The sequence below is a fragment of the Vidua macroura genome, chromosome 10, assembly GCF_024509145.1.
Source record: "Vidua macroura isolate BioBank_ID:100142 chromosome 10, ASM2450914v1, whole genome shotgun sequence".
In the NCBI taxonomy this organism is placed as follows: Eukaryota; Metazoa; Chordata; class Aves; order Passeriformes; family Viduidae; genus Vidua; species Vidua macroura.
Window position 1 is genome coordinate 10,996,304 of NC_071580.1, and position 119,556 is coordinate 11,115,859.

General features: G+C 48.0%; 2 protein-coding genes across 2 annotated transcripts; both read right to left on the reverse strand.

Moving 5' to 3' along the window:
- Positions 1-713: 713 nt before the first annotated feature.
- On the reverse strand, positions 714-63,589 carry P3H2 (prolyl 3-hydroxylase 2). The gene is made up of 15 exons (XM_053986748.1): positions 63,134-63,589; positions 15,496-15,642; positions 14,258-14,447; positions 11,433-11,564; positions 10,206-10,348; positions 8,642-8,731; positions 8,146-8,186; positions 7,568-7,662; positions 4,767-4,894; positions 4,156-4,251; positions 3,913-4,063; positions 3,272-3,389; positions 3,035-3,110; positions 1,977-2,117; positions 714-921 (listed from the first exon to the last, which is right to left on the reverse strand). The coding sequence occupies exons 1-15, from the start codon at positions 63,587-63,589 to the stop codon at positions 829-831; spliced, it is 2,097 nt and encodes a 698-aa protein (XP_053842723.1). The 3' UTR covers positions 714-828.
- A 40,478-nt stretch (positions 63,590-104,067) lies between these two features.
- CLDN1 (claudin 1) lies at positions 104,068-115,533 on the reverse strand. The gene is made up of 4 exons (XM_053986720.1): positions 115,265-115,533; positions 107,055-107,219; positions 106,513-106,597; positions 104,068-106,024 (listed from the first exon to the last, which is right to left on the reverse strand). Exons 1-4 carry the CDS (start codon positions 115,485-115,487, stop codon positions 105,862-105,864), a joined length of 636 nt encoding a protein of 211 aa, XP_053842695.1. The 5' UTR covers positions 115,488-115,533; the 3' UTR covers positions 104,068-105,861.
- Between the last annotated feature and the right edge of the window lie 4,023 nt (positions 115,534-119,556).

The following is a 119,556-nucleotide window of genomic DNA, read 5'->3' on the forward strand; positions in this document are numbered from 1 at the left end:
CACCATGGCACTGTAACTTCCTAAGCTGCTTTCCAACGGGACCCAGAAATTATGACTATAAACTTTGGGTTCTACCAGCAGCAGACCGGGCTGGAAGCTCAAAGGATGCAGTGTGAAGTAGCATCCCTCATGCTCCCAGGCCATCAGCAAGAGAAGGGACTGAACATGAGTGACAGACCCTATTTCACCAGAGTCAGCTGCAAATCACACCCCCTCATGCCTGTGCACAGCTCATGCCCCTGCTCAGCAGCTGATTTCCAGAAGCTCTGCTCAGAATGAATGCCCAAACACCAGCTTCACATGGCTACAGAGAAATCTCCATTTTGCTAGAACTTGGGTTTTCCTTTGTTTTTTTCCCCTAAAAGGCATATTTCAAACGGTGAGAGACAGTCATAACACCAGTTTTTCATAACACTAGTTTTTGTGCTCCAGTTTCCCTCAGCAGGAAGCAGGAGCAGGAAGACTGGTGCATTAGGACACCTGAGACTTTTCTCCAGCAGATGCTAAAGAGAAGCAGCTACTTTTGGCTGAGAAAGAAAAAAAAAAAAAAATAGGTTCTCCAAGGGGGTAGAGTGGGCCTGAATGAGTCCTGAGAAGTGCTAGAGAAAAACAGGGAGTGCTGGAAGCAGAGGCAGCCCCACCAGGAGATGCTGGCACAGGGATGAGGGTTCCAGCAAAAGCTGTGCTAAACACAGAAGAGGCATTCCTGAAACTCCACAATCATATTAACCTGTTAATTTATACAGCATCTCTGTACAAAAATAGAAGGGTTCTAATAAGATTAACAATATTAAATAAATATTTAATAGAAAAAGTCTTTGGCCTAGTTCATAGCTCATCCTTTGGGTTGATGTTCATTTCACTGGGTCCTAGATGCTGCTGGTCCAGCATTGCAATCACTTCATCTGCCTGGATTCGTTCCTGCAAGAGGGGAAGGGAAGAACAGCAAAGCTTCAGGGCCTGCTCCAGCTAATTCAGTGAGGCTCAGGCTGCTGGGAGGACACACAGCAAGGATTTTACCCCAGAACCATCAGGGTAGGTGAGAGGATGGGGGACAGCCTGGGACTCAAGCTAAGGATTTGCTGGGCAGAATTAATCAAATCCCTTTCCACCTCAGTGCCTGATTCCCTCCTCCCTGCAGGGCTGTGGTTGGGCTGATGTTCTGCAGTTCCCTTATCACACTCCACTAGCAGCCACTGCCACAGCACACCCTCCTCCTGTCCCCTCTGCTTGTTGTTGATTTCCAGCTCCCCGGGCAGGGCTGATCTCCTACCATACAGGCACCAAGCCTGGAGGAATTTCTGCTAGTGCAAAAAAACTGAGAGACACTGAATTACGTGTCTGAAAATAAGCTTTTCCCCAAACCTCACAGACCACCTTCATCACAAGGCAAAGGAATGAGGGTTTTGCATTCTCCCTGCATTTAGCTTTGCTTGGTCTTGTATCTTTTATTTTTACAGAGCAGAATTGCTACCAAAGGGAAGCAGGGGCTGGTACAGCAGCTTTTAAAAACAGAATGTGGAGGGTGTTTGGTGAAAGGCATCACAGCCCAGATCTTTCAAGGCATCTTGGGTGCCCAGAGCCATGGACTTCAAGTTGCTGAAATGCCTATGAGAGGACTTAGCAGCAAGACTCACACAGCACTCTGAGCTGCTCTGGAGGAGTTCCCATCCATCAGGCTGCTGCCACTAGGTGTCAGAAATGGCCAGCCCAGCCCTGCACGGAGCCCTTCCACACCCCACTCAGCACCCAGCCCGGCACTGCACCCCACTGGCCCAGGGCAATGGGTGCCCAGAACCAGGACTGGCAGGAAAAACCTGCCCTGGGGCCACCAGCTCATATCATGGGAGTGCTGCTGTGGGGCTGTAATGGGAGGAAAACAGGTGAACTGGGACTGGAGAAAATAAGATGGTCCTGGTTCCTGTGGGATGCTGGGTATGCCCCAGGTCCCCTCACATCACGATGGAGCGACTCACCAGCTCTCTGTAGAGAGGGTCCAAGGTGAACCAGAGAGCCACAGCGCAGCGCTGGCCTTTGGTGACCGCCTTCACCCCGTGGGGGTTCTCGCCGCCCGACGAGAAGCTGATCATCCTCCCACACTTGGGCTTGATGGAGGCCTGCAGGGAAACAGCACAGCCAGGCTGGCAAGGGACTGCACACGCTGGCTGTGGCTGGGCTCACCATGCTCCAGGGCTTGGGACCTCACTGGGCATCCCCCTGCATCGCCCCAGGACCTGGTGAGCTGCTCAGGGGGGGACATGTAGAGCTCTGGGCACAGCTGGCAAAATGTGTGGGGTAAATAGGGAGGCGTGCAGCTTGCTCCTGCTGTGCTGACATCGTGCAGAAAGGACATAATGGCATGGAGTCTCTGCAAAGCCTACAGGTGACCACCTAGAGCAAAATGGGGCCATGGCATAACTCCAGGGAGGTCCAGTGTAAGCCTGGCATGGCTGTGAAACACCTCTTTCTTCTCTTGGCAGAGTTGACAAGAGTCCTGCAGGACCTCCGGAGCAGAATTGCCAACCAAACCAACCCTCAGGCACTTAAGTAGACACAATCTACCCTCCAGCTTTTCCAGAGACCCCAGCATGGTGCCCAGACCTCTGTCCAACCACAGAGTGGGTGCCCAGCTTCCTTAATGGCCCCAAACAGAGGTGAGGGCTCATGCCTAAGCCACATCCCTCTCAGGGTCTGATGTCCGTCACTGTGACCCACTCTGGAACAAGAGACTTGCATCTGTATGGACACACCAGTTCATGTTTGACCACGAGATGGGGTGGCAGCTCAGCATTCCTCCAGGCCAGGGACAATGACCAGCCATCCCTCTGCCTGCACTGGGGGTGGGGAGAACCCCTAACCCACAGCTTTACTGCTTGGCACGGCCTCTAGGGAGGGAGCAGATGGTCTGTGCACCTCTGCAGCAGGATTTTGTATGGGCTGTTTGCAAGGTAGGAGCCACAGGCTGCCCAGGGAAGCCCAGAGCCCTGAGCATGGACTGCTGAGGAACAGCTTTTGGCCCACAGCACCAACTCACTGTCACAGTTTTGGCGTCCATCTCGGTGAAAATGAACTCGCCACCTTCAAAATCTGCGTTCATGTACAGGAGGGCACTGGGGAAGGAAGTGGGAAACCCCAGTTAGGGGAGCACTGGGGAGGTCTCAAGGCTGATCCCCACCTCCTGGACAGATCCCACATTGCTCCACTAAGACATGGGTGGGGGACAGCCAGAGGGAGAGAAGTCCCTAGAGAGATTCCTTCCCTTCCTTCCTACCTGTAATCCCGAAAGGTGTAGGCAGGAGGCTCCTTCCAGCACTCGTTGGCTTCGGGGTCCAAGAGGCAGTTGTCAGCATGGATGGGATGGCTCAGATCATTCCTGCGCTCCTGCTGGCCTAGGCAGGACCATGTGGAGGAAGGGGGAAGGAGAAGGGATGGATGAGATGGGAATGCCATGCTCTGTGGGGTCCCATCATGGGGTGGGAGCCTACCCTGACCCCACTCCAGGTGGTGTTCACAGGTGAGGAAAGGAATGGCTGGGGGGGAAAGGCAACATCCTAATGGCTGGGGAGAAAAGGCAGGATCTGCACAGTTCTGCCTGTTCCTGACTGCAGGGAAGTGAGATGGAGGGCTGGGGCTGGGGTGGAAAGGAGAATGGACAGACAAGAGGAGGCAAGAGAAAAGGGAGGAGAAAATAGGAAGAGTTGCAGATATGAAAACCAAGAGACATGCCAGAAATCACTTTTTTGGGGACAACAGTGCCCACTCTTTGCTGCTGTGGGATGCTGACTTTGCCCAGGCCTTGACCATCAATTTAAGCATTAAGCAAAACAGAGCTACTCTGAGCTCATAAACCCCCCCATGGAGGGCTGAGCCCCTCCCATGCTCCCTGCTCCACTGCCAGCCCTGACTCCTCACCGGAGAGGGCGGTGCGGCACACCAGGTGGGTGTAGGAGAAGTAGAGCGTGGAGTTGAGCAGGAAGTAGGACTCGACGATCCTGCGAGCCTTCTCACTGATGTCGTAGAACAGCCGGGCACTCTTCAGCGGGACACGGCCCTCGTAGCCATACTGGGCAAGGAGAGGGGCAAAGGGAGGTCAGTGTCACGTGCAGACTGGGAGGGAGGGCACAGGAGAGGAGGAAAAGAAGGAGGGAGCTGTACCTTGAGGGCTTTGAGGACAGTGGCTCCTTCAAATCTCTCATTCGGGGTGTGGGGGGAGGTTTTGCCCCTGTAACCATCTCCAGCCAACATGATCCCCTGGAAAACATGAATACAGATGAGGGGTGAACTGGTTTGTCAGGAGAGAGGGATCTGCAATGGAAGTACATGGCACCCTCTTACCAAATCCCCCAGGGCTGCATTCACTGGGCCAGGTGAGTTGGGGTGGAAAGGTGCTGCAGCTCTCTGTGAGCACAGATGCAGGATATCAACCACCCACCTCCTTCCTAACTGGGGATGTTCAAGCACCCTCAGTCCCTTCCAAGCTCAGTTAATGGTGAATGAGAAGGCTCACAGACTTGTGGAGGAGCATCCTTTGGGGTTGTTATAACATGGGGAAAGAGCTCTTTCTGCACAGGCTCTGTCCTGCAGCCCAGGATGGAGCAGCAGCTCCCGTGCTGCAGTTATGGGTGTGCATTAGGGACAAGCATCCACCTGCTCTCCACAGGCATCCTGCCATCAGCTGTAACACTCAGCAAGGCATGAACCCATGGTCTCCAGAGGCTGATCACACATTCAGCTGTCCCACTCAGCCCAGGGCCATTGCCACTCACACTGGCCACCCTGTGCAGCTCCCGGCACTGCTCCTCTGAGATGACGTTATCCAGCAGCACTCGCTGCGTGCCATTCAGCTGCTGAGAGTTGTAGACAAACTTCACATCGCTGTAGAGAAGAGGGCCCCCTGAGGAGAGACACAAAACCATCCTGCTGAACTTGCCCTGGCCTTGTTGACATCTTGTACAGTGGCTGGAGGCTGGCTGAAGTCACCCAGGTGTGCTGACAGGCAAAGAGCTCCACAGCAGAGAGCAGAGTGTGGCCTCCCATCAGTAACAAAAGAAACAGAAGCAATGGGAACACAAGGAGATGAAATCAATTTGCTGCAGGAGCATCATCATTTTCTGCCTTCTCAACAGCTGCCTTGCAAATGCAGGGACCACAGCCTGGAAACACCAAACCCCAGTGGGACACAGGGAGAGACAGGGACAGTGGCTACCTTGGCTCTCCAGCCCAGCTGTCAACACCAATGTAGGTTCCCATTGCATTTGTGCTGTGTGGATGCTGCTGGCTTGGCATGCAAAGCCACCCTCTGCAACTGTCATCAGTGTTTTTTGTCTGCTATACACAGAGAAAACCTCACATGGTGCTGAGCTTGCAGCAAGCATTGCTCTCCTCCAAGAAGGAGGGCAGGGAGTGGGTGAGCCAGAGAACTCTCAGGATAATCCTCCTCCACTGAGGCAAAGGAACTGCCATGGCTGTCCCTGCCATCCCTCACATCCTGCCTCTGAGCTGCCTCCCTCTGCCTGCAAGCTTTTTATGAGAGGTTTCAATCCATCCCCATCAAATTTGACTGATTAAAAAACCAGAGCAAGGCCCCTAAACCACCATCTTTTGAAGCCTCTTTCACGCATCTCCTCAAAGAAAGGAAAAGAAATGGTAACAATAAAAGCCTAAACCAGATGTTTCTCCAGGAGAAAAATGTAATACATCTAAACTGTGAAGAAAATTATTTGTTGTCAGAGACAAGCAAGGAAATAGAGGAAACAGAGCTGCAGAGTTCTTCCCACCATGTGGCACAAGGAAACTTCTCTGTGACAATGCTTTTGTAACTTTTACTTTTCCTGTCTTTTGAGTCAAAACTGTGTTCTTGGCAAGTCTCCTTGGCCTATGGAAGACACGTAAGCCCCACCAGCCCTGTCATTAGCTCACAGCTTTATTTCAGAAGAGTTATGTTTCTTGGAAATGGAAAATATGGGATGTTTCTGGTGTTCACTGTGCTGATTTTGTGCTTGATAACCACACTTATTGCAAATTCAGCTGGATCAGAATCAGAATTCTCAAATCCAAACTCCAGGCATGCTCCAGCACAGGGCTGAGTTTTCCAGCTCAGCTGTTGCTCTTCCCCAGCCATAAGCACATGAGGGATGAACATGGAAGGCATTGCTCAACACTTCCAACATTTCTTCTTGTTCCTCCCAGGGAACTAGTGGGGCAGCTCTGTGCCATGGACACTGAACCCTTGTCCCACACTGACAGTGTGCTCCCACCTGCTTTCCTTGCCTCTGCCTGCTCTAAGCACCAGCAGAGAGACAGACCTGTTTCCTGTGTCTGTGCTCCATGAAAAACACCCCAAAGAAACTGAGGAATTCTTTGGACTTTTGGGAGTGAAGGAATTAGCAGAAATGAGGAAGGGGGCAAGGACAGAAGTACAGAAGAGTACAAAAATAAAATAGACTTTTCTCTTTCAGCCTTTTCTTTTTCCAAGTAAAAAGAGAGAAAGAAAAAAAGACAACAGAGAAAGGCAGCAGCTAGATGGACAAAAATCCCAGTTTCTTTTTGATGGTTTCAGTTTTCTTTGTAAACAAAAACATTCTGCAAGTAAACTAGAATAAGAGCATGGAAAGAAGTAAAAACAGAAAGAAGGACTCTGAAATTACTTGGTTATAAACAGCAAACAGGCCAATAAATATAATTCAACCAGCTCTTGGCTTAAGCAAGATCTTTGGTATCTTCTGTGGTATTTGCCTATTTTATGTACAGCTAGAGAAGGGATAACAACACTCTGAACGCAACACTGAGCAGATGGACACAACTTGGGCTGGGGAAAGCTGTGAAATTCCCCAAAAAGAGCTACCACCCATTGCATTACAGGGAGGTTTAATTGCCTGCTGCTGTGGAGCTGGCTCACTAGAGACACAAGACACCTCCTGGCTTGAGACCCTGTTGTTTTGCAGCAAGGACTCTGCTTTGGTGCTTGGCTACAATATTGTTTTTCAAAATTGTTAAGGGGAAAAATCCTGTCTTTAGTAGAAGATGTTATGGTATTTTCTGTGGTTGCTGAAAATGTGCTGAAATCAGTTGAAATGTCTGCTGACAGGCTTATAAACAAGTGATTTCATGCGAGCTAAGACACAAAGTCATAAGCTTAGTCTGCAAAGAGAAGTGGTTGCTAGTATGGTGTGATCCAGCACATCTAGCAAAGCATCAGGACAGGCTGCTTCCAGCATCCATCCTTCTGCAGCCTGGACAACAGGGAACACACTTTTCTTAAAAGCACCTGCACAGAAGACTACTGTTTGCTGTTTTGCTTTCCCCATGGTGAGGAAGACCCAGCCTCCCAGCTCCACATCTCAGGGCTCTGTACTGAGTAGCCCAGCACGTGGGAAAAACAAGTCCAAGGGCACAGCAGTGACCCAGAAATGCTGTAGCAGCACTGAAGACTTGTCTCTTAAACAAAACTTGAACTCTCTTACATAGGAGTGGCCCTCATTGCTCAGTGGCCAGCCTTTGCAGTCTGTAGTCTCTAGCAACAGGAAAAAAAATCCCAGTTTTGTTGAGACATGTTTATCAGCCCTACCCTCCTTCAGCTCTCGATCTGGCTTTGGCATGGGTTTCTTTGTCAGGGACAGCCGGGGCCCATCCTCTGGTTCACTGCTGATACTTGATGGGACACTGAGGAGCAAAAGAGAAGAGGAACATCATGACTTTGGCCACAAGTTCTTCAGCTTGCACTTTTGCTCCCTTTGAAACTAATACACAAAACCCCCAAGTAAATCAGTACTTTGTACAAATGTCACAGCCATACAAGTTGAAGGCCTCACACTGTCCTGTGGCAAACATTGCTTTTCTGGTAATGTGAGCAACAGTTGCCACCAACAAAGCACAGACACCAACAAATTTGACCAGCACCACTTGCCTCAGCAATCAAGTTCCCTCTAGACCATTGCTGGTTTTGAGGCACTCAGCTAAAATAAGGTTCTTGTGGCAATGTTTGCAATGGCAAGGGGCAAAGGGCCCTAATTCAACCAGGATGGTGTGCTGGGTGGGTGGGCAGTACCCCTGAGTGGCAGGCTGGTACCCCACCATGAGCACATCCCCTTGATCCCACCGTGGGAATGGTGAAGCTGCAGCTCAGCTGGGGGGACTGTGGCTCACCTGTGCTCGTCCTGGCGGGCACCGTACCTGTTCCAGTAGTTCTGTGGGAAAAGAGAGGACAAACTTCTTAATTTAATGCTCCTGCTCTGCCTGACCCCCAGGGACATCAGCCAGCCTCTCTGGCTCCATCCCTCATAACTTTGGGCAATGGCCTGAGTTCACAGATTGAAAATGTGAACCCAAGTTGGCACAGTGTGGCGAGCACCTAGGAAGCCCAGCTTGCCCAGGCATCTGTGTCTCACCCCATCACCACGGCAGTGGCTGAGACTCAGACACCAAGGCACGAGAGCTGGATGAGGCTGCCTGTGCCTCTCCTTCACCCCAGGAATGCCTTCTTTGCTTTGCCATCACTGTTTTCCTACAGGGAACACACCAGGCCAAGACCCAGCACCTGAGTCACCTCCACAGGGCTGGATTTACAGGAGAGGGGCAGGGGGGAGCTGGTGCTACAGCTGTGAACTCCTGAAGGTGCTGGGCACAGCACAGCAGGCGTTACCGGCTCCGTGTAGGCGTATCCCAGGCCGGCCGCAGCCGCCTGCAAGAGGTGAGACTCCAGCTTGTGGCGCCGCAGCAGCGTTTTGGCCTCCTGGAAAGAGAAGGAAAACAGGAGCAGTTGCACATGGCCCAGCTTTTGCAAGACAGTGGCAATGCACCTCTGCCTCAGAGGGGTTTGGTGTTCATGCAATGCTGCAGATTGCTGTGGGCTGAGGGACGCTTGGAACAAGCCCAGGCACAAGGCTGAGCCACTCAATACATGACAGAAGGTGTTCCACAACCCAATTAGGAAGCCTGAATCCCCAAAACATGTCCATAGCTGGCAGAAACTCCTGAGCACCTTGGAGAGCCTCAAAATATCTGGGCAAAAGGCTGGCCAGAGAAACCCCAGCTGCAGAATGAGGGCAAGTTCAGGCTGGTGGGGCGGGGACCCTGGCTGGGCTGTGCCTCAGTTCCCCACATGGAGCCCATGGCCTGGCCCTGGGATGCACTCAGAGTGCTTGGATGGGGGCCACAAAGCATAGCCAGCTGGAAACTGTCCATCAGAGGGCTTTATTTTGAATGAAAAATCTGCAAACAAAACACTGGTATTTCTCCCAGAAAACTATTGTGCAAAGCAAAAATAATTTTATTTTACAGAAAACTTCAAAACACTGTAAACAATTAAATGTTTTTGTCAACTTCAGGGTTTTTTTTTTCCTAGATTCATTTTGTGAGGGAAAACGACATTTTTTCTTGTTTTCCTTTTTATAATTTTTAGTACTTTACCAAATTCACCTTGATTTGCCTGGAAGTCAAGGAATTCCCAAAGGAATGGAAAAACCCGTTCCTGCCAGTTCCAATGAGCAGGGATGGGGTGGGATGGGATGGGATGGGATAGGATGGGATGGGATGGGATGGGATGGGATGGGATGGGATGGGATGGGATGGGATGGGATGGAATGGAATGGGATGGGATGGGATGAACTTCTGTATGGTGATTAAGGCAGCCCCAGGGCCACAGATAAGGGCTGCCCAGACTGGAGAGGAAGCCTGTCCTGCTGGGTGAGGGAACACACACTGTTTGGTATTTTGACCCCAGCCTAACCCTGTGATAGCAGAGCTACTGCCTGCAGAACAGGCTGAGCCCTGAACTCCAAGCTAAGAGACTTGAGAGTAATGCTGAGATCCCAGCCTCCCCTGGGAAAGTATTTCTCAGCCCTGTCTGAAGAGATGCTGCCCTTTGCTCGGTGTTTCATTGCATTCCTCCTCCGCATGTCCACCAGAGCGCTGGGCAAGAGGAGGGTTTACACTGTTGGTCACTGCCCTCCCTGCCCTTGCTCAGGCTTTACTAGGCTGAAGTCCCCATTTAAAGCAAATCCTGTCCACCAGCTTCTGCCCCACACCAGCGACTCTGAACTTGTACCCTGAAAATCACCACCTCAGCATCACCAGCAAGCCCAGCACTTCTGCTTCTCTGTTGAAAGTGGTCCCACTGGGGGAAAGCTGCCAAGCTGCTTTTATTTCCACCAGATTTCTTTGCTAAAGCCTCCCATCAAGAGCTCTGAGGTGTCACTCACTCTCACCTTTCTGGGCTTGATGGTGGCTGGATCCACTGTACCTTCCAAGAGCCCCTCGTAATACCCTGCATTCTCCAGGACATCTTCATCGTCCGGGTGGAAGAGCAGGTAGGACTTGGCACACTCCAGGGCTTTTACGTAGTCACCAACTGGGGGGCAACACAACAGTGGTCAGGGGGGCATGGGGGCAGAAGAGGCTCACACAGAGCCCAGGAGGGGACTCTGCAGGGAGGGAAGCACAGCCTGAGCTCCCCGTCAGCTGAAGAGGCAGCCCAGGACTTCACAGGGCTCTTTTGATGCCACTTTGTCTTAACCACTCCACTTCACCAGCAAGGAAACTGAGGCACAGAAACAAGACTTTTCTACCATCATGCACAGACCAGATGGTATCCAAATTGGATCCAGCTGGATGGGCATCAAACTGCTTCTCATTTGTGCAGCATCTCTCAGGGCCCAGGGCTTTTCACCCTAACCTCTAACTGAGAAGAGGAATAAAGAAGCCTGTACAGCATATATGGACTCCTCCTACTTTCTTCCCATTGTGTTGATGAATGAAGAATCTTAATGTTTTAATAGCAATTTTGACCCTTGCACAGTCTGCTCTTTTCAGTAAAGAGTTATTAGCAAAAGCCTGAGAGAGCAGATTTCTATTTTCTTTTATGCAACAGAACATAATAAAATAGCACACAGAACCACACAACTGGCATAATTTTTAGCACTGCCAACCCCTGACATTTTGCCATGCTGCCAACTCCTGCAACTTTGCTGTAATATCTTAAAATATTTGGTAATTGGCAAAAATTGGCACTTTGGGATAAGCTTGACCTAACTCATATATCTGTTATATATTAATTTAGAAAATGTATCAGTTCATTTCAGAAAATGTGAAACATATAAATCTCAAGAATTTTAATATCAAAAGGTAAATGAAAAGACCCCCAAAAAAGCATGATTTATTTAAAGAATAGTAATGTTTAAGCTAGAGGTTGAGCTTTTAAAACCTGACTGATGATCTAAAACACCTTCATAAAACTACTTAATTGTATTTCAGTCAACCTGACTTTTGAAGAGACAATTTCCAATGTCCTTTGCTTCTCTTTCAGACCATGCCTCTGCATCACTGTAGTGTGGACATCAGGGGAAACAGCCTTACCCCCACATGGAACAATTTGAACTTGCACAAAATGAACAGAACTCAGCAGGAGCTATGAGGAACAGTCCAAGAGCCTTTACCTCTGTAATAGGCAAACTGCAGGTAGTCGTAGTGGAGGGGAAGGAAGTTTTCGATGGGCGAGATCCGGCCCGAGCGCGTGGCGAGCTCCCGGACACAGTCGTGCTTGCAGGCCAGGACCTGCATGTAGTGCTCTGCCAGGAAAAGAGGGAGAAGGTGGTCTGAGCTGAGAGGGATGTGATGGTGCCTGGACAAGGACAGACAGAGGTTCAAACTCCTGAGCTGAAGGATGTGCAACTCACACTGCTTTGGCCTGGCAGGGGAGTGTGCACCGAGGGAAAGAGCTGAGGCGCCTCCCCAAAGCCAATCTGACAGAGTTGTAGTTACATTTTTGCCCCCTTTAAGAAACGCCTTCCTCCTTCTTCAACTGCAGAGGGAGCTTGAGCATCTCTTTGGTGTGGCAGGAGCTGCTGCAGCGTGCAGGGACTGCAGGTGGCAGGTAGCACTTCAACCCCAAGAGACAAACCCACAAAGCAAGCAGAGAGGTGAAGACAAGGTGGCCACATGTGCTGCCACATGAAATCCAGCTCCAGAGTCCCTTCCTTCAGCTCATCTTTAATCCTCTCCTTTTGCAGCAAGAAAGCTCTGGAGGGCACAGGGAGGTTTAGCTAAGAGGGGGTGGTGCAGATTCTCAGAATGGCCAAGCAAGGCCAGTCTGAAAGGTCTGAGGTGCAAATCTGGGCAGCCGAAATCCCCATTTTTGCTGCTTCTCAAAGATGAGGCATCCCCCAGAGCATCACAAGCACATGGTAAACATCTGCCATTAACAAAGTTTCTTAATTAGTGGGACTCCACAGTATAGGCATTGTACCAGCTGTACAATTTCAAAGTCAACACTGACATCTGATTCCATTTTGGAGCCTTTGCTGCAATGTACTTACAAATCTAATTTGCTTGCCCTGTCTCTGCACACCATTAAAAACCTTAAGAAACAAACAGAGGCTTGAAAATAACCATGTGCTCAGCTACCAAAGCATTTCTTAGAGCTGCCATAAAAACCGCCTTAGGAATTTGCAATGAAATCAAGTGGAACCTCAGAACAGTGCCTATGTGCTCTTGACAGGTAGCCTGAGTAGTTATCTGACTTATCATGCACATCCAGGGAATTACATTAGGAAAAGCAAGAAGGGAAAGGACATAAATCATAAATCATATTGTTGTAATTTAAACCTGTTTAAGCATCTTAAATCCGAAATAATCAATCCATCACTGAGAAGCACTGCTTTTTCTTGGTACTGTAATCAATTCACTGAAATGTATTTGTCCTTGGGGGGAAAAGGTGAGAGTGTTTCAACCCCAAGCAGCAAATCAGTTTGGGATTAAAAAGAGAATTGAGTTTTGAAGAGACCTAAACTCTCTTTTCTTGGTATATTACGTGCTCCCACTCCCTACTGAAACATCTGGGCCTGAGTGCCTGGACTAGGGGTGAACTTTGGATTATGCTGTCCTGGAAGGAGCCACCTAGTTTCCTACAGAAAAGCAGTTGCATCAAGGATCTTATTTCCCTCCCTCGGCTCCATGTCCCTTTGGGTGCCTGAACGGTCCCAGGGTTTGGGGCTGTTATGGCCAGGCACACATGGCAGAGCCACAGCGCTTGCAGGGACCATCTGGCTGTTGTCCCTCCCGGGTGAGGTCCTGCTCTGAGCACCACCACGCCATGACCCTGTCTGTGCTCAGGAAGGGCCAGCGCAGAAACACCTCAGCTCACTGGGGCTGCACTCGATTGCACAGCACAGGAACAGCTTGTTCTGTTTGAAGAGCAGCAGATTTCAGTGAGAGGATGCTGGGTTTGCTTTGCCACTGAAGGCTGCTCTTGTGATGGGTGTCCTGGTGTCCTGGTCAAGGCTCTGAAAGCAGGCCTGATCAGCTGAGAGCCACACTGGCACCAACCAGCCGTTCCAACACTTCTATTTTTTTGCATGGGTAAACAAACCCCACCAGGGCAGCTTCCCATCCGGTATGCTGGTGGTTTCTCCTCTTGGTTGTTTCAATTAGATTTCCTGTCTCGACACAAACAGAATTATGCAAACCCAAAAAACATTCTGCATCTGAGTGAAGTATTTTCCACATAAGAAGCAAGATTTCAGGGCTTGATGCAACTCCAAGACCATAAGCAGATAAATAAGATTTCTGTCACCAAACAAACCTTTATTTATTGCTCTTCCTTCCCTTATGACTAATTAAAAGTAATCTCATTTCCACTGAGAATGAACTGTTTTAATCCTCTCTGGCTCAGAGCCACACATGCAAATCTGAAGATTAAACAGCAATGTTCAATTCTCTCCAGAGATTTCAGTCAAGATCATAATTAGGTGGGCCTCCACTAATGACAAATCCATGCTTTTGGATGGGGAGAAAATCCATGTTACGAGCCTTTTTGGCAACTTTCCTGGCCACCGGGAACATGGCCAAGAGAACTCTGCTGCTCTCTTCACATGCTCTCAGAAACAGAAAACATAAACAACGGCCAGCAATGTCTAGATTCCAGGGAGGTGTGCGAGACTGTGTACAGGGGAAATGGAAGCAGTTTATGATAAAGCACCTAAACTTCCAGCTTGAACAGAAAGCTGCAAACGCTTCACACATCTGGAAATGTAATTCGTCTACCCCAGCTTCTGTTCAGGACCAAAATGAGATATTCTAGTTCACTGTCCTCTGAGTTTGCACTTTCTGGGCTTCCAGGTGCCTCCTGCAGCGTTACTCACCAGCAGCAGAGATGGAAGGGAAAACACTTCAACAAATCCAGCCAAAGGCCCAAACTCAGTAACTAAAAACATTTCAAAAATGGGCCAAGGGTGAGAACTCTAAAAATGCAAAAAGATCTCACCTGCAATAGCTTCATAGAGACCAGCCTTGTAATCCAGGTACTCGTGCTCCTCAAACCTCTGTGGTCCCTCGCACATGACCTGGCAATCCTCATCCTCGGAGTAGTATCCTTTCAAGGCACGCTCCAAGAGTTCAATGGCCAGCTCGTACTCCTCCCTGTCATAGTGCCTCACCCCAGCACTGTAGTCCTCCTGCAAAGCAGGCAGGCAGAACACAAACCATGAGCAGGCCATGCTGCCTGGAGCACAGCATCCCGCCCTTGCCACCTGCAGATGCTTCTCAAAAGGAGGTACAAGGGGACTGGGACAGGGACAGGACAATCTCCCCAGATGCCTATCAGATATAACCACTTGTACCAAACCATGCTTAAGCCATCAATGGACTTTTGGACCAGTGGAACCTAATAACCTGCCTAAATGCCCTTCTGAACTCCTCCATACTTAGAGAATACTCAGTGCCACTCCTAGATTATGCATTATATTAAAAAAAATAATAATTTTGGGGGGTTTTTTTGGTTGTTTTTTGTTTTTTTTTTTGGTTGGTTTTTTTTGTTTGTTTTTTTGGGGTTTTTTTGTTTGTTTTTACCCTCCCACCAAACAACAACACTGAATGCCAAGGGAACAGATTGGCCCTGACCTAGAATGTTTTAATTTGTTATTAATTGTTTCTGAGAATGGCCCCTAATGAGCACCTCCATTAATTACACCCAACAGCCACTCCTGCTCCCCTGAGTCTTGTGAAATTGGGAAGTTGGGGGTGGCCCTGGCATTTGACTTGGGCTTTTGCTTCGTGGAGATAGAAACAGCTGACACTCTCCTGCCTGCCACTTTGCACCCTCACCACCACAGCCACCCATATGCATGTACCCTGCCCAGGTGGGAGAACTCAGGTCAAAAGAAACACACAGGAGCCAAGATCTGCCATGGAGGAAACACAGAGGAACTGAGATGTCCTGGAGGCTTCTATCAAAGCTGTCTGCTGGTGTGTGTTCACAGCCATGGATAACCCCAGAGTTCTCTGAATAGAGGGACCGGGCTGAGGATGTAGCAATCAAAGAGCAGAGTGCCTAGAGAAGGCAGGAGCAGGCTTGCCTTAAGGGAAAATGCTGAAAGGGAGAGTTTGTTTTGCTGTATTGGTAAGAATTTCCCCATTCATAGATTAATCTCTTTTGGCCTCCTAATCTCTCCTCTCCAGACTTCCTGATACTTAAGCTGGGCACCTCTTCAGCCTCACACTCACCATGTGCTGCCTGGCCTCCTGGTCAATCAAGCTGACCTTCCCTGACATGGTCTTGTAGTTCTCAAGGTCCTGCTGTATCTCCATGTGCTCAGGGTTTGCCATGAAGAAGGTGTGAGCTGCATTTGCTGCCTCCTCCAGCTTGTTCAGCTGTAACAAGGTGAGAAAGACCAAGTGAGATTGCTGATGTAGAAGGTGAACATAGCAGCTTATGCTGCATGCTCTGACATCCTTTTGGCACCATTGGATTGGGAAATGATGGGATAACCAAGGAAAACCTGAATGCAGAGGCTAAAGAAAAAAGCTGAATTGAGAGGAAAGCCCCATATAAGTGAAATGGAAAGAGCTGGAGCTCCTGAGAGCCAGACAAGTCACTGCAACAGGGTCTGTTGGTGATGGGATCCAGACTGTTTTCCTCTTAACTCGGCTACTCCAACCCCCTGCACAGTCCCAGGTGGAAAGATGCTCTCATGAGATATGAGATGGAGAGAGGAGGGGAAAGCAGCTGCAAAGACTGCTCTCTCTACAAGCCTTGGAGGCTGAGCTATGTCCAGGCTGAGGGCTTCTGCTTGGAGACAGGGACTGAGGACCATTTATTAAGCTTAGCTGTGTATAGCTGCAAAAGGCCAGACTCTGCTGATGGTGACAGAGGTATAAAGAGAAATTTATTTTGATATACCAAATTATTTTGGGATTAGAGATTCAGAACTGAGACCAGACATCAGTTTCACCCTGGAGAAAGCCTCATAAACAAACAGAACTGTTAGTGCCAAACACATCCATGGCAGCTGCTGGGAGCATCAGGAGCAGGACAGATGTTCAGGTGAAACCTCTGCACGAGCTAGCAAGAGAGAAGTCACTAAAGCACTTGCTTCTGAAAGAAAGCCAACACCACTGAGTACCAGCAAGCTGCAGTCAGGTCCTTGGGAAACATCAGCGGTCCGACCCAAACCTGTCAGCCAGGGCCAGACTAATGCTAGCCCAGGCTAGCCTGTGTCCAAGTGCTCTCCTTGACAGCAAAACCCACACCAAGCCCTGTGCCACTGCTGCAAGGCTGCTCCTGAGGCACCAGAGCCAGCAAGCTCAGGCACATCCATGTGACATGTACAGCAGCTCACCTGCACTGCACCCAGCAGACAAACCCTGCCAGCAGAAAGAGAGCAGAGACCTGCAGGGAAGCATGAGCAGCAGGGCAGACAGGCTCCAGGGCAGAGCTAGCCCAGGAAGCACACAGGAATATCCCCAAAAGGAAGGTGAGAGCCACAGCATCCCAGCCTGCCCCAGATCTGCACACCAAAGCACAGCTGGGCTGCAGTGCCCACAGAAATGCAAAAAATTTGCCTTGTGTAAACTTCAGAAGTTTTTAAGGATTATCTCTGTACTGACAACATGTCCAGGGAAGCCAGATTTTACTGCAAAAACAACATCTATTCCAGTCTTTCATTTGGAGTTTTCCAAAGGACACCACTCTCCATAATAATCCCTTGTCTTTCCAGCAGGCATGAAAAATGACTATAAGAAATTTTTACCCAGGACAGCACATACAAAACCAAAACCCCTTCAGAGTAGAAGTTGTTTTTTCTTTTTTTTTTTTTTTTTTTTTAAAGAGACATTCCTCTTCAGAAACATATGTTCCATTTTGAAATATATCATTTCAACATAATCCTACTCTGGAAAAGTTCATTGCAGCTGGACACCATCGGATGTGGGAAAAAGGACTGACCAGAGCATCTCACAAAGGGAATTTTCAGGTCCTGCTGAGTGTCTGTGGGAATGCCACTGCAGCTGTTTATTAGAGACAGTCAAGATGGACCAAAAGGTTTGTTGGAGTTGTGAGCTGCTGACCTGACCCAGAGGACTGCTAAGAAGTCACTATTTGAGCTGCCTGGGGGAATTGCATTCTTCCACACCACAGATTTCTATTCACAAACAGCAACCTGCCTGTGCAGATTTAAAAGGGACTAAAGACCTTCAAAAGGGGAAGTGGTCCCTCAAGGACTGACCTACAAAAGTCTGCTGTGGGATGTTCTTTTTCCCCTCAGCTCTAGATCGTTTTCAGAAAGCTGTCAAAAATTGTCAGAGATCCCAGGATGGGCTTAGTTCTTCTGGATAACATCCACCCCTGTGAAACAGGACAAGCCTGATTTCTAGACAACAGAAAATCCCTTTCAAACAAGGCTCACTCTGTGTCTAGTCCTGCTGGCTCTACACAGCAGAGATGACCTTTGGTGTTTGCTAAGTGGACTCAAAGCAGAACATTTCAACTCAATGCTTTTCAATTTATCATGTTCCATATTTGCCTTAGAAAAATACAAATAACACGAAGAAGCCAACAGCTGCTAAGTTTGGGGGGAGTTTTTAAGTCAGTGAGCGTATATAAAAGCAAAATTCCTAACTGGTAAGACACGTTCAGCATCTAGCTCTGACATTAATTACAAAACACTCTGGGGAAACTTTTACCAAAACACTCTGAATTAACAAGGAGCAGGATATTTTGGTGCTTAAAGGTCTGGGCTGGGACTCAGGACACCTGGACTCAGTTCCTGGCCCTGTCACAAGCTCACTGTGCAGCCACTGGAAAAAAAAAAAAAAGTTTTCTTTGTGCCTGATTTTCCATTGTTTTTAACTAATAACAATAAAAACAATAGCATTTCTCCCACAGAGTAGTAATTTTGTTTATTTGGATGGCAAGCAACTTGGGGGCCATAAGCATGTGCAAGTATGTAACACAAGGAGATTCTCATCTTTGCACAACAGCTGCTGAATGAAAATCAGCAAGGAAAAAATGACAAATGTAGACTCACAACCTCAGTATGTGCTCTAAGGTCTGCTTGCTCACCCCACTGGAATGAGATTGCTGGACTGCTGCTGCAGCTTTGCACCAAACCCTGTGTACTTCAGCCAGAGAAGACACAAGAAATCAGAGCATCAGCACAGAGAGAGCCCTGGGAACACCCTGCCCTGTCCATTTTGATCTTAACATGCCAACACCTAGAGCTGAGAAGGGGAAAACACAACACGTAAGTGATGCTGGGTTCTGATGCTGGAAGATGTTTGTTTTCCTCAATGATATTTAGGAGTGGTTCATTTCACAGAAAAATAGGAAAAAATATTTTAAGCAGCAGAACCTCAGATGAAAGAATTTCAGCAAACTGCACTTGTTCAGTTTCACTCCCAGCTGGGACAGTGCTGGCCTGGGCTTCAGTGGGATTGTGGCTTCCAGCCTGCAGAGGTGGCTTGGACTAGGAAGGCTGCTGTAACTGGAGCATTGTGCAGGAACAAACACAGGCTGGAGAAAGGACCTGGAGTGAGCATCTTGATCATCACTAAACAATAGAACTCAATTCTCACTGATAACCATTGAGAAAATCCTTTATGGAGCCTTCATGGGCTGCATGGTGACACATAACACAATGCTCAGAGACCCTTACTATTCATTGTCATTCTGGTACCTGTCAAGGTATATTTAAGCCAGCAAACTCCATGCTGAGCAACCTGATTTGTACCTGTGATGCTACAATCACCAGCCTGCTGGGCTTAAAGAAAAAAGCTGTCTCACTGAAACATGTCTAACTTGCTGCTTGATTTTACCCCCACTTCAGCTGCTGGGTCCCCTAAAGAGAAACAGAGAGGATTCACCTCATCACTGACACCTGCCCCAAACACCTCAGACTGGTTCAGCTCTATGTGCAGGCACATGTTCTGAATTCACACTTGCCTTCACTCCTTGCAGACAAATGAATTCTGACCAAAGCCCCTCTCGTGCCAGATGCTCAGAAAGCTGGCACAAAGTCCTGTCCCCTTCCCTAGGGAAAAGGCCTCGCAGCAGCACCATGGCTTCAGCTACAATGACCCAAAACTCGCAGTCCTTTAAGTTTGCTCTCTGGAGCTTGGCAGTGGGGATAAGGAAGTGGAACAGGCAGGGTGCCAGGCCTGTGAGACAAGCACTGCACAGCTTTACAGTCGGCTCACGCAGCCAGGGCTGCCCTCCCACCACCACTCTGCTTGTGCTGAACACTGACTCTCTGCAGCTTATGGGGGGAAGCAGCTGTAATCAGAGCAACTACAGGTATTCAGCTGCTTCCAGCTCATCCTGAGCTTTTCAGGGCAAAAAACAAGGATGAAAGAGGTGTGAAAGTCAGAGGATTTCAGAGAATGTAGCCAAAGCAATACAGATTCTGACTGCCTGAGAAAAGAGGTCACAGGTGTGATATAACCAAGACCTCAGACTATTTTTCATACTGAGTTCCCATTGCATTGAACTTAATATCAGATATTGGCAGCTGTCATGCATTCTGTGCTGACTGTCCTAATCCTATCGGTTTCTCGAGGTCAGGATTGAAAGCACTGGAGACGGCATTCCACGCTCGGACTCAGGTGTTTATTATTTCTTATCAGTGAAACAGTCTCACAACCATGAGTTCGGCAGCTTTTCATTAGCAAGGCACAAATAGCTATCTCTTGTTACAAGGTCTTTCTAAGACTAAACTATCCAATTAAGAAATGACACCTAGATTATTTTCCCTTTTAACCCAAAAACTGATCCCTCAAAGCTCACAATGGGGACTTTTCTGTCCAATCACAAAACATCACCCAAACCTATGAAGAAGAAGGAAGAAGAAGGTAAAGAAGAACCTGCCTCCACCCTAAAACCTCCATCTTGCTTCATATTTATTTTTATATTCTAAAATCCCAAACTCTAAGTTTTCCACCCTGTGATATTACACACTTCGAACCAACTCCACACCCGTAATCCCAGTGCTATTAATCAATATCAAAAGCCTGTTCGACGACCTCAGGTGAAATGCAGTGCTCTCTTGTGGGTCTGAGCCTTTAAGCACAGAAAGTTTAAAATTCTCAGCATCCCGGATTCCAACATAATCAAGTCTGCTTCTACATTAAGGTATCTTCATCATATAAAATATAGTTTCAATTAAAACTTTTCTTTTGAGGGGAACAGAAGTAAGGTTTATATATTGGAAAACATGTCAGATCCCTCAGCATTTCTTGCCATGCCGGGACTGGACCTACCTGCACATAACCTCAGTTAATTGCAAAGCATATGAACCTGGCACGGAGCTTGTGATGAAAAATTTCAAACCATTCAGCTGACCTAGAAACCAAAGTTTCCAACCTCACAGACAATCCCTGGTTTGCTGAACAGATCATGTTTTTCAAAACTTTTCCACAGCTCCACTGCTGCTGTGTTGTATTGAAGGCTTAGTGCACTGGGCTCTGCAGAGGAAGGAGGCTCTGGAGCCTGCAAGCACAAAAAGGGAAATAAAAGGTTCAGTGTCATGAAGGATTAATCTCATTGTGTCTGTGCAGAGCTTACTGCCCAGGCGAGAAGGAGCAAGGAGCGGTGAGATGGCTATAAATAGCACCTGACCTTGTCTCAACTATTTTATTATTGCAAATAAGAAGGGAGAAATTCTCCAGAGAAGTTAATCAGGAAATTTTCCTTCTGCTGATGGGTCACATATTTGCGGAATGATGCTTGAAGTGTTTGCAGCTCACTATGGCACCAACTGGCCCCACAGAACCACCAAAATCAGAGCGCAAGGCAAGCACACAGCAGGAAAGGACCTTAATCAAGTGCAGGGAATAGGTACCAAGAGCCAAAGGTGTGAGGCCATCCCTAAGTTCAGTGCCACACTGTCCCCTGCTCTCCAAACCTTTTACCAGTTTCTTGTCTTCCAACTCAAGATAAGCAGGGCTGTCTCCTATCCCTGCTACTGCTGTGATGGAGGGCAATAATGATGCATTTCTGGAGGCTGCACATGTATCCTTTCAGAGGTTTTTTAATTTTCAAAATGAAGACAACCTCCAGCCTGCTAGCCTGCTTTGGACAGTTCCTCTTAGACCACTCCAGCTTGTGTGTTGCTGCCTACCAATCACTCTGGTAGACCCAAATCCAAAACAGAACAAATTTGCAGAATTGGCACAGGGAAAATCTCTCATGAGAAAGGAAATTTAGAAACGGCTTGGGGTTTTTTGGTATTCCAACAAGCAATTTTCAGGACACAAACATATGTGGATTGGTAGGTGCGTGGTCAAATGAGCTAACTAGATGATGAATTAAATCTCCCGGAAGTGGGAGATTCTTGGAAATCTAAAACCAAACACCACTTCAATATTCTTTATGGAAAAAAAATTCTTATAATTAATGAAGACAGAAATCATATTTCTTAATGAATCTCTCACTTGAGGCCATGCTGGCATTATTTTATGTGTGCATGAGTCCATGCTGAGCAGACTGACTGGATAACCCTGTCTGAAAGGGCCATTTGACATTAAAAAAACAAATTAGATTGACCCTCACATTCTCCCTTCCTTCCCTCTCTGACATGCTCTTCTTGAACTGTTCCCAGGCATGTAAGAATGAAGATTTCCACACGTTGCTGGCTGTGCATTATATGCTTCAGTGCTCACTTGTGTAACAAATCCTGCACAAGGAGCAGGGCATTTACTCACAGCAAAACCACTTCCCAGCGGGAAGGACCCTTCCCATATAAATCTCCCAGACACTGAAGCACTGCAGGATTCATTTGCAGAGCAAGCAGTGGGAAATGTGTTTGTGTTTACTGAACCTTCGATGTGACTGATTGTGAAATACACTCTGAGCCACATTTTGTCCTGTGCAGACACTCAGTTCTGCCTAAAAAACTCTGAGAGCAGCTAAGTTGTATGTGAAACAGTATTTTCAATGATGAAAAGGTGGGATACATTCAGCCCTCAGGAATCTGTGCAGATGGTTACCCATGAAGTTCCTACACCCCTGAGTTTTCCTTGGCCAGGTAGTTAACCAGTTCCCTTGGAGATGAGTAGCATGGGAGAAGCAATACATTCACACACTAATGGCAAGAAGCAGTGCTTGGTACTAAAAGGTGGAAGTACAAAACCAGCCAGGCTTTCCATGTCAGAATTTTTTCTTGCATGTCCTTCCTCCTGGTTTCCTGGTTCCAGATTGCTCACCTGGAAAAGTATCAAAGATTAGCCCATGCGTTTTAAGCTAATGAAATCGAGCAGCTGGGAACAAGCAGGATGTGACCATCCCCTCCCCAGGGATCACCAGCACTCCTGTAGGCCACTGCCTGTTAGATAAATAATGAGCTTTCATCTGATATTATGACTGATAACTGAGATGCAGGTGGTCCCCAAAGTCATGGAAATACCTGGGAGAAGAAAGGTGAATCTTACTGAAGACACTGGTGAGGAGTGAGGGAAGCCTTTGCTATCAAGGGAGGAGGGTGTCATGCTTTTAGAGGAAAACCAGAACAAAACAAACTTGGCAGGCAGTTAAAAGCAGCTTTGCAGTTTAGATGTGAATTTTCTCCAGCATCCTGCCTCCCTGGACGCTGCAGCTAATCAAGTTGCACTGACTGATAACTGGGTCAGACTCCTAACCCAGCTGTCTCCACATGGGTATCTCTATGGAAGTAATTACTAAAACACTTAAGAAAAACACAACAGAAAAATCTGAGACAAGCAGAAAAATTCTTACAGCAGAAACTTTCCTCCCTCTCTACTATTTAGCTCAGCACCTCTTAGAGGAGTCAGACTTGATGAACTGTTGAATGCCCTTTGGGAGCCAAAGTTTCCTGTGCAGATGTATATGCTTGTCTGCTGCTACTTAACAACATCCAAACAGCTACGTGTGTCCCTAGAAAACGCCCTTCTCGGAAGACACATGGTTTTCCACCACCATCCTGGAGCCAGGAAGCCACAGCGACCTGGTGATAAATGATACTTGTTTTTTGCAGCCCTTTTATGCTGTAAATGGAATTTTGTCAACAGGCCTGTACCAGCCTGAGGACTGCCTCCCTACTTATCCCTTGAGCAATAGAAAGGTCTTCTCCTGAAGAAGGTGCTGGCTGACTCGGACAGTCACCATGGTCGGTTTATGGTATTAGCACCAGAACTTCAGTTTGAAAAGCAGAGTGCAGAGCCCTGAGGGTGGGCTGCAAACAGGATTGTGCTATCTGAGGAAGAGGTTATCTCTCCCTGCCCTAATCTGTGATGGGGTAGCAACGGGAGAAGCAAACAAACCATAAATTTCAAGAAGAAAACACAGAGCATATCTATGCATTGTCCCCTCACCCAAAACCCTTGACAGTCTTCAAGGAAATGGTTTTAATTCATGTTTTTTCCAGACACAATATTTCTTGAATACCTTTTCCAGGGCTCAAGTCATAAACCAGCAAATAATGACTGAGAGCTGCTGAATTCATGGAAACCATCATGATGGTGATGGACATTAGGGCATTGCAGATCTGATTAAATAAACCATCAGATTCCAATCCAAGCATTTTGCAAAGTCTGTAGAAGATCTACAGATTGGGGTGGGCTTTGCTTACCATGAGGGGAACTGATAACACCAAGGGAAGGCAAACTCAGCTTATGCCATAGGTGGGTTTGAAGAAAACTGCCATATTTGAAAAGAAATTTCAGTGCTGATTGGCCACTACTGGGCCAGCTCAAAGGCACTGCACTGGAAACAAAGTTTGCAGATAAAGGGAGAGAGTACAAGGAAGAAGTGAAAATATATCCATAGTTCTGCAATTTAATCTTGGTTGGTCTGAAAAGCAAAGGAGAGGTCTTGCCAGGAACACTACCTGTATTGGTCGCCAAGTTCAGTCCAAAGGTTTGATTATCGCAGGAATCTTCCCCCAGCAGGGGCCAGGGGTGGACACTTTGTGGGCAAGCCATAAGTACATGGCAGGTACACAGTGACCCTCACACACAGGGCATTGTCAGCAATGTCCACCAGCTTACAGGCTTCCTGAACCAGGATTTGCCTCTGGACCACTGTGCTTAAAAGCCACTGATGGCCCTGTACTCCTGGGAGTTGTGTAATCCCTTCTGGAACTCATTTATACAGGCTGCAATAAACAAGGGATTTGAGAGATTTTAAGACATCAGTATATTATTTTCACCAGAGCACACATGTGGTAGAGAAAGACCTACCACTAGGCTATGTCAGAGTTTTCAGAAAACGTGGAACTGCAGAGTACACATTGACTCATCTGGAAGGCAAGAGGAATTGCAGCAGCGCTGCTAAACTCCTCAGTTTCTCTAACGCTCAATGTTCATAAAACTCAAACCCATCTGAATAAAACAGGGATATGGTTTCCCACCAAAAGGCATCTTCTGAAATTAAAGGACACAAAACAGGGCAGGGGAAGAGGTCCACAAAGCACCTTCTCATCCAGAACACTGAGAGCACGTCAGGTCTCAACGGTTGTTGGCAGGATGAGTATGCTGGTATGGACTGTGTTGACTTCACAGCAGACTCCAGACATGTTCCCTGCAAAATCTGACCCTGAAATTTCTGGGGGAGAGGCTCCCTTTTTTAAGGGTTGACATACAGAACAAAAGCATGCTGAAGAACCCACCTTCCTGCATTGCCACATTCAGTTTAGCCAGCACCACTGAAGAATACACCGTGTGTATTTAATTTGGACAGGATGTAATTCTACCCTTGCAAATGTGCTTCTTACCCTCCTCCAGCTCCCCCAGCTTTGATGAGCACTGTTACTAATTTGAGAGAAGAATTGCTGGCTTTGAGAGCAGAGTTTTGACACCAATCCCCAGAATGACACCTCTGACAGCCATGGGGCACTGTATGGAGATGTGTGCTCTGCTCTCAGGCTCTTGGTGCAGCTCCAGAGGCTCCTGTGGATTTACACCAGGGCAGATTTGGCTTGTGCTCCAGCGAGCGAGGCCACATACCATTCGGACAATTGTCTGCATACATGACACACACCACAGGTCTCAGCTGGATTTGCTGCTTCTGAAATGAAAACACTTTGCTTGCTTTCCCCAGCCTTGGCTTGGTAATCATTACTAAACACTTATCAGCTAGACAGCCTTCATTTCCTGAGAGCCTGGACCTAATTACACCAGGAAACGTGCCGCTTTTTCTTCAGACACTGAGAAATGCCTGTTTCTGAGCCCTTCTACTACAAAGTTTAACTTTGTTCTGATTAGTAGAGGGTAGGGGAGGGCAAAAACACAGCCAGATCTCAAGAGGCAAATGCAGTGATCATTCAGAGAGATGCCCTAGCTTCACTCCACATCATTAATAGTAACAACAAAATGCCACAGATATTTCATCTCCCCTCCCTCCCCTATTAATCTTAGCTGAACCCTGCGAGGCCCCTGCAAAGAGGTATCATTTTCCCTGAATTGCAGGTAAGGAGTCTGATGTCTCACAGCAAATCAGAACCAGACCTCGGGGCTGCCGGCTCTTAATGTCATTCCTCGAAGGACTGAAACAAGCCCTGCAGCTCCATCCCCTTATCAGGACATTCGATCCAGCGGTGGGATGAAGGAGCCTTTGCCAAATGTGCTGCACACAGAGCAGCGCTTTCAAACCCCTCCTTTGTGCCACAGGGCCCCACTGGGATGCTGAGTTACAATTACTCACTTGTAATAGGGCCCAGAGTATCGGCATCAAATCAAACTGTTGGTTAATTAGTGTATAAAAAACCCCCCTACGAATGCACAGTAATGGAGTGCCATTAGCACCAAATCACAAGATCTGCTGCTGCAGCATCACTTTTACCCTGTGAGCTGCCCAGGAGCTGCTGCTCATCCTGGAGGGCTGCCAAACATCCCCATCCAATGGAAGAGACCTATGGCAAACCTGCTTGGAGAACAAAGGCAAGGAGACTTGAGCTAAGAGGTTGTGCTTCCACCAACTGAGGCTTATAGGCATTTTCACTGATTCTATTATCCTGGCTTGGTAAAGAATCTACAGAAATGCAGAGTGGGTCCTCCCAGTGGTGCAGGTTTCCCTTCACAAGAATTAGTAGAATGACATGGATGGGATGTGTCAGCTCCCAGTTTGACCAGTCCACATGTGGCCAAAGGAAGGAGTGAGTGACCCAAGGGAAAGCGGGTGCATGTCTGTCCTTGAGAGCAGACAAGAGATGTACCCTCTGCCAAGGGCTGATCAGTGGCACATCCCACATTTCTGACTCTGCGTGCTCTCCTACAGGTGCGTACCTTCACCCTTCCTCCTCACAAGCTGGAAATAAGACACAGACCACTACCCTGGGCAAGAGCAGTGCACAGACTGGGCACTTGGTCTGCACACATTCCTGTACTGGGGCCAGGTGTGGATAGAGCCAGGCCACAGCCTGGATGAAGTTAATCACAGACAGTGTTAAGCTCCATCTTCTGACACTCTTGTGGCCCTGCTTGCTGGCAATCCTGTACAGACACACCCCTCCACAACCTCCCGCACATCAAGGGCTGAAAAGCATCTGTGGTGATGGATGACCTTCACCGTTCTCCTACCCAAGCACCAGCTCCTCAGTTTCTCAATTCTCAACTGGCACCGGGAAGCAACATCCTAAAGGATGCACGTGTCACTTGAGGCAGGACACAGGTGTTTATTCCATCACTGCCTGCGTTGCTCTGCCTGCCTGAGATGGAGAAAGCATCTGCTTGGTGCAGCTCCAGGGAAGGATGGCTCCCTCTGCAGAGGGAGCCCTGCCAGCCGCTGCAGGACGATCCGCGGCCCGGAGCCCGTGGGGAGCCGGACAGGAGCGCAGCAGGATACCCTGTGTGTCCCACAGGGATGCTGTGGGGACCCCCCTGAGCACAGGCTGTTATCACTCACAGCACTGGCACGCTCTGTGCCCCTGCTGCAGCCCCAGCACTGACGTCACCCCGAGAGACAGTACCTGCTGTCTGGGGCAGAGCTGTGCTCGACTATGCAAAAAATGAGGAGCTGTGTGCCCTTGCTGAGGAACACATGAAGTCATGCTCCTGTGAGAAGCCAGAGTTTTCTAAGCACTGGGGCTCTGCTTTCAGTTGCTGGCCCTGGGTCTGATTTACTGAGATTCTTCTGCTAGGCACTAAGTACCCCCATGACTCAGTTTCCCTGTTAAACAGGAGCACAAACATTTTGGCCCTGACTGCTGGGAGGCTGAATGACAGCATTTAAAAACCTCAGATGACACGTCAGGGCTTAAGACATTGCAAGATTTTTCTGTTGATCTGAAAATTATGCAGTGGACTCCTGTGAGTCCACTCAGTCCTTATAAGTGGCTCTTTGTCACTGTTCCCATCCACACCCTGGTTCCTCTTTGAAAGGCAAATACCATAAAAAGCTGTTTATAGAGACTGAGATCTAGAAAAGAGAAGTCAAATAGGGTCAGGATCTCTATGGCTTTGCTGCCCTGAGCTGTGGCCAGGGGCTGGCTTCCTGCTCCCACCCGTGATTGCAGGGAACACTGACCCATTTGTCTGAGGGGCCTCCGTGGGTGGGTGGGTGTCTCCTGCCTCTCCACAAAGAAACATTTCATCTCCACTGGAAATAGTTAAGACGGAAAACGTGGATGATGCCAAGATTAAGAAATAGAATTAGGGAAACAGCAAGCGTCCCTAATCAATCATGCTTGGACAGTGAGGGTTTTATGTGCATAAAGGCTTCACTTGCATTCTTTTTTGCGTTTATCCACAAGAAAGAACAAAAAAAATATAGTGGCTAAGGAAGTTGCCAGATGTTGATTCACCCTTTTGCTTTCTGCAAATGTTTCCATTTTGTTGAAAACCCTATCAGCAAACTCAGGAACCCTTAAAAATTATTTATTTAGAAAATAAAATCTGCAAGCAGCTCCAATGGCAGCACATGACCTGGATGAAGGCAAAGGAACTCTGCCATCTAGCAGACTTCATGCCACTAACTTTTTTCTGGCCTGGAGCAGCAGAATCGAACTGGCCTCTCTCTCACTGGTACCAAGTCTGATTTTCCTTGGCGCAGAAAAGATAAAGCTTGAAGAAACAGGTATGTCAGTGCAGAGATTTTTAAAAGAAAATATAGCTAAGTATTTTAAGAAATCTTCTGGTAAGGATGTTTATCATCATCTGGTTCACAAAGATCCTTTAACTTGGTTAAACACAATCCAGGGTGACAACACAGACAGGCAGAGACAAAGTCACAGAGGGCATCGAGGCAGGCAGGATGTAAAGATATCCTATGGGACTCGCCCCAAACCCCTGAGGGGAAACTACAAAACCTGAGAAATCCCTCACAGCCAATGAAAGGATCTGCCACCACACACCTCTAACAACAGCTCAGAGCATCCCAGCCAGCGTGCAGGAGCTGCAGCACTTTCCAACTTTTCTGTTCTAAACAGAGATTTACAGCCAACTATTGATGGATTAAATAGGGTGAAGACTAAGTCACAAGTCTGTTGTTACATTTATTCAGCCTCTGGCATGTGCACATAACCATAATACCGCATCTAATTTTGGTTTTGTTTTTTAAGAGAATCAGTTTGGACTTAGTTTCCACAAAACTCTCCTGTTTGACTTAGTGAACAACAGCTGTTCATTTCAAGAAGCTCTTGGAGAAACATTAATCTGCTCCCAGATCAGACTACCATTAAAAAAGCAGAGCATCCTTCTAACACCACAAAAAAAAAAAAAAATTGTACTTTAAAAAGTACAAATATGAAGAACTTTTGAAAAATGTGTTTTTCAAAAGTGTTTTTGAATCTAATTCAAAATGTGTTTTTGAAGCTAATTCAAAACATAAACCCCTGCAGGTGTAACTTCACTGGAAACATGTGGCTTTCCATCCAAAATAAATCTGGGGCACAGAATAAAATCTGCATGACCTAAATGGTGACTTGGCAAACGGAGGCATGGGCAGACTTGCAGAGTTTCATCAGTGCTGCATTCAGCTCTCTGGGTTATTATTTACAGATGCTGTCTATGACAGCAGCATCCCTCTCCTCCAGCTCTCTGGGAGCGCTTCCCTGGAGCTCACGGTGCCGGGCTGTGGCACAGCCACTCGCAGCAGAAACATTCCAGGAACGACGTAAATGTAAAAAAGAACACTGGTTTCCAGTGACAGCAGCAGAAAGTTCTCTGCTGCCAGACCACAAACAAGCTGGAGGCGTTTTCCTCCCTCATCCTACTTGACACGAGACCCGAGCCAAGCTCCTTCAGCAGCTCTCTGAAGGATTTGCCATGAGACCGCCCATATGTCCGACTGCAGCTGCACAGGCCTGTCCCTGCCCTGGTAAAGGGAAAAGGTTCTGCTTTGCAGGACACCAGCAGCAGCAAAAGCTCTGTCTTGTGATGGGGCAGGAGAGACAACAACTTCCAATTTTCCATCAGCTGGATTTTACACCAGACCAACATGAACAGTAGCAGCTTTCGACTGCTGGAAAAAAATAGTTGCTCTGAGTGAAGCACCAGGGAGAACCAAAGCCTCAGGAGCGTCACCCCTTGGTTTGCCCAGAACAGGATGGGCTTCTCTCTGCAGCTAGAGAGTCAAACTCATCTTTGGGTATGGGCTGAGGGCTTCCCACCATGTCCAGATGCTCAAACCAGGGCTGCAAAGCAACTACTGCTTCCCAAGTACCATATCACACTTTTTTGTCTCATGCTCAACAGGTCAGCTGGCCTGGTGGCATTTCTGGTCCCAGGCTGTTCAGGCAAAGAGGTCAGACTTAGGTACCCATTAACTGCACAGAATAGTCCTCTTTGTCAGCAGATGACAGCAGTCCAAAGAGATGGCTCAGAGCAGGGCCAGTGCAGCCCCAAACATGTACGAAATATGGGTAACTCCTTTTCTCACCTCACCCCAGAGAGCACATGAGTGAGGTTCAGGAAAGGCACCAGAGGCCAAGTCTGGAAGAGGAGGACAATGAGAGCAAGAGAAATACAATAAAGTTTCTCTTTTGGAAAACAGATGGGACCAAACCATGCAAAAAGGCTTTATGATCCCTCAAGCAGGAAATAAGTGATGACATACTGTCATGTTGCTGTGTCAACAGCTGACACATCGCAGCAGGGTAATTTCACAGACTCCCACGTTAGTTTAAAAGCTCTCTTTGAAAACACAGAGCTAGGGGAGAGGCACTTCAAGTCTTGCACAGCAATGGTTCTGCAGCAGACCCGCTGCTGAGGATTCAGTGCCTCAGGAGCCAGCCCTGCACAGAGAAGCCACAGCCAGCCCTGCCATCCACTGAAATCATCTGCGGCTCACCACAGGCAGCTGCTGATACAAGACCAAAGCACCAGCCTCCCTTCCCTTTCCCCCTCCAAGAAAACAGTACCCTGACCCAAAGTGTGTTCAAAGGGTTCATTGTTGTCTGGCCAACACACACGATGCTTGAAGCTGGCCTGGAAGTCCTCAAGGCTGTGGACAAAGTTCTGCACGTCTCAAGCAGGCTACAGCACTTCTGAGAGTTCCCTTTATCCCTAAGAGGGCTTTTTGTTTGCTCTTAACATTATACACCAGAAACAAAATATTGCTCCCTCCCTGTCAGAAGCAGGCACTGGCATTTTCACCAACAAAATTGCCAGGCAGTTTTGCTAAGGGTCTGCATATTCACTTTCTCTGTTTTTTTTAGCAGTGGGGTGCAAGAGATGAATCCTTGAGGACTGGCCCACAGGATCCTGCCATTACGGACACCAGGAGGGGTATCTCCAGGAAACCCTGTATTTCTTTGTGCTGCCAAGTGAAACTGCTTTTCTTCTTCCAGCAGTGGGTCCAGCACAAGTCAAATAGTCAGATACCAGCAGACAGAACAAAACCTGTGTTCCCTACAATCCTCATGGAAAGGTTACCTCGGTTCAGCACAAATTCTGCAAAGCCCATTCTATCTCTAGGGACTATCTCCTTTTAGAATCCAGTTTCATTTCCCAGCCCATGATATTAGAGACAGCCTGTGTGTAAATGCATCTCACACACACTTTTTCTTTTGAGAGTGACCCTGCCTTTGGGAGAAGTTTGCTGAAGTTACCAAGTGAGTGTACACAACCCTGTCCTTGGAAAGCAACACATTAGATAATGGTCTGGGCTCAGACATCAGAGTAAGTGCTTTTGCTCATTAACTTATCAATTTACCCTCTCCCCTGCTCCAGGTGAGTGCCTCCATGCCCTGCAGCAAGCAGGCACACTGGAGCATCAGCAGCAGATCTGCTCTGCCCCAGCTGCAGTGCTGCTGGCCAAAGCAGGAGGCAGGATCCTGGGCCACGGCCGTGAGTCACGCTCCTGACCCTGCCAAGTAAGTAGTTTGGAGCAAGGAAGTGACAGGCAGACTCAAACTAGAAAGCTTGTGAAACAAAATGAAAGAAAATCCTCCTCAGCTCTCCTTGCTTACATCCAGGGTGTGCAAAGCATGAGAGGTGTCAAGGCATGGTGGTGCTGCATTGACACACAGATGGCCTCTGGCCCTTCTTCTACCAGAGGGAAATGCCCTTTCCAGCACTCCATCACCTGCTCCAGTGGAGTGATGGCCATGTCCACATGTTTGGCACACAGCAGGCAAGCCAGTGCCCTGCATGGGTGAGTATGGGCACCACACTTCATAGGGTGCTGCCAGCCACACTGGTGCTGGGTGGGTTTCCCTGGCTACCCTCTGCTGTAGAACACCAGAAGAGATAATACATGCCCCAAGTATTTCCTGAGCCACTGCATATCAGTGGGTGGTTCTGAGCTCACATACATGTACAGGAGAACATCAAAACTTAGAGCCATGAGAGTCAATGGCAAATCTCCTAATGCTAAGGGGAGGCCAAAATACAACCTCAGGCAAAATGGCCCAAAAAACAGATGCTCCAGGTTTGCCTGGTTCTGAGCAGCTTAATTCACAGCTTTCTTGGCTGGTAATAGCCAATCTGCAGATGGGGAGAGGGGCACTTCTGAAGTCTCCTAGAGAGAAATCCATATTTCTATGACTGTACTTTGACCACTGTAATGAATGACCCTAACAAGACTCAACCATGTGTTTAGCTGGCAAGAAGGGGTCAGAGGCACACCAGATCAGCATGAACCACAGCCCACAAATACCAGTGAAAGAAATCTGAACTAGGATGAGTGCCCTGCCCATAAATCACATTGCTGTGAAGAAATCTGAAGGCATGGTCATGATGACCCCTCTTGCTTATGTCCCTGACCCAGGTGGCTGCCTACAGGAAAATCTACAATATCCTGTTCCACACACACACTTTGCCCCAAAACCTTCTTTGCCAAGTTTCAGCCCACGGCTGAGATTTGATAGTCCAGTTAATGACTTCAGTATGTGTCAGTTCAGAGCAAGGAGGATGACAAAGTCAGCCTGACTTTTTCCCACAGCCCTCTGTGCCTGGTAAATAGGAAAAACACCAAGAAAGGGAGGAGGATGCTGTGCCACAGCCCTTGGGAAATCCTGCTGCGTGACTGGCTGGGCAGGGTGGATCAGCTCTCAGGCAGGCAGGGCAGATATTGTCAAGGAAAGAAAAGGGCTGATTAGGCTTTCTAGCACTAATAATATCAAAACAGAATATTGCTTTCATTGGCAGTGAAGCAGAAAATGAAACGATGCAAAAAGGAGAAGCCTCAGGTGAAGTGGACTGGAATAATGTCAGGTCTGCAGGAACAACAGCCCTCAAGTGCCCTTTATACTTGAGTTTTTCTCTTGCACATCGGGAGGTCTGTGAGGTACAAGCTATCAACTCCTACTCACCACCCCTTGAGAATCCTCCCACACTCCTGCCTTTGCAGTGCTGGTAAATTGGCAAGTGTCTGCAGGCTAAAGCAAGCCCCTGGGAAACACGAGCCAGATGGTCCCACTGCCCACTCGGATGGCTGGGGGAAGAACATCCTCACTTGCTACCTCTGAGAACAATTTCCGTTCACTTTCTTCAGCACAAAGGGGACCAAAGATGCTTTTGCAGACATTTAACTCCAATAATGAATTTTGGTTCACGAGTCTGACCCAGGCTGATTTAAGGCTCTCAGCTCTTAAATCAAAACCTGCAGAGGACATCTCCTTGCTGCTACACAGAATGACAGCTTAGACATTGCCAGACTGTGGTGCTGTGGCTCTCCCATGCTGTGTTCCTCACACTCCACCACCCCACAGCCCAGACAGAGCCCTGTGCCCTCCCCTTCTCTGTGATGCTCAGACCCTGCAGTTTTTGCTGCTTTCAGTAGTCTGTGCAAAGAACAGACGCCTTTTCCATACACAAAATGAATTATTTCCTTGCTCTCAAGGGGGAGACACTTCCCTCCTACACATCCATCAGGTTAATGCACATTTACAGCTCCCCCAGGGGAGGGAAAGATCAGGGATCCCCACTGCACCTCAGATGTTCAGCACTTTGCTTCCAATAAGCAAGAAACCCCTTTGCTGTTGGAGGGCAGCCTGGCAGAGCAGGGTCCTTGAGAGTGGAAGAGGAGAGCAAGGAAATAATTCATTTTGTGTATGGAAAAGGCATCTGATGGGGGCCAGGATTTAGGTCTATCTGGCTGCTGGAAGCACTTCAGCTGGCTGTGCCAGAGAGAAAAAAATAAATTAAATCAGTAAAAAAAAAATAGAATGCTGGGGAGTTAATGTCATTAAGTATCTGACAGCTGGAAAATGTGAGCAGCCATTGTCTGCAAGCCCCCACAACTCCTCTGGCCAAACCAGTTTGCTGAAAGCAGCAGCAATAAAGCGTAAAAGGCAAGACTGGAAACAGTGACCCCCCCCTCCCCGCCCTGCTGCCCTCACTGAGGGAACAGAACAGCTCAGAGGTCACCCTGCCCCAGCTCGTGGCTTCCCTGCACCCCCTCCCCGACCTTGTTCCCCCAGCAGCTTTGAGGCAGCAGCTCTGGGCTCGGTGCCTGCAGGAGCTCTGTCATCGGTCACCCGCTCCAAGCAGCTGTGCTCCATCTCCACACACAGCACTGCTGCTGTGCTGTCACCATGAGGTGAGCAAACTGCTTCGAGCTCTGTCCCCACTCAGCTGCCATGGGGAGGGAAGGAGCAGGCCAGCTACAGCCCACACCACCAAAGCCTCAAAAACATTGCTCCTGCCCCTTCTCCCAGCTCCACTGATGGGAGATGCTACACACCTCAGGACCTTGCAGCTGAAATAAAACTGCTGCTCTGCAGCCTGAGAGATCTTTACCTTGTTTCCTCAGTGTGCATGAATGTCTTAGCATTGGCTGCATGAAAGGAGAAAAAAAATCCAGAGCTTCAGACACATGCAGCATCTTCCACCAGCCAGCAGTGGCCAACAGCTCTAGGCTATCAACAGCTTAACTATTCCTTAACCTCCAGGCTACCTTCCCTTCCAGCAGCTGACCCTGAGCCAATGCCACCTTCCCCAGGCACAGGCTGGCCACTGATCTGCTCCCAGCAGCACCCTGAGCCTCCTCCAGTGTCAAACCCATCTGGTGCCAGCATGAGTGGGAGCATTCTGAGAGCACTGCTGGAAGGAACCTTGTCCTGGGGAGAAGATTTGATGGTAAACTGGATTTTTCCCTTTAAAGCGTGCAGAGAAATTCCATCAAAAAATCTTTACAGTCTAGTCCTGAAAGTACTCAACTCAGGCACTGAAACTACATCCCACTTCACCTCCCAGAATAATGGGCAAACAAACCAAAGATTCTGTTCCAGGAGGTCCTTTGAAGCAACTCCAACTTACGGACAAATTTGTGGGACTCCTTTTCCTCAGTCCATGTAGCAAGCTTCATGTTTTTTCTGATCACAGGCAGGCACTGAACTCTGCTGCCCCACCAGTCAAAGGACTTGAAGTAATTTCCACTGGTCCAGATCAATCCACTCCACACTTGAACAAGAAATGAAGAATTGCCTTCACAGCAGTGTGAGAATTAAATCTGACCTGAGCTTATACCCAGATGCTCCCTTTCACATACACACACACACTCTGAGGTATCTTATAAGTTACTCTGGTGCACCAAATCCTGCAAAACACTGAAAGACACCAATACCCCTTGGCCTGAAGAGCTCTTTGCTCAGCACCTCATCAGATGACACAGCTGCAACAGATCTACAGCAACAGCACAGCATGTTCACACTCCTACAGAGCAATAACCAAGATCCCAAAGACATTCATTTCCTCACCACTTCCCCTGATGAGTCCCACGCACTTCTGCAACAAACAGGAGGATTCTGATCAGGGCAATTCACATGGGTATAAGCCACGTTTTCCCTGGCATCTCCCTCACTGGATGCTCATGAACTCCAAAAACCATATAAGAGCACCTCACAGCAGCTTGTTCCAAAGTCTTTGTGTTCCCTTCCAGGCCATCTGCCTTCCTCTACCTTGCCTTCGCCCAGCTGGGAAACACACATTTAATTACATTCATTTATGTTCAAAAAGGCCTATTGAAAAGTAAGTGGATTAAAAGCTGGTCTGGAAAAAAAATTAAACTCTATTGCAGCAGAGCACAGGTTGTGTATTTGGGCTGCCATGTAGTGCAGGCAATGGGAATTCTCCTCTGCAAGAGGCATTGGGAATTTAATGTTGCAGCACAGCCAGATGCAATGCACTTAGCAGATGTCTGAAACCTACAGCCTCATCCATCTACCTTTGATCTTATGTTCCACTCCTTCCTTCCAAGTCTGAACAGCCATTTAACCATGGCAGAGGCTCAGTGCACTTCTGCAGATGGATCTAAACCCCTCTCTGAACTCCAAGGGCAGGAGCTGCACATATTCATCTGCAGGCAGCAAAAGAACACCCACTCATTCATACCTTCACCCATGCCACAGTCATCCAAGACCCACAGAGGGATATTCTGCTTGAACGTGGCCTTTCCATTGCAGCAGACAGTTAATGCTAAAAACAGGCTGGCTGGGAGCTGCTGACTGAGCCTGAACATCATCGCCTTCCTGTTTGCACTTCCCACCAGGAAGGGCAGCCAGGCCAATGCTCCCCAGGCTCCAGCTCGCCAGGAGAGGACCCCTGCACAGGCAGCCAAGAGGAAGAGATTATGTAAGCTTTTCCTACCTCTGTAAGCCCAAGTCCAGTAGTGCAAGACAGTAAAATAGTAAAATTTAAAGCAGAATCAGGTGACATTAGAGCCGAAGAGTGAGACGGGTGAAGCACCAGGCTTGTCCACCCCACGGGTGCAGAGACGGCCGAGTGCACAGCAGTAATAGAACCCCTCTGCTTCCAGCCCCTGCTGGCAACTCTGCTGGTGCTGCACTGCTGCACGCTGACTGGCTGCCCCAGATGCTGCAACCAAGGACAGCCACGCTCCACACACTCAAAGCAAACATGGGGGTAGCAGAAACAAACCTCCAGGACAGGCCATTCACATAAGAGTTGGCCTCAATGATCCCTGCGGGCCCCTTCCAACTCAGAATATTCTGTGATTCTGTAGCTTGTTAAGCCTAACACCTTCCCTTCCAACCTATACCATACCAAGCTGCCGCCTCTCAAGCTTGGCTCCGTGTGGGGAAGAAGGCACAGGAGAAAGAAAAATTTGTAATAGTTTTTTGCAGCCCAGTGAAAAAGTTCAGCAGTGCTTGGTAGATCATTAAGACCTGCACAAACCTACTGTGCTCCAGGCTTCCTCTGAGCTTCCCCCTCCCAATTTTGCTTGCCTCCCTTCCCTGGCACAGCCAAGATGCAGATCTGGCATGCTCTTACCGTTAATTAAGCAACAGCAATTAGGCAACACATTTTTAAGCGGTTCTCTCACAGCCGAGCTTGGGAAAAGGCTGGCTTCAGCATTAAACCGGCAGCTGTGTACAAAGTGCCAAATCAGTGCATCATAACGAGGGAACTTGATATGTAAACAACCTTGTCAGTAATTACCCCAGTGCTTTCCAGTGAATTGCTGCAGCTTCGCTCCATTAGAGCCTCGACTTCTCGGGGGCTGAGCGAGCACACAGGGATGCTGCACGCAGCAGGGGTTAGTCTGATGCTTAAACCGAAACACTTGACAGGAACAACCTCGCTGAATATTCAGTGTTGCACTGACAGAGCCATGGTGATGTGGAGTGGTCCCTCTCAGCACAGTCTTGGAGGATTTATCCATCTGTCCCGGGCTCTGGGCTGATGTTTATTACAGCAGACTGCATAGGACAGAGGCAGGTTTTCCGCAGCCCCTCGGAGCTGCATTCAGATATTGCAGCTCCCTTCTCTCTCCCTCCCTTGGGAGGGGCCTAGCAGACAACAGGGATGGGCAGGTTTCCATCCCAGGGACAGGGAACTGGACCTAGCTTCATGTGGTCCACGTGGTGCTGCAAACACGTTCCAAGATCGCTGAGAAAAATGCGGAGCGGCTCTCCCACAGGCAGCGTGAGCAGCTGCGGAGCGAGCAGTGCCGGGGCTAAGGCCGGGATCCACCGGGAAGCACCGCAGGAGCAGCAGTGCCAGCACCGCTCTGCTCTCCCTGCCTGCGCCTTTCACCGGGACTTAAGAGCATCAAATCTGAGTGCTCAGGGAAGCAAAATTTAAAAAGATTTCCTGCGGGTGTTTTTGTTTTTGTTTTTTTTTTTTTGTTTTTGTTTTTGTTTTTTTTTTTTTTTTTTTTTTTTGTGTTTTTTTTTTTTTTTTTTTTTTGTTTTTTTTTTTTTTTTAAATAATTGCTATTCCTGCTCTGCTCCAATAAACAGGCAAAGGTTGCCAAGGACACCCAGTAAATCACACACACGCTCCACTCCTCTCAGTTGAATATTTACAAACTTCCCAAGTGCTGAACCTCTTCAAGCCATTCAGCTTCTGCTTTCATCTGATATATCTCAGTGCTTCTGAGATTTTCCTGCAGTTATCCTAAATTAACAAGGATCGGAAACCAGGCTTCATTTGTAACCCTAAAGGTCAATCACATCATTTTGCTTCAACATGCCAAACAGACAAGACGAAAACAAACATGAAGTTTCTCAAAGGAATATGAGTGGGAGAGTGAAGAGCCCTCTCCCAGTGTAACACAAAAGCCCTAAGCAAGAAGGATGATTTAAAGTAGTTATTTCTGTCTGTCTAGATAGTTGTAACACATGAAGTGCCTGTGTGCAAGACACCCCAAGCTATGTGGGTTTTCCTTCTATTTCCAAGAGATGATAAAAACATTCCTTGCTACTTTATGAGAATGACACCACAAAAATTCTGCATTCAAATTTAAGTGTAGTTTTGCATATCTGAGGGGAGTTTAGCAGCCCCAGGTCAGGCACAAGCAGTTTGTCCCCACTCCAGCTCACACCACCTGTGCTATGCTGCAAGCATGCAGGAATCCCACTCCAGAGAACAGGGAGATCTTTACAGCCTGAAACCCCTGGGAACACTAAATTGCAAGTTCCAGATTAAAAGCCACCACACAGGATAGCCCTGATTTCACCAACATGGGCAACAGCAAGCACTGCATGTTCCTGGGCTCCATGGGTTGCCCCATCTGGCACCACTCCTTGGGTTCAATTCCGCAGGTGACAATGGGCACTGGGATCATGGGGGACCTGCCTTAGCTCTGAGGAGATAGCTTGCAGACTCCCAGCTGTCCAGGGATGGTGGGATGTGCCCCACTATCATCATGTCAAGGATCCAGAACCAGAAAAGTGAAGGCAAAGCCACAGCTCCTAATGAGAGTGGCTGGTTCTTGTGCTGCCCAACACACTTCCACATTCCAAGAGAGCTGTCAAAAGGTCAGGTGAAGAGAAAAATACTGTCATTAACAGTTCTGAGCTACAGGGCTGGAGGTCCAAGCATGTCACAATGATTGACAATGGTCTGAAGGGACTGCCCACAGCTGGAAGTCTGAGTTTTCTTGCTCCTGCCAAGGCAGAAGAAAATCCAGCATCCCAAAGGTGGCTTCCAAGATAGTTTCTTTCCCTAATGCCCCCATTTCCATCTATATGTGACTAGTGGGAGAAGTGGTTGTGTGTCACCACTCACGGCCCACTCCTGAGCTCCAGATCCTGTGCAGGGACTCGGACCACAATTCCCACCAGCACTGCTCTGGCTCTCAGTGCAAGAGAGGAAATCATACTCCAGGTAAACGTGGACTATGGATTTAAACTCCATGTTTGCAAGCTGTGTTTTCTCACCAGTTAAAAACAACCAAATATAAAGAAGTATCACAAAAGCTTTTCCAGGGACCTCACTTTCTAGCCAGTATTCAACTTTCAAAATAATATCCCTCTTTTCTAATTAATCTACTGCTTCATTGCCTTTAATAGCACATTACCCCAAATCTGCATTTTCTCTTCTGCCTAATGCACTAATTTCCATTACCTCAAGAGTTATCAAATTCCAAATTTTTGCTGCAGCTTCAGGTTTTCACACTCGGGTTACAGACACCTCATTAGCCTCCCCACATCTGGTTCAGGCTACAAGGTGCTCATTCTGTGACACGCCAGAATCAGTCAACACGACTGTCTGGTTACGTAGAGGCTCCAAAATGTCTCATGTGTAAGAAAAAAAAATTAAATTAAGCAGATGGCCCACAGAGCTCTGAGATTTGCAATTTTCTTCCTGGAAAACTTCTGGTAACCCCAGTTCCAAAAATAATACTAGGAATAGCCCTCCGTGTGGGAAGGAAGAATTTTCTAAAAACCTTTGATCTCTGTGTTCCAGAGAAGGGAACTGACACATTAATCAGAATATATTGCTGAATGGGGTTACTCTCTCACACCACAGGGCAAAACCAAAGCGGGTATTTAAACACTGGTGTCCAGCTTCTGAAAGAAATTTACTGTGTTGTTTTTTTTTCTCCCTGGGATATTTTTTTTCAATTAACAAAGCAGAAACATATCAGTTCAACTCTTCCATAATCCCTACTATCATCTCTCCCCTAAATCACTGCTCATCTCCTACTAAAATTTCTTTCTAACAGCTCTCACCCAGAATTTTATGCAGGTTTGTATCTGGCCTTTTTTATTATGTATGTATTATGAAAATTTCCAAATAGAATGAATTTATCCATGGCTACAAGCCTAATTTCACAGGTGTGCACATGGTGAGAACTTTGGTGGTTACACTGAAGCGACAAATCCAGGTAGTCAACACTCCATAATAATCTTGGAGCATCCCAAAACTCTGCGGGATAAATGTCACTCACACACCTCTCCTCCCACCTAGGTTTCATTGCAATCCAGAATTTACAGGAAAAACACTTTCCAGATGGGACCCCCAGCACGCACCCTCCTTTCCACAACTTATCACCCCTCACAGAGGTCACCTATGGAGGATACCCACACCTGTCCATCTCCTCCTTCATGTGAGCAGTGTGAAGGGCCCTTGTCATCTAATTGTGGATATTCTCAGCTCAGTCAGAGAGAAAAGAAAAAGGTTTTCTAACCAGGCGAGAGCCTGGAAAGCAGTTGGAAAGAATGTACATAATTCTCTAATCTATCTTGTTATTCATATTGTTTATAGATATGTCCTGCCTCTGCGTCATTCACTGCCCACCAATGGTGTGGGATGTTTTTACTCTAAGACCAATGAAATTAGTCTTCTCTATGTTCTCTATATATAGAGCGGTGCATTTGAAATAAATCAGAGTTCATTTTCTTAGCCTTCTGATCTGGAGTTCTTTGTTCCCATCCTGCTCAACAGCGCCATCTAATTCCTCCTTTTAAGGAGGCTTCCCCATTTTGGAAACAACATCTTCAAGCTCCCACTGGCCCTGCTCCCCATCCTCCAGCAGCAGCAGAGCCAAGTCCCTGGACACACGAGTGCAGAGCCAAGCTCACGTCCCCTTCCCAACTTGTCTCTGTCTGTAGAGGCCACAAGCTGACAGCATTTGTTTGGATTCCATTCCTGGACAAGACCTTGCTTGAAGCATTTGATTTTCTCCACTTCTTCCACTTTCCTTCTGTAACATGAAGCAATACTTTTTCCCCTATAAAAACTGAAATTTGGAGCATGCAACCAATATTTCAAGGTATTTATAATTTTTGGTCCATGCACTCTCAGCATTACCCTGCCAAGCACTACTTGCTGTTGGGAAGGCTGACAAAATGTGATCAGCCATAAACAAGTGAACTTTAGCTTCACTATAGGATGGAAAATGGAAAAGGGAAAAAGGGAAAAACAAATGGTATCAAACACTTGTCACTTTTGCAGTGGTATGGGATGATAACCCTGCTCTGTGACAGCTCATCACAGACTGGTCTGCTATTGTCCATCAGCAGTTTATGGCAGTTTAAAAAGCCAGGAGGAAGGGAAGACAGGTTATCAGCTCTCTCTGCAGATAACAGAGTGAGGGGGAGGGGTGGAAAACACATCTCCAGCTCTCCAAAGACAACTTGAGCCCAAGGAGCACACATTCTGTGTGGCTTTATCCATTGACATGATTGGAATAGACACGTGTTGGGCTGCTTACATCATATAGGATGTGAAGGGATAGAGGAAAGCAGAAAGTCTGCTACCCAGTTTGGATAGCTGGGATTTGGCACAGCTGTCTGACCTACATTAACTTTCCATCCACTGGAGTACTACTTGGAGGAGATTCTTAACCACTGTTTTTGTATCCTGTGCTTCTAGTTTGTAAAACAATTCAAAAAGAATCTGTGTTACCTCAGAGGAAGAGAATTATGAGAGACTTCCTCTGTCTGGATCTGATAATTCATAATCCAGTGCAAGGGAATTTGCTTATAAGTAAAACACTAAGGAACTGTTGTCTTCACCAGCAGTTGCAGCTTCACGGAGCTATGGAGCTGCTGTGGAGCTGGCTCAGAGCCCCTGCTATGACCTTATCCTGTTCACCAGCTTCCAGCAAGGCAGGAGGCTCCCTCAATGCCAGCTGCTTCCAGAGCAATACCCTGCAGTTCTGCCCCTGCCCTCCAGACCCCTCCTCATGAATCTGGCAGTGTTTTCCAGCCTGACAGGCAGCAGCACCCAGCATCTCTCACATCTGCTGGCGTGGGGATCACGTGTGGCCGTTGCCCTGCACACCATTACACAAGGGCTCAGCACCGTGACCTCTCCTGACCTGGGAACTGCAGAATCCCACTGAACAACAGGAAGTATTAAATCAGCATCTCCTCTGGAAAAGCACTGCAAGAAACCACCCAAGGGACCCTTCTGCTCTTGCTCTTTTGGCCCTGAAACCACCTTCCTCAGCAAATGAACCTACTCTGACAGGAAACGCTGCCTTTGTCCATCCCATTGTCTCCAGAACATCTGCACATGCTGTCAGTGTTCTCGGGTGGGCAGCATCCCCCCTCGCCCGTGCCTGGGACAAGGAAAGCCTCCCTCAGCAGGAAAGGCCCTTTCACAAGCACTCTTCCCTTTAACTCAGCCTTGCACCTACAAACACGAAGGCCACACCTGCCCTGCAAATGATCTGATTTCTGCAGAAATGTGAGGGCTAGAATAGCCTGAAGAATGTGGGCTGCTCTTGCAAACAGCCTATCTCACAGTAACATCAGTCCTGGCATTCCCACTGCAGGACACCAGCAGCCAGAAATGCCAAGTCTATACTTGGGGGAAAGTGGAACCAAGTTAAACACACATCCAGCAGAGTTGGGGCAGGGATAGGATGCAAGAGAAAATGACTCTGGAAGGTCTGGTCCACGAGGGAGGACTGAAAGCATTTGGCTTTCTCACACTAGAATCGAAAACACAGAGAGGAGCTGAAAACACACTTCAGATGCAGGCTGACATATAGAAAGAAAGGTGGTGAGGAACCAGAGCATAGCCACTGGCTTAATTTGTACCATGTAAAAATGTTTATCTAGATATCAGGAAAAAAAAAATACCCAACTTCAAGGTCATTTTCCTTTGGGAATTCAGGATTCTCCTCAGGAGGATTTTAAAAACACATGTAATAATCTGGCATATACCCATCCCAAGCAGATGGCTGGACTATGTAAGTTTTTTAATATATCTCTCAATGCAGCAGTCACACAAATCTATGATCTTTGAAAATTGATTACAATTTCTGAAAGATCTTGAGCACTTTTAATTCAGAAAATTTGCCAGGCCAGATCATTTGCCCCAGTTCGTAATGAAGCACTGCAATTGCTAACTGCATTTTATATTGAAAGCAAGCATCCTGTTTGTGCTCTGAACATGTTTTTCTGTCCCTCCTTGAGTGCCCAGTGCTGGCCACTCTTGGGGACATTTACTGTAACTGGATACAGCTGCTCTCTCTGTCAGTTGCATAAAAACAAAAACCGAAAGCAAACCTCCTCCTCCCCCAGTACCACTAATCATGTATTTTCTAGTGCACACAAATGTTACTAAGAGGAACAACAGCAATAACAAAAAGCCTGGGACAAATAGGTTCTTCTCACTAGAAAATCCAAATGTAGTTTCTGCACTGCGCTACATGTCCATAGTCTGTTACTGCAAGGAGCTCCAAAGGAGCAGAATGGCAGGCAATAGTTTGTGACACATCTGGTATTGGGCTCAAGTTTATCTGGGAGGGATCTTAACTGAAACAGAAAATTCGTAATTAAGGTTGGTATCCCTAACAACCTTCCCAGCACCCAAACAGGAAATTCCAGGTAGGAAACTGTTTCTCATCCAACTCTGCTGCCTCCTGAAACCAGAAGTCAAAGGAGCCCTGTGTTGGTCAGGCACCTCTGATTTTGTGCTGCCCCTTGGCACCCAGTTGAACCCAACGGTATAGACAAGGGAAAAGGGATGAAAAAGAGCTGGGGACTGATATCATGGACATCTTTGAAAACAGAGAAGAAAATCAATGTGTAGAGCAAGATCAGTGTGTCAGGGGCAGGCAGGTGGCCACTGGTGCACCACTGTCTCCATCATCCTTCTCCTCAGCTGGTACCTCCTGCTTCTGCCTGATTTAGTGCTCCCATCCAGGGCACTCATGAGCCTCTGTTTCCTCATGCTGGGAAACATGCCTCAATTCAACTGAAGCATCTATTGCTTGAGAAGCATCAACAAGTCACTTGGTGAAATTTACATAAGCACTTGACACCTTTTTGGATAAAAATAGCCAAAGGACACTGGGATTCATCCCAAAACACACTAGACAATCCACATTATTCAGATGGTGACATACCTGCCTCATTCCCAGTCCATCATCTCCTTAAGCAAGATAAATGACAAAGGAAACAAACCAACACCCTCTAAACTTTCCTTCCCCAAGGATCCAGTTTTCATGAGACTAGCCTGCCTTGGCTGTGAGCTGGAAAATAATAAACCAGAGCTCTGTTCTTTCTCAAGGGCCAAGATGAAGAAGCTGTGCACAACCAAGAATGAAAAAGCTCATGACTCTTTACATTTTCCAGGCTCTGCTCCAGGCTGTCTGCTTATCACTGAAGTTGTGACAGAAGCACAGCAGCTCTCTTCCTGGAAACAGTTTGGTCACATGTCACAATACAGGCATCTTCCAGCATCTTCCCCATCTGCCTCCCTGAATCAGCACCACAGCCAATTCCCAGCCCAGCAAGGTTTCCCATCTCTAAGTACCACAGGAGCTAGCACACAGCCCAAAAAGGAACAGTCAGAAAGTGTCCCGAGTCCCCAGGAATGAAGCAGGAAGCCAATCATCTCTCCAAGAGCCAACACCAATGTTTGCTTTTGGAACTTCAATTCCTGCATGGAAAAGACATGAAAATCCATGTCATTCCCCTGCTCTTTCCCTGAAGGATGAATCAAGTCCCTCAATTCTGTTTTTAGCTGGAAACAGAATGGGAGATCTGCAAGGGTGGAAAAACCTGGGAAGTCTGAGATGCAGCCTACATCATGTCTGGGCTGCATCTGTGTGACTCAGCAAGCTGTGAGGGGGTAAGATCAGCATCTGTGGTAAACAAGAGCCTCCCCCTCTCCTTGCAAAAATGTGCAGTTGTGGCAGTTTGAGCCAGACTCTGAGCAAGCAGTGTATTTGGAGGTGAAATAAAAATACTTTCCTTATCTAGCAGATTACAGCAAGGCTTTCTCAGCAAGGAGAGTGAAATGTCATCTGTCTCAGGGAAGCAGCCCTAGCACCACAGCTTTTATGGTAAAATGGTTTCCTGGATATCAGCCAGAGAGGGACCCGGGGCAATGCCAGCATCCACTCAAAGACATGGCAAACCTCTGTCTTGGAAACATTAAGAAAAGACCAAGAGTGTGTCTCTTGATCTCACCCACTCACAAGTGTGTATGCACCAAGAATTTTTTCCCCTCACACCCCACTTGTGGGTTTGGTTAGGTCTAACCAGAATGACAGGGTGGCCAAGAGTGGCTTTACTGATGAGCCTGACAGCATCTGGCATGGGAAGGACATGAATTGCAGGAGTCAATTCACAACTACACATCTAGAGTAAACATTCACAGCTTGCTAATGAAGAAATAATTCTTTTCCTCCTGCCAACACACAGAGCTCAGCCCCCCTTGTGGTGTGGTGAAGCCTCTTTCCTTCTGCAGTTACTTGCAATGAAAATGTGCAGAGCAAAACCTCCCACCTGCACAGGAGTTTCAATAGCTACACCACAGAAATTAATTAACAAATTTAGAAAGGGATGGATTTCACATCACTGGAGAGGCTCATGCTCCCCAGAGCAGGGCAGAAAAGCCCTGTTGGTCCATTTCCCACTGCCACCCTTCCGGCATACATTGCTTTTTTGTTTCTTTTTCTTAACTTTTTCTATGGAAGGCAACTTACTGGGCTCTTTTAGTCTTCTAAACTGAATAATTCTAACAATACATGGTGTGATCTGTGGCAAAGTACATGATCACACTTCTAGTGCCTTCATATCTTCTCATCTTACCAGGGTGGTGAGTGCCTGATGCCCAGCAGATTCTGACCATGGGCACAAACCAAGAGCAGGAACTCTCCTTCCTGCTTTCACCTTGCTGAACATGTCTCAGTAATTAAATAAATTACTCTCAGTAATTTATTTACCATATCAGTGCAAGCACTCCAGGTTCTATGAGATGAAAGAACTCCAAAAGTTTGTACACTTGTTATTGCCTCTGAGCATCCCATCCTCTAACACAGAGCAGAATCCCACTGGCTCTGTGCAGGTTACACATGAAAAAATCATTAGTTAGAAGGGGGAAAAAAAAGCCATAACCAGCATGAAAGAGGAAAGCTGTTAGATGGGGGTTTTGTGATTATTCACTCAGCTAAGGTAAACTTCTTGCCTTGGATCTCCCACAGCACAGCCAGAAGCAACAGCTTTTCTTTCTCAGGACCGAGAAGTCTTCTCATGTTCTTTCCTTGCTTCAACAACTTTGGATTGCATATGAGCAAATAACATCAGTCATTTCTGCCTGATTGCTACCTTGCTGCTTAAGCAACAAATAATGTGATTAATGAAATTTTGAGGGAGAAAACAAAGGCTTTACTAAGCACAAAACATCAGCTAAGCACAGTAAACTTTTCCTAAATTCCCTAGAAATGAAAAGCAGCTGCCTGGCACCAATTCCCCCAGCAGCAGTAACTGCAGCATTTGGAGCAGCTCTGGGTGCTTCTGAAAATAGACATGATCTTGTGCCAAACAAAATAATCCCCTAATTTTATAGGTGTCTGAATCTAAAAAAGGCTGAAAATGAGAGTGTCTGGGGAGGCACATATAACGCATTGCCTGGTGTCTAAAAAGGTCTTTCCTTTTCCTCTCCAAGCATCAGCAAGTAGAACTGGACTTTATTTAAACTGGTAACTTCTGGGTTTCAAATAAAAAACCTTTTCACTTGATGTTCAGTTTGCCGTCAATTTCAATTGTTTGGGCTTAAGCTACTCAAAAAAAAAAAAAAAAAAAAGAAAAAACAAAGGCAAAAATTAACATCTTTCCCAAATTCTGGCAGTATTCCACAGCAAGGAAAAGCCCTCAGCAGCTACTTAGCTACTGGCAAAGGTTTGTCTCAATTTTTTAACAGGATATTTTAACTTCTCTACATAGCAGTGGCATACACTGTGGTTGTCTCCTTGGGTGAAACCAGATGAGATGAAAAATTGGCAAAAAAATACATTTTTTAATTCCTGGGTAACTCTTCTGATCTATAGTACAAGTAGCAGGAGGAGTCAGGCTAGAAGCAACCTGGATGGGGCTTGGTAGTGAATGTGGGAAGGGAATATTTGTGCTGAGGAGGATTTGTGCCATTCTGGGGAGCGCTGAAGTTCCTCTGCCAGGAATACTGCCCCTAAGAGAAGGAGCAATAGAGAAACCTTCTGACTGCTCACACCACAATGGCCTGCTAAGCCAATGGTGAATCAATGACTCATTACACAAGGCTCTGGAACAAATTTTAGAGAGAAAGTAGGGAAAAGTCTCACCAGAGCACATCACGAAACTCTGGAGTTATTTAAAGCACAGAAAATACCAAGAATGGCCCATGAAACAGCAGCTGCTTGGGATTGGTCTGTTATAAGCTACTCTAAAGAAAGTACTGAATATCCTAATTATGTTGAAAATTATACAGGTCACCTTCCATATTTAGTACTGAGTGGCACAGAGATAGCCAGGGGACAGGACACATTCTTACTTCTTTAGCATGATGCCACCCACATCCATATGCAGTCTTGGCCTTCTCCCCTGCTATTTAAACTACAATAAGCTGTGCTCTGCATTCAAGGAAAAAGGGGGGTGAGGGAATGAATCCAGACCTTTGTGGGGAAGGTTTCAGTGAAAAGGCTGGCTGCTTTTCTGTGGTTACTGAGGTAATGAAACTTCAACAGGGGCTTACACAATGTCAGAGTGGAAGAAATTCAAAGCATCTACGAGAAGGGTTTTAAGTTACTCAAAAGCCTTACTGATAGGATTTCAGAGCCAGCTACTCTGGACACCAACGTGCAAGTGAACACATCTTTCCAAGCCACATGCAGCCAGGCTATTCATATTCCCAGTCCTGTCCCAGCCATTCATAAGCAGGAGTGTGAAGCAGCAGGGCAAATCAAATAAATGACTTCATTCCTCTGGAGATATGAGCAAATGAGAACAAAGAGAGCAGTTACAACTTCAGGGTGCCATATTTTTGGCAAGTTTTCTTCTACTGAGGAACTAGAAAAGATTCAAGGAATACAGCTGTTACACTCGTTCCTAAGGCTCTGCACTCATGAGTGCAAATGAGTGTGCATGCACAAGCAAGCTCCAGGATCTCCCAAATTTACAAACCTCCCTGCCCAGCTCTGTTTAACACAGAAGATACCACACAGAAGTTTAACATGCTAACACTTGTGCAATTGGATACAAAGATGTATGTCTGGGGTAAAGCAGGGTTTGGGGTACTGCATCCCATGCCAGGGAAGTGTATCCTTTTTGCTAAGGCAAAGGCCAAAAGCTCTTGGAAAGCCTCGCTTTATAGTAGAAAAGGTGTTTATGGACAGGCTATGACACTCCCAATTGCTAACCTGGGGCCCATCAAAACACCAATCATTGTGAATTTTCTTCTGCAGCAATCCATGTCTCTGTAGTTCAGAAAAGAAATGTGTCTATGCTTGCTGTTGAAGACTAGTATCCTACTGTAAATATGAAATCTTCTACTATGAACTAAGAGAAAAAGTAATAAAAATGTTTGGACATGTTTCAGTGATGTGAAAATCCAATGCACACTACCTGAGAATAACCCTGGTTAAATCTCTCTGCCTACCTGGCCTGGAGGATGAGTCCCTCCTGAGGAAGGACCAAATCCCCTGTGAGACAGTGCTGGCTCTTCCATACACCTGGCACACAGGCTTTAGGGAGTGAAAGCAGAGCTACATGGCCTTCAAAACCTTCAAAAGTGACAAGTGAGAGACATCAACAGCAGCTGTTTGCTTTGTGCAGGGTTGAGACCCTGTGAGATATCACCATCAGCTCCCTCTTTCCCAGCCACAGTGAGCCTGCCTGGCTGCTTTAGCCCCAGCAGGAATTCTTGCTCCAGTTTTCTATAGGAAGAAGTTCAAATCCAACATTTTGGCAAGTTCCTCCTTTCAAAACAAACCAACCCATCGCTACTTACCCTCCTCAAACCCTGGTACAGGCAAGTGCCCCTCAACACAACAGCATCCCCATGACCTCCTCCTACAGTTTGGCACAGGAGTCTGCCAAACACATTTGCTGCTGTGACTCCTTTCCCCGATTCCTTTGCCACTTCTCTTCCCTGCCCCACTTTTCTTCTTACACTTCTCTTTCAGCTCTCCATGGGTGGAAGACAAAGCGAAATATGCTCCAGAGCTGAAATTTCAGTTCACCTCGTGAATTTGAAATCAAGCAGAGTATCAGCTTTCCAAAACAAATCTCAGTGGATGTTGAAATAATTATTTTTCCAGCAGTGATTTTTTTTGTTTGTTTAAAGTAAAACAATATGAAAAATAGATAAAGCCTTGCTGGAAAGGGAGAATTCCTCTCAGCAACTGTCCTCAAGCAGCGCAGCTGAGACAGGATGTGCTGTCAGCCCTGCTCAGCCCTATGGCTGATGGATCTGACTCTCCTTGCAGTAGTTCATGCTGATTGTAGGGGTCTTGCTGGTGAGGTTCACCAGAAAGAAGTAGGGATGTGGGTAGAAAAGATTCACAGGGTAATTTATGGTGAGCTATAGAATGGGATTAATGACATTGGGCCATAAAGTGATGTGACAGAGGGATGGGATTGAGCTTAGGACATTAGGACATTTAGGACACTTCACCCTTCACCCTCAGCCAGATGAGTCCTGTGAAATGAAAGCTGCTGCCCCTGGACAAGGCAGCTGGCTTTCCACACTCAGTCCAGGTCCCAACCAGAAAATGTTTGTCACTCAGGAACCACTCCAAAGAAAACCCTTGAGTCACATTTTTTACAATGATCCTATCAGATTTTGAAGGCCTAAAACAAGGACAACCATTATTCTGCAGCCTGGTGATGATTTTGGACTCCCACTCATCTGAAATGCTCAATTTCCCCAGGTCCCAGGGATATTATCAGGTTTTGAGGGTCCTTTAAACAGCAGCAGCAGCAGCTCAAGGAGAAACATCTGGAATAAAAATACCAACGGTACTGAAGCCAAGGAGATCTCTGCAAAGGTAGTAAGGAACACCTGACTGCAAATGTCTGCTGTATGGAGCACAGACACTGCTCTACTGCCTGTGGAGCAGCTTCAACAAAGGGTTGGAAGCTGACCTAGCCTGGACCTGTATGGCTGACATCCACATCTCCTCTTTCATGTGCAGGACAGTTGTGACAGTGAATTGCCACAGCTGTATGACTGCTCTCCTCTGAGGGGGCAGTCAGCTCATGCCCTGCTAATAAGCCAGGCAGCACTACTGACTCGGAGCAAACTGCTCCATAATTGGCCTTCTGCAGAACAGGACATCTTTAATTAATCTGCTACTGTTTATGTGTGCTGTTCCTGCTGGAACTGACTCACGGAGCACGGACACCACGCAGCGCATCTGCCATTCCCCAAACATGTGATGTCAGCCATGTCTCCCAACTCCGAGTGCCTGGTGTGTAATTACTGCACATCAAACCCATTCCACAGATGGGCAAATCAGGGCATGGAGTGCTGGGCTGGAGCAAACCCAGCCATTCCTGCCCCCTGCCTCACGGACTGTTCTGGTGTCTGGGTCACACGCTCCCAAATAAAACACAGTTGGGACCATCAGGCGGTTGCTACGTCTAAGCCTGAGGTCTGCCAGATCCCATGTGAGCTCTGTGCAGAACAAAAACCCAACAGGCTGGATTCAACACACACACTTCAGTGCACAAAGCAGCTGTGCTTTAGTAAGTCATCAGGCATCAACCTGAGTCATTAGAACAGATGTGAGTCCACAGCAAATACAGGCACCACTTCAGCTCTTTTTCTTTCTGAATAAGCTGCGTCACACTCCCTTCCATTTATCCTAACAACCTCCATCTCACTGCTCTCAGATTAAAGGACAGATACACCATTAGACATTTTACACAGCTTTATTGCTAATATCAGCAGGTCTCAAATCCAGACACCTGTGAGGACTCTGCTAAATCCATCACCAACTTACAGTGCAGTCCATCAGTCAGAGCAGTTGTCCTCAGAATGGACCAAGATCAAAGTGTGCAGCTCAGAAGGCTTCAAACCCTGCTATTTTCAGCAGCCTTTGGTACATATCTCTGTCTGAAATTCCCTAGCACTGACATCCTTCTGTTGTCACCCGTCACTGGTTGGACAAAATCTCTGACTGCACTCAGCAGCACCCTGGCTCTGAAACAAGAGATAGCTGAGTGCTGCTTTTTGGCTTCTAATGCTAAGCAAAAGCAGATCTAGTTTTCCGTGTTCAGGACTCCTAAAGCACTAAGTGTAGATAAGAGCAGAGGGCCAAGCTTGCTGGCGCATAAAAGGGAGAATACAGCTCAGCTAAAATTCTACTGCAGTTTTGCAACAGGGGATAACCTCCAAAACGCCTGATGATCCTCCTGACACAGAGAACACTTATGAAAATAAAAGCAGATTCTCCCTTCCTTGTCTTCCTACAATTTTTACCTTTCCAGCCCTAGGACTCAAGAGCAAACACCAAAATTAAACACAATTGAACTCTCAGTTGTCTGGCCTTAGCTCTCCCCCCTCAATAGCAGAGAATAACTTCCAAAGCTGCCATTAAGTGTCTTAAATAAGACGGATAGTAAAGTGGTTGATACAATGCACTATTGACCCAGCTGTGCCATTGACCAACTGGCACTTAAAAGCACTGATAGTAACATCAGCATTCACTTGGCACAGTAATCCTGATCACTTCCCAAACACAGTCCTTTCTAGGCTTGAGTGCATTCTTAGCCCAATGAAATTATCCCTCACTCAGGGGCTAAGCACTGCCAGCTCTTAGACCTGAGCACTCCCTCCCATCTCAGGTGTGCAGCACAGGCAAACACCAGGAGGGTTTTCCTGTCCATCTCCCCAGCTCCATGCACATCTGTGCACACAAGAAAAGCCAGTAACACACACCTAGAGCATGCAAGAGCTCAGCTGGCAATCCTACTTAGCAAGACTTTGCTATTCAGCACAGGTTGGCTGCAATACCAAAGCAACCCCAAAGAGCAGCACAGAAGATCCCAAAGGACCTGGAACCCTTTCTGAGCAGGGCTCCACCACTTAGGAGCTGAGCTGTAACATCCCCCATGAAAAACAGTAATAGAGGGACAGGAATGTAAACAATAAGCCTGAAACATGCAAACCTTCACTATCTAATACTTCTCAAAAGCATCATGAAGGACACTATGGCTTCTACACTGTGCTTTTCACGACAGCTGAGTGTACTGATTGCTGCAACTCAGTGACAACTTTAAGAGCTGTAACTTTCAAAGAGAAAGTCCAGATGAATGGTCGTTCAGGTCTCTCTACCTGGTTTGGTTTGATTCAAAAACTATTAGAAGCTAAAAATGGTTTATTTATGAGTCTGTCATCTAGCCAGATTTCACAGCAAGGATCCAAAAATATATTTGGAAAACAGAAGTACAGTGATTAAAGAAACAGTGATTTGCAGTTAAAAACGCCACCATGGGAAGCCTTGTGCTGCAGTGCAAAAGTAATTTTCTAGGGACTGTTTTGTTGAACAACCCAAACAGTAATCAGGTTGGAATGAGTCTCCCAAGATGGGAAAATCTCTTTTGTTAAGCTCAGATCTGAGTTTGGCAACATTCAAAGAATCATAGCCTACTCCAACTCCCAGAGCTTCAGCTATCACAGGGAAGAGTCCAGCTGCCAAAACTTTAACTTCCCTGCACATCCCAGGCCATCGGGGAGCTACAAGCCTTGTCCTCTACAGAGCAGTGCCTTGCAGAGCTGCCTCCTCTCACAGTGCTTGCACTGGGGAACAACCAGGCACTGATGTCCCATGTTGAGCTTTTGTTACACCCAAGTCACTGAGGCTACAGGAATGAGACCTGAATCCAGCATTAAAGCACTGAGTGTGCGTAGGATCTGCCCCTTTAGAGGGTGGTGAGTCTGGTCAAGGAATGCTCAGGGTACAGTGAGAAAGATTCTGCCAGTTGGGATAGTGGAGAGCAAACTCCAGCAGCAGGAAGGGTGGCTGGGAAAGCACACAAAGATCATGCTGATGGCAGACAGGGGTGCAACAGCTTCAGCTCCCCCATGCAGGTAAAAGTGCTGCATGAAGCCAGTCCGAGCCTGGCTTCAGCTGGAACTCAGCTGGAGACTGCAGCCCAGACATGGATATTACCTGAGGAAACAGCTCTGGAGGAGCCTGAGGATGTCCTTTGCATCCTCACAACACACAGCACACGCCTGCAGTGAGCTACCACAATCCTGCAGCCAATCTAGGCTGCAGAGAAGGGACGTGCAGTTGACAGTTGAGTGGACAAGCTGCTTCTTCAAGTGGCACTTCACTGTTTTATTTGGTATTTGCCTGCCTTGTAGCAGGATCCAAGCTGAAACCAGGTTTTACTGAGCAGCACCGCAGTGAGCCAAGGTAGCTGGCTGGAGGAGTCTGTGACTGACCCTGGAGTGACAACTCCAGGGAAGCAGCAGAGTCACCTGTGTACCAGGGTGCAACACTTATGTTAAAGAAAATGGAGTATGGCTGCCAACCAAGGAACAACCATGTGCCAAAAGACATTTAAAAGATATTTAACACCACTCACTCAGAAAACCCTGCCCCAACCACCTGCTCTCAGCAGCACAGGTCAGGACTCTGCATCACCATGCAATAAAAACCTCTCCCAAAGCAGCATGAGTTCCCTCTACAAAAACAGCCTTTCCTCACCCACCTCTGGGCATCTCACAACTCTTGGTTAACAGATCCTGCAAACACATCCCCAGGATCAGTGCTGCCCACAGGTAAGAAAACTGCCATCCATTCTCAGCCCCTGCAACAGAGAGACCAGCAGCTCCATAAATGGGAAAAATGGGGATAAGACAAAATTTTCGTCCCTTTCACTAAAATATTTCACTAAAAGCTTCCTTTCAGACTGCTTAAATGAAACTTTGCAGTTTCTCATCTGCTTCCAAAGACATAGAGTAACTCAGGTCACAGATGCCCCAGAATATATGTAGACCTTAGAACAGGCAGTGCCTTGGCAAAACCACTTTAAAAGCAGCTTTCTAAGCAAGGCAACCAACAGACTGTGCTTCAGTCTCTGGGCAGTCAGAGCAACACGTTCGGCAAATATTCTGAAGGATGTTTTCCAAGCTCTTTTCTCTGTACACCACTGATCTTTCCTGGGAAGGAATATGGCTGGCTCCATCTTCAAAAGAAGTTGCACTCATAGCCCTGGGCAATGAACTTCAGCATATCTCCCCACTGCACCCTCGGGAGTCCAGCTCTGACCTCACAGAACTGTGGGTGTAGGCAGTGCCCTACTTGCAATACTCTGAGGCAGGATTTACCCACCCTTTTTTTTCAGGCAAAAGGCTCTGTGGATTCATATGCTCCCACCTCTAACATTGACAGGACACAGGACGGTTTCAGGCTCATCTTTCTGCAGGGATATGATGTGAGATCAAGGCCAACATTGCAGCTGCTTTGGGAAACCCATGGTGAAAAGCAGCATGTTGGTGTCTAACAAGCATTTTTATGATGTTTCTGATTTTTTTTTAATTTGGGTACACCAGGTACATTCTGGTGGTACAGACAGTCAATTTCTGACAATGTTCCTTAATTTTCCTCTCCTTCATAAATTTTGTGCGCCCTTCCAGATGTTCCCATGACCCTTAATAAAACCTTTAGTGCTGCAAGGACAGAATTCTCTCCTGTCCGTGGCTAACCCACATGTAAAACCTGCTGACTGCTCTGCACCCCTGGTGCTGATGACATTCTCCTGAGCAGCCTGTCTGCAAACTCTGCCTGACCTGAGAAACAGCATTAGGGCAGGGAGCAGGGGACAGTGGCCACTGCCACCAGGCCACCTCTCAATGGCTGCGAGGGGACACGTTCCCCATCACAGCAGCACGGTCAGTGTGCTGTCCCACAGCCTATCTGCTTCCCATCCCAGCACGAGCACAGACTCAGCCTTTCATCCAATCCTGAAAGAACGTGTTTTTCTCCTCTTTTTTTTTTCAAGTGAACAAGAAGCTACAAGTGAATATTTGGCCTTCGCAACTTATGGGCTGCAGCCAAACCCTGCCATATGTTCCAACTAATACATGTGGGCTTTGCTTCTCATCCAAGAAAGAAAAAAAAGGACATTTATGAGTTGGGATTCAGCAGGATCATGTGGGAAGGAAGGGGTGGGGAAGTGATGCTATTTTTGTTGCTATAATTATTTGGTGGCCAAATCCCTGACCCTTGACGTCAGCCCTGGAGGGTCTGTTTAACTGACCAGTTGTCATGGAAAGAAGGACTGGTTGGGAGGTACAGGCTGATGAGGAACAGCTCTTTGCTGCCTGAACCCACCCACAGGCAGACCCCCTGCCTTCATTAGTCATCACCAGCTCATGGCCAAGAAATAAAAATGTCAATACCTTATTGCTGATACATTGGCTGGAAACAAAAGCATCCAGGGAAGTTCGTGCCCTCCTTCCTGCCATCCCTTACTGCTGAAACACACTGGCCAAGTCCTGATCTCAGCTTCCCCAGTGCTACGAGAGAAACTCCACGGCCCTCAGCTGGGTCACTCCGGGTTCACATCGATTTATCCCAACTCAGCCTGGCCTCAGTCCAGACTACACACATGGAAACATGCCCTGTGCAGAGTACAGGGGTTCCTACTCCTTGGGAACAAACCCAATCACAATGACTAATTCATACCACCTCCAAAGGAAAAAACTAAGATAAATAACCCCTCAGTTCCTTGCTCCAGACGTCCAGCAGTGCTTTGAGCCCAGAATCCTGCTAGCAAGGCTCCAGCAGGGCTCAGGAGGTTGGCAGTAAAGCAACAGCTACTGACAGGATGGTTTCTCACCACTGCTGGTGCCATCCACGATGAAATCACCAGTTGTACAAGAAATTGGAATAATCCTTGCTGAAACCTCAGCCACAACTCAAGAGTACTGGGCATAAGTTTGCTTAGCAGGGCTAAGCTGCATTGCTCATTCACATGCAGTTCATCATCAGCTGCCGTTTGTTATTCCTGTGGCCAAGGACAACAAAAGGGCTCTGCAGAAGCCAGAGCAGAGCTCTCGGACGTATGGATGAGATTTAACAGGCAGCTCAAAAAGCCACTTAACAAATCCCAGCACACCAAGGCACATGGACAGGGCAGTTCAGCAGCAAGGCTCTGCCAAGGAGCAGCCAGCAGGGGAAAGTGCAATGACCACGAGAAACTAAGGAGATGCAAGAACAGGGAAGGGGCAGGTTCCTGGGTCCCATCCCAGCAGCAGGAGTCTGGGCTCTCATGCACTGTTGGTGCCCAGTTTTGTTATCCCACTTGGGATATTAACCTGCACTGGGAGGCCTTTAGATCAAGGTCTCAAAAAATCCATTCAAACCATGTGAGTCACACCTGTCTCATCCATCATCCAAGCCACATCACCAGACATTGCCAAGAAATAAGGAGGAATTCAGGGTTACTTTGTTTTCTTCAAAAGACTGCAAAATATTGCAGGCTAGGATCCACTGCACTGGGTCTATAATTAGTATGTTTTTCTATATTATTCTGTATAGTATATTTTGAAGCCCTGGCACAACTGCATAGCTATGAAGTGAGAAAGAGGAATTTAGCAAGACGAAAAGAGTAGTGCTGGCTATCAAATGGATGGTTACTAGGCTGTATGAAACGAACTTAGTGGGTCTAAGACCAGTAGGTGTTTACTGGTTGTGTCCTGATTTGCTGGGCAGTGCTGTGCTAATTTACTACCAGTTGAAATGATGTGGCAAACTGCAAACACCTTAGTTTTGCTTTTGGATTTGCTCTATTAAAAAAAAAAAAAAAAAAAAAAGAAACAACCAAACACTCTAAAAACCAAAGAAACCAACAGAAAATCACTATAACCAGCTAGTCCAATTTTTAGTACATCACAAGCCCATGCTCAAGTCCAAAAAGTCAAGACTGAGAATCCTGTGAAGACACTGAAACACCTTCATGAGAAAGATGCACCTAGTCTGCATTTGCTGGCAGCAGAGTTGAACCACTGGGTTACCTCTTTCCCTCTCTGACAATACTTTCAACTCTAAACATTTTAGAAGCATTTCATTTGAAATTATCAGCAAGAACAGGAGCAGGGGCAGTTGGGTCAGTGTCCTGGGCTTAGGGCAGGACTAAATATCCTGCTCTAAACCCAGGACACTGACCCAACCATCAAGACTCAGAAGTTTTCCATCCCCATAAACTGAGTTTATTTTTGTCCTAAATAATTTTAACATTCTGAGCACTAACATTTACCCTCTGCTGAGGAGCAGGAATGCTTTCTCAGAAAATCTAAATAAAGAGACGTTCCAAGAGATTAAGTCTCAGATCTGTTTATTTATCCAGTATCTGAGTAATACCAATTCTCAAGATTGAAGATAAATAAACACCACTAATAGTAAAAATCCAAATAATAATGATTATATGACAGTTTTACTATAGGTCTTCATCTGAGATGTCACATAAATCCTGCAAAAACAAGACCAACTGCACAGGCAGGCCTTGCAGGACAGGTGGTGCCTGTGGTGAGAAACAGCTGCTCCCCCAAAGACTTTAAAGTAAGAAGTTTTACACACTATCTTGTGTCACTGCCCACAAGATGCTGCACGTGAAACCACATTTCCCCAAAGGCTGTGGCTTATCCCAGGACAGGACCGCATTATCTGCTTAGGTCCATGCAGCATTGTGGCACAAAGGAAAACTGAGCAAAATGTGCATGGAAAACAGCAGTCCTTGAGTGAAACAAACGAAATTCCCTAAGCAACTACACTGGTGTGAATCCAGAATAACTCCACAGCCCCTAGGTAGGTGATTCACATCTCTGTCGTAGTTACTCGAGGTGGAAAGGATTTGGTTGAAGTGTCTCAACAACCACTGTCCCGAGGGTTGGTACAGGCACTCAGATGCCCAAATGTGGCTCGTGGAGAGATCACATAAGCACTGGCAGAGGACAGAACCACCAGAGTGGAGAGGTTAAATGCTGAGGTTTACATACACAGCTCTCCTCCCTTGGGTCTGGATTGTCATAAGTAGGGAGTTTACAAAGGAAGAACTTCAGTCAGACAATAATCTGTATCACAAGTGTTTCTGAAATTTGGCCTCCCACTTGTCCCACTTTTGTTTCTCTCCTGTGTTTTTTTATCAAGTGATTATTGTGCTTGTTGCATTTCATCTTGGTGGTGTGGGTGGGCAGGACAGCCCAGTGTGACCAAGGACACGGTGCCTCCAGCACTGCCCCATCTGCTGCAGTGGGGAAAACCCAGCATTGAAGATGAAAGTGGAAATTTTCCCTAAACAAGACCTTGTTAAAAAAAAAAAAAAGAATCAGCTTTAAAGAACAAATAAACAGTCTCTCCTACAACACGGAAAACCTAAACATTGTTTTATGCTTGCAACACAAGAAGTCATGATGGTAACAGAATTGAAGAACATCTCAGACATGACAAGGGAGAGCTCAAGCCAAAGACAGGATAAGCCAGACACAGTCAGGCTCTTGCCCCTTTTGCTCCACCTACAATCTGGCATTACTAAGAGAGAAGCAATGTCCAACGTGCTGGGGACTTCTTTTATTTATTGTTTTAAACCCAAGCACAGGCTAAAAGGCTTTTTCCCATCTAGATCCAAGGCTGGTGGTTACAGACTACATACGTACAATTCCTGCCATGCTTCACTGATGTGCAACAGGGCATTCAGGCATGTGGGGAGACAAGACCACTGCAACTCAGTATTTACAAACTGGGAGGAAGTGCTCAGCAACAGCACACCAATATCCACAGAAAATTAAAACAGGCTATAGCCATCAATCCAGAAAGCAGGCCAGGGAATGCTGGAGCTGGTAACAGGATGAGACAAAGGAAAGAGACCTCAAGAGGAGGGTCAGTAAGTAGAAGAGAAACTAGATTTGGTTTTGTAATTGACACAGTGATCAACTTTTCCAGGTTACTTGTTTTTGGACCAAGCTGACTTGTAGAAGTTAGACTGGGGACTGGAAGTAATGCTCTGTCACAGGGTTCATAGCAGACCATCCAGGGCAAGCTCCAGCACAGCTCCTGAGTCAGCAGCTCGCAGCAGCAAACACTGTCACGCTGTACATTGTGTACATTTCCTCCTCCACTCACTCTCAGAGCTAGAAAAACTCCAAAAAGCAGGGTTAGGAACGTCATGGCCTGCAGGCTAGGTTTTTACAGAAACAAGATGACTACAGCAGCAAAGCAAGGAGGACATGACTAATAAAATATTTAAGAGGGCAAAGTGATCCAACCACACCCACCTGCCAAGCCCAGAGGTTATTTCTTTGATAAAGACCAAGCAGCCAGCACAGAACTGAGACTCACCAGCATTTGGCAAAATGTCCAGCCCATGGGGCATGACAGCAGAAACCCATTGAAGAACCTTTTCACTGTGGGCTGGAGAGCCCACTACATGCATTGCATGTTTTCACCTCCTTCTCTGTTTCCACACCTTCTCACCCTAACTGACTCAAACAGATGCACCCACTATATTTCCAAGTTACCTGAAAACACCAGCTCTCCTAGGAAAAGGAGGAGTCTTCCTACTTAAATACATATTGAGAAGCAACACAAACACATTTGGACTTAGGTTGCTTGTTCAATGCAATCTGTCTACAGTCCATAGAGTCTGCAGTCAACTTCAGGAGCCTGACCCCAAGCCCAAAGCTGACAGAAACCCTTAGCTGAATCCACAAGCTGTCCCATTCCTGCAGTGCATCACAGCCTCCCCTCACATCATGCCAGAGTCACCAGAAACACTCAGATCATGTCTGTGAAATAGAAAAACGGTCTTCAGAAGAACACTGTTTCTGTTTCAGAAAAGTATGGATAAATTAGGAAATAATTGATAGGATGATGAGGGTGATCACACCAAAGGCTGATAGAATATGTTTTTGTAGAGGGATAGCACTGGTATTTCACTTACACACATCATCACCTCTCTGCCCTTTTACAATGCTCTATGCAGGAATATCTTCAGCATCTACTCAGAAGCAGGAGCAATGCAGCCCAGTGCACCTGCTGCCATCATCGTTTTAAAAATTCCAAAAAAGAAAAAAAAAAAAAAAAGTAGCAAAAAAAGTCCAAAACTTCCAAATCTAGCACCAGTTTTCCATCAATTCACTGCAGAGTCTCATTCACATCATCACAACGGGGCCAGGCTGTGCTGGTGCTTGCTCTGCAGTGAGGGACCAGAGGCAGTGGGAGACCCCAGCCTGTTCCCAGGGCACCAAAAGGCAGTGGGGAGCCCTGCCTGCTCCCAGGGCATCTGGGTGGCTCTGCTGCAGAGTCACACACAGTGTTTGGCTGTGCATCTGTCCAGCAGGACTGAAAGCTTTTGCTTTTCCTGCCCCACAGGAGTGTTGCAAGAATTAGTTCATGTATATTCAGCACCGTTTTTCAAAGCACTGCACAAGAGCCAAACCCTTTGGTTTTTTTCATCTGTTCCTTGCTCTGTCACTGCCTCCTGACGGGATGTATTTCTCCCCTCCTGAGAAACAAACAAGTACGAGGTCAACAAGAGTGGGAGGTGGGAAGCACATTCCAGGCTGCTGCTCTTCTCTCAAACCACAAATGGCACCAAACCCTGCCATCCTCCCAGTGCTCTGTACTAGTGCTCAGCATCCTGGCCTCGTGATGCAGCCCAGGGAGGAGCTGGACAGGGTACACAGCAGGGTGTTGAACCTCATCTCATTTCCTCTTTGGTTTCAAGAAGCAAAACACCAGGGTGAAGTGGCCACCCCCGAGCTGTGCAGCCTGTCTGTGCACCCACAGCACGGCACGGGGGCTCTGCAGAAGCCCCACTTTGAAGCTCCTCTTTTCAGATAAAATGCGGAGCAGATGCTGCAGCCAAAGCCAACCCAGAGGGTGTGGAGCTGATGCATCCCAACCCCCAGGGAACATGCCAAAGCCTTGGCACTCAGCCTTGGCATGAGGGGATGGTTCACATCCAAGTGTACGACAGTAGACCTCGTGTTTGGTGCAAGTGCAGGCAAATCCCATGGGGGGATATTTTCTCCTGTGCACAGACTTGTTGAGCCAGAGCAGAAGGGCAATCCTGGGAGCAGAGCTCAGGTACAGGCAGCAGCCAGGTGAGGACGTGGACAAATCACTGCAGGGTGCTGTGAGGGACCAGGTTGGTCAGAGTGCTGCTTACAAAACCCAAGAGCATCAGTAAGGATTAAAGAAAAAGGTATTAAAAACATGAACAAGTCTAATCAGAGAGTAGCATCCCTTGGCTCCAATGCCCGACACTCAGACAGCCATGCAGATAAGAACATCCACTACTCCATCTGAGAGCAGTGAAATCAGCGTTAGCATGAACATAAAATCCCCAGATGTTGCAAAAGCAAATTAAGATGAGTCACACATAAAATAAATTTTTAAGGGGCTGTTTTAAACACATTGCTTTGATAAGCTTAGAATGCCATTTTAAATGAGGAAAATAACCTGAGTCTCAGTAGAAGCATACATGCAAGAACAGCCCATACCCTAAAATTTTCTGGGGTTTTATATATCAATTTTACTGAAGTGGGACACAAAAACTCTATTATTTAATTTAGAGGAAAGTTCTTCAGTGAGATTGACATCAGTGAGTCTGAAAAAGGCTTTGAAATCAGATTAAGAAATCACTTAATTTTTTAGCATGACAAATTTTGCGTCACTTCCCACAGATGCTGACACTACATAGAATATCTTTTATAGTAAGGACCATCAGCTGCATTAGCACTGCACACAAGCCAAATTACAGTTCCAGTTCACCCCCAGGATTTCTTTCAGGAACTCTATATATCACATGGCCACTAGAGTTTAAGCCAATGCAGTTCTAGTCCCTCACTTGTAAAACTGACATTAAGGCAATGACAGAGAAGGAAGCATAGAAAAAGCAATGTAGCTATGATTTTCCACTGGGTTTCAGAGTGCTGACTGTTTGCCTCCTTGATGCGTTGCTGTGTAAGAACTGCACCACAAGCACCAGCACTGCCTAGGAAAGATGTTTGTTTCTCCACCTAGAAATGGATTTCAGCAGAATCACCCTCGCTAGCACGTAACGTGCTCTGCTACACAGGTCTTCACCTATTAAGTTGCCTATAGCAACTAAAAGGTTATGAATGTGCTCAAATAAAGCAGAAATCCACAGGGAGATGTTCCAGAAATGCTTTAAACATTCTGCTTGGCATGAAACAAAATTCCCAGAGTTTCTGTCCTTACTAGTCATGAACAGGAAGACTTACTACAGGTGGCTGGCTTGGCAGAACACAAGTCTTGAATGAATAAGAAAAATACCATTATCATGGTGTGGGTTGGTGAGAGGAGGTTGGGGTTTTTTTCCTCTGGTTTTTTTTTGGTTTTTTTTTTTTTTTTTTCTTCTTTTTGGCAAGGAAGTTTAAAGAGTAACACCATTTTTCTCAGGGAAGGCACCAGTTATAAGGCAGAAGTTACTGGGATAAGAGGATGATACTCAGGATGTCAGCAGCTGCTAAATACTGACTGCACACTGTTACTTTGCAGAAATACTGTGAAGTATTTCACATCACATCGGGACAATGACCATCAGGTCCGTGGAACACAAGTTATGTACCTTCCAGCTTCACCTACAGTCCCAGCTCCTGAAACATGGAATCAGTTCAGGCTGTCTGAAAGGGAAACACTTGTGGCAGAGGGCATTGGGGGGTTACTGAGGGGTTTCTGGGGCTTTCCTCTGCAAACTGAAGGCAGACAATTTTCATAATTATACTGTGTTGCAGTAAAACAAAAACATCCTTTCCCCAGAGTAAATAGAAAAACCACTCAAAACAAGACAGGAAAAGCACAGGTTAACAAAAACTGGAGAGAATCTACGTTGCCATCCAGGATTCCCTGTCTCGGGAACTAGACATGACCACTGACCGCACACACCAGAGAGAACATCGTGGGGAACCGTACCTGTACGGCTGGGGAGAGATGGCAGAGGGGGCACACCTGGGATGTTCGGGAGTATGGAAGCGGGGGGAACCCTTTGGAGAGGGCGGGTAAGGGGGGCCGGGCAGTGCCTACCTGGATGTATGCGCGCTGCAGGTAGCTGTAGGGCACCCTGCGCTGGAAGTCGGCGCGCACCTCCTCGGCGGCGCGGTGGCGGGACACGGCCCCCAGGCGCGGCTCCTCGCAGCGCCGCACGCAGTCTGCGCGCCGCAGCACCGAGCCGAAGAACGGCAGGTCCCCGCCGGCGCCCGGGCCCGGCTCCGCCAGCCGCACCTGCGCTCGGCACAGCCGCCGGCACCGCAGCCGCGCCGCCCGCAGCTCCCGCCGGCTGCGCAGCGCCCGCTCCAGGCACCGCGCCGCGCCCGCGAAGTCCCCGCCGTAGTACGCCTCCACCCCGCTGGCGTACAGCGCATCGAAGGGCTCCAGCGGGCCGCCCTCCGCCGCGCACCCGCCGCCCGCCGCCGGCAGCACCAGCAGCGGCAGCAGCAGCGGCAGCAGCCGGGCCCCCCCGCGCCGGCTCCCGGGTGCCATGCCCGCCGCGCCGCCGGGACGCGCCGTGGGCAGCGCGGTGCGGGCGCGCTCGGGGCCACGGGGTTCGGCGGCGGGATGCGGGAGGGTCCGGGGCTCCGCGCCGCGCGCTCCGCCCGGCGGGCTCCGCGCAGTGCAGCTCGGTGTAGTGCGGTCCGTGCAGCGGCGCCGTGCAGTGGATCCCGGCGTGGTGGGATGCGGGAGTGCGCGCCGTGCAGTCCGCCCGGCGGGGCCCGGGGATCCGTGCGATGGATCTCGGTATGATGGGACGCGGGGGTCCGTCAGTGGGAGCGGGGCTCGGTGCGGCGGGCCGGGGGGCCGCGGGCTCCGGGGGCCGTGCGCGGGGCTCGGCTGCGGTGGCTGCGGGGCCGCGGCTCCATGCACGCCCGGCCTGTGCCGCCTCCCGCGCCGCCGGCACCTCTTAAAGGGCCCCGCGCCGCCGGCCCGGCCCGCCCCGCCCGCGCCGCCGGCCCGGCCCCGGCCCCCCCGCAGCGAGCCGGGGGCGCGCAGGGGGCGCGGCAGCAGCCGGGGCTGCTCGGAGCATCCCCGCTCCCCGCGGCCGCAGGGGTTTGTGAGTGACGTCGGGAAATGTAAATCGTCCCGGGGTGATGTCAGCGGCAGCAGCGGCACCAGGCTTTCCTCCCGCTTCTCCCTGCCGTGCTCTCACCTCCTCCTGCCGCCCCGCATCCCCGCGCTGGCCTTATTCAAAGGATGCTTGGTTTTGTCTCCCTGCGAGGCTGCTGCTTGGAGCCGTTTTTCGCTGGGTTCTCCACCCCACTCGCCTTTCTTACCCCGGCACCCTCCTGCCTTCGGGGATTCTGCAAATAAATAATCTGGGATGGGCACAGTGAGTGGCTGGCGAAGCTTTTTCAGCCTCCAGCTGTGTGTTTGTCTCGATTCCTCCAAGATTTCTCTCTTCCAATGCTGCAATGCCTTGCCCTGCCCTGCCAAAAATGTTACTTTTTTTTTTTTTTTTCATGAATTTTAATGCTTTCTTGTGACGAGATGCTTGGCAATGCAGACTGGTGACACATGAAAAAAAAAATCTTAGTTGGCATTTTAAATAATCTCAGTGTTGAACACCTGTCACCAAGAAGTTTTTCATATTAACACAGTTAATTTGGCTGAAAACAGTTGTTCCTGAGTGAGGGGGAATGACCAAACCCTGGATTTGGCTAGGTGCTTCACTGTAAGATGTTCTGCTACTCCACAAAGTCTGTGCATACAGCACTGTTCTCAGTAGGGTCTCTCACAAGGCATTGTGGCCTGATTTCTTTCAGACATTTCAGTGATATCTCTACAGATATTGCCTATCTTCTCATAGACTAAAACAGCTGCAAATGTGAGATGCTTGAAATCCACTTGGTCCAGACTTTGTTATTGCAATAAGCCAGATGTTCCTCACGGTCATGCTGTGCATCCCCCTCTGCTGCTCCGGTGACTTTGATCAAATCATGCCTTGTTTATACTGCTGTGTCCTGGATGAGAAACAGGGCTCAACAGCCTCTCATTGGGCAAGTGATCAGATTATGGAGTCAGTTTACCACAGTTTCTCATAAAGGAAGTTTTTTTCCACATTACTAGAGTTCTTGGTGAAGATCTTTCCCATCTGGCAAAGATTTCATAACAATTGTCCTTGTTGCTTTCTTGCAAATTGGCACAAAATGTTTTAAAGGTTTGGGTGTCCCTCCACCCTTCTCTCTGCCTGGCTGGCATGCTGGGAAGGGTATCACAACAGGAGAGCCCAACCCTGAAAGGGTATCTGAAGTGGAAGGGGTACATACTGTGACCATTTGCCTGTGCAGAACAAAGGTCTCAGGTCCAGATAAAGCCTTTTGCAAAGAAAAGTTTATCAGCACTCCTCTGGGAGCAGAGGCGACATTATGAGAGGGCCACTTAAACCTTCTCAAGGGTTCCAGAGGTGCCACTGGTGAGTGCAGAAGTTTAGAGCTGGGGAGAGCTCTGCTCCAAATCACAGGGATAAAATGCTTGGCTCCCTGGGTGAATGTTCTGAAGGGTACATCTCAGATGATCTGTTTGCAGAAGTGCTGTACCCAATTCCACATTGCTTCCAAGTCAGCAACATCTCTGTGCTTGCAGTGGTAACTGAGGCCCTGCATAGGAAGGAATGCAGAAAGAACCTGAGTGACTGGAGAGAGAAAGAAGTAAAACAAAATGTTTTATTTCACCCTGCTGCATGTTCTGGTCCAGATCTTTATTTTCATTAAAAGTCTTTTTTAAAACAGCAAAGAAAAAGTTATTTGTTCTGACCCATTCTGCTGCCCTTCTTGCAGGATTTTCTCTGTAGGCACCCACTCACTTTGGGACCAGACTGCCACCGCCCCAATTTGCAGTCTCCCTGCCTGGAGTCACATCTTCTTTGTTCACAGACATTTGGCTTTCCCTCACCTTGGTGGTCTGTTTTTAGCTAATTGTAGCAAAGAGCGCAACAAGAGTTGGCACATACGAGGCTCTTAATCCAGGGTATCTCTCCAACATTCGGTGCAGTTGCTTGAACAACCACTTTCAGTTCATGAGCCTGCTCACTGCCAGAGCTGCAAGCAGATGGAAAGCAGTTTGCTGGTCCCTTTATTGTGAGTCTTGTTCTTGCAGAAGATCTGCACCATAACATCCAGCAGTGCTGCTGCTACAGACATCAGCATCATAGGCAAGGTAGGCTTGCCTCCATGGAGCTGGAAAGGAACTGGGTTTGGAAGCAAAGCTTCCAAAGCAGATATAAAGAGAGGGTTTCACCCAGCACAGCAATTACTGGTTTAGGATGTCACAACTCTGAATCAGGCCCCAAGATGCCTGAGATATCCCTCATGCCTTTAATGAAAGAAATAATTCTAAAAATGTAACAATTCAGCCCGTGTTCAGATGTTGATCCTGGCCCCTGTGCAGTTGTTTTGAAAAACCTTTTCCTACGTAAATAGGTTCATCTGAAGCTTTATTTTTTTTTCTTGAAAACTCTGATTTGTGAGTCAAACCACTGATGATTTGGCAACAAGATAAGAGCAAAACTTAAAATTACTTGCAAAATGGCTTTCCAGCATGCACTGTAAAAGCAGACCTAGGTTTCAAGCCCTCTCTGTTTCATTTGTAGATTTGCTTTCATATTTAATCATGTACAAACTTTATAATTCCAGATGAAACACAGGTGACCTTTTCAGCCATGTACCTTAGTGAGATAGAGAGGTTTGAGTCAGATGGAGAAGTACAACATACCCTTATTAAAGGGCGTTGGGTTTTGCCTCATGTGCAAAACTGAAAGTTAATTGAATGTATCACATCCATTAGTTAAGTACTTCATGATTTAGACCCAAATCTGTACCTGAATTCCATAGAATGCCTCCATCTACCCAAGACATTTTTTGTTCAAGGAGGTGTGAGAGTGGTTGTGAATGTCAGTAAATGTCAGGAAATTAATACCAAATGAAAAGATGTGCTGCAGTATTAATCATGCACCATATTTTGAGACTCTCCTTCCAGGAAAAATCCATCATCAGAGTTGTATAAAACTAGTCTGGGTTTGGGCAGAGTGAAAGGATGAGTGACCAAGGAGGAATTTTCTCTGTAAATTTTTAATCTTGGTGTAGCAAGATGTAGCACATTGCAACAGTGTAGAACTTGGATGGAGAGAACACAAGGTGCCTGTTGGGGATGCCTCTGCATCTGCTCCAGGCTTTACCTGCTGTTTCTTTGCTGGTATCTTACAAATCTGCTTCCCCACAGCTGTCCCCCTGTATGTTTGGGCCTGTCTCTGATGCATTGCTCTGCACAGGTTGCTGATAACTTGAGGTCAGCACAGGTGAACAGGTCTTTAACTTTTCTTCCAAAGCATTTTAACTTTTACTTCCTTCTAGCAATATTTCTGTTGGCTCAGGACCTGGGAGCAGCTATCACTTTCTCCCAGACATCTGATCTGTGATCAAATGCCGGCTGTTGTTATTTCATAAACTACTGTCTCAAGAACCTGGAATGTCCTCTGTCCTAGCAGCCCTCTATCCTGACATTTCTCCAATGCATGTCCACCTCATATCTTGCTGATGACAGCCTCATTTTCCTTAATGACTTCCTCTTGACATTACCTCTGCAGAAGCACAAAATGATTGCCAGCAAAGCTTTGCTTTCAGTGTTGCTCTAAGTGCATGGCCTACTCTTGTATCCTCACTCGGACTGTCAAGGTCAGCTCATATCTTCCTCGGCAGCATGCAGCAAAGGTGCCTTCTCTCAGCACTTCTCTCTCTGCTGCACACCATTATTAATACCAGCCTTGACAGCTCATTCTTTTCTTTGTCCTTGTCTGTCCTGTCTCTCTGCTTCATTTTATGGGATTTACTGTACCTCTGCCTGTTTTGAACAGGGTTTTGTATTCTAGAATTTGCCATTGCTTCTTCACTGCAGCACAAACCAAAACTAACTCCCCAAAGCCATCTCTGCAATCATCCCTCCATTGTGCCTCCTGAAGCTTTGGACATGTGTGCTTTAGTTTGCAAGTGCTATGTGATACACAGAAACCCCTGTGCTGCATCTGTTATAAAAACCTTGATACAAGAGCACAGACAAATACAACATAAGGCTTGCTGTTGGCACTCTGCAGAGAAATACAATCCTATAAATCACATAAGCAGAAGATCCTTGTGTCTTCCCATGTGTAGACAGTAGTATGAGCCTTATTGAATTCCAAGTGCCTTCACACTTTTCTTACTGGGAAACTTGGACTTGACTGCTGTTGTAAATTAAAAAACAATAAAAACAAGTTCAAGAAGTATAAAATACAGAACCAAAGGCACACTGGTGTCTTGAAGGAGTTGGCTCCATGCCTGTCACATTTGAGCTTGGATTTAAAATACTTCTATGGTCTATATTATTTGGGATGACAACAATTAATAACACTAAAGAATTATTCTATTGTGCTCTACATACCACTTTTCCTACACCGACAGACAAAAAGTTTTACATAACTAGAGTTGCTGTTATGAACAGGAAGGTACCTATAAATGATATAAACTGGGAAAATTTAATCGGAGACTCATATGACACAGTTATTTTCAATGCATAGTCTGGAGTTAATGAGACGTGTGAATGGTTCCATTGTGTAACTGTCTGAAGTTTAGCTGTGAGCTGTGGCAGTTTCAGAGCGTGAACAGGGTCCAATTCATGACTGCTGTAATTGGACCGAAGTCGGTGACATTGTCAAAATGATGGGTCAAGTGTAGAGCGTGCGCTCGCACAGCCGGAGCCTGGCTGCAGCTCTAGGAGGCCACAGGCGTGGGTGGATGGTGACACAGGCTGGTGAGCTGGCCTCTTTCAGTGCTTTGAGGGACACAGAATTCATGTGGAGCCACAGGTGACACTTCTGTCGGATAAACTGCAGCCCTCTGCCGTGGAGTGTGAGTGGAGAAGAAAGATGGGATGGCAGAGAGAGGCCACACAGAGCAAACCTCCTCTTCTGCCCAAAATGAGGTTGATGGAGATGTGTGTGCGCAGATGGAGTGGCCCAAGCTCCCGTGCAGCTGGTGTGGGCGTTTGCAGACTCACCACCTCTCCAGGGAAGAGCTTCCCATGAAAATCCTGCCCTTCAAAACCTGTGGGGTAAACATCAGGTGAATTTGATTCCCAGGTTTCCTTGTGCTGGCAGCTCTGCTGCCTGTAATGGGGCTGCTCCTGCCAAAAGTGTGAGGCCTGAGCTGCCTCACCTCAGCTGACTGAGGACTTGAGTGACATGGAAGAATCAGAGTTTGTGAAAGTCAGATGTTGGCATTGAAGTGAGACAACAGGGAAATACTCAAGGGCCTCTCAAAAGCTGTCTGTGTCTTTTTAGTGGAAATGGCAAATAAACCCTCATTAAAATCAATATAACTACCTCTAAATCCAGTGTGGCTATATATTTCTTCTGTATGACCTCATGTTTATTTTTTTGTATGCATTAATTTATAATCTGAGCACCTTGATGCTTTTTTTTTTTTTTTTTTTTTTTTTTTTTTTGGTTTGGTTTTGTCATTCCTCTTATCAGCCCTTTTCTGGTTTCAAAATATCATTCAGGGCTCAAAAGACATTTTAAAATAAGATCATGCATAAGCCATGGGGCAGCTGAGCCAGCTCAGGTAGATGTTGCATCCCATCCAAAATATAAGTTGCAAACAGCAAGGTTTTATCCAGAGACTTTTCTCTCTGCATCGCCCAGCAGTGAGAGACTGTGACTCCCAGAGTAAATATTTGTCTTCCCCACAGAGCCCTCCACATGAGCCAGACCCCAACTTATTGAAGAAAGAAGGAAATGTCAGGCAGGGGGAAGGGGTCCACAAGGAGGGCAACCCAACAGGAGAGTATGGAGAGCTGTCACAGTGGGAAACCCAACATCCTGCCTGTGAAACCAGAGGGGTGAAGAGAGCAGCAGTGGAAGCCCCAAAGGCAAAGTCCACTGAGGAAATGAAAAAACAATCTGGCAGTGGCAGGACACACTCAGCAGGGAGGAGCTCCCTGGTTAAGCACCAGCAGTGATAACTGTGATCCATCCCCCTCTGGGCCATCCCCCACCAGGACCACAGCAAACACCAGAGGCTCTCACCAACAGTGGCATGGCAGAGGTGTAGAGGGGACTCCTGTGTTTTCAGCCTTTCCCAGTTTTAATTTTATGATTCAGTGAAAAAGTGGGGGGCTGAGAGACTATGAAAGACATTAAGCTGACTTCTTTCACAAGCACTGGGCTCTCTGTGGCTCCCCTTTCACAGTCCATCTTTCCTGTACATTAATGCAGTTCTGACTGAGCTGCATTAATGGTGCAAATAACATCTACAGCCCTATCAACTGCAGCAGGGGAAAGCAGAAGAAATTATGTACATTTAAGTGTAAATTTGAATAGCTTTTGATCTCCTTAAAGACCTGCCCTGGTTAAAAATCAAAAACCTTCATGAGGGTGAAGTGCTGTTGGGGCAGATCACAGACACCTTCACGCAGAGAGGTCCAGAGGTGATTAAAACTACACTCCAGAGCACATTTGGCTGAATCGTTTTTTCTGTAAGGTGTTAGGTTTATATGGCCATAGTTTTCATCCTAGAGAATCCTAAAATGTTCTGCTAATGCTATACACATAAAACTCACTTCACTACAGCTGCTAGGCAGACAGATTGCTGGCACACTGCTTCCCATCCAGATGTGGGAAGGGAATAACCAACACAGGACATCTCAGCAAAATCCTGTCTTAAGGGAAATTACTCCTGAGAAAGGAAGAAGAACTGGAATTCTTAACATTTTGTGTAATGCAGAGTCCTCTGGGGGTTCTTGGTCACTCTTTACAAATGTAATACTGGAGTCAGAGTACTAGTGCCAACTGTGTGGCCCTGGGGCAAATGAGAGAAAACACAAAGATTTCAGAGTTGTGCTGGGAGCCTGTGATGGACCACGCCCAGATTCCCCTGGCAGTGAGTCCATAATACCTACACTGCCATGCTTGGCACCAGCTTGGGAACACAGAGCAGCAGGGCTACCTCCTGCCCCCCTCATGAGAAACCTCCTAACACTTGGTCAGCTCCAGCTGAAAGGAATAAGGCAGCTGAGGTTCTGTGTCCAGCTAAGGTGTGCAGGAGATTGCAGCACCATTCTTCCTCTCATCCCATCCCTTGTACCTGTGTCAATAACTGGGGGGAGATGGATGCTGCACAGATACTCTGTAGGGCCATTGCTGCTGGAGAAAGGGCTGGAAGGGGTGAATGGAGGAAGAAGACTTTGGAGGAGTGGATTCATGTCATTATTTGTTGAAAACATTCAGTTAGGAAAAGATTCTGCCAATCCAAGCAATGACATGTTCCCTCATTCTCTCTTTCCTACTCTTCCCCCATGGATAACATTTCGGCTTCATTAAAGTTGAAGTAAAGCTGGACAAACCCCCCTGCAGCAGCAAACTCACTCTGGTTTCACAGTGGTGTAAATTACAGAAAGACTAGATATGGAAACCATGGGATATGGTGGAGCAGTGGTGTAAGGACAAATCCTTCCTGGAGTCCTGGAGTGACTCCAGTTTGCTCAAGAACAACACTGTGAGATCAGATCTGCCTCAAGCTTCCCTGTGCCACCCTCTCTTACCCTTCTAAGGGATGCCAAGCTCCAGAGCAAACAACTGCAAACCAGGCACAGAGGGTGACTGTAACATCAGCTGTAGGACATATGGTGAGAGCAGCAAATCCAGAGGGTGATAGTGGAGAGGAGCAAATACCCTGTCTCATTGAAGTGTTCCCTGTAATTATAGAAGTTGAAGAATAGAAACACTCTTGAAGAGTGGGAAGGGAAATGGCCTCTGTGTTCCCTGTGGTGGAGCACTCTGTGAAAACTGATGTTTCTCTGATTAGTGGCTGTTTCTCTGAGGGGAGCAGCAGAAGGCTGTGGAGGGAGCAGATTCCCAGCATACCACATGCTGTGCACCCAGGCAGGGAAGCAAGAAGCCTGAAAACACCCAGGACAGAGGAACCAGCTCTCCTGACTCCTTGCAGGGGACACCCATTGCTGGCTCAGGCATGGAAGGTGAGCACCCCAGCAGAGAGCACAGCCTGTTCAGACAGCTCCAGCAGTTTCTCTGGGGCTTTTTTTTTTTTTTTTTGCTGAGGATGGACTGGGCAGAGGGAACAGATTTCAGCCTTACTGTAATCACTAAAAATAGTGTGCATTTGCTCCCTCTCTCCTACATTGCATTACCTCTGGGACTTGTCCAAAAAAAGATTCTGGAGGGTAGTCAAGAGGAGATGATGTCTAAACACAGTAGCAAGGACTCAGTTTTCGTTAATTTTCTGGTTTCTGTCCCAGCTTTTAATGGAAAAGAAGTAAGGCACAGACAGTGCTGCTTTTGTATCAGCTCTTTGCATCGAAGGTCTCAGCTGTTAGAAATTAGACTGTGGTTACTTCTTTGACCCCTGTCATTTCTGCAGAGAGCAGTGATCTGGTCCCACAAGCATCCTCCTGGCCAAGCCTTCAGGACTAGGAGTGAAATTTGCTCTGTATGCCAGGTCAAGAGTATTTTTTGAAGTATATGTCCAAAGAAGAACAGCTAAAAGCCTCAGCAACCTTTTGCTGCATTAATCCATCATACTTTGACAAGCTGATGGCTCAAATGAGCTGGATCCTTTATGGAAGGAGAAAATATATTTCTCATGAGAAGTGAGATTTTAATGGCAGAAGAGATATAGGAAAGCTTTAATCTTAGTACCAGAGTGTGTTTGTATTTAAGGAGATTCTGACCTTTTTTTGTCAGGAGAGATTGCTGGGAACCTGGCTTCACAATGGGCCAGATTGTGTATTTATTTCTTTAAACAGCCTCCATTGTTGTAAGCCAGGAAGGTCACTCAGAGCAGCAGCTGCTGCAGAGGCTGGTGGGAGCCCCAAAGCAAAGGTCACCAGAGCACTTCCAGAGGATTAGCAGTCGCCTGGGTGGAGATGCAGGCCTAAAAAGCATCTCAGAAGGCCCCTGGCCACAGCTGGATGATGCTCTGGGGGTGCCTCGTGCCAGTAGGGATAATGCTGTTGTGATTGACTCCAAGCTTTTAACCAGCACATGCTTGGGTATGCTGGGCTGGATGGGTTTAGAGCAGGGGATTCTCTGGGGAATGTGGGGAGTGTGTTCCTTGCTGGCTCCCAGCTGGAATCTAGGGCAGTATTACTGTGAGAGCAGTGAGAGACTGTGACTCCAAGAGTAAATATTTGTATTAAGTCTATATATATTATATTATATATAAGTATTGCTGTGAGTCTCCACCATCCTTTTTGCCATCCTGTGCCTCAGGGCCTCAGTTTGCTTGGCATCTGCAAAGGTAAAATTGAGCCTTTATTTATAGGTGGTGCCCATGCTGCACTTCCAACAGCAACACTTCCAGTACAAATTGCTGCATAGAGGAAAACCCAAAGCTCAGCTTTGTTGTGGCATTTCCCACTGGAAGAGCCAGCAGAAACCCTTTTCTACTGAAGAGTAAAGTGCTGTGTGAGAACAAGAAGGGAGTTCTACTCCACTTTGGGCTCAGACATCTTCTTGTCACTTTAGTCATGACAGAGTTTGAAATCTCTCCTCTATGGCAGTCCCTGAACGGGAAGGCCAGAGCATCCTTGTGGCCAGGAGGTCTTTCAGATGGAGCTCCAGGCAGGCTTTTGAAGCCCAGGACTCAAATTGAGGTAAGACACATAACAAAACACTTCTCAGGGAACAGGGCTCTTACTTCCCTGCTACAGTCTCCATGGAACTCCAAAATTCTCATTTGCTGCTACAGAAGAAGCAGGCAATGCAACAAGAGCCCACCCTGAGAGCTCAAGGATGCTCTCAGGCCTTGAATAGAGATGCCAGAGCTGTTCAGAGGGCAAAAGGTCAGCACAGGCTTCAAAATTTTCTGAATGCTGGTGTGGAAAATGCCCTCAAATGCCTGAGCCCTGCAGCAGAGAGGGTAAAGAGGCAATTCCTTACATCACAGGGGGTTCTTCAACGTTCCACGCAACCAGGTGGGGCTCAAAGAGTGACAGAGCCCAGAGAGAAAAGAAATAAGGGATTGATGGGGTATGTGATCAAACCTATGCCCCTTTGGAAGTCTTAATGAGTAGTCAGTCTGTTGTTTCACAATGTGTCTTGGGACAAATTCTGCTGATACGTTATAGGATTTTCAAACACATCTTGTGCTGATTTTCCAAACTTCTGGGAAAAGGAGAGCGTATGGGGGATTTTGTACCCAGTTAATTTTATGGAGTGCATTGAGTAAGGGTGGATTTATTTTCTGAGCTAGACATGGTTTCAAACATGGCTTTGTGTTTCTTCATTGAGGAGGCAGGGTACCGTTTTATTGCCATGTGTAAATTGCTTGTTGTTTTATTGAAGCATAAAAACACTTGGCATGGCTACAGCGTCCCATTATCTTTCAATTGGGTGGGCAATAATTCCCTAAACAAACACAAGACCTTATTAAACCCTCAAATACCTAGAAATCAAAACAACATAAGAACAGGGACATCCAATATGCTGCAGGTAGCAAAGAAATGAATGTGCTTTTTAACTACTGAACACAATTAGATCTGGAAGACCACCTTGAAAGCTGAAATAAAAGCATGTGTGATGTTAGCACTGCCTGCAGTTTTTCCTTGTGTTTCTTTGTTCTGCGTCTGCCTCTAAGCCTGCTACACTGCTGGTTATAAATCCCAAGGAACGGCTGATAGTCTGCTTCCAGATGAGTTTGCAGATACTAACCCAGTAGGGAGAGGTGGCAAAGGGGAGGCTGGCAGAGATCCTTGCATTTGCTCAGCCGCTGGAGCGGGATGTGTGCCAGTACTGGCTTCTGCACCAGGGCTGTTGTGGCGTCTCTTTGAACACACACAGGATGGAGATCAAGCCATCAGCTCACCCCCTTCTGCAGCAGTCCTGCTTCTGTGAGAGCTGACCTCATCTCAGAAAAACCTCAGCACATTCAGGAATTTGTGAGTCATCCCTGGGAAACTTTTCTCCCTCTGCACTAACATCTGAGCAGAATAGCTCACACTGCACTGGCCAGAGCTTCCCTACCTGGTAGGGCTTCAGGAGATTTTCCCCAACTTCATGAAATCAGCTTGCAGTCAGGATCCTGTGGTATATCAGTGACACCTGGAGTGGCTGTGCCCACAGCTTTTTCCTTCAACTCCTCTCTCCCCAAACAGCAGCATCCTGGTGGAGATGGAAGGAACAGTCCCTAGGCCAGGGGATGGCTCATGGACAACACAGCAGCCAGAGACAGAACCTGAGGAGAGAAGGCAGCAAAATCCAGCTGTGATGACAGTGCTGAGGGCTAATATTGACATCAGGGTCAGTACCAGGTAGCAGCAACCAAGGGCACCTCCCAGGTGACCCACCCTCAAGCCCCAGCTGCTTTAAAACTGTCATTCCTTTTGGCTCCTATCCTCAGCACGGCACATCTCAGCTAGAGGTCACCTGGGAGCAAAGAAGCCAGCTTTGAGCACTGCTCCCTGTTCATGAAGGATCAGCAAGACCTGTTAGGAGCACTGTGCTCCAGTGGAAGTGAGATTTTTCAAGCTCATGATGGTCAGGTTGACAGGAACACCAGAAGTCTGTGGCCTTCATCCTCCCTCAGCAGTCACGGCAGGTCTCTGCAGGACATTAAATGTGGCTCTGCAGAGGTCCCAGAGGACCCTGCCCTGACACCTGAAGATGTGGATGCAGTCTGGAGAAGGACACATGTAAAAGCATTCTTCAGCTCTGGGACAAACTTGACAGGAAGAAATAACAAGCAAGCAGAGAACCCAAAGTAAAACAACTCTGTCCTTTTTACACTGGGCAGGTACCAAACTGCCCATCAGCTGGTGCTGGATTTTCCCCAGCTGATGCTGTATCCATCCCACACAGACTTTCCATGGGGGGAAACGATGCCTGCTAAAGGAGCCCAAGGGAGGTGCTTGGCTTTCCAGGGGAGCTGGAGCTAGCATGTTTGTGTTAAGAGAAACCCCTCAATATCTGAAGCCATTCCCATCTGTACAGAGGCCCTGCTCAGTCAGATGTCTTCCCCAGATGTAGCATTTAGGAAAAAGGAGGCTAATTCCTGCTCTGCAATGGGAGAATGGTGTGGAAGGAGTTCGGACAGCTGGAGGAAATGGCAGTAAAGGCATGAGGAATTCTCATAAATCATCTTTGACCATTTGGATGCTTCATTTTATGCTTATGCCAACATGCTCACTCTCTGGGCCAAACATCACTGATTTTGTTGGAGTTTCCCCAGTGAGGCTTGGCTGGGATAAAATGGGACCTTTTTTCTTTAACTGTGTGTCCACTTTTTCATCACAAAACATCACAGGAACTCATTCTTTCCCATGCTGCACCCCCAAGCACACAAACATTCCAGTGCGAATAGAATGAGTTTCTGTGCTCAAAAAAGCAATACTTGAGGTTTTCCTGTGTACAGCACAAAAGCTATGTCAAGGCTGGGTTTCTTCTGCCCTGAACAATGAGCAGGGTCAACGCAGAAGTGGCCAGAGTTAGCCCCAGATACAAGAGAAACCAGCTGCCCGCTGATGCCAAAGCACTTCATCTCTGCAGTGGTTTGGCCATGGAGATTTCTTCTGCACTTAGCACAGAAAACCTGAAGTCTGAGACATTTCTGTGACATTCAGCAATGTGACACCCAGACAATAAATTCTCACATATGTGAACTGCCTCTCAGCATGTCAGGGAGAAAGTGCCAGGCAGGCACCCATGAATGCAGCCCAACCTCTTCTTCCCCAGGCCTCCAACCGTCCTGGCTGTCTTATTCTTGTCTTAGCTATATTTTCACTCCTTTTTCCAAAAAGCTAGGAGAGAAAAGACCAAGCTATCCCGCCCTTAAACATGTTTTGAGCTGTACTTTTGTCATGTTTCTGTGCTACCCATGTATTTCAAAAAGGTTCTGCTGATTTCCAGCACAGACTGTAAGGTCAGCAAAACACAGATCCAAGATCATCGCCCTGGGGCAACTACTTCCCTCTGAAGGGCTGAGATAACTAACAGTGCCCTGCACCAAAATTATCTCTCACAGTGACGTGCATGTGAGAAAATCAGGAGTCTCTCCACACATGGAATATTTCAGTCGCTGTCAGGTTAAACTCTGCTACCACAGAGCAAGAAACAGGCAACTGTGTTGGTTTACACCAGTTATGGAGCTGGTCCAAGCATTAGATGCAATGTTAATTAGGCACCTCATCATGAGGCCAGGAAACAACATAACCTATTATATACACAGGAATTTTTACATAATTTATCTGTTATGACAGCACTGAGGGTTTGTGCAAAGTTCTGTAAAAATCCAGAATAAAAAAACCTCAGTCCCCCTCTATCAGGATCTCACAATATAAAAACAGAAAGCAGGTAGACACAGAGAAAAATGAATAAAATAGAAACTTATGAGGCCTAAGTTCATGACAAAAAACAAACCTAGGGAAGCTCCCCCTTCCCTCATCCCATCCAGCCCCCAGTTATGGAGAAGGGTCCCAGCCTCCTGCTGCCTTCCCTGCCCTCAGCCCCAAGCTGGCACCTTGCAGATGGGAGAAGAAATGATCCCCCACTGTGAGTTACAGGATTAGGTGGGTTTGACATCCATCCAGTAATCCAGAAAGATGAAAAGACATCCATGTTGAGCCTGGCCAGGTTTCTGAAAGAGGCATAGGAGCCCAGAGATCTGCAGGAGTGATGCAAGCCCAGGTGAGGTTGAAGAGCCAGGGACACTGAAGGCAAACCACAAATAACTGGCTTTATCAGGTCATGCAAGGAAGTTCTCTGTTCCTAAAGCGGCTAAGGAAAATGAAGGATAATGTGAAGCTCTCTGAAATCAGAGGGTGTCAGAGCTGAGGGTGCTTTATTTTGCTTTCTGCTCTTCCTGTGAGCTGAGTGCTCTACAGGCAATCTCCAGGGCATATTGTCCATTATTCACTCTTCCTTTCTCCTTCCCCCTCAGCATTGTGGTTTGCTCACACCACAGAGTAGATGTTCATGTCACATGAAACAATTTCATCCTTTGTTTTCTCCTCTTCAGCTTGTAGTTTCAGTGCAAGTGTTTAAATGCTGCTCTGAGGACACAACTTCACTTTCAAATTTTCTCTGGCTGTTTTGTGCTGTCTCTAAACATTGCTCTGACATTCATTAATTTCCTTGTGCAAGAAATAAATACTATTAGCTTCATGTTAATGTATAAAATTAATCCCCACAAAATGAAATGAAATATAGCAACAAATTTTGGTGTGCCCACTGGGGCATCAATGTGCTGGTTTTTCAGGGTATGGCATATTTGTTCTACCTAGAACACAATTTAATATTAACATCAGCCATATCAGTGAGCATCTACCAGCCCCATCACACTGAGCAAGTGCTACAAGAAATTTTTCAGACACCTGTGACTTGTCCAGTTTGGGCAAAGCAGAAAACCTCAAAGTGGGCACTCCCTGCCAAACCTCCAGGCTTGGGCAGCACTTTGTTCTCGCAACAAACCAGAGGCAAGAATGCACAGAACTACATATGTGTCCCAAACCTTGGCCACAGAGAATAGGACAATTACAGCTGAAACCTTCCAAAACCACAGAAATGCCTGAGATGGACAGATCACATGGAAACCTTTAGCTCAGAGTGCTTAACAGAGTCACGGGAAAAGGTCTGGAAGGTGCTGCCCACAAGTGCAGGTGGGCCCCAGCCCATGCTCAGTGTCCGTGGGGACAACTCTGCAGCAGTCACCAGGGCTGACCCTGCTGACAGACAGGGTCCTGCATCTGGCATCTCTCCCAAGCCAGATGTCCCTGTGCTGCTGGCCCTCGCTGGGACAGAGCCTTGAGGAGCATGGCTAAGCCTCATTAAAAGCAGCATGAGTAGGAGATGGCAGTGGAGGCCATGTGCAGCCTCTGCATTCTCCTCCTCTGAGGCTGAACAGAAGCCCAGATGGATTATTTTCAATATCAACAACTATTTACTGGTCTGGGAGCGACTCTGCAGGATTGTGGCACAAGCTCTGTTGTCACAGCACCCAGTCCCTGCTCCAGTGAATAATTAAAGAGTAACTGCTGGAAAGAGAGAGAAAAACATGCAGAGTGGCAGAAGGTGGTGTGCAGCACACTGAGCTGGGGCCAAGCTCCTGGCAGGGGCTGTGTGAGGGTGGCTCTGTGCCCAGACAGGGCTCGACAGGAGATGCACAAACAACTGTGCTGCTCTGAGGCCTTGGCATGGATGTAGAGGGACTGTAGGACTGGACATGCCATTTTCCCCTGAACTGTAAAACCAATTCTGGCCACTCTTGCTCCTTTGAAATAGCAAGTGTTTGAGTGCTGGGCAAATTCCAGGCCAGATAGCTTCATTATGCCTAGTTAAATGGTCACGGTGGGTTTTAATTAAGCTCATAATTCTTTTTGATTGCCTGCTCTAGGCATTTGTGCAACATCACCAGACACTACTAGGCAAGTGTGAGATGGAATGTAGGGAGCTCTGAGCTCCCTATGGCCATGCTGTAATTGTCATTGTTAGGGCACCTTTCACAGACAGGTAAACTGTCACTAAATCGCATGCACAGCAGATGTTTGCTATTCTGACTGCAAGCAGGTGTATCTGCCAGGATGGTTAACCTTCTCCAAGGAAATCTGAAGGATGATGGCTCCAGAGCAAGCTGTTAGGAATCCTGCTTGGACTGTCCTTGCTCTGGCTTGCCTAGAAGTAGGGAGAAAAGACAGCAAAAATTAAAGTATTGGACAGGTCCGTGTTTGACTCTCAAGTCCTTTGGTGGCACTTGAGTCCAGCAAGACAGAGGTTCAGCAGTTTGCTGCAGTCTGTGTCCTCCTTGCCCTTGTCAGTGCTGGGCTGGGTGGGCTGATCTCCTGATCTCCTGAGTCACTGGTTGGTTTTACTGCTGGGACTGCCTGAAACGGCCACGCTGGGCATTCCCTGGGCAAGGGGAGCTGCTGTGTGGCTCCAGACCAAAGGCACCATGCTCTCTTTGGCACCATGCTCTCTTTGGCACCATGCTCTCTTTGGCACCATTCTCTCTTTGCAGAGCAGGCACAGCTCCTTCCTGATGGTCTTGGTTCCCATGGAGATCCTAAGAACATCAACACAACAAGGGCTTGAGATAACCCTTCCTCCTCCCCATCCTGCACAGATTACAAATAGTACAAGTAATGCCCAGCCATTGTGAGGTTCACAGCCTCACTTTCTAAGAGGAGCCTGTTTGTTGCATGGTACATTTGGGGTTGTGGAAAAATTTATGAAGTGTGCTTGTACTTGACAGCTTTTTCCAGGAGGGCTTTGAGTTGTTTTTCTTCCAAGAGTCTGCATTCAGTTACAGCCCGGAATATGTGATCTCACAGTGTTTGTATTTATGCCTCTCACAAAACCATTTTTACAGCACCAGTATCTATAGGTTACTGTGAGGCACCCAGTGAAGTCAGTGCAGGGTCACCTCAGGGTCACCTGCCTCCTACGTGCAGCACATCGCTTTGGCTGCAGGACAGCTACAGCTGAAGGTACTTTCTGTAGCTGTGAACTGAAGAAATACAAGCAGGGGATATTAAACTGATGAAATAACACAATGTGAAGGGAAAGTACACTATAGGGAAAACACTGTCCTGGCTGGGGTCAGTCATGAGCATTTGATAATGGAAGGAATTTCCATCACCTGTTCCCAAATTAGGAAAGCATGCAGTTCCCTGAGCAACAAGCTCAGAGGGCTGTGGCTTTCATGATTTCTTTAAACAGCCTCTGATGCCTCATGATGTAAGATCTCCATAGTGAGATACTTTTGTATCTAGTACAAGAGTCCTCAGCTCTCCTGGGAATATTCTCCCCAGTACACAGGTGACACTCTTGTCACCTATCGGTGTAACTGGAGGCTGTGAATTGTCATTACACCATGCAAGGTATATGGTTCTTGCATGGAGGGCTCTTTTTGCCTCTGCTGAACCTCTTTTCAGAGGTTCTTAATTGGAGGAAGGGAAATCAGGGCATAATAGAACAGAAGAGGTGCAGCAAAGATTTGAATCTCAGCCTTTAACTCCAACCTTACAACATTCCCTGGGTAGCTGAGAAGGAGGCACAGCCTTGGTGAGCTGAGTGCATGGAACACCCATGACGTGGGAAAAAAGCAGCCCATGGACACTGTGGAACTCCTGGAAATCTACATCCCAAAGGTCATCCTGAAATGAGCTCTGCTGCACACACAGCTGTGTGAGTCTGTGGAGTAGGAGTTGGACCTTGTTGTGTCATAGAAATGGGATAAACACAGGCCTTTTGGGTAATTTGGCTCATTTGCCAGATAAGATCTTTGCTCAGAACAGAAATACCAGGCTGCATATTCCCACAACGAACTGGGGTTAAGAAACACCCTCATTTTCAAACTGATCCCTCCACTAAGATGGTTCCCAGTGCTCCAAATTCCCAGAGCTTTTAAGAACAAACTGTTTCCTTTTTCCCTCTTTCAAGACTTTGCTGCTGTTGTTGGGTTTGGTCTGTTTTTATGAGAGACCTAAGTGATAACACAGCCATTTCCAGAGCTCACTGCTGCTGATTGTTTTATCCTGTGGAAAAAAGCCCTCCTTTACTCATTAAGGCAATCAAATTTATTCTGCCAAATAGCTCAGAGGCATTCCAGCACCCACTGGAAGTGGTGGTAGCTTTCCCACTGACTTCAGTGTGCACAAAATATTCCCAAGACTGGAAATCCCAAATTACCTGCATCTGTTCTGCACATTTCTGAAGCCTTCCAGCTACTAACAAGACCATCATGTTGGAAGAAAAAGTACAGCTCTATGAAACATTAGTGAGAATGTGTGTCTCAGTCTAAGTCCTGGTCTACTCCAGTTGATTGGAAAACTGCCATAAATCAATCGAGATTTGGCCTCACAAGTGTGCTGAAAATCAAGGCCAACTTCAGCATGCTGCATGTGCAAGGATGCCTTGGCTTGGGCTTCATGGGAGGCTGTTATTCAATGTTATGGTTTCTGTGGCTGACCCAGGAGTCTGGATGTTTGTCCACAGCCCCTTGTCCTCATCTGCTTGGCTAGGATGAGTGCAGGGGGGAGAATGGGGACACAGTGCCCTGTAAACTGGAAGAGTGAGAGTGGCTTCCCTTCTCTCCTTGGAATGGGAGGCAGGGCAAAAAGGAGAGTATAGGAGTGTTAAAGTACAGGACTGTACAGGCTCTATTTTGGGAGCCGGAGGGTAGCATGCAAGCAAGGGGTCTGTATTGCAGAAGAAGTTTGGGATGCAGTGAGATGCAGTGAGATTGTGGGGGCATGTGAGGAGAAAGAACCACTGGAAAGAAGTTATGACCACTCTGATCTTTCTCTAAGTCCCACCCCAGCTCCTTGTCTCATTCTGCTGCCCTCCTCCCATCTCTTCCTTTGGGGCTGGAATGCAGAGAGGATAGCTGAAAACTGAAGCAAGAGCAGAGGAGAGACAAAGATGGCCAAGAGGAAGGTCTGAGGGTCATGCTGGGTGCAGACAAGCCTGAGGAGACAGAAAACCTGCCAGAGATGACCACAAGGGAGTCCTCCCTGCTCCTGGGTGTGGGAATGCTTGCCCAGGCTCTCATCCTGCTCTAAAAGATAAGATGGGAAAATATCAGCCCATGGTGGAAGATCCCTCTCTTTCCCCTCCCATGCACTGTCCTGTCCCTCCAGAGGGCTGATAACCTGTCCAAGTGACACGCTGCTCCCCCTCACATCCCCCTGCTCTCTGGTGTCCCATCCACTCCCACCAAAACACAGCAGTGCCGGAGCCCTCGATTCGTTCCCTCTTGGAGGAGGGAGCCCTTGCTACCTGAAAAGCATCTCCCTTTACTAGGGAAAGGTAAAAAGGAATTTTAATTTGGCAGAAGTATGAGGATTGATTTTGCATAGTTCTTGCTAAGAGAGTGAAGATGTACAAGGCAAAGAAAGAATAAATGATAGCACAGGTGAGGCACAGAGCAGTTCTGCCATCCCATTTTGATGTCTGAAGTTATAGCTGGCAGCCTCTTGGAAGGCACACTCAGCATTTCAGGGACAAAGTCGCCTGGCAGTACTGGGAAGGCAGAAAACACGCTTTGGGAACAAAGTCACACATTTTAGTGACAAGTGTGGGCTCCAGGGGATTAGCAGGGCACAGTGCCTTCCTTCTGATCCACCCCTCGGCCCTTCATTCCCTGCGAGGCAGGCGAGCAGCCACCCCTGCATTCCAGCGGGGAAGAAAAGGGCAATGGAAGGAAGGTCAGAACCAGTCGGCTCCTGGGAGAATTCCTGCCTCCATCCTGGGCGCATTCCTTCCTCCATCCTCCGCGCGGCCCCTCGGCCGAGCCCGGCTAACAAAGGCCGGTATCCAGCAGCACAAATGAGCAGCACACGCGGGGCTGGGTGCGATGCGGTGCAGTTTCGGGGCGTTGGGCTCCTTGCAGCCGAAGGCACAGTGCCGGCAGGGCGGGGTTCGGGGGGAATCCCGGCATCCCGGCATCCCGGCATCCCCGCATCCCCGCATCCCCGCATCCCCGCATCCCCGCATCCCCGCATCCCGGCATCCCCGCATCCCCGCATCCCGGCATCCCGGCATCCCCGCATCCCCGCATCCCGGCATCCCCGCATCCCCGCATCCCGGCATCCCCGCATCCCCGCATCCCGGCATCCCGGCATCCCCGCATCCCCGCATCCCCGCATCCCGGCATCCCGGCATCCCCGCATCCCGGCATCCCGGCATCCCCGCATCCCCGCATCCCGGCATCCCGGCATCCCCGCATCCCCGCATCCCCGCATCCCCGCATCCCCGCATCCCCGCATCCCCGCATCCCGGCATCCCCGCATCCCGGCATCCCCGCATCCCCGCATCCCGGCATCCCGGCATCCCGGCATCCCCGCATCCCGGCATCCCGGCATCCCCGCATCCCCGCATCCCCGCATCCCCGCATCCCCGCATCCCGGCATCCCCGCATCCCGGCATCCCCGCATCCCCGCATCCCCGCATCCCGGCATCCCGGCATCCCCGCATCTCCGCATCCCCGCATCCCGGCATCCCCGCATCCCCGCATCCCCGCATCCCCGCATCCCGGCATCCCCGCATCCCGGCATCCCGGCATCCCGGCATCCCGGCATCCCGGCATCCCCGCATCCCCGCATCCCGGCATCCCGGCATCCCGGCATCCCGGCATCCCCGCATCCCCGCATCCCGGCATCCCCGCATCCCCGCATCCCCGCATCCCCGCATCCCGGCTCGGCTCCCGCCGCCCGCGGCGCGCCCGGCGCCGCAGCGCCACCTGCCGGCCGCTGCCCGCCACCGCCGCCGGGAGTCCCCGCGGAGCAGGGCGGCTCCGCTCGGATCCTCCTCGCTTTGCCACCTTTTCCAGCTCACTGCAACAGCTTCTTCCTCATTGCCCTCTCCTGATGCTTTAAGTTTTAGCTTTCATATTTTCCAGATTCTGTGTTGCATTATTATTGAATTCTGTATTGAATTCTATACTGCATTAGTAGGTAACTTTGAGCTTCGTATAAAGTGTTAGCAAGTTCTCCTCACAGTTTAATTAGACAAAGCAATCATTTTCCAGCCTGAGAACCAAGGACACTGTTGCAGATTCAGGCTCAAGAAGTATAAACAACAGTGAATTGAGGAGAGCAATTTGGGAGGATGGGGTTTCATAACCTGAAGCTGTAATTGGACAGTTAACCCCAATATGGAAATGGACCAAAACTTATAAAAGTATGAAAACTCGTGACTTGGAGTTCATCTTGAGTGGAGCCATGGCCAGGCTCTGGTATTGCCCAAGGTGTATCCTTTGAAGGCCTTTTTAATAAATACCTACTTTATTCCTTTAACTGTGTTCTAGGTAGCTTCACAAGGCATCACTCCTAGCTCTGAAATGCTCAAGGCAAGCTCTGCTCTAGACAGGGCTGCCAGGATTTACCATGTGGGAATGTGTAAATGAATTGATGCTCTTTATGTGCTTCTTGCCAGCTTACTCAGGATGGAGAGCTTGCAAACCTGCAGGTGAAGCCAGTCCAACACCAGCCCAGCTGTGCCAAAAAAGGCACCAGACTTGGTCCAGGAACCTGAAATCCCAAGTGTTAGTCTCTGCATCAGACAAGTGAGCTGATGAAAGAATTACACTTGCCTGCTAGAAAAATGAATGGGATCACAACAGCTCATTTCACACAGACTGCTCACGTCATTCCTGACAAAGTCACATAGACAAAGAGTTTGTAAAAGCTTTTCTGGGAGTCTTAATGAAAGCAATCTGCTTTAAGCTCTCAGATGAAGTGAACACTGTGTGCCTGTGTGAAAGGCAGTAATCTAACCATCGCACTTCAGATACCTTCAGCATTTTGCAGGATTAACTAGTTAGCCCCCATAATCACTCTAAGCAACTTTTGCTGAGGCATCATTACCCCCCATTTTATATATCACAAGTAGTAGATTTTCTCCAAGCCCAAAATTCAGAGCCAACAGTTCCCAGACTCTAGGCCAGTAGTCAATCTAACTGCCCTTGCTGCCATCTTCTCCAGACAGAAGGATGAGCAAGGCCCATGCATGTAGGCACAAGAAAAAGGATGCAAAGTATTCATCTGGATGACAGGAGGGACTGTGTACTTGATTTCTTAGGTTAAAGGAACAACACACATCCCGTGAGCAGCCCAGGCTGAACACTTTGCTTTAAACAGAGTTGGAAAACTGATGGACTGACCACCTCCAGCTGATTTTGTTTTCATGTACCAAGGAAAACTGTCAAGTTAAAAGCCTTGTAGGCTGGTGTTCCTCTTTATTTTATAATCTTCTACAATAGCCTCCTGAAAGCCTACTGTCTTACTTGACAGTGAGTCAGCCCTGGGCAGAGGATCCTTTTTCTTCCTGGAAAGTAAACCCAGAGTCTGCTCCAATATCTCAATATTCCCACTTGTGTAGAGTTTGCCAAGCTCTGCCCACAGATATCTCAGAGCAGGTCTTTCACAAAGCACAGCCAAAAGGACATGAATTGCCTGTGTAAACTCCACACAAAGTTTTGTAGGATTTATGTTATTAGTAATGCAAGACCAAATGCCCCTCCTCAGTCATGACTGCTCCTGAGGTATCAGTTTGATCTGGAGATATTTTTTTGTGTTTAAGGCCTTCTCAGCCCTCATATCCTCTCCTTGTAGATCCTAACCTGACTGTCCACCACCTGCATTGATGGACAGCCCTGTGACTGTGGTTTCAAAGGTGTGTGAAAGCCTCCATCACAACTGCTGCAGCCAAAGGCTGCACAAAGCTGGGACAGGCTGCCACATTCCCCTGCGTGCCCTGAGGAGCTCTGGGTGAAGAGGGACACTGGGATGATGAAATGTTGTTACAGGCTCTGCTTTAACTGCTGCTGGACTTTGCACTGAGGCCAAATACACCCTCCTGCCTTGCCCAGGGACAGTTCCTGTGACACAGGGTAACATGGGCAGATGGATACAGGAGCCTTGCACACTGCCTGGACCACCTTCCCAGGACTTGCTGCCGTGGCTTTGTGATCCTGTTCTCCAGAGACTGTTCTCACCCAGCGCTGTTGGGTGTTCTCACTGCTGGACAGTTTGAAAATGTGGTTTTCAGCAAATGGGTCACATCACATGAGGAGCCAATGTCCCAGCAGGGATGGGAGATAAAGATTCCACCCCACACCCTTCCTCTCCTCATAGCTAGACAATGAATTTCTCATCATTGTCCTAGAGAAATCCTCTCAGGGAAGATCTGGAGTAGGATAAGAAGGATCTTACAGACTGGTTCAAAGAGTTTGGAGGCAAGGCATGAGAACACACCACGTGGAGAGGCAGCCAGTGGGGCAGCCAGGAGGAGTGGCACCCTGGTGTCGCAAACGAGGGCAGGAACCCGATAGAAAGGGACAGACAGCAACAGACTGTGCAAGGCCAGCATGAGCAAGGTAGTCTGGTTGGAAATCCATGCTCTGGGGAGCAGCTCAGTGCAGGCACAGCCTGAGTGAGCACCTGCAGATGGAGCTGCAAGAGCAGGTCCCGAGGAGGAGCGGCAGCATCCCCTGCCTGCAAAGCCCCGTGCGTGGTGCGGCCAGGCAGGGCTGGAGAGGGACACAGAGACTTTCATCTGGCCACAGATGTTGTCTCAGGAAGGTGGAAGCTCACCAGGCTGGGAAATAGTCGTGTTTAGAAGAATCTGTGGTGATCTGCAACTGGTTTCCTAACTAGGGTGAGAGATGAGGACTGGACAAAAGTGCCCTGCCAACAGCAGAAGCACCCAAATCTTGTCAGGGCATTTGCTGGGAAAATAAGTTGAAAATGGTGTTCAGCACGGTTTAAGGCAGGGAGTGGGACTGCCATACCATGAACCTGTAGAGCCAGCCTTCACCTTGCCAGGCTTTTCAATTAGCATAAATATTCAATATTCACTGACCCAGAAAGACTGACCCTGTCCCCAGGGCCTGGCTGTAGGAAATCCTGCTAAACCTTACTCAGATTTCTGCCTTTTCCTGCAAGAGCTCCTGTCAGAGGAAAAGCCTACATGTCACCTATTGTCACTCAAAACGCTCAGAGACCTCATCCAGTTTTGTGGAAAACTGTTCCTATGAACCCTCCTTGCACACAGCCTCCCCTGGAGCAGTGGCCAGAACAATGCCCCCCAGCTCCTCACGGCTCTGCCTTGCCCAGGGGGGACACGGGGCTCCCTGCACATCTCCTTTTGGTGCCCCATGGCCCTTCCCTGTGCAAGGGCAGCTGCTCCGGGCTCTGCAGGGTGCTCAGAGCCTCTGCCAAGCGCGGTGCAGTTCTCCGGCAACTCGGCTGGCTGCACTCTCTGCTCTGCTTAGGAAGTGGCAGGGCTAGAAGAGGAAACTCATCTCGGAGCCATCCAGGAGCAGCAGGTTCCTGCATTCTTGGTAAAAGATGAAAAAAACCCCAACAACCCAGCAAGTGAGCGGAGCTGGGGGAGTTCAGCTGTAGCTATATTTGTGTCAGTCCATGCTGGGGGGAACACTGGGGTGCTACAGCCCCTGTGGAACGCTCTGCTGGTTGGTAAAGGAGTCTCTCTAAGCCATTGCACTTTGAAAACAAAGTTCATCCCTATGCACCCCTCCTGGGTGAAGCATTGACCCCATTTTACCCGGGAAATATCTATTTTTTGTTGTTACTTGGTGTGAGGGCAGCCCGGAAGGGTGGGGGTGTACAAAGAGATGGTCAGCCGGTAAAAGAGGAAAAAAACCCAAAAAAACTCAGCAATACAGAACAATGTCTGCAGCCCAGTTCATTTCTCTGCCGAGCTCCCTACAGCCCTCTGAGCCATCTCCTCATCTCAGCAGCAAGATGCTGCTCCCGGCGGGATGGGAGCCCTACCCATGGCTTCATTTCCCAGGCTCAGCTGCTCCGAAGTGACCCCGCTCCCTGGGAAGGGGCTGCTCGATCCAACTATCTGGGAGGCCAAGCAAGGAAAGTCTTTCTTGGCAAGGGAGAAGGACCTGGGAGGCCCCCTCGGCTCAGGTGACCCACCCGACCCCCATCGCAAACAGCTATAAATCCTCCCACTTCCCCGCCGCAGCATTCCCGGGCACTCCCCCCTCACTGGAGACGGGCCTGGCTCTGCAAAGCATGTCAGTGCTGGCCAGCCTTGGAAGGTAAATATGCAGCTGGCTGACTTACTACTTATCAGAGGGTTTTTCTGGCTGAGAATGGAGCTGACTTTAACCAGTGCATAGCAGAGCTGGGTACAAGGTGTCAGGTGGGCTTTGCCGGGCTCCCTGCAGGACCAGTTCTCCCAGATCCCTTTATCCAGCTTCATCAAAGGCTCGGTGTGGCCCTGACGGAGACCCGGGGGTGTGAGGGTGGCACGGGGCACCCTCAGCCCGGACTCACTCAGGCTCTGCATGCACTGTGTTAGTGGTGAGCAGTGCATTTCCATGGGCACAGGAGGATAAGGATCGGGAGCAGCACCACCGTGGTATCCCGCACGGATGCACTGCCTGCTCAGCAAGTCTTTAAAGAATGGTTAATTTGATAGAGATTAGCTGAATCTCCCTATCTATCCTCAGAGCCTCTCCCACCTCTGTTCATTTGCAACAGAAAGCTGGAAAACACTCTTGCCTCATTGCCCTTCCTCCACTGGTTTTCTCCCAGCTCCATCCCATCACTCCAGCAAGGCTGCTCTCGGAGTCCCCACATTCCACTGTCACCTCCTCACCCTACACCTCCACCAGCCTCTCCTCCCCAGCCAGGCCTCCAAGCACTTCCCCCTCTCCAAACCAGCCCTCCCTTCCAGGATCACCCCGCTCTACCTCCTCCCCACCCCAGCCTCTCTCTCGCTGGCTTTTTCTCCCTCCGTGTAAGCCTGCCAGGGAGGTTTGGGTATCTGTTCCCCACGCTGGGGAAAGCCCTCTGGCAGTGCTGTTGCCTTGGCTCCCTGCCACGCAGCATCACAATTTTGGCTAGCCTGGGGCAGGGGGGAGCCCATGGGTGCCCCTGCCAAAGACCAGAAAGGTCCAGAAGCTTCCCGAGCGCTCTGCCTACGATGTAACACAGTTCCCAGGTGCTCAGTACCCTGGAACCCGGTTTATATAAGTGATTGCTAATCGCCACCACGGGGCTTACCCATGGTAATGGCACATGAATCACACCCGGCGCAGGTTTCAGCTCCTGCTGTGGCACACAGAGAAATGAAATGCACAGCTGAGATCATGCAGATAAGGGTGACACAAACTTGTTCCCGTTCCCAAGTGCCAACAAGGGATCAGCCGTGCAGGAGGCGGGGCGCTGGTTTGGGGGTGCTGCTCCGCATCGCGGCTTCTGCCCCGTCCCGGCTCTCGGCACAAGCTGCCAGCAGGGAGATGGCAGCGTTCTGCCCGGGCCGGGGCTTCGGGGGCCACCGAAGGGGACACCCGGGGGTGCGGGTGACAGGCAGGGGAGTGCCGGCACAGTCTGGCAGAGCTCTTTCCAGGCAGGAGGGCTGCGAGCCGCGGGGAGCCGGGGCGGAGCGCCGGGCAGGTGGGATGAATCACGCTTTCCTCCCAGTTTCTCCCCATCGATTATGGAAGGAGCCGAGATGGCTGCTACAGATACTGGGGTGTGGGTCCTGTCCCCCTGTCCCTCGGCTGCACAGAGATCCAGACCCAGGCCACTGAGGATTTGTAGCCCCTGACACAGAGACCCAGGATTTCTGAGATGTTTTTAAGATGTTTCTGGTACTTTGGTTAGGCAACGTCACTGCCTGCTCAGCATAGTTTGCAATGCAAACACCACACAGGGACCACCTCCTCTGGAGCTGCTCAGGGGAGCCAGGACCTGCTAAAACTCACCATCACTTTTTTTTTTTTTTTTTTTTTTTTACCACCTCAAGTCCTTAAGGCTTGCCTGCCCATGCCTGATTCCCACCGAGCTTTCTGAGATTCAACAATGCAATGGTTCATCATGGTCCTTTGTTTTAAATGGATGGAAGGAGTCATGGCTCCTGTACAGGGGAGTATTCCAGCCAGGGACACATCCTTCACCTCTTTACCCCTGTGCAGTGCCTGCATTGGAGCCGGAGAATCCCCGTGTTCAGACATCCTCTCTCTCTGATTTTTCTTTTTTTCCCCGGCTTTAAAAACCATCAGTTTCCAGTAGCAGAATATCCCCCTGATTTTAGGCAAGACCTGTGCTGAGAGTTATTGCTTAGAGGGTGCCAGCTCTCAATTGCTCCACACTTCAGTCAGGAATGCCCTTCTTTCTTTCTTCTTTTTATTTTTTTTTTTTTCCAGGAATGTTGTAAGTAAATTCACAGCTGAATAACAGTGCGAATAGAAGCCCTCAGAGCTGAGGGCTGCCTACGTTACAGGTATGGTAATTCCAAACTGATCCTCCTTTGTGCTGATAACAGGGCTGGCTATTGTTTTCCTGAAGTCCACATGTCTGAAAACACCGCAGGCGTAGATAATTGCAGTGAGCATGTGCTTTTGAATCTGTTTCTAAAACACGCCTGGGATTTAAGCTTTTTAAAAATCATGACCCTGATTCTGCTTTTTTCAAACTCAAAAGCAAAAATTCCCTTGGCTCGAAATGAAGAAGGGTCTAGCTCTTAAATACAACTTACAAAGGGGAAAACGTGCCCCTCTTTTCCTTTTTTGTGATGAAAGAACAAAGCCTGAAAGCTTTCAGCACTTGCCCAGCTTCTTTCTCACCCCCACTCCCTTTAATTTTACTTCCATTTTTACGTGTAGAAAGTCAGATCTTATCTGAAGTGACAGGACAATTTGAAACTCTCTTGCTTTCATATTTTTCTCTGTTGATCATGCTCATTAGGTTTTGTCTTTGGCTATAACTGGTTTCTTTCAGCTTCTGGTGGGGCACTTGGCTCCCAAGGGCCACCCTTTCACCCTTTCATGTTGTGCCATTGGACAACTGAGACTGGAAACCTCATACAGCTAAAGATAGAAAACGAGTTAGGGATAGCTGAACGAGCAGGATGTTCCCACAGGCTATTTTCTGGTGATAACCAAGGTACCATTTGGCTTCTTTATTGTCTAACAGGGTAATAGAGTTTTGGAGACCATTTGCTTGGGCTCTGAACTTTCATTTTCTGTTGTTGGATGTGAGCTATTGCTCTGCAGTTCCTCCATCGTTGAAACACCAGCAAAACACAAGACACACAAGAGAAAACAGGGGGAAAATCCTGAATAAATTGTTCTATATTTAATATAGTTAAATATTTCTAGGATAGGACACATGAAAGGAAAAAAGAAAATTTGACCTATGTACCTATGTGCCTCTTCCTTATCTCCTTTTACACCCCAAATAATTTTTGCCTGGCCGAGGTATAAGGTGCTCAAAGTTGCATCTTCGTGGGGCTGGCTCAGCCAGGACGAATATGAAGTTGTAAACAAGTCGTTACTCAGGCCCAGTTCCCCCTGGTGTAGCAGGGCTGCATGGCTGATGTTTGTGTCCTGGGTCCTTCGGCTCCTCCTAGTGTCCCAGCTCAGAGGGATTATAATTACATCTCACCTTACCGATCTTTTTGGCTTGCCTGAATTGCTTCCACAGACCTGCTCGACTTGTTTGGCTGCTGCTTATTATTCAGCACGAGCCCCCACCCACTGTCCTTTCATGTGCATTCATGTTTGTGTCTAAAAGCCACAGAGGGACATTTTTTGAGAGGGAAGGTGATGAGTGTTTGCTGCTGCCTGGACCCCCGACTCCCCAGAATTCTGAGGCCAGTCATGGGGCAGGGGTGAATCCTGTGCTTGTCTCAGTGCACAAAGCAAGGACAAAACAGTGGCTGGTTTGGTGAGAGTGAGTCACTCCATTTCAAAATACGGAAAATTTAATGAGACGCTTCCTGAAACCTGAGTTTTGCTCCCACAAGGCACAGGACAAAATGCAAACCAGGATACAGCATGAAGCTAAGGTGAGGGTGTAAATACAGACTCGATTAGGGACAGAGTGGGTCCCTTCCTGCTCCCCCATTTATAACTTCAGAGTGGGTATCACACAGGCAGATGCAGGCAGTGCTGATGGAAAAAGCCTCTCCAGGTAAAACTTTGCTATCTCTGATGATTCCAGATCCCAAATTCACACTGGCCCTTTGAGCAACATGGCTTGGACTCTCCCAGTGAGAATACCTCACTGAACATGGGGCTGCTTCTTCACTCTAGACTTGATCCTACCTGTTGCAATTATGTATAGAGGAACCTGATAAGGGTTAAGGATGACACAGGAGATTTCAGACTGCTCTGATTCTGTGTGAAGAAATATCTGCACAGCTCCATCAGCAGCAATGAAATGGAGGGGGGTTCTTGCAGCAGGCATCTCACTGACTTTGCATTTTGACATTGCCCTGTGGCTGCAGCTCTCTGGCTACAGAGAGTGGCACACAACTTTCCCAGGCATTGTCCTGGGGAAGGCTGTGACAAGATCAGAGAAAAGAATGAGAAACAATTCTTATCTTCACTTGCTGCACCTGTTGTTGTGGACATGTGGAATGTGTTATGGAGATTTGTTTACCAAAGGGTGATTTCTTAATTAGCCAATAGGGATGGTGGTTTGGAATTAAGGACCAATTAAATAAAACTCTATCAGACTGTCTGTAAGGGCGATGGGTTTCTTAATAACTATATTATAATAAAGTGATTGATCAGCCTTCTGGAATCACAGAGTCAATACTAACTATTACCCAGCTGGGGACACCGTACTACAACATTGCCCTTTAGACAATGAGCTCAGCATATGGCCACAGTTAAGCTTGCACTCAAATCCGTAAATCCTAGAGTGACTCTTGATCAAGTGTCTGATTTGCTGGACTCTGAAGTCACACCATGATTTAGAAGCTGCTCCTCAGTAAGGTCGAATGGGAGAGCTGGCCTGAGTCAGCCGCCAAGACTGATCTACTGGTCTCAGGTGGGAATGGGATGGGCTCCTAGCCTGTAGTTCCTAACTCAGGAGTGTCCTTGTACACATCAGGATCCCAAGCTTTCACCAAGCTGTGCCAAGGTGTCCAAGAGCTGAGTTCCTTAAAGGGAGCAGCTCGGGCTGGATTCCCTGAAGAGCCGATGTGCACTTCCCTGTCTTTTGCCCTAGATAGGCTCAAAGCCAAAGCCAGGGCCACCCTGAACTAAGGCAGCCTGTGCTGGTGCTGACCTTTGGCATATCCATGGGAAAGAGGGAAGATTTAATTCATGTTCCTGCTCTGGTCAGTTTGGAGGCTGCAACTGTCCCCCCAAGGCAGTGCCCTAACCTTGAGCTGGTGGCTTCCTGTCCTCCACTCCAGCTGAGGTGTGTCTGGGTGTGAAAACACTCATCAGGGACTCAGGACAAGCCTCACATGCTCCTGGTGAGTCAACCACCACTCTGGATATCTGAGTGACTCTGTACCCAAAGGCTGGGCTCCAGCAGGTGCCATCCCTCCATTCCTGCTCTTCATGCACTGCTGTTGGGCCAACACTGTTGCAGGAAATGGCTTCCTGGCTTCTATTTGGATGGCTGGACACAGGCATAGAGGGGGAGAAGGGATCATTCAGGTTTCATCAGACTTCTGAGATACTGCTGGCATTGGAGCAAGCCTGAGCATGACTGGAGTGAGGCAGTTGGGACAGCAAATTCCAAGGGAGGAGAAACTGCACCAGAACAAAGGAAGTTTGTTTGGGGACAGAAACACAAAGAAAAGTCCTCATTGTTGCAGCTCTAAGAGAGAGATTAAACTGTTTCTAAAGTTAGGTGACTGCTCCCTGCCCCTAAGCCATTCCTCATTTGTCACCCAAATTATGTTTAGACCTGGGGCAGCACCTACCTGTATTAAACCGAATTATTTGCATCCGAAAAGAGTTGTTAAAAAACAAGGTTCAGGCAATGCAACTTATCTTGCTTATCTGATCTCCTCTGACATTACGGTGTTGTATCTGTGGCAGAGGCAGATGCAGAAAATCTTCCTCCACCTGGACACTGCTGCTGGTGCTGCCAGCTCAGCCTGGAGCTATGACCAGGCACCTACTCCCAGCTAAAGCTTCTGCTGACCTTAATGGAAAAGGGGAGAGCCTTTTGTGGTGACTCACAGCACTGAGTATCACGTTGGGAAAAGAGCAGCTGAGATCAGTAAATTAGCTTGCTTTCATTCACAAGAGTGAGTGTTCTGTTGGATGGGGAACAGGGAGGCAAAGGGTGGTTTGTTTATCCAAAATGAGAAAGGACTCCGTTTAAGTTTCGGTGGCTGTTGGAAGTCCAGAGTCAATAGCTGAGGATTGCCTCAGGGCACTTCCAGGTCGGAAAAACCTGATGGCATTTTCAAATAGTACAAGTCTGCAGAGGTTATCATCATTTCTGGATTAGAACTGATGTGAGCACCCAATTGAAGCAGGAGTTCACCATTGGTTTTGTCAGAGGCTGGTCAACCACATTTAGGATGTTTTATTGTAACTCAAGGGCTTCCTATTCAATCAGCTGCAGTCACAAGCTTCTGTGATTGGAATCAAGGGAGACCTTTTCCTAGTGGGGTCCAATCCATCCCTTCCTGCTCCAGCAAAAGGAAAGGTGAACCTGTTACATCTTCAATCTGCTGCCTGCTTAATTCAATCTAGATAAAAGCTAGCTGTAGCTCATTACTGTTTACTGAATGGTAGCTATGGACAAGCTCTGTTGGTTTGAATATGGATCTCAACCAGATGAGTAAAGGGATATGATGCCAAAGGTAGCTGTTCTAGCAGGATAAAAGGAAAACCTCTTCCCTTCCTGTGTTGTTATAACAAACAAATGGACTTAACCTTTTTCCCAGTGGGATCTCCACACAAAAATAACAGCAATTGCCCCACAAATGGCAGCAGTTCCAAGCTTTCATTACTCTTATGATACTGCTAGAAGTCTTTTTCAAGCAGATGATAGAATCAGGTCTAAGGCTTTGGCACTGGCCTTTGCAAACAGTCCAGTGTGTGTGTGTGTGTGTGTGCCACCTATGGATGTGCATGCCTGCATAAACACACCTTTTCTCCTGTTGGTCCTACTCAGAATAGATCCCCATTCTCCTCTCTACTGAGCAGTTAAACTTTGCCCTGCTGGAAGGCTCTCTGTGCTGGGCTGGGTTATGTTACACTGACATACACACACAACTTTTCCAAAAGACAGAATTACCCTGAGAGCCTAACTTCACCAGTCAGCTTAAAATTTGACTGCTCATCTGTAACAGAATCTCACTAGTTGGTTTTCACAAATGAGAAAGAACAGCTACTGCTGCTTTTTAAATTGCTTCCATCAAGCTTAATGGGATGTTGGAGCTGAATGAATGTAAATATACAGAGGCGGGTGTGGGAATGTGTCCCAGGTTGCACCCACCACATTCTTCTGGTCTTCTCTGCAAGAAGATATCATCACTACAGTAACAATCCTGAGCCATCCCACAGGTTTTGGGACGGATGGAGCCCACATCCTCCCTTCCCCACCTGCCCTAGTCAACCAGAGATAAGTTGTGGGAAGCTGACTCTGCGCCCAGCCCGTTCCTCTGATCTGTGCATGCAGCTGCCTCCACAAACAGAATTAAAGCCACATGAGAAACATCCAGCAGGAAAAAAATAAATCTCTGACATGGAAGAGATTTCACTGCCAACAGGAGCCCCAAGGATCATGGGGGTGAAGAGTTACTGGTGTTAGGAACAGACCCATGCTTGTGGGGAGGGACATCTTCTGCCATCCTAGGCTGGGTGTTATGGCACATCCAGCAGCAAGTGCACAGGTGGTCTCCACAAATATGTGCAGCCACCTATCCTGGGAAGAAAAACACTGCTACTGGCACTGGGCAGAAACAGGATTTCATAGGAAATCGCCTCAATTGCTCTTGAGAGGAAAAGCTATGACTCTGAGAGGAAACTTTCCATTTTTATTAGCTACATGGTAAGCTGTTTTGCAGTTGAATTCCATGGAAAGAAGGAAGAGTGTGTGTTTAGGTTTTATCAGCATTTTTTTTTCTGAACTTCTATTAATTCTGCAAAAAGATAAAACCTCAAATGTCCTGAAAGAATCTCCTGTGGGAAGTCATGGATGTTGTAATCATTACTTTTAGCTCCCATTTGTCCAAGAGATGTGAATCAAAATTACCCATGTCACAGGGGAGTCTCAGACAAGCCTTTATCTAAATCTCATCATGGAAGAGATTAGCAGATCCACTGCTTTACTTGCACATCTGTGCTGTAGCAGGAAGGGAGCAGAGCTTGCCCTGCACTTAATGTGCCATCTGCAGCTGTTCTGTAAGAAATGCTTAAGTGAACTAAACAGGGACAAGACTATGGTCAGTTCCAAGACCCTCTGTGCTGTATTTGTCCTATCATTTCCATAGGTATGCCTTCTTTAAAATGAGTAGGAGCAGCCAAGTTACGCCCCAGAAGGGAGTCCAGGTGCTGCAGGCTCAGGGACACTGAGCTCAACACTGGCTGCTTCACTGGAGCTGTTACTGCACTCCAGTCATGCATGAACAAGTTAAGTGTATATATTTTGTTCTGTCCCACCCTTAATATATTATGTATTTTTACAAGCTCTGAGCTGTTTGTATGGCACCTGGCACAGCTTAGCTGAAGCCACTGCTCAGAGGGGCTGAGGGCTGACACCATTTATGTAACACTGAAATAATTTGGGTAGAAGTGCACCAATGGAAACCTCTGCAAGTTCGTGTGCACTGTGTGTCACTGCCCCTTTCGCACAGCAGATTCCATTACCCAGGTGAATAATAGGAGGAAAGGGAGGGCTAAGTTCTGAACACCAGGACACAGATAAGCAAGTTTGTCCATATTAGAAGAGGGTAAGCAGGCTGAGAGTAGATACTTTACAAAACAGTTTGAATCCCCTCCAAAGCCCTTGTATTTTTGGGTCCAAGCAGATAAAGCAATGCAATCCTTCAAGTGTTCTTGGTGTTGACACACAATGCTGAGCTCTGTGCATGCCAAGATAAAGAGGCAGCCTCCAGTAGTCCATTATTCAGTGCTAGACAACTTGATTATGATAGAAACAAACCGTTCTTTTGCAATATTGACATTGTGATCTATGGCAACAAGTTCTAAAAGGCCTGACACATTTTGAACTACTGCTACAGCTGTAATTAATGTTTTTAACTTATTTCAAAACACCTGATATGTCTTCTTTGGAAAAAGGTTCATGCCAAGTGCAATTCTGTAAGAGCAATTTTCATCTGCTCTGAACTTTGGTCATCATCTTTCAAAGCTGTCCTGAGCCTGGCTCTGGGAACAAATTGTAAGGAAATTCCTATTAAAACATTGTCTTGCAGTGATAAGAGCTGCTCTGAATCAGGACTAACTCTTGCCTACAGTAGAAATAGGTGTGTGCAGGAAAATTTCATCATTCCTCTGAAACATTGGACTCCAGGCAGTCTCTTACTTAATCTTCCAATTTCTGAGGAATTCTGTGGAAAGCCTGGGAGCTTTGCTGACCTGCCTTGCCCAGGGAGTGATTGATGCCAGAAGTGTGGTCCTACCCCAGCACTCTGCTTTTCTCCCCTGACTCTGAGCTTCAGGGTCCCAGCTCCCTGCTGGCCTGACCACACCCAGCAGGGAGCTCTTCACTCAGCTCAGTGTGAGTGAAGAGAATCCAGAGATGGCAAAAAGAAGGACTCAAGAACATATGGCTGGCAAGGATGGAGCAAGGGATACTTCTTCCTTTTCAGGGCAGCTTGAGGACCGAGTGGTCCATCTGTATCCTGTGCCTGCAGACAGAGTTAATAACCCCTCACGTCTGGGTAGCCCCACACCAACACACACAGAGCTCCCTCAGTGTGTGGTGGATTTGTGGAGGAGAAGCACCAGCACAGATGACAGAAGACACAAGTCCAAAGCCTCCTGGATCTGTAGGCACTTCACTTGGTTTCAGCCATTTAGGGGTCAGGCCTGCTGCCCATCTGTAAGCAGAGTGAAGACACTGTCCTAACTCACTTGGCTGCTCTGAAGATGATGAAGAATTTGGGTGTAAAGAGCCATGTAAGTCTTGTGGAGAGAAGTACTTGCTCTGGAGTTAGCTGAATTTCAAACAAGTGTTTTCTGTATCTGCAGGGCTTAGTCCTGCAGTCTTACCCTGAAAGATGCAGCAGACAGCCTGGAGCAGTCCTAGGAGCTCAAGCACTGCACAGGTGTAAGCAATTACTGCTAACAACTCTACTAGGCAAACAGAGAGGTGTGTTTGAGCCAGGACAATGTTGTATCCCAAAGCAGGACCTGACCACAGAGCAGTAATTATTTGCTGTCTGGTTAGTATCACCCTGGCACCCCAGTCTGTGTGTTGAGATCATTTGTAGTGTTTCTGCTATCACTGTTGGTTCTGACAATATTCTCACCTTCATTGCCTGGACTCAAAATCAGCACTAGCTAGAGGAAAAGTCATTGATAGGGGGATGGAGCTATGTTTTCTGACACTGCAATCAGTGATTTGGGGTCAGCTCAAAAGCATTAGGGAAATCCTGCTTGGTCCTGTGCTGACACTTGGAGTCTAATTAACCTTGGCAGTAGTTCTTAACGAAGAGTGAGTGTCACTGCAGCAGGTGCTGGGCTGTCACATCCTACTGGGTCTGGAGGGTTCAGGGGGCTGCTCCCACCCACGAAAGCCCCAAAGCTCAGCCCCAGCTGAGCTACTGCCCGTTATTTTCATGGGGATGGCCCAGCCCCAGCCCTGTGTGGAGCTGTTTTCCATGTGGATGGAACACACCACAGCTCCAGTGTGAGTGAACACGTTAACATCAACACAGACTTCTCCCCAAGCTAAACACATTATGGCATCAGCAAATTACAGGGCACTGTAAATTAGACTCCCTCTTGTGCAGACTCTGCTTGCTGGGCCAAGGCCACATCCCTCCCTGAAGGAAGGCAGCAGCCGAGGGTTTCATTCCTCCTCATCTCCCCTGCTCAGTGCACAGGGCTGCCTGGGCATGGTCACATTTCTGCTCATGCTCCCAGAGCATCCATCCCACGCATACTTCCCAAAGGATGCTTTTGTCATGTTACAATATGACAGTGACCAGTAAATCTCAACAAAAGTGACTACCCATAGGTCTGGGTCAGTTCTGAGGCATTTTGACTCACTGTGGGGGGAAAAGCACATAGGAAGGGACTACCTTCCCCTTTCTGTCCAGAGTTCCTGAAGTCAGGAAAGGTTCAGAGAAGACTTCAGAGCACCTGTGTTGAAATCCTGGAGTCAGGTAAACAAGCGGACCTGGCTCTCTGACAGATGTGTTTTGGCCAATGTGTTTTTACCAGACCTTTTCTAGAAAATGCAGTTTGGAGAAATGTTATTGTGGGTCTGGGAAAACAATAATTAAAAGGAACCGCTGAGTTCTTTTCCCTGAAAAAACAACAAATGCAGCCCACACTCTTCCATCCCCCTTAGTGCAGCTGCCAGCCTTGCTCGCAGGAGTAGCCTGGGGCTCCCAGCTCCGGCTGGTGGGACACAGCTCTGCCAGCCCCGGCACTGAGGCTGTGCCATGCACACCTCCAGGAGCTGCATTGAATGAGAAAAGCCGTGAAAGAGGAGCAGACACAGGTAAATGATTATTTACAGCTGCTGCATGGGGAGTGTTACACAAGGGGAGGGTGGAGCGCGTTCCACCGCCCTTCCACGGCTCGTGGGCAGAAAAGCCGATCGCCGCCGTGAGGCTTCTACTCCCCCAAGATGGAGCTAATTCTGTTTACCTTGTAATAAGAATGCTATTTCTTGCTTTTTTTCCCTTGGCTTGGTTTGTTTTCAGGCTCCTCGGCTGCTGTCCTGCTGGGGCAGCTGGCTCCAAGGGCAGCCAGGAGTGCTGGGCTGGGAGCAGCAGCATCCCATGCCTCCCACCTGCTGAACCTTGCTGTGTGGTTCAAAACTAAAAGTCAAAGCCCTTGGCTGCAGTGGGAGGTGAATCTGTGGCAGGGGAGAACACTGGTACTAGCACTGAGCAGCTTTCACATAGCTGGGACTTTTTCAGGAGCTTAGGAAGTAAGAAATCTTGGCACTAGCTAGTTCACATTGTTCTTCCCTCACTTTCTCCTTTTTTTTTTCCATTAAAACCCACTTGCAAGCTACAGGACATTGGCAAAGGCTGTCTTTGTACCCCTCAGTCCTGGGGATCCTCTGCCTTGATGTGAAAACGCAGTTTTTTATGTCAGTCACATCCTTCACCTTCCTGGACAAGAGGCAAGTGTGGGATTTTATGATGTGGTAGGTGAAGTACAAAAACACCATGGTAAGAATGCAGACTTGTGCAATGTCCCAGAATGTGCCACTCAGCCCGGCTGTACCAGCCAGCAAGAGCCTGGAATGGTCAGATGGACCTGCCTGGTGATGAAAACACTTTTCCCAATAGTCCTTCTTCTAGCAGAGGGAGGACCTGTACAACTACAGTGAATCAGGAAACAATGGAAGCAGAGCCATTCTAGAGCAAGGCAAAAGTATGGGAAATTTAACATCAAAATTCACGTTTCTGACATGAAACCTGCTCCTGGGCCTGGCTGATGAACCAGATCAGAGTGGAGGGCGGCTTCTGTGCCTCAAGGCAAACCCAGCAGATGTGTTATCCAGGTGGGTTGCCCAGGGCTTGGCCAGCCCAGACAGGACCCACCAGCTGAAGGCTCCCTGTGCTTCCTGTGGCAGCAAAGCAAGAGCACCCACACGCTCCATAGCTCAAGGGGCTCCTGGTATCCACAGCAGGTCCCTGCAGGAAATGTAGACCCTAGGAACACAAAGTCCCTGATGCAGTATGCTAGGAATCCAGGCAGGGCTTTTCTGGAAAAGCTGTAGGAGTTGGGATGTTTTCCAATCAAGCATATGAAGCTCAACAAAGGAGTGATTTTCCCTTTCTGCTCAGCGATGCAGATGCCCGAGCACAGGACTTCAGGAGCTGCAGAAAGGGTCAAAAGCAATATGTTGTAGAAGAACAAGCTCCTTGTCGCAGGCTGCACTTCTAGAAGCAGAGAAACAGCTACAAGGCAAATTGAAGAACCAGTGGGAGTGGAGGAATGAAGAGTCTAATGAAGGGGGACGGGGAGAACACCCTTGCAATGCTGTTTGTGCTGCAATCCAAAGGCCAGTTCGGAAAGCTCAGCTCAGTTGGATGCAAAGCCCTGGCTGAAACACGTGGTTATTGTGAGCCTGTGGCTCCTCTGCCCTGCCTGACACCAGCCATCTCCTCTGCCAGCTGGTAGGTGCTAAGGTGGTGGGCAAACAACGTTGTGGGTGAGTAATCCCGATGGATTACCCACACTAGCTGCCAGGACTTTGGCCACTTGTGAGGTCTGACACTGCAGGATTTATTCAAGATGTCCCCACCCACTGCAGGGGCATGGACAAGGTGACAAGTAAAGGTCCCTTCCAACCCAGACTGTTCTGTGATTTGACTGCAGCACTGACACTGTGCAAAGGAATGACCACAAAATAACTTTTCGGGTAGACTTAGGTGTAAGACCCTGGAAGATGCTGCTACCATTGGCAGCTTTTAGCTGTCCTTTGTGAAAGGACTGAGACAATTTCACATCACTGTCACTTCACTGGCTGCCCCAAAGCTACTCCAAATATCTCCATGCTCAGGGACAAAGGCTCAAGCTCTGTCTGTCTGGTTACTCATCTAGATTTGTAAATCTGCTCCTTTTGAGCAGCTTCAGGTTACTGATATTTCTGGGGTTTTCTCTTAAGAAGAAGTCCTTCATTAACTTCATTCCCTCAGTAATGCCATTATTTCTGCTTTTGCCTAATATTAAAAAGATTCTGAGCTTGTTTAAGTGTTTCACAAACAGCTGTCAACAGCTGTCACTAGGTCTCTTAGCTGTTTCTGTGATCTTAAATGTCAGTTTTCAGTGCTTTAATACTCTTTAGCTATGTGTTCAGAGCAATACAGAAAACAAAGACAAATTTATTACAAGAAGCTCATGTGCTAACCAGAAACTGAATCTAAAAAAGGCATTGGGCATGGATGATTTCTTAAAATTATTCAGTTGGAGAAGCCAAGAAATCCAACAGGCTGATGCTATTCCAAAATCATCTTGAGGTCTCTTACTCCTTCAAAATATCTAAGCAATATAAATGAGCATGTAATTCCCACTGACAGTGAAGTTCCCTGCATAGTATACAGAGCTCTGGCACCATGTGAATAATAAATATGATATGGAAGAAGGTGCCAAAAAGCAGTCAAAGTTCCCATTGTCTGCAGAGACAAATACCATCATTTCATTGCAAGATGGCTTTAGCAGCAGGAATGTCAGTCACGTGCAAAGACTGAAATCCAGTGAGAAACTCCCCCAACTTCCAACCCATGCTATTTCCCACTCCTTTTCTATGCAAACTACAGCAGAGATGGCCAAAGGGTTGTTGGAAACATGGCCAAGTAGAATTGCATGATCATGGCAGAAAGGGAGAGGAAATGAAAGTTTGGCTTTGAATTTTAAAGCCAAGTTAAAATATAGCAAACAAACAAACAAGGTAGCCTCTGGCTCCTGCCTCTGTGCCAGCCTCACACACTGATCCTCATCTCCTGCAGTATTCCATTTTTGCCAGCTGCTGAGAAGTCTTACTGGCCATTTTGTAGGTGGGATTGCTTTCCTCTTTTCTTCTGCTCAGGAAACCTCAGAGTAGAAGTTGCAAGAGTCCTTGGAGAGGGAGAAAGCATGAAAACATGGGAAAAAATTAATCTCAATGGAAATCCTTGACTAATTGACAGGTTGGAATAAGAATGACCATAGACCCCAAACTATGCCAGGCAACCAGCCTGCTCCAGGCACTGCAAGCTCACTCAGCCAGCCACATGCCTGGCTGTTTTGCTCTGCCAGCTTTACAAGGCCTAATTAGCTTTGCTCCTATTGTTTGTAATTACAAAAGCAAACAGCCCTTGGAGAGTGAGGGACTAGAGGAGGCAGCTCCTTGACTGAGCTTAAGATGTTTTAAATACAGTTTGCCTCTCATCACAAGTACTTAAATTTTGAAAGGGATGAACTCAAAACCCGGTGAACAGAAAAAGGTTTCCAGGGCAGGTAGAAGCAGGGGGATAGAACCTTGCTGTCCTGGCCAGGTATCAGTGCAGGTTGTAAGACCCCATGCCCAACAGGAACCATTCTCTACCTGGCCTGCAAAAAAGGTTGTGCTGTCACAATAGAAGCACAGTACGCTCCCTGAAGGGCCTTAGAGTGAGATGAAGAAGTCACACTTGGATCAGCAGGACTCTCCCTGCTCTGAACCCAGAGCACCTCTCCTACACCTTGGCTCCATGCCCCATCCCTTCCCCATTCCTGCAGCTCCCACTCCCCTGCCAGGGACAGTCTGCCTTGCCCCTGCCCCTTCCTGCTCCACCCAGGGTGCAGCCTGCTTCGCCGAGGAGCAGAGCAGACCTTCTGGTTCCTGGGCTGCAATCGGAGCAATTACTGGGTGAGTTTCAGCCAGAGGCCACAACTGCCTGACTCACTGCAGAAGATCTGTCCCCACCTATGTCTGCTGTAGATACACACAGCTAAACAAGCTCCATCCTGGCAGGCAGGCTCCCAAAAGCCCAAGTCCCACTCTTCACTTGCCATGTGCACTGTTCCAAGTTCTGCTCAAAAACAAGAAATGAAGTAATAGTCTGATTTTCCTTAAAAAAGTCCATTTATTGAAATTGTTTAAACACTTTGTACAAGTTCCCAGTACAAGCATCTGCTCCCTGGCTCAGGGTTAATGCAAATACAAAAGCACAGACTTCAGCAGCTCTTTAATGTGACCTGAGCTGCCATCTCCCAAGACAAGAGGTCTCCTGAGGCAGCTGCTGTGCACAGGCAATTCCCCATGGAGAAGGGGAAGCCACATGGCCCAGCTCCAAGAACAGGCCAACATCAACTGGAGCCTGAAGCAAATGCTCTGGTTGGTTTCTTTTAGTAACTTTATGCTGCAGGAGTCAGGTACAACAAAAGTACAAGGCTTGTACAGACCACCAATGTGGTACACAGCTCAGCCAGAGGCTCTCCCTGTCTACAGAAGGAAATCAAGAGATCTGATGCCTCTGAACATAAACACAATTATAAAGCCTGGTCAGAAGCACCAGTTTCCTTCTATACAAAAAGGCTGAGCTTTGGAGAAGTGGCACCATCCCTCTAGGAATCATAAGACAACTCCCAGTGTCAGCCAACACCAAGCGACTGAGTGGGTGTTTCACAGAAGGGGTGGGACCCTTTGATGAACAGCATTTTTTTTTTTTTTTTAGGTATTATTTAATATGTAAGGATGGCTATATCTTTAAAATGTTTCTTTCTTCCTCTTTGGTGAGCTTGGATTATAAGCAAATGCCATAACCTTTGGGTCAGTTTTCTTGGAATTTGCCTTCATATCATCACTGTAAGTGTTTACAAGAAATAGACAGGATGGAATGGCAGTGTGTGAGGTATCCTTGGGGAAACATCAGGGAGTGGCAGTGCATTCAGTTTGGTTTAACACAGCTAGCTGCATCAGGCAAACAGATTGGGAAACTAAGCCCAAATGAGAAAGCCTCGAGGAAAGAGGAGAGTGTAAAAGGTGACCTGCAACACACACAGGGATAAAGCTTCAAGCTCAGCTGCCAGGATGGGAACATGGAGAAACAATCACTGGCAGCACTCGGTGTCTAAGGAACAGCCACAGCCTCACCAGAGACACACAGTGAAAACAGAAGGCAATCCTTTTTCCTTGAGCTCTTCCCTGGCACCAGGGACACCTGCAGATGCTTTGGGAGTCTGGTAACTTCTGTGGTCTCTACCTTACACTGCATCTTCCATTAGCCAACAGCATGTGCACAGACAGAGTGGATTTCCACTTAAGCCACAGCAATTTGTTTCTGACCCTTTGTCTGCATGGAAAGGAGGGTGCTGAAGATGATGCCAATAAGACAGTACAAGAGCATTTTACGTCTCTTCAAACATTCTTACATGTAAAGTCTTTTCCCCAAAATTATGTTTCCCCTTAAGCTATTGGTTTCATCATTTTGTATATAATATAAGTTCCTTTAATTTCTACACACACCACACTGGGCTCTAACTTAATGGGATATGGGACTGAATCGTTACCATCTATTTAAAAAAAATAAAAACAACCAACTAAAAAAAGCACCAACATCCGTCTATAAAAACAGTATAATTTTCCCTTTTACTCCCAAATACTAAACTTAACCCAAGCTTGGAGGTTTCATCTTTCCAGTGGCAATACCTATGAATCTAGGCTAGCCTTCCTCCATGGGCTGGGAGAGAAAGGAGAAGTTACGTCCAGTAGCAAAGAGGATTACAAAAATATACACATTTTTGGGTGAAGAGGAAGACAGAACCTAGAGCCTGGACTCTGCTCAGGACAGTGGCATTGTAGTGTCCTCTCCAAAATGCTTTCACTACCAGTGCTGGTGGCTCCTCTTCTTTGTTTCATTATACATAATCCTTCCCTGTGGAGGAGGCATTCTTTGGGTAGCCTCGGGTGGGTGGATATGAAGTTTCTCTCCGTGGACAGGAGCAGCAGAGGAAGGATCCCCCCAGTATGGCCAGAGATGAAGCTGCCCAGCCAATGAAGAGAGCTGACCCAAACTCAAATCTGGAGAAGAAAGAAGGGAAAAAGTGGGAATCACTGTAATCCAGAGGTATTACTTGTAGTTATACATTCACACAAAGCAGAAGGAAGCAGAAACTGGGATGGATGTGGCTTCCTACAAGGCAACAGATTGGAACAGTCAGGCTTTGTTGACCCTCAAAGCTCAGAGCTGGGTTTCTCCAGTATTTTGGGTCACCCCCAACAGCTGCAGGCCAAGCTCTGTGCAAACCAGCCTTTTAGCATGTAGTGGGGTAAAAATCACAGAAGTCCCACCAGTGAGGTCTTCTAGCAGTGATGTTACCTTAAAGCCAAGACCCAAGAGCCACATGGATAATGAGATCTGGTCCCAGCTCTTTCAAGGCACAGCCTGAAGCTAACCCAGCTAGTTCAGAAAATTCCCGTTTTAGTTTTGAGTGACTGCTACCCAAACCTAAGCCCTGTGAATATTTGTCATGCTAAACTTCAGTGTGTTACACCAAATGGGTCAGTACCTGGTGTTGACGGGGGTGAAAGGGTCATAAAAGGCTCGAGCCACTCTGTTGCCATACCATGATGTGGCCACCAGCGCTGCCAGACCTGCACAAAGAGAACAAAATGTCACGGCTTAAGAAAAAACAATCAGCAAAATCACTGCAAAAATAAGGATGCAGCAGAATCAGCATCTGGAGTAAAGCTGAGCTGCTGCTACCCTGGAAGTTCTGAGCTGTTCCATTTAGTGCTGGTTGGGAGAGAAGAACAAATTTGAGGCTTCCCACTGCAGTTACACTGCAGCAAAGGCAGGACTGCTCTGCTGATGGCCTTTTCTCACTGAAGCAGGGTCAAACTCAGCTCTGCCAACAGATCTGGAAAGCGTGAAGTCCATACAGAGATTGTAATGCCAGTGGCCAAGGCATCTCATGTAGCCTGAACCAAAGCCCTCTAAGGAGTTCCCAGACCAAAATGCTCTTGGAGCAACACATCAAGCCCTCCCACATCCTGTACAGGATATATGCCACCTAGGAAGCAGCACTCAACACATCTGAATGTTACCAACCTGAAATGATGAAGATCACCCCACCAAAGACAGCCATCCTCATCTTCTTCACCTGGTCATCTTCCATGCACTTCATGCATTTCATGCCTGTCACAGCAACAAACATTCCGACGAGCCCCAGGAGTATTGAAGCCACCATCAAAGCCCTTGTGGCCTGCAGACTGCCTGGAAGACAATAAGATTTGAGTTACCCACAAAGTAAACTCAAGATACAAATCAAAACTCAAATTACTGGGCTCAGCGGATCTTCTATCTAAATATTCCTGCTCCCTAATACACAGGATACAGCCAAGCAAGACATTCCTTCTCAGCTTTAGTCTCAAGGCTAAAGGATCATGCATCAGGATCAGAGGACTCTCTGCCTCTTCTAAAATGCATGGCAAACAAGGGCATGCAGAGGCCTTTTGCAGGAAATGACCTGGGAATTGCCCTCAGACATCTTTTGTTCCTTGATCATTTGAATCCCAATTGGAAGGACACATCTGTTTATCAAAAGAAGTATTCAGATTTTGGCTCTACCTTAACAAAGTACTTAAGCACATGTTTTAATATGAATAGTGACATACATATGAATAGTGCCACAGCAGACAGCAAGGCCCATTTACTGCTCAACACTTCCAAAACCTGTTTTTTATACAAATAACTCAGTGCTGATTTAATGTTTTTTTGTGCAACATTCTCAGTTTGAGTCCTAGAAGGTACAAAAATACAATTGCAAAAGAAATAGGAGTTTCCCAGACAATTGAAAAAATACCTTGATTTCTTTTCTATATAAAATATTTAGCTTAATTGACTTAAAGGTACTCAAATGTTTCAAGAGCTTCTTGTGCTTTTGAAGAGTTGGAGCATGAGGTGATGCATCCCATAGTGAGTTCTCAGCAGATTTGCTGTACCTCGGATTTGGTTTTTATATGGAGACATCTGAAGGCATGAGGACACACTAACCCTATCAATGTGAGCTACTGAACTTAGATTTTCTTGATACCAAAGAAAAGTAGTAATGTAAATTAAGGCATTACTTAAAAAAAAACCCTCAGGTGACAAAACACCTGACTAGCAGTGAAATAAGAGCCTGAGCTTTATTGTCTGGCAAATCAGGTTTGTTTGAACAGAATGAATTTTCATATACAGCCCTGAAAAGCCCTAAGAACAAACAGGGCTGGTTAACAAAATGAATAAGCTCCAAGGAGCATGCTGTAACCAAGGCACAGGCGTCCCCTGACACAGAAGCTCAGGTCTGGATTCACCCCTCAAAGCACCCTGACTGCATCCTCACAGAGCTCTGCAAAGCATTTCAGGCTTGAACAGCAAGATGTAAGCCTTTAACAGAGCACCTGCACACTCAGTCAGGGCTGGCACGGTGAACCCATCTGAGTCCCTGCCACAACAATGGGTTCTGTGGCCCAATCTGAAAATCAGAGCCCAGACCTGGCACTGGCCAGAAGGAGAGCAAAGCCACACAGACACCCTATGCAGCTTCTTTACTACATTTTGTCACACAGAACCGCTTGTGCAGGAGAACTCCCGTGACCCATACCAACACCAGGCTCTAATTCTGCTCTAAAACAGATCTGGATCTGCCCAGTTACAAAAAAACACAACAAAAAGACAATCGGAGCAACAGGAAGGAACACGCTTTCATAAGATGAGCGTTGGCTTTCTTGGGAAAAATTCCTCAATCAGCTTGGTTAATATCAGCTCTCACTTCCTTCAAAAGGGGAAGGTAACACACCTTGGCACCACCCATGTGTTAATCAAAACCCATCTGCTGCATGTACAGAAACCCATTAACAAAGCCAGTTGTCACTTTAGCATAAATCACCACTGCAGTATCCAAACTCGTTTTTAATTGATTTATCTCCAGTGTCAGAGATTACACTCCAAAAATAATTTCTACCTTACAAAAGGGATGCCAGTGTTCAGAAAGGCTTCAGCTGACAGGTTGCCACCCAGGCAACCAATTCAGCTGCCATACATTTAAGGCTAAATTGTGCCCTACAGCAGAAGCTCTGGAGAGGCCCATGGCTGAATACCAGTTTGTACTAGGCATGGGAAACCAGATGTTCTGCAGAGGTACCAAACTTGTTTTATCAAGACTACAGTAAGTTTGGCTCAGTCTTGTTGCAGAATAAATTACTTTATAGGAGAGGGTTTTGAAAGTTCTTTCATGAAGCTCAAAATAGGCAATGCTATCTCTAAAAACTAGAAGAACAGTTATAAGGGTGGGAAGAAACATTTCACCTTCACACACAGTGCCAAGGGACAAACACAGGAAAATGCTGGAAAAAGTTTCTATGACCTCTAAAAACCCAACTCTGAAATGCACCAAAATCTCAAGATGTATAAGTATTAATTGGATGCATGCCACGACAGCTTTGCAGAAGCAGCTGAACAAAATACAGCATTGTGAGCATTCCCCAGGGCTGCCCACTCTCAGCAGATGCTGGTGGGACAAGTCCTGGAGCCATCGCCCCCTCCTCATGCATGGCTCCATGGCACGAAGGGACAGAAGCACGTAGGACAGTGGGACAGCAGAACAGGTTGGAGCCTTTGCAGAACACTCTGTTCCTTTGTCCCAAGAAGCTGTAATGTGACATGACTGTGTTAGCCAACCATCCTCCACCTGCACAGCCTGGGAGGCAGCGCTTTTGCAATGTGTGCAGTGCACTGGCCACAGTTAATCATCATACAAGCTACCAGTTAGTAACTACACATTAACAGACACGCTGTCAATGGAAGCTCCACATCCAGGGGCTGGGAAAGCTACTTTAATAATAGTGCTGTTGTTCACACGGGCCTTTCCAAATGCTTTAAAAATCCAAAATTATACAATATTGTCTCAACCTGCTAAACAGGACAGGCTACTGACAGCAAGTAGAAGCAATCCACAGCAATTTAACTTTACAACTTCTACCATATTAGAGGGAAAACAGGATTTCCCCCACAGTCCTTGCTGCTGCAACTGTCTTGCCAACAGGAACAGGAAAACCCAGGCAGTCTTGGGAGCCCTTGGGGAAAAAACAGTCCTACACAAGGTGAGACAAACTGTCCTGGCACCAAACAAGATCTGTCAGATGGCAACAGTATTTTGTCAATACAAACCAGTATTCAGTCTGAAGCCAAGCCTTTTGATTGCTGGTTAGCAATGAGAGACATGGTCTGAAAACCCTATAGCAACAAAGCAGCAAGAACTGAAGAACAGAGGCTTAAAATGCCTGATGACAATAACAAATGTGCATTCGACAGGGCATAAAAAACCCTAAAGTCCACAAACATGCAGCTGCAGCTCACACCTGTTTCACAGAATAAACCCCGTATCTTTTAAAAAAATACTAACAAACCATTCACAATTATTGTTAGTGGTTTTAGACACAAACAACCTTATTCAGTTTATCTGAGGCCTAAGTAATATGCTTTCCTTCCCACAACTATCATTAACTGAGACAGAAGTAATTGCTGGTAACTGCTTAGTTATATAAAAAAATACTTCAGTACTTCATCTGCAGATGTTTCAAGGTTTTCTCTATCATCCCATTTCCTTATTCAACCTGTTTATGCCATTTATATTACAGAAAAGCTGTTGGGAAAGTGCCATGGGATTTTTGTAATGCCTGTTTGTAAAGCAAAATTGCTGTAATGGCTTCGTGTGCAGATTATTCTCTGATAGGGATGCTCATCAACTGCCTTAATTTAAAATAAGGACTTTTCCTTGCCTTCCCATGGGCCTTCATCCAACTAACTGATGACAAAATACAAGTGAAACAGATGCTGGCAGTTCCCTCTGATCCTTATGAGGCAAGTTCCCCAGGAGTTACAAGCACCCCTGCAGTATAGGAAACACGTTCCACTGTCCACCTCTGAAAGAAGCCAGCAGCCTTTAAAGCCTTCCTGCCGGGGTTTCATGAAAGCTGGATTCCCTGAAAGCAGCGAGAGCCGCGATCCTGCCGGTCTGCCCTGCCAGCATGTGAAAGTTACTTTAGTGCAGTAGACGGGACTGAAGATCTGAGCAAGCAGTAACGGCTTCAGAGGTGGCCAGCAAACATCTCTCACAGTTTGCAGTTGTTCTCACTGTACACAAAAGTTACTAATGGCTGGAGGCTTTCAACCCCCTTACCAGACCCTGCAAAAGCCCACCTTGCATACCCATCAGCATCAGACTCCAGTCTGGAGACTTTCAAAGCATCTCCCTACAGGTCTGAAAGATCTTACCGAGGTACCCAGGCAGGACAAAGGACTCTGGGCCCTGTTTGGTTTTTTTTTTTTTACAATATGGGAAGGTTGGGAACTCCCTACTGCATGTCCACTGCACAAGAGGCAAGTTCAGTAGGTAACAGTGACCTTGTACTCTGCATATCTGAAAGCAAGTAAGGTTTGATGCCCGCCTACCCTACTGACAAAGAAAGACTGGTAGTAAGACAAGCATGATATCACCATTTCCAGATTCCTGGTCAGAGGAGACCTGGGCAGCCTGTTTTCCCACAGAGCCTGGAAATTCCCTTACCAAGAGATTTAGTAACACATAGTAACACCAGCTACTAAAAGCTGCTTAGAAGCTGCTTGTAGAGCAATAAAGCCAGTGTATTGCAACAGACTCCCATCCATCCCCTCTTGCAGACACACCAGGGCACTGCACAGAAACAGCCTCGGTGGCATTCCAAGTAACCCTCTACCTTCTCAAAGCCAGCACAAATGAGACTGTTTTATCACTCAATCACAATTTTTCATCAGGAAAGAACAAGGATTGAGAAATACAGTAGCAAATTAACCCTTAACCCACATGAAAGCACAGATACCAGCAGGTTCTACCTGCTTAATCAAGATCTAAAGATGGAGAATTGGACACATGTCCCTCATGCCTTGTCCTTCCCTGGGCTACCATCCCAACTCCCCTACCATCAGAACTGAGCAGCAGTAACCTGAGCATGAACTGTTCCTTCTCCCCACCCATTCTCTTCCCCAGATCCTGGAACAGGCTCAGCCAGGGTGGTAAAGGTGTAGGAGGGAAGATTTCACATTTCAGCCATGTTGCTTGACCCAGAGGGCATTCAAAACCTTATTTATTTTCTGGGCTAGGGCACAAAGGCTCATTGTGGATGTACTAGGTTTGGTGATGAAGTGATAGATGAGTCTCAGCTTGTCTCAAGCACAGAACCTCTCCCAGCAAAATCAAACAGGTCGATGATTATCTTCAGCTAAAACAGCCTAGACAGGATCCAGAACAACATCTGTCCTGAACAGGAGAATGTGGTTAGGTGGGGCTGGAAACTTTCAGAGACAGGTACCAGGAGCTGTACTCCCTCCTGTCTGAGACCATCCCCCTGAGACCCCGAGGAGCACAAAGCTGGGCTAAGCTCCATGGACCATGCTGGAGGGCCACAAGAACAATGCTGAGGCTGTGCAACAAAGCCTCGTTGCAAGGGTGGCATTTGTTGCCTCTATGTCTGCGTGTGGCCACGCACTGCTTTTCACGTAAGCCAGCAAAACGCAGCCTTTCTGTTGCCTGAATAGGAGCAGTGACATAAGCCCTCAGCTGAACACAGCTGCGGGAGGAGTGCCAGCACGGGTGCACTCCAGCAGTGTGCCCACACGGGAAGCTGGAGGCCCCTCGGTTGGCTAATGGTGCTCATCAGCTTGTGCCAACCCCATCTCTGCCTTGCAGCCAAACACTGACACATCCAGAGGAATGGCAACAGCTACCAGATGTTCCAAAACTTGCTGGCAAAGCCTTCCAGCATTCCCACAAACACGAGATACTGCAGGTGCAAGAAGGTTCAGTCCTTTCTACAGGGACAAAGTAATTATGGATCTGAGCCTCTCCCATCAGTGCATGCGGCTCTGACATGTGGCCCAGAGCACCTGGGACACGTGAAGCCCTGGCAGGAAAGCATGGCCAGGCAGAAGTTCTGCCCACACAGCTGTGCCACCTTCACCAGGACACAGATGAATGCAGTAAGGGAGCTCTCCACTGCACCTGTCCCGGGGTGTGGCTGTTGAATTGGGTATAAGCGGTTTGGGGGGTTTTCTTTGGTTTGGGTTTTTTTTGGCACCTCCACTCAAACCAGCACTGCTGCTCCCTATCCAGGCCTATGTAACTGCAAGACCTTGAGGGGACATCAGGAGGGAAAAGGAAAGATAAGGTGTATGTCCCCTGGCATGATCTGCCTAAAAGCGGGCAAGGCACAGCCTAAGCAAGCTGAGGGAACACAAGAACGAGGAGCCCTTTTGCCAGCCCTCACTGATTTTCCCTGTGACGATAAACATAGCCTATGATCTCCCTGTTATTTGAGAATTCTCAGGCATACTGTTCTGCAGAGCTCGGCGAGAACAGAAAAGGCCACAAGCTCAGCCTCGGTCCCTGTCACCTCCCTTCCCTGCAGCCCTGGAAGAGAAAAGCCCAACCCGTATTGTTCGCCGGACAAAGGTGAGGGGAGCAGCTCGGCCATGAATGGTCAGGTCAGGAGGGCCTGGGGCAGGTTTTGGGGATCCAGTTCAGGGCGGGCTCCATTTACAGCACAATGGGCTGCACACAACCCCCGAGGCAAGGATACCTTTCGCAAGCCATCCAAGGGGTGGATGGAGATTCCTCAGCCACTGCTGGCATCTTCGCCCCCCACCCCCAATGGGAGATAAGAGGATTGAAGCTGAGCTGACGCATAATTAGCACCCCAAGCACTCCGGACTGCGCGCTCAGCCCTGCCCCGATGAGCGCAGCCCCGCACCCCGCGAGTGCCAAGCGGGTGCGCAGCACTCCCCAAGGGCGCAACCCGCACCTCCGCCAGCTGCGGGGCCCAGGGGGCTCGGGGCAGGGGAACGGGAGGGACAGACGTGGGCTGGCCGCGGAGGTGCGTCCGGCTTCACCGCGTGACACACGGGGAGGGCTGGTGGCAATCGGACTCGGGGACACTCCCCGCGGGCCTCGGTTTCCGTGAAACTGCCTGCTCATTCTTTTGGGAAAGAGAAGGTGACCAAGGTGGCAATTATTATTTTATTAATTAGGGAGGGGCGAGGGTGTTCCAGGACTCGAGATGAGACAAGGGGTATTGAGAAAGTAGTACACTTGTTTTAACCCCTTTGGGTGTCAGCCTAAGTATTCTGCCCCAGCGCTCTAGAAACAGCTCTGAGGCTCCAGCTGGGCGTGAGCACCCGAATGACACCCCAGCCGGCCAGGCTGATGCCCCAGTGCCACCCCAGCCGGCCAGGCTGATGCCCCAGTGCCACCCCAGCCGGCCAGGCTGCAGCTCCTGCTTGCAAGATATGGCTTCGCCGTCCTAGGACAAGATAAGAGACCCAAATATTATTTTGGCATACTGGCCTGCCTAAAAACTCCAGACCGCGCTACCTGGGCAGGAGGCCAGCTCACCTGCCAGCCCTCAGTTTAAAAGTCCCACGGGAGCAGCAGCGACTTTCCCAGAGAACAAAAGACCAAAACAGTCAAAGGCAAACAGGACCCGTGCTTCAAAAGCCCATGCTGGCCACGCTGCTGAGCTCTGCTGCCGCTCAGCCGTGCCCAGCGAGGGCAGCCCAGTCCCTGGCTGCACCTCCACAGCCAAAAGCTCTCGTTCGCAAACACGGCGCTTTCCGGAACGCACGTAGAGAATCTCACCCTTCCTCCCCCCAGGACATTTTGGGGGGGGGGGGGGGGGCGGGCAGCGCGATTTGGAGCATCTCCGGCTCCTGCCCGAGCACTGCCCCTGGAGCGCCCCCGCTCCCCTCCCGGGGAGGCGGCACTGCCGAGGGTGCCCAAAGGACACCGGGGAGTGACCCTCAGCTCCGGCGGGGAGAGCTAGCGGGGAACCCCAAGAGACGTGCATCCGACCCCCGACAGGATGAGGAGTCATGACAGAGATGGGGGACCCCGAGTCCTGCACCTTCAGCCCTGAAGGGACAGGCTGAGTAAATTCAACGGGACAGAGACCGTGAGACCCGACAGCAGCGGCATCCCCAACGCGACAGGCACCAGAGCGGGTACAAGGGCTGTGGGGACGACACGGACGACGACGGAGATAGGATATTGGACGTGCAATAGGACTGGCAAACCCAGTCCAAATATTTCAGCCTGAACTTCGGCGGGACCGACACCGACGCGGGGCAATGACCCTGCGGGACTGGTACCCTCCGCCCCGACCGAAGCAAGAGGCGCCGGGGCGGAGGGGACGGCCCCGACGGGACGGACACCCCGACATCCTCACCACCTCCCAGCCCCAACTTACCCTCCAGCTTGAGCAGCGAGTCGTACACCTTGCACTGGATCTGCCCCGTGCTCTGCATGGCGCACGACATCCACAGCCCCTCGTAGAGCGCCTGGGCCGTGACGATGTTGTCCCCCGCGTAGGATGCCATCTTCCACTGGGGCATGGCGGTGCTGATGATGATGCCGATCCAGCCGAGGAAGGCCATGACGAAGCCCAGGAGCTGCAGCCCTCCGCTGGCCATGTCTGCGGGCGGGGGGGGGGGGGACGGAGGGCGCGCGCCGCACTGCCCCGCGCGCTGCTCTGCCGCCCGCGCGCCGCCCCGCGCGCCTCTTGAACCCGCGCGGAGCGCGCCCCCTGCCGGCCGCGCCCCGGCCCCGCCCCGCTGGGGCCGCGCAGCCCCGGACGCGGCCGGCGGTGACCGCTCCCTGCCTCCCCCACCGCCCCTCCCTGCCGAGGAATGATCCCTTCTGTCCCCCGCGGGGGGGCTGCCTTGGCACCCCTGGGTGTTTTGGCACCTCGAAAGGGTGCCCTGGTTGCCGCCTGCTCGAGCTGGGGGTGCCGAGAGCGTGAAACCCCACTCGCCTTCCTTGGGACTGGCGGCCCGCTGCTGTCCTTCACCGCCTGGAGCTGCAAACTTGGCTCTCCGGCTCTCCCCCCGTCCCTCCCGGAGCCTGCACAGTGGGCAGAGTGGGGACAGGGCTGTGCCAGTTCCACCTGTCCAGCTGCTGTGTGTGTGACCCCCTTCCGCAGCCCCCCTCAGTGCCGCCGGGCAAGGCAGGGGGGCACTTCCCCCGGCAGGTTCGCTGCCTGCCTCCTGGACATGCAGCACACGTGGGATAACCAGCTACAGAGGAGGCGGTAGAGCAGCCATGGGAATTATGAGTGCTCTGATTTTGAAGGGCTTTCAGAGAGGCAGCTGTGCAAACACTCATCATCCACGAACAAATCCAAACTTTTGAACTTACCGTTTTAATAAGGACAGTACACCTCTGCATTACTGGGAGAAATTTCACTTCAGTGGTTTGCTAAGGTTTATTGAACCAGGGGATTACAGACCAGGAAGGAGCGTCCTCTGTCTTAGGTGTGTGTTTGTCCAGTTACCGTAGTTCCCCTTTCTCCTGCACGAATATTTGAATATTGACGCATCCGGACTCATAGCAGGCAAAGCGAGGAAATGATGTCTCCTTCAGAGGGCACAGCATGGGCTGGGTGGTGCTGCCCGCCCTCACCACAGGCTGGATGGAGGGGTCCTTCAGCCTGGACCTGCTGTAATCCCAAACTCTGAGATAAACAGGTGATAATTCCCGATAAAGGTCCTGCTGGAGGTAGGGATGGGGTTGCATTGTTTTGACACCGTGTTTTGCTGCATTCTGATGACTTAGGAGATTTTGCTGGAGCTGCTTCCTGAGATTTGCAAACGGACAAACAAACAGACTCGTGATTACCTGACCTGTCCTGTGCAATGCCGGGGGGTCAAAGGGGAGAAAAGCCACTGCAACCTTGCTCCACCGGCCAGAGACAAAGCAAGGCTGGTTTGCTCTGAAAACACTTGTGGCTGCAGGTCTCCAGTGTCCAGGCAGCAATGCTGCTGTGATGAAATCCACCCCAGTTGCCTGGTAGCAAACTTTTCCAATTATGTCTTTTTTCACTTTTGAAGGATTAGGGAACTGTGATTCTGCACGTGAATAAGTGGTGTTTTCCTGTGTCTCTGTGGACCACAGTTTTATATTTCTGGGAGTGAAGAAGAAAGCAGCAAAGTTTTTTTTGGCAATGCACAGATAACAAAGTAGCTTCATTTATCTATGCATTCATGAAGAACTCCGATACAGGGAAACCAGCATGGTGCTGGCTGTTGGAGCTGATTCCTGTGAGGAACCATTCCTTGCCTGGTAAAGAGGCAGGGCAGAAACTCATGTGGACCTGAGGAGAGCAGAGTTAGGAGAGGATTTAGTCTGGATTTGATCACTGACATCTACGTAGTCATTTCAGTCCAACAGTGTCCATCTCCAAAGGAATGTGCAGTGTTCCTGCTGCTTCAGAGCACTGAACTGACTCACCCCTTTCCTGGCCCTCCTGCCAGCCCCTACCCTGACAGATTGAGCAGCTCCTCACTGACTCCTGCAGTGCAAGGTCAGCTCTGGACAGGGTTAAAAGTTACCAAGACACTTTTAGAAGGTTTAGATCCTTTGTCTACAGGCTCTGAGCAGCCAGGAGGGGGAACAGAACCATTCTGTATGGGAGGGTCTTGGACTTCATACTGAACCTTCCAGGAAAGTAGAGGGAGGAGTCCTGGGTACCAATGATCTGGTACTGGGAGGCACATCAAGACTGATCTTGGGGAAATGCATGCAACCAGCATGTGATGCATGTTGCAGCACCCTGACCATGCTGCTAGCTCTTGGATGGACTGAAATTCATGGCCACTGTATCCGTGGGAAAATTTGGCTTAGGATTTATCTTAGAATTTTTCCTGGTGGCACTCTGGGGACAGTTTGTGCCAAAATTGTCTGTAGTGAGTCTGACTGCTTGCTCATGCTGTAGGACAGCATTTGTGCTCAGTGTCTTCCCCTTCCAGAAGGACATGGAACTAAGACTGGAGGCAGCAATATTCTGTGAGGATTACTGTGGGATTGCAGCCTACACCCGCCTGGAGATGGATGCTGTGCTCCTGAGGGGCAGTGCAGCCATCCCTTTACTCCTCTCTCCCTGATGGTGCTGCACTGGGCGGTGCTACTGGGTGACAGAGTGGCCTCGTGTCAAACAAAGCCAATTAAAGGCAATAAGGACACATATCCATGTGCTCTCAGACCTCCTGCAGGCCCTCACAGGCTGCAGCACAAGTTGCCAGTGCTTCTTTCACCACTGAACATCCCTGACAATCTGTACACAGAGTTTACACAGTCCCCTCATGCACAGTGCCAGCCTCATGAACACCCAATTTGTATTTTGCTTTCTAGGGACAATTTGAGGTTGATACTTTTTATTCATGTTTCATGAAAAATTTCAAAACCCAGAAGCTATTTCTGTGGAATCATCACAAGGAATTTACATAGCAAGATAAACACTGAAACTCCACTTTTCCCCTTCATCACTCATCAATGTTCTCAGTGCTCTGGAATTTGCAGTGGATTTTACAGTATCCTTAAGAGCACCTAGCCTCCTCTTCTGAACTTCCTTCCTTTCTCTGAGTCATTAAATATCTGATTTCTTTTCTTGGATGATTTTCTGCTCTGCCTCAATGGGCAAAATAAAACTTCTTTTTACTCATAATCACTGTCTTTCCTCCTCTGCCTGAGGTTCTTTTGGTTTTTTTTCCATTGGAAGTCCCAAAGAGTTTTCACTCTATTTTCAACTAGTTTTTATACCTGACTTTTGGGAAATACCATTCCTTCAGACCATTAATCTCGGCTGAAAGACCTGGGTTTATCCAAGATGTTGCAATCTCCTCTGTATTCTTTAGGCTAAAGGTACTCCCCTAGTGACAGTCCTTAGTGATTGGCCTTCTCTTAAAGTAAACATGCAAGTTGAATTTTTGTTCTTTACAATAGCATGACCAAGTGAGAAGAGGCGTGTGTACAGACAGTCCCTGAAATCAAACTGGGATGTTTCTGTCTGCAGGTAGAGAGACTCCTCCAATTGTTCAGAGAGATTGCCCTCGAGTGCCACAGCCCTGGCTGCACTGGCCAAATGCTCAACACCTTGGTCATGTCGCTCCCTTGGGGGGTGTGAGTCAGAGAGCAGCCTCAGCGCTGTACTCAGCAGAGATCCCAGCTCTGTAGGTAGTAAACGATACCTGTTTCCTTTTCTGGCAAAAACAAGCTTTAACACTTGCCAGGACTTGCAGGTTGAGCAGCTTGGTTTCCTCTTCTCTCAGACATTTCTCGGGGAAGGTCTCACTGTGCATGCCTGTGTTTGGGAAGCACGGACTCACCTGTGGTTCTCTGTCCTTGCATACACTAAAGCTTGCCCCCAGACTCTCCTGAATTAATCCTTGAGCTAAAACTCATGTATAAGGTTTGTAAGTTATTATGAGTATGGTTATTGTAAGTTATGAGTATGGGCACGTGCTCAGAGCAGCAGGTGTGCAGAGCAGGCACAGCTGCATTACTCTGGTTTCAGAGTTAAGGCACAAGCTTCACAACTGGACCAGAAAATGGGAATGGCCAGACAGCAGCACTCGAGCCCATGTTTCTGGTGGCAGCTGGTTGTAGAGCCAGGAAATAATGCAAGAACAGTGACCCGTCCCCAAAATGTGTTATAGCCCATCCTGATCCATGTCTGAATACATCTTGAGCTGGTGCCAGTACTTT

Excerpts from the sequence above, each read along its gene's own strand:
- P3H2 (XM_053986748.1), bottom strand. The coding sequence starts at position 63,589 with ATGGCACCCGGGAGCCGGCGCGGGGGGGCCCGGCTGCTGCCGCTGCTG. Across the intron at positions 10,349-11,432 it reads GCAGTTTGCCTATTACAGAG|TTGGTGACTACGTAAAAGCC; the intron begins GTAAAGGCTCTT and ends GTTGCCCCCCAG. Across the intron at positions 8,187-8,641 it reads GATACGCCTACACGGAGCCG|AACTACTGGAACAGGTACGG; the intron begins GTAACGCCTGCT and ends CTTTTCCCACAG.
- CLDN1 (XM_053986720.1), bottom strand. The coding sequence starts at position 115,487 with ATGGCCAGCGGAGGGCTGCAGCTCCTGGGCTTCGTCATGGCCTTCCTC. Across the intron at positions 106,598-107,054 it reads GGTGATCTTCATCATTTCAG|GTCTGGCAGCGCTGGTGGCC; the intron begins GTTGGTAACATT and ends CTCTTTGTGCAG. Across the intron at positions 106,025-106,512 it reads TTCACCCCCGTCAACACCAG|ATTTGAGTTTGGGTCAGCTC; the intron begins GTACTGACCCAT and ends TTTCTTCTCCAG.